The 144,179-nt window shown below is 45.2% G+C and overlaps 1 protein-coding gene and 1 long non-coding RNA gene across 2 annotated transcripts; one reads left to right on the forward strand and one right to left on the reverse strand.

The window, feature by feature from the left end:
• Nucleotides 1-690: 690 nt before the first annotated feature.
• Nucleotides 691-100,619, reverse strand: scarf2 (scavenger receptor class F, member 2). Its single transcript, XM_041203288.1, has 11 exons — nt 100,053-100,619; nt 98,378-98,436; nt 98,180-98,281; nt 91,508-92,024; nt 50,554-50,772; nt 49,071-49,199; nt 32,244-32,347; nt 23,052-23,169; nt 16,109-16,233; nt 8,778-8,930; nt 691-3,193 (listed from the first exon to the last, which is right to left on the reverse strand). The coding sequence occupies exons 1-11, from the start codon at nt 100,184-100,186 to the stop codon at nt 1,950-1,952; spliced, it is 2,904 nt and encodes a 967-aa protein (XP_041059222.1). The 5' UTR covers nt 100,187-100,619; the 3' UTR covers nt 691-1,949.
• LOC121286255 lies at nt 99,710-104,122 on the forward strand. The gene is made up of 2 exons (XR_005944907.1): nt 99,710-99,779; nt 103,683-104,122. It is a non-coding gene; the product is annotated as an uncharacterized LOC121286255 (long non-coding RNA).
• The last annotated feature ends 40,057 nt before the right edge of the window (nt 104,123-144,179 follow it).

Below are 144,179 nucleotides of genomic sequence, written 5' to 3' on the forward strand. Positions count from 1 at the left end.
ACTTAAGTGGAAGTGGAACCACATTGAGATAATAGCAAAGTACAATTTCAGCTTTTGAGAGTCTACATGGGTACCTAGGGCCGTGAAAGGCAGGATCGACCTGATGAAGTTGACAAGCTTCTGCGCAAACTAAGCCATTCTAAATCTTAATCTGTGGTGATGTAACACAATGGCACTCTGTTGGTTTTGCTGCCCAGGCTGAGTGCTATAAATTGGCAAACCATCCCTCATCTAGAACCCCCTCCAATAGCAAAGCATTCATTGGTTGATCTCTGCTAAATATGTTTATTCCATGAGAGGGGGAGAGCACACAAAATAAGTGCTTCGATGTAACAATGAGTGTGACAAATTTGATGCCAGGCCCAAATTTTCCAGCTCCCTCAACATCCATTCAAACCCCTTTCAAGTTTTCTGTGTGAACCCCTGACTCACAACAAATCACCCTGTGTAAACAGCTTAACACAGGACTGGAGCCAATGCAAAGGACAGTGATGTACTGGGGCCTCATTTCTCAACTTACTTACTGAGAAGATGCTATTGCAGTTCCTTCCTCACATTCCACCCACCCCAACCCGGGCCTCCAACTCCCTCACATTCCTGGAGTCTGACCCTTGGCATTTCTACATTGAGCAGAATACCATCCACCCAATATCTCGTTGAGAGAAGAAATAAAAACAACCAGGAGATGTCTGAAGAAAGAAAATGTTTTATTCTTTTTATTTGACATTTTTAATAAAACTTGAAATAAAAAAATATTTTACAAAAATGATTGCATATGGAAGGCAGCTGGGACACAGTGCTCCAGGAGTCAGAAGTCCCAGTGTACTGGCAGCTGCACAGTAACCCGAGCCAGTTAAGGCTCTTCCCTGCCAGTTATTCAAAGATGGCGAGCTGGCAGAATTTTACCTAGTGTCTCATGTAGCATGTAACACTGTAAATATGTCAAAAGTACTCGAGAGACTAAAACTATGCTTGCGAGCTGTCACAGAATGCTAATACACTTGTACTGTGGCTGCTGACTACCTCACTGTAGACTCCAGTCTCTGTGCTCCAGTGTTCTGTTAATACGATGAACTTTATAATCTAAACTGGCCCTTTCTGCGACAACTAACTCTGGTCCCTAGGCCCTATTTCCAGGGCCTTTCTCCCCCACTCCAAATTAGTCCAAACATCTTTTCCCGCCAAAATTGGGTCCTTCACTGCCATGATAGTTGATAGTTCTCCTGCTGCTGCTGCTACTCTCTGCCATGTTTCACAGGCAAAGTGCCTGGGTCGAAACGAGTGCAGTGCGTGCAGCACTGAGCTAGTTGCACACATTTTAAAGAGGCACGAAGGTGGCACCTTTGGTCTTTTACCATGTCTTTGCTCAGTCACAAAGACATCAGGAGAACTGAACAAGAATAAAATACAAAAGCCAGCAGTTTGTTACTGAATAAAATAACAGAAAATGGCAAGGAATTGACGTTTTCCTTTTTAGAGAAAGCTTTGCTTATGCAAATTTTATGGAAATATATAACGTCACAAAAACTCGGATTCTAAAGTCCATAGAAAGAAACTTATCTCCAAAAATAGTGGAAATGCCAGAGGCTCTCTGTACCATTATTGATCACCAGTCACAGGCACTTGCAAGATCAAGGGAAAGGAGGCATTACTTTTGGTCATCTGTCAAGGCAGTACCAATCCAACATTTAATGCATTTAGGCACTTTTGGCCATGTTGAACCATCAGGAAGGGATAAGTGAAGTTAAGAAACACGCATGAATATATTATGTTAAAAAGTCAATCATTTCTATTTTGCTCCATGTTTGGTGGATAGGCTGCAGCTCTGAGACACAACAATGGCTGTGCTGTTCCTTGATTTTTACAAGAGGCTTACAAGTGCCTCTCTGCCCGTTTTTTTTTTTGTGTGAAGCTTAGTGAGGTGAACAGAAGCAGAAAACATTTTTTGGTTACGACTCCTTAAAGGCCATCACCTGAGGTGGCATCACAGCCGTTTTAGGGTGTGAGTCTAAAGTTGCTTCCTTGCCGCGCTTCCTTGGTGGTTTTTTGATTGGTGTCCTTTTGGGTGTCTGGTCACCTATTTCCTGTTTGGCCTGAGTACAGTTCATTCCATCCTGCTCCTGGTAGTTGTAGCTTTGCCTGTCCTCCAGAGTTGAGCTTCTGTCATTGCCTGCTGTTGTTTCCTGGTGTTCCGGAGAAGGATTTATCATTTTTTGAAGACTGGTTGATGTTGGAATGACAGCTTTATTTAGCTTCTGATTATTCGCACCAAATGAGCGCTTTGCTTTCTGAGGTGGCGTGGGCTTTTCCCTCTGTTGTTGAGGTGAAATCAGCCCATTTTGCCTCATGTTAACCTCTGATTTATTCTGAGTCTTTTCTTTGAGTTGAGCCAACATAATAGCTGTCTCTGAGGGTAGCTGGGGGTGAATAACCTCTGGCCTACCCTTTGCATGTGGTGGACTTCTTGGCGATTCTTTAACTTCTGCTCCCTTCTTATCATCTGGAAAAGTACCAATTCTTTTCAAAGCATTTTGGACAGCGCCATTGAGATTTTGCATCTGTTCAGGACTTGCTTTATTTTTCTGCATTTTACTTCCACAACTTGTGTCATTTGGAGTATGCTCCCTTGCCCGGTTGAGTCCTTTGTCTTTGTGTCTCAGTTTTACCTCTGTGGAGCTCCTCTTCTCATCTTGCTTACCATAAATCCCAGCAGAGGACTCACTTAGATTCCTCCTTCTGCTACTGGTTGTCCTGTGATGACTCTCCACTTGATTGGCTGCTTTATCCAGTGATGGTGATCTTGTGGCTGATGAAGCACTTGATTGACTAGTGTTGAACTTGCCGTGAATCCAAGATAACTTGGGCTTGGTTGAAGGGTCAGGTGGGGGAGGCTTGGTCCTCTCAGGTGAAGGGTGCTTGCCACTAGCGTTTGTGTTTTTGCTGCTGTTGGTGTTCACACTGATGTCGCTATCTTTGGACTGCTTGGACAGTCGTGCTACTTTTGCATACACAGCCCCACTGGTCGAGCCTGAGCCATTACTAGAGGCTTCACTGTCTGATAATTTAAGTAAGAGCGTATCATTGGGGTCACCTTTCAGACATGTGTACTCCCCAGCATCCTCTTCACTGATTGGGGGAGCTAGTTTTTCCACCAGGTTCACCCTCTCCCGGACACTGTTCTCCAGAACACTCTCTGTAAAACCAAACCTTAGTGTGAGAATGTTTGCACAGTCAACAGCACCACACTGTAGAAACCAGCCATGACATACCAAAACCCCAAAGAAGTAGTAAAAAAATAAAAACAAAAAAACTGCGGATGCTGGAAATCCAAAACAAAAACAGAATTACCTGGAAAAACTCAGCAGGTCTGGCAGCATCGGCGGAGAAGAAAAGAGTTGACGTTTCGAGTCCTCATGACCCTTTGACAGAACTTGAGTTCGAGTCCAGGAAAGAGCTGAAATATAAGCTGGTTTAAGGTGTGTGTGTGGGGGGCGGAGAGATAGAGAGACAGAGAGGTGGGGGGGAGGTGTGGTTGTAGGGACAAATAAGCAGTGATAGAAGCAGATCATCAAAAGATGTCAACGACAATAGTACAATAGAACACATAGGTGTTAAAGTTAAAGTTGGTGATATTATCTAAACGAATGTGCTAATTAAGAATGGATGGTAGGGCACTCAAGGTATAGCTCTAGTGGGGTTTTTTTATAATGGAAATAGGTGGGAAAAGGAAAATCTTTATAATTTATTGGAAAGAAAAAAGGAAGGGGGAAACAGAAAGGGGGTGGGGATGGGGGAGGGAGCTCACGACCTAAAGTTGTTGAATTCAATATTCAGTCCGGAAGACTGTAAAGTCCCTAGTCGGAAGATGAGGTGTTGTTCCTCCAGTTTGTGTTGGGCTTCACTGGAACAATGCAGCAAGCCAAGGACAGACATATGGGCAAGAGAGCAGGGTGGAGTGTTAAAATGGCAAGCGACAGGGAGGTTTGGGTCATTCTTGCGGACAGACCGCAGGTGTTCTGCAATGTCCGCAAGAATGACCCAAACCTCCCTGTCGCTTGCCATTTTAACACTCCACCCTGCTCTCTTGCCCATATGTCTGTCCTTGGCTTGCTGCATTGTTCCAGTGAAGCCCAACGCAAACTGGAGGAACAACACCTCATCTTCCGACTAGGGACTTTACAGCCTTCCGGACTGAATATTGAATTCAACAACTTTAGGTCGTGAGCTCCCTCCCCCATCCCCACCCCCTTTCTGTTTCCCCCTTCCTTTTTTTTTCCAATAAATTATAAAGATTTTCCTTTTCCCACCTATTTCCATTATAAAAAAAACCCCACTAGAGCTATACCTTGAGTGCCCTACCATCCATTCTTAATTAGCACATTCGTTTAGATAATATCACCAACTTTAACTTTAACACCTATGTGTTCTATTGTACTATTGTCGTTGACATCTTTTGATGATCTGCTTCTATCACTGCTTGTTTGTCCCTACAACCACACCTCCCCCCCACCTCTCTGTCTCTCTATCTCTCCGCCCCCCACACACACACCTTAAACCAGCTTATATTTCAGCTCTTTCCTGGACTCGAACTCAAGTTCTGTCGAAGGGTCATGAGGACTCGAAACGTCAACTCTTTTCTTCTCCGCCGATGCTGCCAGACCTGCTGAGTTTTTCCAGGTAATTCTGTTTTTGTCCCAAAGAAGTAGTGTTACTCCTAGCAATAGAGGTCAACAAATAGAGAGGAAGGTTTCTCAATATTGACCGAAAAATCTTCAAACAACCCCAATCCCCATAAAATGTTTATATAAATTCCTCACTTTGAAAAGGAAATAAGAAATATATGTCTGTACCTCCATCTGATCAGACAGAAAAACTGCTATTATCCATTGGCAATAAAATTACATGTTTGCTACTCAATTTGTAACAAGGACCTCTACTCTGAATATAAATGGCAATAAGTAATCCTTATCCTCCATGATAAGTAACAATGGGTTGGTGGAGTGGGTGGTAAAGTGGCAGGTGGATTTTAACATAGAGAAGTATGAGGTTATACATTTAGGGAGGTCAAACAGGGATTACACAATAAATGGGAATATATTAAGAGGGGGAGATGAAGTGAGAGATATCGGTGTACAAGTACACAGGTCCCTGAAGGCAGCAGTTCATGTAGGCAAGCATGTAAAGAAGGCATGTGGAATGCTCTCCTTCATTGGCAGAGATATAGAATATAAAAGAAAGGATATAATGTTGGAATTGTATAAAACACTGGTGAGGCCACAACTGGAGTACAGTGTGCAGTTCTGGTCACCACATTACAGGAAGGATGTAATAGCTCCGGAGAGAGTGCAGAGGAGGTTTACAAGAATGCTGCCAGGGTTAGAAAACTGTAGCTATGAAGAGAGATTGGATAGGTTGGGGTTATTTTCCTTAGAACAAAGAAGGCTGAGAGGTGACTTGATTGAGGTGTACAAAATTATGAGGGGAATAGATAGAGTGGACAGGATAAAATTGTTTCCCTTGATGGAGAATTCTAGAACCAGGGCACATAGATTCAAGATAGGTGGCAGAAGATGTAGGGGGGACATGAAGAAGCACTTTTTTATGCAGAGGGTAGTGGGTGTCTGGAATTCGCTGCCCAAGTTGGTGGTAGAGGCAGAAACTTTAAACTCTTTTAAAAAGTACCTGGATTTGCACCTAAAGTGCTGTAAACTGCAGGGCTATGGGCCAGGTGCAGGAAGGTCGGATTAGGAAGGGCACCTGGGTGTCCTCGGGCTGATATGGACAAGATGGGCCAAATGGCCTCCTTCTGTGCTGTAATTTTCGATGGTTCTATGGTTCTAATGACCACCTACTCTTAGCTCAATTGATAATAAGGATCTTCACTGTCCCAATTGGGAATGAGGTGGGCCAGGAGGACCAAGTGTCAGTAGGGGAACATTTAGGGGTTGGTGATCATTGTATCATAAGGTTTAGGTTGACAATGAAAAAAGACAAGGTGCAATCCAGAGTAAGAATAATTAACTGGGGGAAAGCCAGCTTCAATGGGGTAAGAATGAATCTGGGCCAGATAAATTGGAATCAAAGGTTGGCAGGCAAAATGGTAATTGAACAATGGGTGCCATTAAAAAGGAGACAGTTTAGGTACAGTCAAAGTATATTTCCACAAAGGGCAAAGATTGGGCAACCAAATCCAGAGCTCCCTGGATGACAAAAGAAGTAAAACTTATGAAGCAGAAAACGTATGCTTATGACAGATGTCATGCCAATAATACAATTGAGAATCAGGCTGAATATCGAAGGTTCGGAAAGGAATTGTTAAAGCAAAGAAGAGAAACAAAGGAAGAGTTTGAAAAGGGACTGGCAGTTAACATAAGAGGGATTCCAAAAGTCTTCCACAGGTATATAAATAGTAAAAGGCTGTTAAGAGGAGGCGTGGGGCCGATTAAGGACCAAAAAGAGGATTTACGCATGGAGGCAGGGAGCCTTTGGAATGAAATGAGCATCTGTTGTATCAAGTTTGTATTAAAGCAGAAGGTGCTGCCCAGGCCATTGTGAAAGAGGAGGTAATTCAGATACATGAAGAATTTAAAATTGAAAGAGGAGGTGTTGGGTAAGCTGTCTGTACTTAAAGTTGCTAAGGCACCAGGAGCGGATGAGATGCATTCAGGAATACTGAAGGTAGTAGGAGTGGAAATTGTAGAGGCACTGGCCATAATTTTCCAATCTTTCTTAGACTGCTGCCAGAGGACTGGAGAATTGCAAATGTTACACCCTTGTTCAAAAAGGATGTGAATATAAGCCCAGCAACTAAAGGCCTGTCAGTTTAACCTTGGTGATTGGGAAGTTTCCAGAAACAATAACTCGGGACAAAATTAATAGTCACTTGTGCAAATGCTGGTTAATTAAGGAAAGCCAGTATGATTTTTTAAGGGCAAATCGTGTTTCACTAACTTGCTTGAGTTTTTTGATGAAATAACAGAGAGGGTTGATGAGGGTAATGTCAATAATGTGCTGTGTGTGGACCTGGAAAAGACATTTGATTAAGTGCCACACAACAGACTTGTGAGCAAAGTTAGAGCTCATGGAATAAAAGGGACAGTAGCAACATGAGTGGCAGGAATAAAAGAGGTGAATGATTATTTTTTAGACTGGAAGAAGGTTCATAGTGGAGTTCCGCAGGGTCGGTGTTGGGACACCTGCTCTTCCTGATATATATTAATGATCTAGACCTTGGTGTACAGAGCATAATTTCAAAATTTATAAACAATATCAAACTTGAAAATATTCTGATTTGTGAGGAGGATAGAGTAGAACTGCAAAAGGATTTAGATAGGTTGGTGGAATGGACTGACAAGCGGCAGATGAAATTTAAGGCAGAGAAATGTGAAGTGATATCAAAAGTCATTCTGGTAGGAAGATTGCCGAGAGACAATATAAAATAAAGGGTACAATTCTAAAGGGGGCACGAGAGCAGAGGGATCTGAGTGTATATTGCATAAATCATATTTGGCAGGACAGGCTGAGAGGGTGGTTAATGAAGCATACGGCATTCAGGACTTTGTCAATAGAGACATAGGGTGGAATCTTCCACTCCCAGCAGCAGGAATTGTGGTGGGCAGGGGCAATGAATGTGGCATGAGTCAAAAAATCAGTTTCCTGATGGCAGAAAAATAGTTTGTAATTTTGTTCTCCCAATTTTCAAGGTGGGTTAAAGGCAGGTCGAGTTTCCTGATGAGCAATGTTGGAGACCCCAATTGAATTCATTAGCATCTCATGAATGGTCATTAAAAGCCAGAATCACATTCCCCTTCCAGATGGAGGGAAGACTGGGGGGATGGGGGAATGGTAAGGACCAGAGGATATGGGTGAAAGACTGAGGGGCATGTTTAAGAGACTGTCTGGGGAAGGTTGAAAGATTGTCGGGGTGCTGTTTAAATATGGCAATTTACTCCATGAGGTAACGGCAGGGCGAGCACTTCCTCAACTGGGTTTGGGATCAGTTCTGGGCACCAGGCTTTAATGTTCTTTAGAGAAGGAAATCTGCTGTCCTCACCTGGTCTGGCCTACATATGACTCCAGATACACAGAAATGTGGTTGACTCTTAAAATTGCCCTCTGAACAAGGGCAGTTAGGGATGGGCAATAAATGCTGGCCTAGCCAGTGATGCCCACATCCTGCCAATGAATAAAAAAAGGAGAGGGTGCAGAAAAGATTTACTAGAATGGTTCCAGGGATGATGAACTTCCATTACGTGAATAGCTTGGAGAAGTTGCGACTGTTCTCTTCAGAGAAGAGAAGGTTGACAGCAGATTTGATCGAGATAAACATGACGAGTCTGGACAGAGCAGATGGGGAAAAATTGTTCCCATTGGTGGAAGGATCGAGATCCAGAGGGCACAGATTTAAGCTAATTGGCAAAAGAAGCAATGGTAGCATGAGGAAAAACTGTTTCATACAGCGAGTGGTTAGGATCTGGAATGCACTGCTTGAAAGTGTGGTAGAGGTAGGTTCAATTGAGGATTTCAAAAGGGAATTGGATCATTATCTGAAAAGGAAATATTTGTAGGGCTACAGGGAATAGGCAGGAGAGTGGCAATAAGCAAATTGCTCCTTCAATGGGCCAGCACAGCCATGATAGGCCAAATAGCCTCCTTCTGTAACCATTCTATGATCTTACGAATTCATTCAACTGCACAATTTTTTACCTTAGAAATAGAGAAGGACAAATATAAACTGGAGTCGTATGACTATATGCAGCCACCTAATTTGTACTCACCCTCGTGAGGTACGCAGTATACGGGACCATCATCTGCTGTATCAAAAGAAGAAAAAGAGCCATGGGAAGACCAAGATGGGGATGGCTGATCCATCATAGATGGCGGCTCAATGAAGCTGCAGTTTAAGGTGTTTTCCATGTCATGGTGGGCCACTAAAAGAAGCACAAGATTAGCAAAGCGAGTAGGCAAATCCAGCCTAAAGAAACATCTGTATGTGACAATCACCCAATTGACATTCAGTGATGTGTCTGCAATGTAACAGCCTAGAGCATTATTTACTCACACCCAGAACTAAACCCTACACTATCGTAAACATTCTACATATCTTAACTCCAACTATCCTGTCTGGAGGATTATTCCAAATATTTCACACACTTTGTTTAATGTTGCTCCTAAGATCTCTTTTCAAAGTATATTCCTTGGCTTACTTTCCAGGTTTACTCTATTTATCTATGCTCATTCATATTTTGCAAACTTTGATGATCATCTTGCCCATGGAACCTAGTGCAGTCTCACAGAATATTATTGTATTAATCAACTGTATTTAATCATATTGAGGTGAAGAGCATTAATTAGGGCTAGTGCATGTATAAAGAGACACATGAGGCATGGTTTAATTAGGAGGTGTGTGTTTGTAATGTTTCACTCTATAAATAAATATAAGCCTGGGTGGAGATTGGCTGCAGTACTATCCTTCATTCATCCATTGTGAAGTACAACATCCAGCAGTTCAATAGGTCACTCAGTGACAAAGTGGAAGGCTATATCATATTATTATGAAAACCCTTTGCTCTGTGACTATCAGATGAGACTTCTGCCTCCTATTTTGATTATGCTATTTCGGTGTCTGCCATTCCTGATGTTCCCTCCTGTGGTGGATAATGGCTCTTGACTGAGGGTAAAATGTTGTTGACATGTGAATTGGCATTAGCACCAGGTTTAATGACTGCTCCTGCTCCACATAAAAGTCACTTTAAAATGATCTCTCTGACAGCATGGTGCATGAGTAGGATCAATTCCACCATCCCTTGCCCCAGCCTTTCCAGACTTTAGTTCCTGCAGAGCCTCATATACTTTGTGCCATCCTCATGCTGACTAACTAAAAGGCGTTTCGCATTGTGAAGTAGCGGGATGCTAACTAAACTGTTTACTAACATGGATGTAATACCATGGTGATGCCTCAGAAACATGTGAAGAATTCCTAACCTTTGGGGTTTGAGTGGTGTTCAGCTTTGATGTGGTTATTTCATTAGCTGCAGTAGCAGCTGTGGGTGATTATGGCTGATCTGTGCTAATCGTGGCCTCCACATCTACCTCTTTAATACACAGCAACTGATGCAGGAAAGAAAATAATATTTCAGGCAAACTGCCAGGCTGCTGAGATGAAGCCAAGCACTGACTCTCTGTTAGCACATTCTAACAGAAGCTTCAGAATGACTAATGATGGACCAGACACAGGAATAAAGTCAATGCTGGGGACCCAGTTCATATTAAGCTGAAGATTCCCTGAAATATTGGTGACTAAGTTTGTGAAGACCAGTTTCGGGGTTACGTAAGTGAAGACCAGTCCTGTTTTGGGTACATTGTCTCCCTCCACTCTCTTCTCCTTTAATGTCATCCCGAAAACTATCTCTTGAAAGATGGATAGTGTCAGATAAAGAGGGATAGGAGGGGACACATGCAGTGTGTAAATGTCAGCATAGACCAGTTGACTAAAATTACCCCTTTTTGCGCTGCAGTTTCTAGGTAATTCTGTAAGCAATCTTTTGGTCAACCTTCCTAGTACCAACATCTTTGACTTAGTATCATTTATGTCTGAACACGCCCCTGTGACATGCCTAGGAACATTTTTCTATGTTAAAGTCATTATATAAATACAAGTCATTGTTGTTGGGTCTGTGACAAAAATAGAGTAATTTTATCCATTGTTCATGAGTCTTTACTCAGCATTGCCTCATATTACTTGAAAAGCTGTTCCTTTAAGAGACATATCACTCTCAAAGTAGCTGCTATATTCTGGGAAATTACCTGTCTTTCTGATCTTGCCTAAAGCATATGAAAATAGACCAGGTGAGTAACAGATAAAAGTGAAACAAATATCACTGTATTGGTTTTTATTTATTTCTGTCAGCTTTGCCATCTTATTTTGATGCACAACTAGACATTGTTCTCTGGCTCAAGTGTATTAGGGATACAAATATAAACATCTTGTGGCTCTTTTTTAATATATATGTTTGATTGAATGTCATTTTTGAGATTAAGAAACATATATCTCAGTTTGCTTTGTCCCAGCTATTTTTAACAAGTATTAATTAGCCTTTCATAGGAGCATTCCATCTGAAACTATCGGAAAAGCAATTTTTCACATAAATGTTAATAATCAGGGAACTTTGTGGGGGGTTGGGTAGGCGGGGTTGGAATTTGATGCAGCCCCTCACATCTAAATGGAATACCCAGCGAGTAGGATTATTAATAGGCCGATTGATTATGCATTATTTCTGAGCGCATTGCAATTCAGTGGCCCTGAGCCCACCATAATGAAGTGGTGGCTCAGGCATTAAATGGGAGCTGCACAGCTTTCCTGTGCCTCCTGAAGGACCAGTAAACCTTGTCCAACAAGGAGGTTGGGGGGGAGCGCGGTCACTCGTTATCAGGTATGCTGTGCATCATTGAGGGGTTCGGAATTGGGAGGGGTGTGGCTGCTGAACACCAACCACCTGCCCTTGCCTCCAACCACCCTGCCCCCCTCCCATGACACCCACCCCAAATCCCCATCCTGCCCTCATTCACCTTTGGTCCGGGGTACCTTGGTGTTCCTGGGCCTCTGGTGGATGCATTGCTGGCAGCTGCCACCACTCCCAGTGACACTGATGGCAATGAAGAGCTACTGGCCTCTGATTGGCTGGCAGCTTTTGGTGGGTGGGACATCTGCTGCTGCGATCTTGAATCTTGCGGAGGGCCTGACAATGGCTACTTAAGTGTCTGAAGTTCCCTTAGTACCATTGGGCCTCCCCCATGCAACTGACAGAGTTCCCCCACTGGTTCACCAGCCGGTGGGCGAGACCCACATTGGGTTAATTAAATCCTGCCCATTGTTTCTGTTCACTCATCCATTTGTTATTTAAAAGATCTGCTTGGTAGTTTTAGCCTAAGACATGGCATAGTGGAGTTTTTATACTAATAAAACAAACAACTTTCTTTTATATAACATCTTTAAATAAAATGGCTAGTATTTTGCACTACTTTGTGCAGGTTTTAATGAACATAATTTGCCCACAATTGGCAAAACCACCATAAAAGGCTCAGGTAAAGCTGGACTCGCCTAATAAAATGGTCATGCCCCAAGGCTGAATGAACAAGGATGGCGAGTTTCTGCTAATTACGCCTGTTTGTGGTCCAATCAGGAGACTTAACAAGTAAACTCTCCAGACACAAAGGTTCAAAAAGGCATGTTTAAAAACGAAATATTGTTTCAAATGCGGGACCTTATAAGATGGTTATGTTTTAAACTGTCCCGTTTAATTCAAGTAAAATGAAGTAGTGTAGAGAGACATGTGATCTCAAACAAAATCTGCCCTGAGACAAGCCCATGGGACCTGGTTGCCATGGGGACAGGAGCACATGTCAAAATTTATTGAAAGTAAGGTGCCAGTTTTAACAACTGAACACAAATGCCTGCTTACGGACTCCCAGACTCACAGAGGCAGTCAGACGGGCATGAGGGTCGCCAAGCATGACTAATTCTTGCTTACTGATTGAAATGTAAGCAGTGTGTCAACCTTGTAATAGAAAACTGAGGTTGTGGTTACTGGCATCACACTCAAATTAATTTTTAATAGGCAGTCTTGGTAAAAAGGATGAGTTACCTCCTCCCTTTTCTCTCCTCATGGTCCTGGTCTTCAGCTTGCTGGTTGCTGTGTAACTGGTGGCAAGGGCAGTTTCTTCATGATGATGAGATTCTGTATCATGCACTTGATCATGACAAAGCTTGGCACATGCTCTGCCGAGTACTGCAGAGGTCCTCCAGAGTGCTCCAAGCAGCAGAAGTATTGTTTCAGCATGTCAATGATCTGCTGTATTACATTTCTTGTGACAGCATGGCTTTCATTATATGCATACTGAGCACAAGTGCATGGGTGGCACATTGGCACCATGAGCCATGTTGTCAAAGAATAGTTGTGTCACACTAGCCACACTTTGTTTTGCCATGGTGGGTCAAATGCAGCTGGTAGAGTGTACTGTCATAGAATGACAGCATCATGATTGATGCCAGGATATCAGGCATGACCTTTGTGATTCACTGCTTTTCGTCAAACACCAGCTGGGTATTGAGAGAGTGGAATCCCTTTCAATTCTGGTGTATGGCAGAGTTTGCATGGGGCACCTGGATAGTGATGGCAACCTGCTTAATGGTGAAGCCTGCAATCCTAGCAAAGCCAAGTGTTCACTCTGTCTTGCTGGTCTCTAACAAGAGACAATAAAATGTAGTTAGTCCTCTCTGGTGGTTACCATTGACCAGAAACTGAATTGGACAAGCCATATCAATACTCTGGCTACAAGAGCAGGTCAGAGGCTAGGAATCGTGCAATGAGTAACTCACCTCCTGACTCCCCAAAGCCTGCCCACCATCTACAAAGCACAAGTCAGGAGTGTAATGGAATGCTCCCCACTTGCCTGGATGAGTGCAGCTCCCACAACACTGAAGAAGCTGGACACTATTCAGGACAAAGTAGTCCGCTTGATTGGCACCACATCCACAAACATTCATTCCCTCCACCACCGTGTACCATCTACAAGATGCACAGCAGGAATTCACCAAGGCTCCTTAGACAGCACCTTACAAACCCACGACCACTACCATCTAGCAGGGCAATGGCAGCAGACAGATGGAAATACCACCACCTGGAAATTCTCTCCAAGTCACTCACCATCCTGACTTGGAAAGATATCACCATTCCTTTGCTGTCGCTGGATCACCTAACAGCACTGTGGATGTACCTACAGCACATGGACTGCAGCGGTTCAAGAAGGCAGCTCACCACCACCTCCTCAAGGGCAACCAGGGATGGGCAATAAATGCTGGCCCAGCCAGCAAAGCCCACATCCCGTAAATGAATAAGAAAAAAAAGGACAATTTCTCCCTGAGCTCTCTTGGCGAGGATGGCCTCCTGCTTAGAGACCTCTCCTCTTCCCTCTTGTAGCAGCTTATTCAGTTCCACATGGCCGCATTCCACCAGTCACATGTATTCCAAGGAGAATGCCCACTAGTATGTCCAACTGTTTTGCGTAGAAGCCTTTGCGCAGCAAAAAGTCCTTCAACAGCTGCCTCACCACTCCCTGTAGACTTGTACAAATTGAAAGAACAACGGAAAGCTCCAAATATTTGTAAAATTCAAACAATACCAGAATAAATGAACTAGCAACTAACCTGAAAGTACTGGATGATCCCTTTAAATAGCACTGGTGTGATGGTGGGAAGGTGGGGGATGGATCACTGGGATTCTTCCTGCTGCTAAACGTGTGTCCAGCAGTGTAAGGTTAAGCAAGGATGTTGACCTCCTGTTGGTGTCAAATTAGCATTGTATGCTGACTGATGTCATGAACTGCCTGCTCTGTATGCTCCAGTGCATGTTAGCAATGTCAGCAGGACAAGGACCGCATTGCCAATGGCTGTGAATGTGGCCGTGGCTCTCAACAAGATGGCACCCAGTGTGATTTGTGGCAGAAGTGTGACATTCATAGCATCCAAACAATGCGTGTTACTGAGCCCAATTTTGCACCCAATGTCTTCAGTCTTGCCAATGCCAGGACAAAGGGAATACCTTCAGGGAGTTTAGATTAGGAGCAAAAGCTTGCAGGGAAGTTCTTGAAAGCAGCAGTGAGCAGCCCATTCTGAGGTATAGGGCCGGACAAACCACTCTGACACCTGGTGAGCAGTATAAAGTACCAGGTTGGCAGAAGTCAGTGAGGTAGAACTTTGTATGTGTCATGCTCATTTTCCAGATGTATAATAGATACAGTGCATACTAACTTAGCATCAGGCTGGTCTGCTAAATTTTTGGGACACTTTTTAGAAACTTCAGTTGGAATAAGGCATGTGTTGGGACTTGGCCCATTCAGATATCTTCCACTGCCTGAAAATCAGTCCAAACTAACTGCTAAGAACAAGAGCAGGCTGTTTATCCCCTTGAACCTGTTCTACCATTCAAAGAGATCATGGCTGATCTGCAACCTAACTACACATCACCTTTATTGCTCTAAAACCATGAATAACTTTAGTCTTCACGTCTAAATCACACTGAACTATGATGACAAATGAATACTCATTGAGAAATGTCTTTCAACATTAAAGGCTATATAACTATAAATCTGCATTGTCACTATTGTTGAAGACACCCCTGGCTAATAGAAAGAGAGTACACATGCAGGGACAATACTTAGACTGGGGCAATGTCTACAGTTACCACATACAGATTTACATAGTATGCAATTTCAAATGTTTACAGAAAGCCATAAGAATTTATTTTAATTCAATTTCTAGGAGAGTTTAGATTTAAATATTTTACATGGCAATTTCTAATAAAATAATCTTGTGTTATGTATCAGGAAACAGGCTGGAACTTGGAACCAGGGCAGTGTATGAAAGATGTACGGGAAGTAGAGCCAGTGTTTGGCTTGTCCATTAAATGGGCAGCTCCTGGTCCGAATGCAATATCATAAGTTACATTGATTGCAATGGGAATAAAGTGTGGAGATGGGAATAATTGTGCAGGTGTGGAGGTTTAGACAACGCAACATCAGGCAATCAGAAAATGTGGGGCACGGGAATCAGCCAAAATAAAAAGACCTCAGGATTAAAACATTCCTTTGGAGTGATATAAGAGCCTCTGGAAAGAAGCGAGAGGCACATTAACTTTGTGAAGAGAAAAATCTCACTTTTCTGAGGAGTTTCTTTCCTGAAATAACAAAGAGAGATTCATTCCTCTTGTGTGAGTAAGCCTATTCTTTATATATGTTATGCAAAGGACACTATGCTCAATCCACAATGTTTTAAGAAAATGTTAAATGTTCAGCTGGTTAGCCAGCATATGAGAAAGACAAAACTGATGAACATTCTAGATACAGACCTTTAATCAGGCCTCAAAGAAATGTCTATCCTTTTCACGTTAATCCATTCTTTCTCATTCCAAATGAGATAGATTATTCTATCCCTTCCCAAGTTGCTTTTGTTTTTACTTAAGTTTTCCAGAATTTCCATTGTTTTCCTCTAACAAAATATCCAGTTGTGTAAACTAAACATTTTTAATTTTGAGAAAGAATTTCTACTCACCCACAACCTTTGGGAATTTCTGGCGCTTAATGGGAATTCTAGGTAACTTGGTGCTGATCTGGCTGAAGGTGCCACGCAAACGTCTCCGTGCCTGCTTTCCTCTGACAGCAATGGCCTGATTGGAACTGGCATAAGGTAAAGCACAGAATGTTAGTTAGATGGCACCTCATGTCTGCCAACTTCACAGCAGTTCCCAGTGACAGATGAACCAAAGCTATATCTCAAATTATGCTCTAGATGTGTGAATCTGTTGATGATAATAACAATCATGAAGAGGTTCCTTCTTTAGTGGTACTGAAAATATTGGGTCACCATGTACATTCTATAGTGGGAGACTAAAAGACAGGAAGTCAATAATAACAAAAATCAGGAGAGGTGGAAAATGGGTTGCAGATCTGCCATTACCCATTTTACTCTATTGCTCAAAGTCAAAATCTACACCACAGTGGCCAGGATTTTTTGCTGAGTGGGCGGGCACAAGCCCGACCTGCTCAAGCGTAAAATGACGTGTGATGATGTTGGGCAAGTGCCCCCCACTCACGTGATATTTCGGTCGGTGGGCGCATGCAGGAGCTGGAAGCGCGCCCACTGACAATTAAAAGGCCTATTAAGGCCATTAACAATCCAATTGCTTTACATTTTTTGCTGTCCATCCAACCTGATGGTTGACAGGCAGGCGAAAAGGCCAGGAAGGTTTTGCATTTTTTGCGAAACCTCATCCGTGGGCAGGATGAGGTTTCGGTCTGTCATTAAAATATAAGAAAAAAAAACGTCATCCTAATTTCTAACATGTCCCTGCTCATCTGACAGAGTTACATGAGGGGACTTTTTTTTAACACCTTAAAATTCTTTATATTTTATTTTGAAAACTGTTCGTCTCCCTGAGACTTTGTGCCTCAGGGAGCTTTTCTTTTCCAGTGCACACCCACGCACATGCATGAAGTTCATGCTGGCCCTCCTCTCCCCCCTCCCTCCAACACAGGCAGCACCGAGCGCTGCAGCACACGATTCATGCTGGGCGTGCCTTAATTAGCCCGCCAGCGTGAAATCGCAGTCCAGCCCCAATCGTGGACGGCGGTCAGCTTCCCAACTGCCCCTGCTGAGCCTGCCCGATGAGGGCAAAATTCTGCCCAGTATCTTCACTAGAAAACAGAACTTGATGGATTGATAGATAAAGAGATAGACAGACAGATAGATCATTGGCTTATTGAGAAATCATCATTGTGGCAAGTGTTGAATTGTGATGACAATAATATTAAAACAAATAATTATCATTCATGTCATAGTTGTGTACAATCATTAAATAAAAGTAAAATATAAAATAATAAAAGGATTGCACAATTATGATTATTTCAGCATATAAATAAGTACAATACGTCACAACATGCAGGTCCTCTTAATTTATGGAACTGAAATAAAAAAATATTCACTCTGCATTTTGTCTATAGTTCATATGTTGTCAGGTTGAGTTCATTAAGTTCACAATCATTTACATGCTATTTATGAATTTTATAAGATAAGGGATTGGGCTGTCTCATAGGCTATTTGTTCTATATCTCATTTGTGGAATGGTGTCTTTTCTCCTTAACTCCATCGCGCATTTACTTTTGTGTGGCTGTGGCAAGAGATAGTGGCAACAGGATCTGGAATTCAAGAGTTTTCAAGTGAAGTCCAAACAGAGCCTTTTGTGCCTCTCAGTTATTTGATTGTATTGGAGTAGTTTTGGTAGGCAATACCCAGGATCAGTTTCAGTGCTCATTTCTTAACTCTTCAGCACTTGCTCACAAGCTCTTTGGTAAGTCCAGCATTCCAAACAGCTGAAGCATATTCAGTGGGTCTTTACCTAACTATTAAACACTGTGAATATGTCAGTTTGACAGAATGCTTTCTGTTTATTTATGAGAGAATGCAGTCAAATTCACCTCTTTTTAGCGATGATAGGCTTACACTGTTAGCTGGGATTACCCACTGAAGCAGGACTGACAGGGCAAAATAATGTGTATGGTGACCCTTAAATATGGGAGGATAACTTCCCAAGGTGGCTGCTTAGATGTTGCATGTGTCAAGTTAATATGTGGTAACCAAGCAAGTGCAAATTCAACAAGTTTAATGGTATGCCTGTTCTTGCTTTCTCTTGTTAAACCTTTGCTTTGTATGAATGTGTTTGACCATTGACTCCATACCAAAATACATTTCCAATATGCAACAACACATTTAATATTTGTTGAATGGTTTTAAATAGCTAAAAATTGTGTTGGGCAGAAGCAGGGCATGTAGGTAGTTCCAAGTAGAATGATCACAAATGCTGCACTGTAAATTGGACATGATCACATCCTGTATGGATCTATGGATTCCACAAAGTGAAGACAATTTTGAATTCTAATATTTCTAATATATCATTTTGAAGTGTTTAAATAAAATTCCATCATAAGACAGGTGGGAGGGAGCCAAAGGAGGAGGATTAAGTTTGTCACATCTGATCTACATGAAGACGGCTCATTTTATAGGATAGGTCTGACTGATTTATGTGATAGCATAAGATAGTACAGGACTGGATGAACTATTGTGACCTTTGTGGTCAGTCCCAGAGTTTGAACATCTGCCGTGAATGGAGGAAGGAGGGCTTGTTGCAGGGGTGGCCAAACTTTCTGAACCTTAGAGCCGCCTATGGTAATCTTCAGACATTCAAGAGACCAAGGCACAGACAAACTGAACATTTTATTATTATTGACTTAGGTATGATCATACGAGTTGTCAAAGCTAAACCCTGCTAGAAGTAGAAACCTCGTGAGTTTCTATCCTGTATACAGGTCTTTGAAGATCCAGCTGATGTGTTGTCAAGGTGGTGTGAAGGAGCCTGTCAAGCGTTGATTTGTGAGGGCTGCACAATGTTTCGATTTTATGAACTTTATCGCAGAGTACAGTGTTTCACAATGGCGTGTTGTACCAAAAATTGAAAAAAGTCACACACTAGTCTCCTTGAGTTGAGGATACTTCACTTCTAGCACTTGTTTCCAGAACTCTATTGCAGATTGGGATTTATACATCATCTGTAAACCATGATCCTGCTGTAATTCCTATAGTTCCATTTCTACGGTGGATGTTTCTGTAACCAAAGGTTTGAGAATCGGAAAACTGTCGTGGATAGCATCAACTATGAATGTGTTTACAAGAAAAATGAAGCAGGATCTCAGCTTCTGCAAGCCATCAAACTTGGACCATAGTCCTTGCAATTCAGCTTTGCATTCTTCCAGTTTGTACATCAGCACTGATCTGGGAAATTATTGGTCTCTCCACAGTGTGGCATGAAATTGGAATATTTGCCATTAGTCGCTGAAGTTTTGTGTTTTTTGGATCTGAAATTGCAGCAATTCAGCAATATTCTTACTTACAAATTCTCCTTCAGAGAATGAATGCTTAGCACAAGTGATATTCTATAACACAGCAAAACTAGCTTCAGTCATTGAGACTGCCTCCTTAATGAAAGTAGAGACTGCTGACTATTTAGGTGAGATTTTAACCTGGTTAGCTTGTTATTCTGCAATCCTGACTTGGCAGGATATTCCGAAGAAAAGTTTTTGTGGTTCGTTTCATGGTGACGTTTCTAACTTTGTATTGAGTGAGTGAAACATTGCAGATAAGGCACGTGGGTTTCCTGCCTTTAACAGTGAATGCAAAAATCTTCCTTCCATCTTACTTAACACTTCAGTTTTCTTCTTCAGACCTCCATTTCTCACAACTTGACGTTGCCATTTTCACCCACGAAGTTTATGGAAGGGTTTGTTGGTGTAGGCCTGTGACAAATTTTCAGCTGTTCATGTGGGTAATTTTATGGCGCCATTGCAGTGGGGGTGGGGCCATAAAATGCGGTGAGTTGTTCAAAACTCCATTGGCTTCGGCGGGACCGTAAAATCCGGCCGGTGTAAAATTCCACCGTGTATGGCTTTCTCTAAAACCTTCAGCCGTTTTCCCTCTTATCTTCCAGGTTTGCTTCACGCACAACCCAGATCGTGGCGAAAAGAAATCTGCTTCTCTGATGCATATCAGAGTTAGCACATGCTCACTGCTCAACTGGCTTTGGCAGCCTTGCTCTTCCAGTGTGCAAAATCAGTCCAGAGGTTGAAAGGAAACTTGTATCCACCTACTGAACAACAGATTTCAATCAGAGTTCTTGTGCCCCGAAAGAGCAGATTCTTACATTCCCCGCTCCCTGTGTTCTGCATCAAACTGATTCTTCCCTTTTCCAGACATTGGCCACAAGTCAGGAGGTTGGAGGTGGTTTTGCCTCTCTACAACGCAACTAGGTTAGATAACCGTGGCCGGGATTTTATGGTCTCACCGCGATGTGTCTTCCCCTGGTGGATGTGGCAAGCCATTTAAATTTCCATTCAGTTTGGCGGGAGCACAATATCCTGCCGGGTGGGAGTGGCAGTAAAATCCTGGCCCATGACTATGCGTGTTCTCCTGCTTTCAGGTGAGGTCTTCCAGTATCAATTTTTTCTCATCAGCTCATTCCAGCCATATCCCACCACCTGCAGAAAGAAGGTGGGTCTGGGAGCCAGAGGGACTGCTCACAAATGGTACTGATCGTGCAGGTCACGTGTCCCCACATCGGACCAGCGGGAAGCTCCTCAGTGCTGCTGCCTGCTCTCCCAATCTCTCCTGTGATGCTGGCCTTTTCCAATGGCCATTTTTTAACAAAAAGCTCCATGCAGTACTTAAAAAACAGCAGGCTGGAATGGCAGGACTGGAAATTGGGTTGGAGCTGCACTCCTTTGTTTTAAAAAAGCAATGTGCAGTTCATGAGCCAGGTTTGGACACCCGTTTTGGAAATGTGAGCTAAGTCAGACCAAATTACTTCCTTCAGCTGCATTTATCACTCAGTGTCAGTGCTGAGTTAACCCACTTTCACCGGCAAGGCACAATGCTGAGCAAGTTAACCCACTCCCACACAGAGGGCACTGTGCCGAATGAGATAACCCACTCACACACATTGGGCACTGCACCGAGTGAGTTAACCCACTCACACACAGTGGGCACTGCACCGAGTGAGTTAACCCACACACACAGAGGGCACTACTCCGAGTGAGTTAACCCACTCCCACACAGAGGGCACTACTCCGAGTGAGTTAACCCACTCCCACACAGTGGGCACTGCACCGAGTGAGTTAACCCACTCCCACACAGTGGGCACTGCACCGAGTGAGTTAACCCACTCCCACACAGTGGGCACTGTGCCAAGTGAGTTAACCCATACCCACACAGAGGGCACTGTGCCGAGTGAGTTAACCCACACACACAGAGGGCACTGTGCCAAGTGAGTTAACCCACTCCCACACAAACGCGCTGTGCCAAGTGAATTAACCCACTCTCACACAGAGGGCATTGTTGTCGAGTGAGTTAACCCACTCCCACACAGTGGGCATTGTTGTCGAGTGAGTTAACCCACTCCCACACAGTGGGCACTATGCCGAGTGAGTTAACCCACTCCCACACAGTGGGCACTATGCTGAGTGAATTAACCCACTCTCACACAGAGGGCATTGTTGTCGAGTGAGTTAACCCACTCCCACACAGTGGGCACTATGCTGAGTGAGTTAACCCACTCCCAAACAATGGTCACTATGCCGAGTGAGTTAACCCACTCCCACACAGTGGTCACTGTGCCGAGTCAGTTAACCCACTCACACACAGAGGGCGCTGTGCCAAGTGAGTTAACCCACTTACACACAGAGGGCACTCTGCCGAGTGAGTTAACCCACTTCCACACAGGGGGCACACTGCCGAGTGAGTTAACCCACTCCCACACAGGGGGCAATGCACCGAGTGAGTTAACCCACTCCCTCACAGACGGCGCTGTGCCGAGTGAGTTAACCCACTCCCACACAGAGGGCACTATGCCAAGTGAATTAACCCACTCTCACACAGAGGGCACTGTGCCAAGTGAGTTAACCCGCTCCCACACAGAGTGCACTGTGCCGAGTGAGTTAATCCACTCCCACACAGAGTGCACTGCACCAAGTGAATTAACCCACTCGCACACAGTGGGCACTGCACCGAATGAGTTAACCCACTCACACACAGAGGGCACTGTGCCAAGTGAGTTAACCCACTCCCTCACAGAGGGCACTGCACCAAGTGAATTAACCCACTCGCACACAAAAGGCACAGCACCAAGCAAGTTATCCATCCACACCCACAAGAAACAGCGTTGAGTGTGCTAACCCACTCACACATACAAGGGACAGTACTGTGTGTGTTAGCCTTCAATCTCGCAGGGGGCAATCTTGATTGAGTTAAACTGTTCACATCTGTAGGTCAGCAAATCTGTTAAACTCATACCAATATAGAACAGTGCTGAATAGGTTAACTTGTCCACATCTGCACAGGACAATGGTGAATGAGCTAAACTATCCACTCGCCATATCCACAGGGGGCTGTGCTAAATAGGCTAACCCAGTTGCATCCACAAGGGACAGCAATCTTCTTACGCTCACATGAGGTAGTGCTGAGTAAGTTAACCCAGTTACACCTACAGGAGTAATTGGTTAGCTACATAACGCACTCTTATTTACAAGTATGATAGGAATCAATATGAAGTGTCATGACTCAGTCCTCGGTACAAGTTTGTGAGTGTGTTTCAGAGTGAGTGACCCTGTCGCATTGTGGGAATGGACAGTTCACTTTCATTGCAATAAACTAGAACTGACAGCCTAAAGTGATTTCTCTTTGGACCCACTGAGGCAGCAGATAAAGATGACATCCATCTCTTTAGTTTGCGCTGAATTCTAACCCCCAACATAGAGGTGATAAGCTGAAGTTAACTGACCCATTGCATTTCTCAACAACCTTTTGAAAAATGTTTATTGAAATTAGTTGAGGGATTTCAGTTGTTCAAAGAATGGTTGGTTGAGATTCTAACACTGTGCTGTGGAATACTCACTCATTCTCCAGATTCTTCTTGTGACAGAGACAGTAACAACACAAGAACAGCAGAAGCAGGAGCAAAAGGAACAGAACAAGAGCCCCAGCCGCGATAACTCCGACTCTCCCGTTGGAGCCTGTGTATAAAGAAGAAGCAAGGATGAGCAGCCTGGAACCAACAAAAACCCACATACTGCAGACTGCTTCATTGGGTCAGCTGAGCAGGATATACCACAATATAGCTATGAGGGGGATTATCGGAGTGTTACAGAGAGGAGTGCAATGTATAATGGAGTGTGACAGTGAGGGCTATATTAGAGTGTTACAGTGAGGAGTACATCGGGATATTATAGTAAAGGATATATTGGAGTGTTAAAGTAAGGAGCATTTTGGAGTGTTCCGATGAGGAATTTATCGGAATGTTACAATGAGGTGTATTTTGGAGGGTTACAGTGAGAGGTACATTAGAGTGTTACAGTGAAGGATATATCAGAGTGTTACAGTGAGAGGTACATCAGAGTGTTACAGTGAGAGGTACATCAGAGTTTTACAGTGAAGGATATAACAGAATGTTACAGTGAAGGATATAACAGAATGTTACAGTGAAGGATATATCAGAATGTTACAGTGAGGGGTCCATCAGAATGTTACAGTGAAGGATATATCAGAATGTTACAGTGAGGGGTATATCAGAGTGTTACAGTGAGGGGTATATCAGAATGTTACAGCGAGAGGTATATCAGAATGTTACAGTGAGAGGTATATCGGAGTGTTACAGTGAAGGATATATCAGAGTGTTACAGTGAAGGATATATCAGAGTGTTACAGTGAAGGATATATCAGAGTGTTACAGTTAGGGGTACATCAGAATGTTACAGTGAGAGGTATACCAGAGTGTTACAATGAAGGATATATAATAATGTTACAGTGAGGGGTATATCAGAGTGTTACAGTGAGGGGTAGATCAGAATGTTACAGTGAGGAGTATATTAGCATGTTACATTAAGGGTATATTGGAGGGTTACAGAGAGGGCTATATTGGAGGGTTACAGTGAGGGATGTGAAGTATATTGGGAGTGTTAGATAGAAGGGCATATTGGAATGTTACAGAGAGCTGTTTATTAGAGAGCTGCAGAGAGGAATATGAGGTATATTGGAAGTGTTACAATTTACAAAGAGGGATACATTGGAGTGTTAAAGAAAGGAATGTGAGGAATGTTGGGAGCATTACAATGAGGGGTGTATTAGAGTGTTACAGAGAGGGATTTGAGGTAATTGGGAAAGTTTCAATAAGGGATATATTGGAGTGTTACAGAGGGGTATGTTGAAGTGTTACAGAGAGGGATGTGAGGTATATTGGGAGTGTTACAATGAGGGATATATTGGAGTGTTGCAGTGAAAGACATATTGGAGTGTTGCAGTAGGGTATATTTTGCAGTGTTGCAATGAGGAATATTTTGAAAGCACTACAGTGGTGTATCACCATGTTACAACGAAGGATGTGGTTAGATCAGAAGATTACACTGAGGAGTAGAGGGTGGTATATATCAGGCAGTAAGGGATACATGATGGATCAGAGTTTGTGAGGTATATAAGGTTTAACAGAATGTTATAATGAGCAGAGCAGGTAATACATCAGCATTTTGCTATGATAAGTCTAGGCCAAATTAGAATGCTACTTTTCAGTCAGAGTGCTCCTGTAAAGGAATGTACCCAAATACTACGTCAAAGGAATAACAGTATATCAGAAATTGATGCATTGAAGGGTTTAGCCTTGATTATAGTATAATTGCTATAAGTGATGTCTAAGTGCATCTTGATATTTGTATCTTACTCCCCATTTGAGAACACACTAATCATAAAATCATACAGAATCAAACAATGGTTACAATACAGGATACAATACTTACAGTCTATGCTAGCTCCCTGCAAGAACAACTCAGCTAGTCCCACTCTCCTGCCTTTTCCCTGTAGCCCTACAAATATTTTCTATTCGGATAATGGTCCAATTCCCTTTTGAACGACACGATAGAATCTGCCTCAGGCAGTGCATTCCAGATTCTAACCATCGGCTGTGTAAAAATGTTTTTCCTCATGTCTCCTTTGGTTCTTTTGCCAATCGTTTTAAATCTGTCTCCTCTAGTTTTCGCTCTTTCAGTCAACAGGAACAGTTTCTCCCTATTTGCTTGGTCCCCTCATGATTTTGAGCACCTATATCAAATCTCCTCTCAATCTTCCCTTCTTTAAGGAGAAGAACTCCAGCTTCGCCAATCCATCTATGCAACTGAAATCCTCATCGCCTGGGACCATTCTCATTAGTCTGTTCTGCACCTTCTCATCCTTCAAAACCTTCCTAAAGGCTGATGCCCAGAACTGGACACAATATTCCAGTTGAGGTCGAACCACTGTTTTATCAAAGTTGACTGTAATTTCCTTGTTTTTGTACTCTACATGTTTAGAAGTAAAGCTCAGGATCTCATATGTCTTATTAAACACGTAGAAAAAGAACCACAAACAGTGCCTGCTATGTTAGAACTGGCTTTCTATCAGGCCTGTAGATGTGTTAGAAAGTGCTGCAATGTGGAGTTGTGTCTTTAACAATTTGTCAATTTGTGCACATATACCCCCAGGTCACTCTGCTCCTGCACCTCCTTTAGAATTATACCCTTTATTATATAATGGGCCAGATCCTCCAGTATCAAGAGCGGTGACGCACCGAACTTAAGATGCTATTGCGCATTGGGATGCTGAGCAAGTCCTAATGCACACAGAAGTGCTATAATTGCCTGGGATGTTTAAACTTCTGAATGGGTTGATTTGCGCTGCCCCAGATACCATGTGAATGTCTCCTATACTGACCTCAGATCAAAGACTTGGGCTAGATACCCGCTACTTACCTGCATACTCACCCTAGAAATGTTGAACAAAAATAAAAATACCAGGAAAAACTCAGCCGGTCTGACAGCATGTGCGGAGAGGAACACAGTTAATGTTTCGAGTCTGTATGACTCTTCAACAAAACTAAGGAAAAATAGAAAAGAGGTGAAATATAAGCTGGTTTAAGGGGGGGTGGGACAGGTAGAGCTGGATAGAGGCCAGTGATAGGTGGAGATAACCAAAAGATGTCATAGACAAGAGGACAAAGGTGTTGACGGTGGTGATAGCTAAGGAATGTGTTAATAGGTGACATCAAGAGTAGAAAGCAGGATGAGCAAGGTACAGATAGCCCTAGTGGGGGTGGGGTGGGGGGAAGGGCTAAAAGATAGAGATAAAACAATGTATGGAAATACATTTAAAAATAATGGAAATAGGTGGGAAAAGAAAAATCTATATAAATTATTGGAAAAGAGGGGGATTGGAAAGGGGTGGGAATGGAGGAGAGAGTTCATGATCTAAAATTGTTGAAGAAATAGAAATGTTGACACTGTCTAATATGTGTAACTACACATATACAGCATAACTCAACCCACCACCAGAACTGACCCCCAGTTGCACTCCTGACACACAACCACACCCCCCCACCCAACCCAATCTGACTAACCCCACACGGCTAATCCCCACCCAACCTGATCCAAATAACCCCCCAACCGGATCTGACTAAACCCCCACCCTGTCCAACTACCCCAATCTGACTATTCCCCCAACCCCCAAATCTACCCACTCCCATCTCACTCACCCAATCACTTACCCACCCACTCACCTACTCGCCCACTCAAAATCTTATGACCTATAAAAGCTTACCAGAACACGGGAGCTATGTAAAAAGTGGCTATGTCCTCTGGGCTGCTCTTCTTTGCCAGTTTTCTCCTGGATCTCTGTGCTGAGGTTTCATTGTTGCAACTGGGATTGGGAGATCCAGCTGAGAGTGTGCAGAAAGGTGAGCATGTAATGGTCTCCACATGCAATGGCAATATACACAACATCGCCACTGATTGGAAGATCTAGCCTATTATCTCTTCTTGCTCTTCCTATCAAAAAGAATCACTTCACACTTCTTGTATTAAAATTCATCTCCCATGGGTCTACCTACTCCACCAGCCAGTCCAAGTCCTCTTGAAGTCCATCATTATCCTCCTCACAGTTTACAATACTTCCAAGTTGCGTGTCATCTACAAATATTGGAAATTGTGCCCTGCAAATCAAAGTCTAGGTCGTTAAAATATGGTTCAAAAAAAGCGGTGGTTCTAATACTGATCTTGGGGAATCCCACTATATACCTTCGTCCTCCAAAAAAAAACAACCGTTCGCCATTACTCCTTGTCCCCAGTCATTCAGCCAAATTCCTATCTATGCTGCCACTGTTCTTTTAATTCCAAATCAAAAAACTCAGTCAAGTTAGTTAAATATGATTAGCCTTTAACAAATCCATGTTGGTTTTCCTTAATTAATCCACATTTGTTGTAGTGACTGTTAATTTTGTCCTGGATTATCATTTCTAAAAACTTTCCCACTACTGAGGTTAAACTGACCAGCCTGTAGTTGTTAGGCTTATCACTATACCCTTTTTGAGCAAGGGTGAAATATTTGCAATTCTAGAGTCTCCTGGCACCTGCACCCCAGTATCTAAGGAGGATTGGAACTTTATGACCAGTGCCTCCAAATGTTTCTTCCTTACTTCCCTCAGTAACCTCAGATGCTTCTGTCTAGTCTTGATGACTTATCAACTTTAAGGGTCTTTCTAATTTTTCCTCTTTATCAATTTTTATCCCATCCAGTATTTCAATTACCTCTTCTATCACTGTGACTTTGGCAGCATCTTTTCCCCTGGTAAAAGATTTTACATCTGAGATGTAAAAATATTCAGTTAGTACGCCAGCCTCCATGTGTAAATCCATTTTTAGGTCCCTAATCATCCCCACTCCTCCTTTTACAAACCTTTTACTATTTATATGCCTAAAGGAGACTTTGGATTTCCTTTTATGTTAGCTGCCCATTTCTTCTCATACTCACCTCTTTCTTTCTTTTATTTATTTTCACTTTCCCTGTGAACTTTCTAAATTCAGCCTGGTAATTGTATTTTCAATCTGAAATCTGTTATACAAACTCTTTAACTGCTTCACGCTACTTTTGTCATCCAAGAAACTCTGACTTTGTTTGTCCTACCTTTCCCCCTCATGGGAATTTATTTCGACTGCACCCGAACCATCTCCTCTTTAAAGGCAGCCCGTTTGTCTGTTACAATCTTTGATTCCAATTTAACTGGGCCAGGTCTGTCCTAACCCCATTGAACTTGTCCCTCACAGTGAATTTTTTTTCCTCTTGATTGCTCCTTTTCCTTTTCCACATCTGAACTAAACTTTATGATGCCATTATCACTGTCTGCACCTCATTCCCCAGGACTAGATCTAGCAATGCCTCTTTCCTCATTGGGATAGAAACATACTGATGCAGAAAATTCTCCTAAACACATTTCAGAAACTCTCTGCTTTTTACACTATTACTAGTCCAGTCTCTATTAGAATAGTTAAAGTCCCCCACTATCAGTCCTTGATAGTTTTTGCATCTCTCTGTAAATTCCTTACAAATCTGTTGCTCTACATCTTTCCCAAAACTTGGTGGCCAATAGAATACACTCAGCAATGTAATGATACTCTATCGTTTCTCAGCTCTGACCAAATAGACCCCGTTCTTGACCCCCCTGGGAAATCCTCTCTCTCCAGCACCACAATACCTTCCTCAATCAATACTGCCACCTTACCTCTTCTTTTTGATTCCCTGAACACCTTGTATCCAGGAATATTTTATAACCAGTCCTATCTTAATCAAGGCTGACAGTGAAGTCCTAGCAGCAGATAGCAGCAAAATGGTCTGATTAAAGAAGAAAATGCTATGATCTGTCCAAGAAAACTCACTGCTAAAAAACAATGTATCAGGAGAGTGTAATACTTATCCAGCAATCTGCTCAGAATCAAAAGAGGTTCAGGGTCTTGTCATCATCAGTGAGTTATTGCACTTGGTCATCTGGTCAGATAAATATAGAGTCTGGCAGGACTCCCATGTGATTCCTGTCTAATACACAGAACCCAGTATATCTAAACTGGGTAAAACCTCAGACAAAAGCTTCATTCACAAAAACTCTGTAATCTGTTGTGATGCCGGAGTTCCTCAGCGCAGCAGCCTCAGCCCAGCCATTTTCAACTATTCAATAATGACCCTCCCTCTGTCACAAGATCAAGAGTGGGACTGTGTGCTGATAACTCTACAGCGTTCAGCTTCATTCACAATTTCTCTAATGATAGGACAGCTCACTTGCCTCTCCTCAGTTCACAGTAGAATTTCCATGTTGGGAGAATTGTGTATGGAAAGATCTGGGTGCTTATCTGTCTGCCACTGTTTTGTCCTGGATGGTCAGCTTATAAGGTGCTGCATTTAACTCTGTTTGTGACTGGCATTAAATACAGGAGCACCTGGATCCTAGCAACCCAGCTACAACCCCAAGAACTTTGTGCAGTGTTTGCTGGCATAACACAAACTTCCGGCTGCCAGGCCAAAGGTGCCCCTTCTCCCCTCTGTCAGGTTGTGTATTAAAGTGAAAAGATTCCTTCACCAGAGCTCAGTGAGTAGCTGAGTTATACAGACCAGGAATATCCCCAGTGCTGAGTTAGATGATCTCAGCCAGGGGAGCAGTTAAGAGGCAACAACACACTGAATGGCCCTGGACTAAGAAAGGAAAACAAATCAGGAAACGGTGTCAGGAGGGTCATGGACTGACTGATTGTGTATTGACTGTTTCTGGAGGGCCAGTGTCTGAGTGACTGTGTACTGACTGTATCAGGAGGGCCAGGGTCTGAGTGACTTTGTACTGACTGTAACAGGAGGGCCAGGGTCTGAGTGACTGTGTACTGACAGTATCAGGAGGGCCAGGGTCTGAGTGACTGTGTACTGACAGTATCAGGAGGGCCAGGGTCTAAGTGACTGTGCACTACTGTATCAGGAGGGCCAGGGTCTGAGTGACTGTGTACTGACAGTATCAGGAGGGCCAGGGTCTGAGTGACTGTGTACTGACTGTATCAGGAGAGGCAGGGTCTGAGTGACTGTGTACTGACAGGATCAGGAGGGCCAGGGTCTGAGTGACTGTGAACTGACTGTATCAGGACAGCCAGTGTCTGAGTGACTGTGTACTGACTGTATCAAGACAGCCAGGGTCTGAGTGACTGTGCACTGACTGTATCAGGACAGCCAGGGTCTGAGTGACTGTGTACTGACTGTATCAAGAGAGCCAGGGTCTGAGTGACTGTGTACTGACTATGTCAGAGGACCGGGATCAGTCTGACTGCGTACTCGCTGAGTCAGGAGAGTCAGGGTCTGAGTGACGGTGTACTGACAGGATCAGGAGGACTAGGGTCTGAGTGGCTGTGTACTGACTGTATCAGGAGAGCCAGGGTCTGAGTGACTGTGCACTGACTGTATCAGGAGAGCCAGGGTCTGAGTGACTGTGTACTGACTGTATCAGGAGAGCCAGGGTCTGAGTGACTGTGTACTGACTATGTCAGAGGAGCGGGGTCAGTCTGACTGTGTACTCACTGAGTCAGGAGAACCAAGGTCTGAGTGACGGTGTATTGACAGTATCAGGAGGGCCAGGGTCTGAGTGGCTGTGTACTGACTGCATCAGGAGAGCCAGGGTCTGAGTAACTGTGTACTGACTATTTCAGAGGGCCAGGGTCAGTCTGACAGTGTACTGACTGCTTCAGGAGAGCCAGGGTCTGAGTGACTGTGCACTGGCTGTGTCAGGAGAGCCAGGGTCTGAGTGACTGTATACTGAAAGTGTCAGGAGGGCCAGGGTTTGAGTGACTGTGTACTGACTGTATCAGCAGGGCTATGGTCTGAGTGACTGTGCATTGCCTGTATCAGGAGGGCCAGGGTCTGAGTGACTGTGATTTGACTGTGCCAGGGAGACCAGAGACTGGGTGATTGTGTACTGACTGTGTTAGGAGGGTTGGGGTCAGTCTGACTGTACTGACTGTCTCAGGAGAGCCAGGGTCTGAGTGACTGTGTACTGACTATGTCAGGATGCCCAGGTCTGAGTAACTGTGTACTGACAGTGTCAGGAGGGCTAGGGTCTGAGTGACTGTGCACTGGCTGTGTCAGGAGGGCCGGGGTTAGTCTGACTGTCTCAGGAGAGCCAGGGTCTGAATGACTGTGTACTGACTGTGTCACTGTGTACTGACTTTGTCAGGAGGGCCACAGTCTGAGTGACTGTGTACTGACTGTCTCAGGAGAGCCAGGGTCTGAGTGACTTTGCATTGACTGTCAGGGGGACCAGAGACTGAGTGACTATGTACTGACTGTATCAGGAGGGCCAGGGTCTAAGTGACTTTGCATTGACTGTCAGGGGGACCAGAGACTGAGTGACTATGTACTGACTGTATCAGGAGGGCCAGGGTCTGAGTGACTGTGTACTGACTGTATCAGGAGGGCCAGGGTCTGAGTGACTGTGTACTGACTGTATCAGGAGGGCCAGGGTCTGAGTGACTATGTACCGACTGTGTCAAGACACCCAGGTCTGAGTAACTGTATACTGACTGTAGCAGGAGGGCCAGAGACTGAGTGATTGTGTACTGACTCTCTCAGGAGGTTGAGGGATTGACTGACTGTGTACTGACAGTATCAGGAGGGCCAGGGTCTGAGTGACTGTGTACTGACAGTATCAGGAGGGCCAGGGTCTGAGTGACTATGTACCGATAGTATCAGGAGGACAAGGTGCTGGGATGTAAATAATATTTTTCATCTTCACTTTGCTCTATAGCACATGCCACCAATAAGCAAACTGTCTTCTCTCACCAATAGCGGAACACATATTTGGAGTTGCTATGTGAACACCAGGGATGGAATTTTAAAGCCCCGTTTTGGCGGGGACGGGGCTGTAAAATGCGGCGAGACGTTCTAAACCCCATTGGCTTCAGCAGGAACGTAAAATCCCACTGCCGGAAAATTTCGCCCCAAGTTTGATTCCAGTAGAAATGTAAAATACTGACATTTTTGACATTGTTACAGAAATGATTTTTAAACAATGAAGCAAGTCTGTAGCTCTGAGCAGAAGCCATGATAAAATATCTCATCACAAGTTTAAATCAATTAGTAATTGAAATACTTCACAGACACTGTAGTCCCTCTCCCCATGCAGAGGAGCAGCATTGCTGAAGCTTTGCTGAAAAACAAACTGTTTTCCTCAAAAGCCTTGCTGGAACTCGTCACGGCTGGATTCACTTACCCAGAATGCATGTGCCGTGGACTGGATCACAGTCAGCCTCGATACAGGGGCAGGGGTGGGCACAGTTGGCTCCATAGTGTCCCGAGGGACAGGTTATGTTGCAGCTGTAAAATGGAAGGGGAAAATGGGTTTGAGAAACTGGAAAATTGTTAAAATCTCCAAGCAGCAACCTTTCAGCAAGAGCAAAAGATCAGCCACACTTAAAAGATGCACGTTTTTGTTCTGTCTGTGACTCAGCTCTTTCTGCAGAACCACTTTTCTTCGCTCTCCCTGAACTGATTGGTTTCTCCACTGTGTTGTCCTTTGCCAATTCAATAGATTCTTTTGGTCTATATGGAAGTGAGCTTCTTACCCCAAATGCTATAGTTACGACTTACTGGCCAGAGACTGGGGAGCAGAGGGTGAAAATTCTGGGTAATTTAATGCCCTTGGAATGGCAGCAAAAAGCTGAATGGTATTGAATGGTTTATGCAGCATGTTGTCAGACACACTGAGGGAGTAAATCTTGATCAGTTACGGGTGCTGACGAGTCGACTGTCCGGTTTACATCTCTCCTCAGATCTATTTCCATGGAACTGTAACCTGGTTGCTGACTAGCCATCATCCATTTTACACCATCCCACAAAGTTAAGAAGCTGGCCCCCCTCCCCCCGACACACCTCACCGCCACCCCACCCCCCCAACCACCTCCCCCCCACCCCCTCCCCCTCCACCCCCCCAACCCCTCCCCCCCACCAAACTCTAAAGTTTATCCTGAATTCTCATTTTCAGAAAGTAGCTCTCAAGTTGGTATTGTAGACTCGGCCTCCCTTTCGTCCCTTGTCTCTCCCACTTTTGCCTTACTATTCTGACATACCCCAGCACAGCCTGAACGTGGCCCAGTCGTCAGTCGCCCCCATCCTCTTCGCCCCCTCAAACATCCTGCAGTGCGTTCTGTTGCTGCGAATGAATTTCACGAGTGGCAGTGGTTTTTACAGGGGCCCCCGTGTACTTGGCAGTATCTGGGAGCTGTCTGGTAAGCCAAAAGGAAAGCAGGACACTTTCTGAGTAATTGTCTAAGTCACTCTCCGCTCTGTGCCCAACAGCAGCTTCTTATTTTGGATACTTCACAATCGCTCTTTGTAGCCAATTGTTATATGAAGGGTTTCAGTGGGATCATTCCATTTACCCGGCTGTAAGCCTAATTTCCTCAGAAGCCATGGAATGCAGCAGCCTCCAGGATGTGGCTGAAAGGGAAGAGATGGGGAGGAGGGGGGTGGGGTTGGGAAGGGGGAATTTGTGTTCCAAGCCAGCAGATCCTAATAATGTTAAAAATGTCAAAACAAATTCCTGTCAAGGGTTTTTTTTTCCTCAGGAGTTTGGAAAATGTTTCCATTTTGCATTTCGCAAATCCCCACGTAACTGGCCCTTGACCGCAAGGCCCTGTGATGGAATTTGTATTTTAGTCTGCGACTGTAAAACATATAATGCTTTCTCTGACACCTAACCACCACCCCACACACAGCCCCCCGCACCACCCCCCCACCCCCCACCACCCCCTCTCCCCAGCACAATCTCCTCCACCTTCCCCACCCTATGCAAAAAAAAAAATCACTGCTCAGAATGCAGGAGCAGAGCAGGAAGTGGACAGATTCAGGCAATATTCCAGCTGGATTGTACAGCGCAACATCCGGTCGAAATCTCTTTGAAGACTCAGACAGTTCTCGCATGCCAAAGCTAAATTAGACACATGAGCACAGCTTTTACCCTGCCCCCACTCCTCCCTTGCCCCCCCAGAGACTCAGAGTTGAATAATGTGCTGGCACAGCAGCTCCACATTGCAGCACTTTCTAACATACCTACAGGCCTGATAGAGAGCCAGTTCTAACATAGCAGGCACTGTTTGTGGCTCTTTTTCTAAGCGAAACCACATGAAATGCTATTAATCAACAGTGTTAAACTATGTCTAATTCAGCAATAAATTGTCAGTCTCACTTGGAGGAATAGCTGATGGGTGTCGGATAAAGAGCTATGTCAAACTGGTGCATTCAGGCCTACTTTTCTGACAAGGTTAAGTGTCAGCTTAATTTACTGATAATGCTCTCGCCTCGGCAACAGAAGGTCAAAGGTTCACCCTCACTCAAGGATTTCAACATATAATCTAAGCCAACTGTTCAATGATGGTACAGTGCAGCCACTTACCATGCTGTTAAACTCACAGGCAGATGCATGTATGGTGCAGATAGAAACATGTCCATCACCCAGAGATTACTATATCTGCCAATGATCAACTCCAAGTAAGAGTTTGTTGAGTGGGTGAAGGCGGCAAAGGCTTCACTAAAACTTTGTACAGTTCTGGAGTATTGGCTAATGTCAATATCACAGAATCACAGAATAACAGTGACGACACGTGAGAAACACCTGACCTACCTACCTAACCCCATTTACCAGCACTTGGCCCTTAGTCTCGAATGTTATGGCGTGCCAAGTGCTCATCCAGATACTTTTTAAAGGATGTAAGACAACCCACTTCCACCACCCTCCCAGGCAGTGCATTCCAGACCGTCACCACCCTCTGGGTAAAAAAGTTTTTCTTCACATCCCCCCTAAACCTCCTGCCCCTCACCTTGAACTGATGCCCCCTTATGACTGACCCTTCAACTAAGGGGAGCAGCTGCTCCCTACCCACCCTGTCCATGCCCCTCATAATCTTGTACACCTCGATCAGGTCGCCCCTCAGTTTTCTCTGCTCCAATGAAAACAACTCAAGTCTATCCAACCTCTCTTCATAACTTAAATATTTCATCCCAGGCAACATCTGGGTGAATCTCCTCTGTACCCCTCCAGTGCAATCACATCCTTCCTATCCTATCGCTCATGGTATGCTGAGGTGGGCAAGCCTAGATTTACTTAAAATTACCTGACTGCCCAGCATCAATGAGTAGCTCATGACTAACAATAAGCGCAAGGCCAGCCTCTGCTCCTTCTCTCAAATAGCGAACATATATTCAGTTACAAGCTCATCAAATCGCACACACGCCAAGCAACAAAATGACCATCGGCCTGATTTTGAGAACGACACTCCACCACCAGGGATGGCTGCTGACTATTTTTGATCATTGAACATCGGACACAAAGATCTGCTTTTTGACTGCCACACTAACAATAATGCTTTGTGCGTGTGTGAACTGGATATTTTGTGTGTGTGTTTGTCTGCTTACAACACATTTTAAATGCCAAGTTTCTGTATGATTTTGGGCTGGGTAAATGTTGGCAGCATATCGAGCCTCAAGCCTCTATTTAAAGTAATGTGAAGAGAAAATGGTGGGGATATTGAGCAAGACGAATTGGATCTGTGGGGAGAGTTAATGGCCGGGGTTTTACGTGGGGCCAGGGAGCATGCTGGGAGGCAGAGGGGTCAGCTGGCATGTTGGGCCGGGGGTGGGGGTGGTGGTTGGGAGTGGTGGGGGCAGGTAAGGGGAGTGGCTCACTGCCTGTCGCCTTCCCGCCACCACTGGTATTCTACCAGTAGCGGGGTAGAAAGCAGATGGCACTCCAGCCTTAGGCAAATTGAGGCCCTTATATAGCCAATTAAAGGCTTCATCCCACCATGGCCGGTGGACACTTCGCCATGTGGGGAATATTCTGATTGCCTCCCTGCAGGCCTGGGGGGTTGGGGGCGTGGGTGTGGTGCAGCCCTCCTGATCAAGTACCCTGTGGCCCACAGAGACACCACCCCAGGCGGCAAGGACTGCTATCATTGTAATATCAGCCCCCAACCCTTTCCCCTCACAACCAACAACCTCCCTGCCTCACTGGAGCCTGCCTGGCTGGTCCTGGTGAGAACCATAAATCCACTACTCCTGGGGCCTTCTCCATGCAGCTGGTCCAGGTCTGCTGCAGTGCCAAAAAGTAACAGGACAGGCTCAATGCTCAAAACATTTCACATCTCCAACTTTTCTCCAAATCTCATGAACAAGTCACTGACCTGAAACATTAACTCTGTTTCCCTCTCCACTGATGCTGCCAAACCTGCTACGTATTACCAACAATTTCTGTTTTTATTTCATATTTCCAGCATTCGCAGGATTTTTAAAAAATTGTTCACGAGATGTGGGTATCGCTGGCTGGACCAGTATTTTTACTGCCCACCCCTGATGGTGAACTGCCTTCTTCAACTGCAGTGCTCCATGTGGTGTAGGAAGACCCACAGTGCTGTTGAGGGAGTTCCAGGATTTTGACCCAATGACAGTGAAGGAACAGCGATATATTTCCAAGTCAGGATGGTGTGTGGATTGGAGGCAAACTTGCAGGTTGTGGTGTTCCCATCTATTTGCTGCCCTTGTCTCTCGCAGGTTTGGAATATGCTGTCGAAGGAGTTGCTGCACTGCATCTTCTAGATGGTACACACTGCTGCATCAGTGGTAGAGGGAATGAATGTTTAAGGTGGTGGATAAGGTGCCAATCAAAATGGTTGCTTTGCCCTGCATCGTTTCAGGATTCTTGAGTGTTGTTGGAGCTGCACTCATCCAGGCAAGTGGGGCATTTCATCACACTCCTGATCTGTACCTTGTAGATGGTGCACAGACTTTGGGGAGTCAGGAGGTGAGTTACTCTCTGCAGAATTCCTAGCCTCTGATCTGCTCTTGTAGCCATAGTATTTATAAGACTAGTCCAGTTCAGTTTCTGGTCAATGGTAACCCCAGGATGCTGATAGTGAGGGATTCAGTGATGGTAATGCCATTGAATTTTACGGGGCGATAGTTGGATTCTGTCTTGTTAGAGATGGCCACTATCTGGAACCTGTGTAGCACAAATGTTACTTCCCATTTATCAGCGCAAGCCTGAATGTTGTCCAACCTTACTGTATATGGGCACTGGCTTCTTCAGCATCTGAGGAGTCACGAATGGTGCTGAACATTGAGCAATCATCAGCGAACATCCCCACTTCTGATCTTATGTTGAAGGGAAGATCATTGATGCAAAAGCTGAAGATAGTTGAACCTAGGTCACTACCCTGAGGAACTCCTGCAGTAATGTCCTGGAGCTGAGATGATTGACCCCCAACAACCACAACCATCTTCTTTTGTGCTAAGTATGACTCCAACCAGCAGAGAGTTTCCCCCTGATTCACATTAACTCCAGTTTTGCTAGGGCTCCTTGATGCCACACTCGGTCAAATATGGCCTTGATGTCAAGGGCAGTCACTCCCACCTCGCCTCTTGAGTTCAGCTCTTTTGTCCAAATTTGGACTAAGGTTGTAATGAGGTCAGGAGTTGAGGGGCCCTGGGGGAACCCAAACTAAGTGTCAGTGAGCAGGTTATTGCTGATTAAGTGCTGCTTGATAGCATTGTTGACGACCCCTTCCATCACTTTGCTGATGATCGAGAGTAGATGAATGGTGGCAATCGGTCCTGTTGGATTTGTCCTGCTTTTTGTGGACAGGACATACCTGGGCAGTTTTCCACATTGCTGGGTAGATGCCAATGCTGTAGCTGTACTGGAATAGCTTGGCTAAGGGTGCAGCAAGTAGTGTAGCACAAGTCTTCAGTACTATTGCTGAAATGTTATCAGGATCCCATAAACTTTGCAGTATCCAGCACTTTCAGCCATTTCTTGATATCACATGGAAGTGAATCGAATTGGCTGAAGACTGGCATCAGTGACCCTGGGGACCTCTGGAGGAGGCTGAGATGGATCATCCACTCAGCACTTCTGGCTATGGATTGTTGCAAATGCTACAGCCCGGTCTTCTGCACTGATGTGCTGGACTCCCCCACCATTCAAAATGGGGATATTTGTGGAGCCTCCTCCTCCAGTTAGTTGTTTAACTGTCCAACACCATTTATAACTGGATGTAGCAGGACTGCAGAGCTTAGATCTAATCTGTTGGTTATGGGATCTCTTAGCTCTATCGCAAGCTGCCTTTGCTGTTTGGTATGCAAGTAGTCCTGTGTTATAGCTTCACCAGGCTGACACCTCATTTTTAGGTATGCCTGGTGCTGCTCCTGGCATGCCCTACTGCACCCTTCATTGAACCAGGGTTGATCCCCTGGCTTATGGTAATATTAGATTGGGGATATGTCGGGCCATGAGTTTACAGATTGTGGTCATATACAATTTTGCTGCTGCTGATGGCCCCCAGTGCCTCATGGATGCCCAGTTTTGAGTTGCTAGATCTGCCATCCTCAGTGCTTCCTCCAAGTGGTGTTCAACATGGAAAGGTGGAGGCGAGAGCGGGCGGAGATGTGGTGGTAAATGGTAAACAGCAGGAGATTTCCTTGCCCATGTTTGGCCTGATGCCATGTAACTTCAAGGGGTCCAGAGTTGATGTTGTGAACTCCCAGGACAATTCCCTCCTGACTGTGTACTATGGTGCCGCAACCTCTGGTAGGTCTGTAATGTCCCACCTACTGGACATACCCAGGGATGATGATGATGTCTATAAGGTATGATTCTGTGAGTAGGACAGTTTAAGGCTATTGCTTGACCTGTCTGTAGGGCAGCCCTCCCAATTTTGGCACAAGGGCACAGATATTTGTGAGGAGGACTTTGCAGGTTCGACAGGGCTGCATCTCCTGTTTTCCTTTCGATGCTGGGTGGTCTGTCCCACCTCATTCCTTTTGTGGTTCTATATAACTGACTGTTTTGCCAGGCCATTTCAGAGAGCGTTTAAGATTCAACCAGATTACTGCAGGTCTGGAGTCACCAGGTAAGGACGGCAGATTCCCTTCCCTAAAGGGCATTAGTGAACCATATGGGTTTTTTCAACAATATTTTCATTGTCACTGTTACCCTGCACTGATTTTTAATTCCAGATTTATTAACTGAGTTCAAATTCAGCCAGCTGCCCTTGTGGGATTTGAACCCTTGTACCCACAGCATTAGCCTGGGCCTCTGGATTACTAGTCAGCTAACATTACCATCTATCTATCCTGTTTGAAGTTATTACTCACAATGTCCATTATGTTAGGTTCAAGTGTCAGCTCAGGACATTCTTGTCCAGCCTGTATATCAGAATTTGTGGGTTTGAGTCCATTTCATGGTGTCATAGCCTTTACTGATTTTCCAATGTAGTGCTGTATTGATTAGGATAGCAGGGTCATTTGAGACCTCTGGGGGTGGTTGTCCCTGTCCTTTTGTGAGTTGTGCCAGGCCCTAGTAAGTGTCCCATGTCCATGGTTACGAGCCATGGCCAATGGCAGAACTAGCGAATTTTCAGTGGTGATGGCAGAAGAGCCAAAATTTTGAGGGACAACAGCTGTTTACAGACAGAGAATCTTTTGGGATGAGGACTTGAATTTGCTTAAAACCACAAGGAATGCAATGGAAACCATCTCATTTATTCTTTTCCCTGGGCACATTCCTCATTGAAGTTGAAAATGTGAGGCTCTTATGAGTAATTGAAGAGGGAAGCACAGGACCGTGAGGCATGGAGAAACGAGAAGAGAACCAGCCCTTGGGCAAGTCACTACTACAAATATATTGATAGAATTGCTATCCTTCAGATGAGAAATAAACTGAGGGCCATCAACCTTTTTAAGATGCATGTTAAATATCCTATGGTGCTATTTGAAGAGCAACTGTGGGTTCTCCTGGTTTCCTGGGCATAGTTCATCCCTCATCCAACACCACCAAAAATAAGGCCATAAGACCATAAGACGTAGGAGCAGAAGAAGGCCATTCGGCTCAGCGAGACTGTTCCGCCATTCAATGAGATCATGGCTGATCTGATAATCCTCAACTCAGCTTTCTTGCCTTTTCCCCATAACCCTTGACTCCCTTACTGATTAAAAATCTGTCTATCTCAGCCTTGAATATACTTAATGACCTAGCATCCACACTACAACCCGCTGCGGTAAAGAATTCCACAGATTCATTGCCCTCTGAGAGTAGAAATTCCTCCTCATCTCTGTTTTAAATGGGTGCACCTTACTCTGAGATTATGCCCTCTGGTCCTAGATTCTTCCACAAAGGGAAACAATCTCTCAGCATCTACCCTGTCAAGCCCCTTAAGAATCTTATATGTTTCAATTAGGTCGCCTCTCTTTCTTCCAAATTCCAATAGAGGCCCAACCTACTCAACCCCTCCTCATAAGGAAATCTCTCCATACCCAGGATCAACCTATTGAGCCTTCTCTGGACTGCCTCCAATGCCAGTATATCTTTCCTTAGGTAAGGGGACCAAAACTGTTCACAGTATTCTAGGTGTGGTTTAGCGAGTGCCATGTGTAGTTTTAGCAAGAATTCCCTATTTTTATACTCCATTCCCTTTGAAATAAAGGCCAACATTCAATTTGCCTTCCCTATTACCTGTTGAACTTGTATGTTAGCTTTCTGGGATTCATGATCTGTGCTGCAGTTTTCTGCAGTCTTTCTCCATTTAAATAATATTCAGCTCCTCTATCCTTCCTGCCAAAGTGCATAACCTCACATTTTCCCACATTATATTCCATCTGCCAAGTTTTTGCATACTCACTTAACCTGTCTATTTCCCTCTGTAGACTCCTTGTGTCATCTGCAAACTTGGCATTAGTACCTTCATTTCCCTCATCTAAGTCGTTAATATATATTGTAAATAATTGAGGCCCCAGCACTGATCCCTGTGGCACTCCACTAATTACAGGTTGCCATCCTGAAAATGTTCCCTTTATCCCAACTCTCTGTCTTCTATTAGTTAGCCATGCTACCCCAATACCATGGGCTCTTATCTTATTAAGTAGCCTTATGTATGGTACCTTAATGAACACCTTTTGGAAATCCAAATAAATTACATCTACTGGTTCCCCTTTACCTAGCCTGCTTCTTACCTCCTCAAAGAATTCTAATAAATTTGTTAGGCATGATTTCCCCATCATGAAGCCATGCTGACTCTGCTTGCTTAGATTACGTATTTTAAATGCTCTGCTCCTACATCCTTTATAATGGACTCCAACATTTTCCCAATGACAGATGTTAAGCTAACTGACCTATAGCTACCTGTTTTTCATCTCCCTCCCTTTTTGAATAAGGGTATTACATTGGCCATTCTCCAATCCTCTGGGACCATTCAGAATCTAAGGATTCTTGGAAGATTACTACCAGTTCTTCCACTATCTCTGTAGCTACTTCCTTTAATATAGATTAACTCTCAAAATAGAATCTGTATTTGCCTACATTTTCTACAATTTAACATACATGAAATAAAAAGATAAAAATGTCAGTCAGGATCTACAATGAGAAATGTAGAATAGAGGTTGAAGTATAATCCTCCATTAGCAGGGGCCCAACCATTAACTTGTCTTTTCTCTTTACAGAAGTTGAGTCTTATTTCAATTCATTCTTGGGGTCAAGGATGGCATTCATTGCCAAATCCGAATTGCCCTGATGGTAGGTCTTCCTCTTGAGCTGTTAGCTAGCAGTTTGATACAACTAAGAAGCTTGCTAGGCCAAATCAGAGGGTAGGTAAGAGTAAACTATGTTGCTGTGGGTCTGGAGTCATATATAGGTCAGAGCAGGTATGGACAGCAGGTTTTCTTCCCTAAAAGACAATAGTGAATTTGTTGGGGTTTTAAGACAACCAAACAGTTTCATAGGGTAGGATTTTCCCCCCCTTCGGGGGCAAAGTTGAAGTGTGGGCACACACAGGCGTGCCTCCGATTGGCACACACAATTGGGGGCGTGGCACCATTTTACATGGGTGGGCCTTAGTGTCACGTCTGCACGGAAGCACTGTGTGCTCCCTGTGTGGGCGGGGGTGGGGGTGGGGGGGAGTCCCTAAACCTGAGAGTGTGCTCTTTCACGCATGCGCATGCAAGGGCGCACTCATCTCCGTGAGGCTAAGTGCTGCCTCAGGGAGATTGGCTCAACTGTTAAAAGTATTAATATAGAAAAAAAATTCCTTGACATGTCCCCTCATGTGACACTGTCACATGAGTTGGGACATGTCCATAATTTTAAAAAAATCTTTAATTAAATTTTTTAAAACCTACATGAAATCTCATCCCGCCCATGGATGAGGTTTCATGCTTTTTCTAATTCCCGCCAGGGCTCCTGGCCTGCCTGCCAACCTTAAGGTTGGATGGGCAGGTCCATTAATTACTTTAATGACTCTGTCAATGGCCTCAATTGGCTATTGACAGGTCGGCGGGCGCGCAGCTGATTTGGCTGTGCCCCCGCCTACTGGAAAATTTAAATGGGGCGGGATGAGGTCAGGAGTTCCGTCCGGCATCACCGTGCGTCATTTTACATGTCGGCGAGTGGGACCCGCCCCCCGCTCGCTGACAGGAAAATCCTGCCCATGGTTTTCTGTAAATTTAGCTCTTTCTGTTTTCCATTTGTTTTAGATTTCCAGCATTTCCGTTTTCTTTTTCCATTGTTTAGGAAGCAGTTAGAGATTTTGAGAAATGTGCTGAGGCGATGTAAAATACAAGCTTTTCTTTATTTTTGCCAGTGCCTGTTAACTCCTTACTACTTATCCAACAATAGTAACTTGCATTTCTAGAATGCTGTCAATGTAAATGAAGTGTTCTGAGGCATTTCACTAATAGGCATTGAGCCAGAAACTGGGAGGTTATTAATGAGGGATGAGTTGAAGGTTTTTTAATTTATTGTGTTGAGGTAAGGGAATCTGGTGTAAATCAGTGAGGAGGGGGAAATGGGAGAGCAGGATTTAATGCAGGTGAGGATTGAGTGGCAGATTTATAGACATGTTGGGGGAAATGGAAAGTGCATGATGGGAAATCAGCAATGGGAGCAGAGCTGACAAAAGCATGTCAATGATTTCAGCATTGGAAGAGCTGAGGATTGGATGGAGGCAGGGGATATTGGAATGGTGTAAGTAAGCCGCCTTGGTGATGAATGAGATGTGAGATTTAAAGCTCAATGCCACCAACATTGCAAATGGCCTTTTTGAGCTTTAGGATGTCCAGCAGGACTGGAAACAAACTTGATGTCAATGGACCAGTGGGACAAGAGATAATGGCTTTGGTGATCCTGCAATGCAGCTGCAGAAAGTTAATGGTCTGACAAAACAAAGGTAATCAAAGATCCAATAGAAATGATGGAGAGGTAGATCTGAATATCAGTGCACATGTAGAAGCTAACCATCTGTCCATGGACAATGTCCCCATGAATATAGTTTAAACAAAAGTCAAAGAAGAGAGCTAAGGTTATTCCTCTTGGAGTCGTGGAGGTGACTGTGTATGGGAGAGGAGGTAAGCCATTACTTATGATGGTTTCACTGCATTTGGAAAGGTAACAGTGAAACCATGCGAGGGTAATGCCATACGGCTCAATATCAGAGGGGAGACAATGGAGGACAATGGTGTGGACAACCAACGAAAAGGTGCAGAAAATTGGAGAAGGATGTGGACAGATAACGCACCATAGTTACTGTCACAAGGGGTGTCGTTCAATCACTTGGTTAGGATTATTTTGGTGCTTTGAGAAGTGTTGAACCATGATTGGAACAATTCAAACAATTGTAGAACAGATGGGCATGTACTGATAAGTGATGACTCATTCAAGGACTTTAATCAGGTAAGGGAAGTTGAAGATAAACAGTAATTAAGTCCCCAACGTCATACTGGGCCTCAAGGTGGCGCAGGTGCGTGGTGGTCTTCCCTCTGAGCTTATCCCTGTTCGGACGGAATTCCACATTGGCCCCAAGCCCCAGACCCTCCCTCGGGAGCCGGTGTCCCGCAATCTGAGTCGCCTCGCGGAAATGCCCCCTGTGTCCTTTAGCACAACGTGGAGGGGTTTCCTGTATAGACTGCTGCTGCACACCCTTCACTTCCTTGCCCTCGCCCGCTGTCCAGACATGCACTGGCGTGCCTTGTTGCCGTCTGGCGCCGGAGGTCCCCATTGGGGGGCCCTCTATGGAGGTGTCCTCCCACTTTCCATCAGGGATCTGGGGTGGAGGGTGTTGTACGCAGCAGTCCCATACAACCGCAGGACATGTCGGTTCACTGACTCCCAAGATACCTGTCCCTTTTGTGGTCTTGTGGAGTCCGTGGATCATGTATACATAGGGTGTTGTAGGCTGCACTCCCTTTTCAATTATTTAAAAAACCTTTTACTCGTGTTTGGTTTGCACCTCAGTCCCACGCTCCTGATCTACAGGCTTCCAATGTGGAAGGGGGCCAGGAAGGAGGAGGACCTCCTCGTGAACCTGCTCCTGGGCCTGGCCAAGTTAGCCATTAACAGGTCCAGGCAGTGGGTGATTGAGGGGGTCGTCTGACCCGACTGTCTGCCCCTCTTCCGCGTCTATGCTTGCGGCCGGGTGTCCCTGGAGAGGGAGCACGCTGTGTCTGCCGGCACCGTCGAGGCCTTCCATGCTCGGTGGGCACCGCAGGGACTGGGATGCTTTATTGACCCTCTTAATCACATTTTGATTTGATGTTTGTAAGTTTCCTTTAAATTTTGCCTTTGGTTTTGCAGTTCCCTAATTTAGGGGCTGTGCTTATTTTGTCCTTAATTTTGTTAATTTAGTTTAATTGGTTGACTCCAAAGGAGTTAAACAGTAATTAGTGAAGACAGATCGGCGATGGTAGCATATTGGCAATGTTACTGGGCTAGTAATCCAAAACCCTGGACGAAAGCTCTAGAGACTTGAGTTTAAATCCCATCATGGTATCTGGGAGAATTTAGATTCAGTTAATTAAATCAATTTGGAATAAAATGCTCGTCTGATTAATAATGATTAATAACCCACCACATTGTCTAAAATCCCATCTAGCTCAGTAATGTCCTTCAGGAGGGGAAATCAGCTAGCCCCTATATGTGACTCCAGGTCCACAGCAATGTGGTTGACCCTTAACTGCCCTCTGAAATGGCCTAGCAACCCTCTCAGTTGTAGCTGGCTCACTACTAAATGCTCAAGGTCAATTAGGGTTGGGCAATAAATGCTGACCTTGCCAGTGATGCTCACAACCCAAAAATGAATGAAAAAGGACAGGTTGAGTTTGTTCATTTTCTGCATTCTGTCTGAGGTAAGGTAACCAGTGAAGATATCAGCTAACTGGGTGCTGGAATGGAAGTCAAGTGATGAGGAGTCATATGAGATGGGGAAAGAGCAAGTTCAATGTATATTTTTTGGACACGTTACGCTTGGTGAGGGCAGAAGTAAGATAGGAGGGAAACTACAGAAAGAGAAGGGTTCAGAACTAGAATTTGTTTTTCATTCATGAGGTGTGGGTGTCACTGGCTAGGCCAGCATTTATTTCCCATCCCTAATTGCCCTTGTTCAGAGGGCATTTTAAGAGTCAACCACATTGCTGTGGATCTGGAGTCACATGTAGGCCAGCAGATTTCCTTCCCTAAAGGACATTAGTGAGCCAGCCAGATGGATTTTTACAACAATTGACAATGGTTTCATGGTTATCATCAGAGTTTTAATTCCAGATTTTTACTGAATTCAAATTTTACCATCTGGATTCAAACCCAGATCCCCAGAGCATTACCCTGGGTCACTAGAATACCAGCCCAGCCACAACAGCACTATGCCACCACCTCCTTCTATGGTGGGTGTCGAGGGGAATCTGGGATGGGAGGAAGCAGCAAAGGCAACTGTGCAAGTGATTTTAGTCTTAACGATGGAGAAGTCCCATGGATGTGGTGTTTAAGTCAAGAGTGGATGAATAAAGATAGAGGGATTTAAGGTTGTAGTTGGTCATGAAAAAAATAAATAACCTGAGATTGCTTTTATTCTTCAGGATGATTCTGGAGTAATAGTAAGTGAATTTGACTGAGAAAAACAAGGCATGGCAATGCTTGATAGATATGGATCTTGATCCAACAAAATAATCGTGGGAGGATCTCATTGGCTGTTCCAACAAAATAAACCCAAGCTGGATCTGACTCAGTGAAAGGAATTGTCACCGAAACATGCACATGTGGTTTTTCATTAATCTCCTTGATATAAAAGAAAAACAGTCATTAAAATCTCAGCAGGATCCCTGAGTAATGCAACCACTTTTTCCAGTGAATAGATGAGCCATAAAGACTTGGAAAATCTCAGGTTCCAGCCCTGATCTGTCCTAATCTTGGTATGTGTAGCAGTTGGTGTGGTGCAATGAGCCTTGTTGCCCATGGGCCAGGAGGGGGAAAAAAATCAGACACGGTTCCTCTCCCGATGACTATCCTGTGAAGCCTACAGGGGATAAGAGCTTAGTCGTTATCACCTTCACTTCTGAACAACCAAACAAAACTCATGGTCAAGGTTCACAAGAAGAAAGACACCTGGATGAGATACCAGTGGATGGCTGCCACCTAGGTAACCAAATCCCTGCAAGTCTGAACATATTGGGAGAAAGACAATGGCATTTTCAAAAGGTCCAAAAAATAGGCCCGTTCTACTCCCTCCACTATAATTTGCAAGGACCTGGTTTAGTCATTGTCCATTAGCAAAATGGTTTGTTATGGCTTGCAAGCTCCATTGCTTGAACTGAAGGTGTGTGTATAAAAATTGAGGTTTGAGAGTCTGGGCTGGGAGAAGGGAAGAATTCAAAGGGGAGATACAGAAACCCTTATTGTGCATTTCTACAGCTGCACTTCCTGCCAAAAAGAGAAAAAAAACACCGCTTTAAATATCAGCCCACTATAACCCCTGCGACCTCTGCTCATGTCTGTCCCAGAGGCTCATGGTCAGGAAATGATCATCAGCCACTTCCTCAGGTCCAACAGACTGGAGCTCTGAGCTAATCCTGAAGCAACATAAAACACATTGTTATTCTGCGATAGTACTCAGCAGCCACTAAATAAGATCCTAATTTACTACAGGAAGGGAATATGCCCAGGCACTACCCCAGGAAAGGCTCACTGTTCACTGAGCCTATTATGTGCAGGCTCTTCCTGTAGCTCTGAAGTGAACTACAAGTCATAACCATGCAGATGGATCTAATGAACAAAGCCACTTCCGCTTAGGCTTATACCTGCTACTCAGAAAAGAGGCCGATAGAGTCACCGTGCGATCAAAGCTTCTGAATCTTGTGCTGAATTAAAAGTGGTGACACTTGGAGCAGTGACTTCAAATCCGTTCATTCTGCAGCACTACACTGCCTCTTTACACACTTTAAACTTCTTCATTTTTCGGTGACACAGGCTGAGAATCTGATGGCAATGTACAATTACCCCAGGATTCTGCCCATTGAGCACCTTTGGTGCACTTGCTGGTGAACCAATGTCAGAGGGAAGCTCCTTAATGTTCATTTCTATGGCAGTTTCCGGCATTGCTAGGATGCCAGGGTGTGCGCCATGCTGAAAATGCTGGAAAGCCTAATTGAAGACAGTGTTTTTGGGTAAGGGAGGAATGGGGAGGAGGGGAGGCATGCTGGATCCCTCCCTGGAAACACCTGTGCCATCTCCCACATAAAAATATGCTTCTTTAAAAATGAAAACTTCCCTTTGGGAATCCAGGGGCCTGAAGTCCCAAGGTGGGCCTCAGCAGCTACTCAGGGGCCTAGTCAATTTGGCTGTTGATGCTCTGGTAGGCCTCTGAGAGACCAGGGATGAGGGAACTCTAGATGGAGCAGCAGGTTTCACTGTACTGCTGACATCTATTCTGGGCTATTGAAGCATAGACGGAGTTGAGGCATACTTGAAAATGAGCTCCGATCCCAGGATAAGTTTAATTTAAGCAAAAGCACAGTAACCAATGATGCAAAGATGCAAAGAACCAAGAAAAAATCTAAAAAGCAATTGGAATCATACCAGAAAAAAACTGTAATCTGACCTCATATTCTGAAGTTATTCAAATGGCTGCTGATTTTGACTTGGTGCTGTTTCAACTACTAGTCCTCAGTGAAAGCTAAATTGAACCTTTCATTCATGCAACCAGCAGGCCAACATCTGGAAATACTTTACTACCAACACAGTCATCTATAGCATGTGTACCCAAGTGTCTTAGAGGCTAATATTATTCAGTGTGGACAATGTTTGCTCGGCTGTCTCAAATATCTGCAAATCTGCGATCTACTCACTGACCAATTTGAGAGTTCATTGTCACATTAATGCATGGATCTTATAGCATCTACATATCAATCTCAAAACTTTTATTTAAATTCAAATCAAATTCAATTTTCCTCTTCTTTCTCTCGTGAAAGTATTGGGCTAAATATCTTCCAATGCCTGAAGGGTAACTGGCCACACTTCACTATTACAGGCCTCTGACACCCACAGTAATGACATTCCTCCTTCCCACTAGGGTTACAACCCGCCTGGATTGTCCTGAAGTCTATCTCCATGTAGCCAAGAATTGATTCTACAACGGTCTTGGTTTGGAATGTTTTAGCACCACATTAAGGTCCATTTACCTTAAACAAGCATTAAATAAGGCAGGAATAGATACACAGGAAACAATCCTTTAATAATAAGCCCTGTCCCTGAATTAAACATAAACTATGATTGAAGCAAAACACTGTGGATGCTGGCAATCCAACATAAAAACAGAAATTGCTGGAAATACTCAGCAGGTCTGGCCGCATCTGTGGAGAGAGAAACAGAGTTAACGTTTCAAGTCCAATATGAATCTTCTTCAGAAGAAACGTTAACTCTGTTTCTCTCTCCACAGATGCTGACTGACCTGCTGAGTTTTACCAGCACTTTCTGTTTTTATTTCAGAAGCCATGATTGTGCTGTCTACAATTCAGCGAGTGAGCCATGGGACACAAAGGGACAAATGCACAATTGGTTAACATGTTCACTAAAACAGCATTGAGCATTCAGATGTTAGCATCTCATGGAGGAACGTCAAGGCTTTGAATGTTTATAAGTATGTATGGACTGCCTGTTTATAATCTGTGTGGTTATGCATCATTGAGCTCACATAGCATTATTTTGGAATGTAGTCCTCTGTGCTCCAATACTTACAAGAGGCCATGAAAGCCTTTGTTGCAGATACATTCTCCAGTGGCAAAATGACAGAATCCATTGATGCAATCTGTGCAGACTGAGTTACAATTCTCACCATAGGTACCATTTTGGCATTTTAAGTCACACCTATTACATAAAGAAAGAAAACATTATTGAAACAAGAAACACTACAACAAATAGTACATAAAGTGCTCTCTGCTAATGCTCCATTAGTCACATTGGAAAGTGTCAGTCACCAGAATATATACAGTCACCAGTCACCAACAAACAGTTCCTGCAATTACTATCTGGTTTGCATTACAGCTGATGACATTGATATCAGTATATGTCTGTAATCCTGTTAAGATGCCACAATAACACAGCAAGTAATACAAACATACATTTTAAGTAAGCCTACAATCTTGAGCGAACAACTTCCTCTTCTATGGTGCCTTCATCATTGCAAAGCATCTCAAAGCTTTTTACATTGGGTGGGGGTGGGGGGGGGAGTAGGAGTAACACCAAGCAGCAGTACAGAGCATAGTAAAGGCAGCTGTCTTCAGGCACTCTCAAAGCAATAGGCTTTGAGGACCCTTTTGAAAATGAGGAAAGATAAGACAAGGCGGGATGATTTTGGAAAAGAATTTCAGGTTTCAAGGGCATGATGGCTGAAGCGTTCTACTGCCAATGATGGATGGAAGGCAGGATAGGATTGATGGTAGCCAAGGTCAGAAGAGTGTACAGTATTGGCTGGAGGTAGGGTTGGAGGAGATTGTTGAAGTGAATGAAATGAGAGCACAGAGAAAATTGTGAACAGGGAGAATTTTGAAATTGATACTTTGGGGTATAAGGAGCCAGTGGGAGCAGAGAGCCAATAAGGGACATAGAATCAGTAGAGTTTAGGATAATTGAGCAGGCATTAGTGTGCAATAGAATATGGTCGACAGGATTTTGGATGAGTTGGAGATATGAATGTAGTTCCTTTGATGAAATAAACTAGTTTCAATCATCCCTTCCATTTGTTCTGGGGTATGCTAGAATTTTCTGTATCTTGAAATACAATATATCATGAAATCTAGCTTCCCATTAGCTTGTAGAGTTTATCCATAAGCCATGCAGAGCAGAAAGTTTCTAGGTTTTGTACACCATATGCACTTAAGTTAGTTGAGTTCCGTCCGTAGGCATGCTACAATTGGACTCAGCGCACTTGGGTTAGAAAGGGGAAATTTACTAAGGTCTCCCATTTATAATCACTATTCAGTGGTCTCTGTGCATACAGGTGTCATGAATGACTGTGGGGACACACAGCTGTTTTAACTCAGTCCTGAAGAATGATTAATTGTGTGAGGTACTGGTCCCATGGAACCATACACCAGCAAAGAATCAGTTCCTTCTGGAGAAACAAAATGGCAGAAAAACCTGGTGGAATGTAAGGTTGATAAGATATTCACTCACAACCCTCAGCAAGATAAAGCAGTGAACCACCAAAGCAAATCCTTACCGAGCTCCTATCCATCCAGGATTGCAGTGCAGGCATTTCCCATTGATATGGTTACAAGTATGTCCATCTTTGCAACGAGGACATTGCTCTCCACATCCTTCCCCGTAGAAACCAGGAGAGCATGTCTTATCACATCTGGTTCCATTCCATCCAGGCTCACAGGCTAAACATCGACCATCAGCAATCATACAGGGCTGAAGATTCTTACACTGGCCGCACCTAATGTTACAGAATAAGAATAGGCTCAGATTTGTTCAACAAAATAGTACGTTTATTTTCATCTACCTAGCGTATAAATGTCTAATGTCATCAATGGATGAGTGCTTAATTGTTTTTTGGCATATGCTATTTTAACATAGACACGAGTCAGTTTATTTTAAAGGGGGTTAAAGCATTTGCTAAAATAATAATTTCCATGCTTCTATTTTCAGCCCTTTTCTCCTTCTGTGTAGGAAACCTCTCACAATTTCCTGTTAGCATCAATGAGGAGGATTCGGCTGTGAGGAGGCTCTGTAGCCAGTACTTTCAGTTTCTAGTCTCTGTCACATGACGTTGCTTTATCACCTCAGCTCCAATTTTTTCTTTTAAATATGTATACCTGATATAGGCCAGTATTCCTTACAAAATGTGACCAGTTTAAAATCATCAAAATATGTTAATATTGAGATTAAATTTAATCTGTAAATTTAACAATGCTGCCACTGGTCTCTCTCTGCTACCACACTCCAGTGCACTCCACCACTACCTGTTTCATTACTGGGTTGCAGGATTATTGAGGGCTCACTAAGAAGAACCCCAGCTATTAGTGACATGCCTACACTTCCAGATCCCAGTGAGACAAACACACTGCACCTTGGAATACTGCAGGCCCACCTGGCTTAATTTTGGTTACCAAGTTTATCAAGTTTGTATCTATCCTTCATCATCAGGTTGTTCATTCTGGAGACAATTTAACCCTAAAGTGATCTCACTTACCTTTCCTCAAAGCAGGCTAATTAACAGCTGTACAGTTAAAAGGTGAGGGGTAAACTCTCAAATCACTCTCAGAACTCTTCCTTACTGAGCAGTGAGCATCTCAACACACCATAACATATGTGAATACATTGCTTAAAACCTTCTGACTAGAGCATGGACACACCTCATAACCCACTGACCAATGCTTAGGTATAGCAAATTTAGATGCAGATGAAACATTCCTGTACGACAATCATCAAACACTTCCAGAACAGCTACAGCATGGGCTAGATGCAGAGTAGAGTTCTTTTTCCACGATCCCATCAATATAAGGATTTATCATACACAGAGCCTCACAGCCAGGAGATATCCCATGTGTCAGGTATGATACAAGTTAAATATAGAATCAAGCTGCTTCCACACTGTGACATGAAACACTCTCATGTAAGGTACAGACAAGGTTAGACACAGAATAAAGTTCCATCTATTTCGTATCACTATGCACTTTCATGGAAAGCACAGAGAGAAATGGATTCAGAATAAAGCTCCCCCTACACCACCAAATAATAGAATATTGTAGATGAACAATTATTGTGTGACTACAAATCTCTTCCAGCTGGACTCAGCCTAGTCCAAAGCCACACAGATCTGCAGACTGGATGAGTTTTGCCAACTCTATGCGAAGGTTCGCTCTCCGTTGCAATGAAAAAAACTTGGTCAGGTTGTCAGCTAATCCCTTCATAGTCAAATCCAAGGCAGAACCATTAAACTCTCTAGACATCTTTTGTTTTTGAATAGCTTTAGCAAAGGGCCAAGGTTCATTGTGTAAGACACCACAAAGGTCGACACAGGAGAAAATAAGACAAGGTAAATCAGGGGATAGGGATAAGGTGACACCAAGTCAAGATTCTAAAGTTTGTAGATTATAGAATGCAGGAATGACAGAGATAAAGAGCTCCACAGAGATGAAAACTTGAGAAAGAATGAGATGGAGCAAAGGACTGTGCAAAGCATCTTGTTTTCAACAGACTGGAGACACAGCAAGGAATGCTGGTATATTTTATGGAATAGGATTTGGTTACATACTGTTTATGTTAGATTTCATGGCAATTGGGGATGGTGCTAAGTGTATGTTACATCCCTAATTCTCTACCACAACGTTAAAGATGGTTACACTTACTGAAAGGGAAAACCCACCCATGTAGTTGTCTGGAGTTGGGTGCACTTGGAAGCAGAAAAAGACACAGATATGTTTTCCCATAAGTAATGAAATTTAGCATCAATTTCTTTCTCCCTTCCCCCTTCCTATCAAATGCTACCAACTGCATCATTTAGCCTCAAATTAGAAACACACTGGAGTCTGCTACTATTCGGAATTAATAACAAGGCACATTCAACATACCCAGAGAATGAGTGAAAAGATACAGCAATACCTCCAATACATCAAACATTCAATACTCTGAAAATGTGATTGTTCCTGTTTTCAGGCACAGGTGACTGAATACCAATTGAAGTAGCAGATTTGTTTTGGTCTCCTTACCTAAGAAAGATTTACTTGCCACAGAGGGAGTGCAGCGAAAGTTCACCAGACTGATTCCTGGGATGGCAGGACTGTCGTATGAGGAGAGATTGGGCTGACCAGGCCTGTATTCACTGGAGTTTAGAAGAATGAAAGGAGATCTCATTTACACATAAAATGCTGACATGGACAACAGACTGGATGCAGGGATGATATTTCCTCTGGCTGGGGGGGTCTAGAACAGGGAGTCACAATCTCAGGATATGGGTTCAAAGTCTCAGGATATGGGGTAGACCATTTTGGACCAAGATGAGGAGAAACTTCCTCACTCAGAAGGTGGTGAACCTATGGAGTTCTCTACCACAGAAGGCTGTGGAGGCCAGGTCACTGAATACATTTAAAAAGGAAATAGATTTCTGGGACTCTAAAGGCAATAAGGGGTATGGAGGGAGCACAGGAGTATGGTGTTCAGATAGAGAATCAGCCATGATCATATTGAAAGGGAATGATGGAGCAGACTTCAAGGGCCAAATGACCTACCCCTGCTCCTATTTTCTATGTTGCTATAAGAGAGAAGGTTCCCGATGCGGTACTGGGGGCATTAATACAGGTGGTGCAAAGAAGGAGGGAAGCAATATTTCTGCAGGGGAGCAGGTGGCCCTCAAGGCAAACCCTGAGGAGGGAATGGAAGCAGGTGACAGGGGAAATCAGTTCCTGCAGTCCTGTCCTGAGGACCAAACAACAGTGTCACAAAAAGTTCAATGACCTCACACAAGTGGTCAAGATCATTGAATGCATTTTCACAGGTTATCTCCTATCCACTGCACCACCAACCTGTCACATTGCTCAATCACTCACCCAACATCAATAGCATTTATTCCTAACATTCAGAAACTCCTCTGAAAACCTCCTAAGATTTTCCAGTGTGCTGGCAATTTGGTTAAGTATACAGCCACTTAAAATTTTTGCATGACCGTGTAGATTAGAGGGAACACTGATTTCACCACACCCTTACACACATACCAATGTCGCCAGCCTCATTTCAATCTCTTGTGGCTTCCACATATCTGCAGCTGTTCAGCTAAGGAGGGTTTATCACCCAGACATATTGCAACACATTCATTAATATTCTTTCCTCTCTTCTGCAGAAGAAGTGACCCATAACACGAGGGAACAGGGCAGAATGAGTGGGGACAGACACACTTGATTCACCTGAGCCCACTGAAGGAGGTGCTCAGTATCATGAAGATGGCTGTGACAGAGTCTGTTGAACCTGGCATTACTGAGAATATTTAGGGTGATGGTATGTTCCTGCCTTTATTGGCCCCTTTCAAATCCCACCTCACGCTCATCCTGCTATCTGGCATGAAGCACAAGCTCCAGATGGTATGACTATGGACCTCTTGCTTTCCACCCCACACAGACTTCTGTCAATGCAATTCAGATATTCATAAGCTGCTTTCTGGCCAGCTACTGCAAGCACATGAGGATGATCAAGGACTACTACAGACCTCTGTGGAAGAAGCACCATCAATTGATCTGGCAAATGGAGTTTAATGTGGAAAATGTGAAGTTGTTCACTTTGGCAGGAAGAACAAAAAAGCAGAGTATTATTTAAATGGAGAACGGCTGCATAATTCTGAGGTGCAGAGGGATCTGGATATTCTAGAACATGAGTCACAAAAAGTTAGTATGCAGGTACAGTAAGTAATTGTGAAGACTAATTGAGTGCTGTCCTTTATTACGAGAGGGATTGAACATAAAAGTAAGGATGTTATGCTTCATTTATACAGGGCATTGGTGAGACCACACCTCAAATACTGTGTGCAGTTTTGGTCTCCTTATTTAAGGAAGGATGTAAATGCATTGGAGGCGTTTCAGAGGAGGTTTACTAGATTGATACCTGGAATGAATGGGTTGTCTTATGAGGAAAGGTTGGACAGGCTGGGCTTGTTTCCACTGGAGTTTAGAAGAGTGAGGGGTGATTTGATTGAAGTATACAAGATCCTGAACAGCCTTAACAAGGTGGACATTGAAAGGATGTTTCCTCTTGTGGGGGTGCCCAGAACTAAGGGGCACTGTTTTAAAATTAGGGGTCATCCTTTTAGGATAGAGGTGAGGAGAAATTTATTCTCTCAGAGGGCTGTGCGACTTTGGAACTCTCTGCCTCAGAAGGTGGTGGAGGCAGGGTCACTGAATATTTTTAAGGCAGAGGTAGATAGATTCTTGTTAGGCAAGGGAATCAAAGGCTATCAGGGTTAGATTGGAAAGTGGAAATCGAAATACAAGAAGATCAGCCATGACCTTATTGAATGGTGGAGAAGGCTCGAAGGGCCGAATGGTCTACTCCTGTTCCTATTTCTTATATTCTTATGATACGTGCAGCCACTATCTCAGATACTGGCATAGCGCGTATCATACTGTCTAGTAGAGAACCAGGATCTGCATGTGGAGAGTCAACAGGCAGGTTGCAGTAAGGCTCATGGGGGAACAAAGCAGTTTGTGTACCAGTTCCCTAGAGGTCAAGGTTGCTGATGCAGGGATCTCAGATGAGCACTTTGATGAGCATTGTACAGGAGAATGCTGCTGAAGGTGCCAGACATCATGCCATTGTCAATGAGCATGAAGGAGTCCGGCTCCAACATAGTACAGGGCTTTGCACAGAACTTGGAGCCCATCCTGCCCAGAGTGGAAGTGGTGGCCAACTCCATGACAGAATGTGCAGACCTAGCTGTGATACAGCGTCTAGTGGTCGCTGTCTCAGCTTCCATTGCAACACAGGTGGAAAGCCAAATCTCAATGCTGCAGTGGAAGCTGAGGCCATGCTTGTTGTAATGCAAGCCCAGCTTAGTGCCATGCAAGCTCTTACTACTACCATTATGGTAGCAGATGCAAGCACTTAAGGTGGTGTGCAGGCTCTTGCAGCGGACCAGCAATCTGCCCTCCAACAGATTAGGATCACTGGGAGAGTGTCAACAGCACTGCGGAGCATGAAGTTGATGTCCTCCCTCTGGATAACAGCATTCGTTCTCTCTTTATTGCCACTCCACCAATGCCTTTGCTGTTGCAGCCTGTCAGCCCAGACTGCTACCGCCCATTCTGAGATAAGGCATTCCAAAATCAGGCCGTTGAGGCCATCTGCGAGCCCCCCCAGTAAAAGTAGTCAGCTTTCCACCAGCCATTCTGCAGCCACTGGGGTACCACTGCTTCGAAGCACCAGGACAGGCAAAGGCACCTGCAAGAGAAGCACTAAAGGGGTGCATAAGGATGACTAGTTCAGTTTTGTTTGTATTATTAGATGCGCTGTTGGGTAAACTTGTTGTGGGTAGGATTTATTTCAGGATTTTGACCAACAGCACATTGTAATGTGTGTTGCAGGGGGATTGATAGTGAGGTTTTGGAGGATGTAGCAGGCCACCATGAATTTGGATATCCACTCTAGTGAATGCTGGCGGGCACTCCTTCAGTCCAGGCAGTGGAACCATTGTTTCAAAACACCAATGTTTTGCTGCACGCTATTCCTTGAGGTGCAATGACTCTCATAAGCACATTGTCCTCACATGTTTAGATGGTGGAGGGGAGTCATGAGCCAATATGTAAAGGGTATCCATGGTCACCAAACAACCAGCTTCTGGCACATTGTGCTGGCCCCAAAAGTGGCAGGAATGGTTGACTGCCTCAGGGTGAAAGGCATGTGACTGCTTCCAGAATAGTGGGCATTCGCCGACGTGATGTTCTATATGTGATTGCACACCAATTCTACGTTGATGGACTGGTGGCCTTGTGGTTCTGGTACCCTCTCCCTGTTTATGTGAGGGGCCCCGCAGAGCCATGTGTGAGTAGCTGCTAGCTCCCTGCACCATTGAGAATCCCACTAAACTGCCAAAAAACAATGTGCTTGCTCTTCCTGCTTCTCTCCTGCCGTTCGGGGCCTCCATCACTGCCCTGATTCAGTGATGGACAGTAAACTAGGAAATGTTGGCTGTGAAAACTGCTCCCATCTGGAAAGGCCTATTTGAAAAAAGAAGTTGAGGGCAGCGGTGACCCTGACAGGGCCGGCAGCACCGTCCTTGCCCTGCTTTGTGCCTCTAGGTCCTGTTGAAGGAGGCAGCACAGCTCAGTCACCACCTGGCTAAGGCGGAGGTAGAAGTGCTTCCTGGTGGGCAGGGTCTTCCATTGAAAACCCTCCTCCTCCTGCCTCTGCGCCCAGCTGTCCCTCTCTGCAATCTGTGCTCTATGGCCCTGCAATCTTAGCCCACATCACTCTGACAGGCTTTCTATTATAGGTGGCAAACTCCTCTGACTTCTCTGTCAGGATGCGATAACACTACTTACAAAATCTGCAGGAACGTTCCTGCAGGAACACAACACTTTCACAAACTTTGCAAGAACAAATGTAAATCAAAAGTACCTCAACTGCAAGTTAGATGTCTGACCCTTTAAATAATACCAGTGGGGTATATGGGAGGGTGGGCAGGTGGTTGGGGGGTTGGGGGTGGGACTCCCTCATGCAGCTGAACTCACATGCATTGGTGAGTGACTAGGAGAGGATGTTCACCGGGCCTGCACAATCCAAAATGTCAGAATGTGCATCAGGTCAGCTGAAGAGGGCTGCCATCCTGCTCTGCTTATTCTTGGCACACACATGGCATGCTGTGCACACATGTTGGTGGCCGTGTCAGTTAACCTGTGATATGTGGGCAGCACCAGAGGATACTGGAAGTATTCCAATCACCATGCTCAACTTCTGTAGCACCAGCTGCAATGTTGCTAATGGAGTCAAGTTTTGTGGCCCAGATAAAGGCACTCCATATACACAACCCCTCAAATACACCAGAAGCAACCATATTGTGATACCCTATATATGCCACATATATAGATTTGCCAGGCCCCAATGTTACATGCCCCAGAATTACCAAGTATCAATTAACAGGAATTTACTGGCCCCTGGGTGGTGGGAAGCCACTTTGGGATGGAATCCACCAGATCTCCGAAGCAGTCACCCCCACCAGGGGCGTTTCCCTGTGCCAGGCTATGAGGCAGATCAGCTGCCCACTCCAATGAAGCAGAAGCCTATTTGCATAATTATAGATCCTGATAGGGCCATTTTACTTGGCAGTCTGTGGGGTCATTGGAGCCTAAGGTTCCAAGCCCCACAAAGGGGGCCACAGACATGAAAAGCAGCCCCTGCAGCCCCAACCATCACCCTGGTGGGGTTTGCTCTGAGCTCGATGGGCCCTTCCCCCTTGGCCATCATGAAATTTAATTTTTAGTGACCTGACCAAGGACGCCTCCATCTTGAGGCACCCTCAAGGTCTCTGAACTGCTTCAGCAGTGCCCCCCGGTAGCACTGCTGAGGCGTCAGAACTGCCAGACCTCTGATTGGAAAGGCAGCATCAGGAGCCCTCCAGCCATCCTTCATTGGACAGCAAGCCTGCAATTAGGGGACCACCCGCGGTAAAAATCACTGAGCCAATTGCACTGCCGAGCTCAGGGCCCGCATTTTACCCTGATGTCAGGGTCCCCAGTCCTGTGGTAGAATACAGACCAATGAATCAGACCTCAGACACATCCATGTAAGCTATGGCTAGATTGGTAGCACTCTCGTATCGGAGTTAGAAGGTTGTGGATTCAAGTTCCACTCCAGGGCTTGAGTATAAGTGCTAAGTACTGAGGGAGTGCTGCACTGTCAGAGGTGCCACCTTTCAGATGAAACGGTTAAACTGAGGCCCTTATTGCCCTTGCAGATGGATGTAAAAAATCCCATTGCACTATCTCAAAGAAGAGCAGAGGAATTCTGGCCAATTCTGGCCTGGTGTTCTGGCCAATATGTATCCCTCACCCAACATCACAAGAACAGATTATCTGGTCATTTTGCTGTTGGTAGGACTTGCTGTGTGCAAACTGGCTGCCACGCTCCCTATGTTGCCACAAAAGGTACTTCATTGAATGTACGTGCTTTGGGACATCTGGTGGACATGAAAGGTACTATATAAATGCAAGTCTTTCTTTCAAAATATGCAATACCTTAGACACAACTGAATTGTTACTAACTATATCATTACTCTAAATACACCAGATGTCTCAAATCTACTGGATACATTATATCCTGACAATGAACCTTTCAGAACATTTTAGCACATGCTGAATTGACCACATTGTTGTTGAATCTGGAAAGCTCTGTAGAAAGGAGTTCCAGGCTGGACTGAGGTTTAGATTGCTGCCAAGCTTGGCCACATGGTGATAATTCTGAGCCTCCGTGCCTTCACATGAGTACTGCTCATTAGGACCATGTCAGCATCGCATTGTGTAACACAGTCACTGAAAAATAAGCCCTTCACTCACTCTACGCTCTGATCATCATTACTCTTTTGCAGGAGATGAGGACACTGGATTGAAGAGAGGATGGAGTGAATGGAAGCAGGAACATGTGAAGCGAGGACAGACAGCCAGGGACGTCCTGAGTCATCTCCCGGCTACAACGTTTTATTTTTCTGCATATTTCATAACCTGAATCTTACAGTGCTTTCTGTTTAACACTGCAATCTTTCTGCCACAATTCACACCAATGCGAACGCAGGTCGGTGATAGAATCGGGTTGAACAGATTCAGAAACTTTAAATGGGTTAGAGTTTACAAAATCTGAACTGATCAGATCAGTTGGCATTGACTCTAATTCAGTGAATTTATTCCTTAAAATGTTATCAATTGAGATAAAAACAAATAGGAATTGCCCAGAATGGGGAGGATCTGGAGGTGTGAGGAAAAAGCAATGAAAGGCTGCACTAAGAGGCCTGACTATTGGGGTCACTGATGATAGGAGAACCTATGGAACTAAAGATAAAGGTGAAAGTATTCAGGAGGTGACAGTAGATTTGGCACTTGCTCCATGTGAAATATGGAGCTGCAATAAACAAAGTGTCTTAGAAAATTGACAAGAGGTACATCCCTGGTCACATCAGCCATGGAACTCCACTTGCTGTCTTCACCATAGCCTGTGGGGTCAGAGTCTGCAGCCTAATGGGCTTTTGGCAGTTTGGGGGCCCCGCTAGGGCACCCACCATCAAGCAGTCCAGAAATGTCACCATAAGTTAGTCGTTTGGGAGAAGGTGATTCGCCGTCATATCTCCCCGACATAACCAGTACCAGCACCAAGGGCACCATTGGCACCGGCAGCATCACGTAAACCCACAGCAGTAATAGAGAGAGCTGGAGCGTGGTCACATTCACAAATCTTTGAAGGTGGCAGACAAAGCAATAAGAACATTAAAAGAAATACAGGATCTTATGAATAGAGGCATAGAGCACAAAACAAAGAGGTTACATTAAACAAAAACAGCAAAATGCTGGAAATACTCAGCAGCTCTGTCAGCATCCGTGGAGAGTGAAACAGAATGAACTTTTCAGATTGCTGACCTTTCAGATAGATCTGATGAAAAGTCCTCCACTTCAAACGTTAACTCTGTTTCCCTCTGTACAGATGCCGCCAGGTCGGACAGATGACTATTTCCAGCACGTGATGTTTTGATTTAAGATTTCCAGCATGTACAGTGTAATTGTTTGAAAGTTGTAATAAACTTATGTAAGTCACTGGTTCGGTATCAGAAACATAGGCCTGGATTTTTTGCTCGTCGGGCGGGGACGGACAGGGGCAGACAGGGGTGGGCTTGGCGGGGGTGGGCAGAGGTGAACAGGGGCAGACAGGGATGGGGTCAGCGGGGGCGGTCGGGGGTGGGCAGGGGCGGACAGAGGCAGACAGGGGCAGAAAGGGGTGGGCTCGGCGGTCGGGAAGCTAACCTCGGCCTGCGATCGGGGCGGGACCACAATTTCACGCTGCTGGGCCAATTAAGGCCCGCCCAGCGTGAAACGGGTGCAGCAGCGCTCAGTGCGGCCTGCGTTTGGGGGGGTGGTGGGGGAGAGTAGGGCAAGAGCGCAACTCCACGGGTGCGTACTGGAAAAGCTCCTTGAGACACAGAGCTGCCTTAGGGAGATGAAGAGTTGTGAAAAATTAAAATAAAGGCTTTTAAAATGTTCAAAAACATGTACCCCGCTCATGTGACTCACTCACTAATGAAAAGTTAAAGGTTTTATTTTATTTTTAATTACTGTTGGAAACTCATCCCGCCTGTGGGTAAGGTTTCCTAAAAAGTGCAAAGGCCTCTCAGCCTTTTCAGCTGCCTGCCAACCGTAAAATTTAATTCAATTACCTTTTTAATGGCCTTAATAGGCCTTTTAATTGTCAGCGGGCGCGCTGTCAACTCCCGTGCGTGTCCGCTGACTGAAATATCATCGAGCGTCATTTTACGAGCATTCACAGGAACAGCAGTGGGTCAATTAGACCCTTGAGCCTGTTTGGCCATTCAACGAGATTATGTCTGATCTGTGACATTACTCCAACTTATGGAGTTTTGTGTCCAATTCTGAGAGCCAGAAACTTCAGGAAGGATGTCAAGGCCATGGAGAGGGTGTGGAGATGAATGACTAGAATGTTACCAGAGATGAGTGGCATCAGTTGAGTGGACTGGAGAAACTAGGATTGCTCCCCTTACAGCAGAGAAAGTTAAAGATGGTAGTGAAGGGTGGCAGGGGCGTGGGCTGGGCTTCTGGGGTGGTGGATTTGAAAAAGATCTTCAAAATTTTGGCACTGGGTGGAGGGTCAGAAACCAGAGGGCATAGATTTAAGATAATTGGTTAAAAAAAAAACTCAGTGTGGGAGAATGAGGAGAATGAGGATGTTCTGATCTGCAATGCTCTGCCTGAAGGTGTGCTGGAAGCAGAATTTTCCAAAGGAAACAGGATAAATACTTGAAAAGGAAAAATGTCCAGGGCTTATAAGGAAAGTGCAGGGGAATGACAGTAATTGGACAGCACTTTCTAAGAGCCGGAACAGGCATATTGGGCCACATGGCTTCATTCTGTGTCATATGTTTCTAAGATTCTAGAAACATTGAACAGTAGCACCAGCAATAAGAGAAATACTGGCATCAAACATTAGTATCAGCCCCAGCAGCTGCAGTAGTGCCAATTGCAGCCAAGATTATCAACACTAAACAAGCATTCCCTCACAAACTGTGAGGCATGACAGTCAATGATGACAACACTGATATCTACAGCAACACGAACACCTACAGCAATATGACCACCTACAGTGAAGCAACCACCTACAGAACGCCACCTCCTACAGCGACAGCAACTCCTACTCCGATGGTGTGGACTACTGCAATGCATCCTCCTATTGCGCCAACAAAACCAACAGCGATGCCACCTCCACCACCAGCGCCAGCTCCTACAACGACGCCACCTCCTACAGTGTCTCCACCTCCAACAGCGTCTCCACCTCCAACAGCGACGCCACCTCCTACAGCTTCTCCACCTCCAACAGCGAAGCCACCTCCTACAGCGTCTTCACCTCCAACAGCGACGCCACCTCCTACAGCTTCTCCACCACCAACAGCGACGCCACCTCCTACAGCGACGCCACCTCCTACAGGGACGCCGCACCCCACAGCACCCTAACTCCTACAGCAGCACCTCCAACTACTGCGACGCCACGACCAACAGTGACGCCACCTCCAACAGCGATGCCACCACCTACTGCGACGCTAACTCCTACAGCGACGCCACCTCCAACAGCGACGTCACCACCAACAGCGACGCCACCTCCAACAGCGATGCCACCTCCAACAGCGATGCCACCACCTCCAGTGACGCCACCTCCAACAGCGACGCCACCACCAACAGCGACACTACCTCCAACAGCGGCGCCACCACCAACAGCAAGGCCACCACCTACAGTGACGTCACCACCAACAGCAAGGCCACCACCTAGTGACGCCACCTCCTACAGTGACGCCACCTCCAACAGCGACGCCACCACCAACAGCGACACTACCTCCAACAGCGGCGCCACCACCTACAGCGACACCACCAACAGCAAGGCCACCACCTACAGTGACGTCACCACCAACAGCAAGGCCACCACCTAGTGACGCCACCTCCTACAGTGACGCCAACTCCTACAGCGATGCCAACTCCTACAGCGATGCCACAACGTACAGTGTTGCCCCACCCACACAGGCACAGCTGCCGACAGCGACACCACCTCCTACAACGATGTCACCATCTAGAGCAACGCCTCCAACTACAGCCACACCGACTCCTACAGCCACGCCACCTCCTACAAAGACGCCACGCCCTACAGCAACGCCAGCTCCTACAGCGATGCCACCTCCTACAGAGACGCCACTTCCTACAGCGATCCCAACTCCTGCAGCGGCACCTCCAACTACTGCGATAGCACCTCCTACAGCAAAGCCACCACCTAAAGTGACGCCACCACCAACAGCGGCACCACCACCTACAGCGACGCCATCACCTACAGTGATGCCTGCTCCTACAGAGACGACACTTCCAACAGCGATGCTACCTCATATAGCGACACCTCCACCTACAGCAACACAACCATCCACAGAGACGCCACCTCCTACAACGACGTAACCAACTGCCACAACTCAACCACCTACAGTGACACAACCACCTACAACAACGCCTCCAACTACAGCAGCACCACCTCCTACAGCGATGCCACCTATCGCAGTGACCCCAACTCCTACAGTGGCACTGCATCCGACAGCGACACCACCTCCTACAGAGACGCTACCTTCTACAATGACGTCACCAACTACACCGACGCCACCACCACCAACAGCGACACCATCTCCTACAGTGACGCTACCTCGTACAATGACGTCACCAACTACACCGATGCCACCACCAACAGCCACACAACCACCTACAGCCATGCCACCTGCTACAGTGACAACACCTCCCATAGCGACGCCACCTCTCAGTGACCCCAGCTCCTACAGTGGCACCGCCTCTGACAGCGACACCACCACGTACAGCGGCGCCACCATCTACAGCAACGCCACCTCCTACAGCGACTCCACCTCCGACAAAGGCGTCACCTCCTACAGCAACGCCAAGTCCTACAGCGACGCCTGCTCCTACAGAGACGACACCTTCAACAACGACGCTACCTCCTACAGCGACGCCTCCACCTATAGCAGCACAACCACCCACAGAGACGCCACCTCCTACAACGACCTAACCAACTGCCACGACTCAACCACCTACAGTGACACAACCTCCTACAACAACACCTCCAACTACAGCGGCATCACCTTCTACATTGACACCACCTCCCACAGTGACCCCAGCTCCTACAGCGGCACCGCCTCCGACAGCGACTCCACCTCCTACAGCAACGCCACCTCTCACAGCGACGTCAACTCCTACAGTGACGCCACTTCCTAAGCGACGCCACCTCCTACAGATGCGCCACCTCCTACAATGATGCCACCTTCAACAGCGACGCCACCCCCAACAGCGACGCCATCTCATACAGCGACGCCACCTACCACAGCATCTCCATCATCTACAGTGATGCAACCTCCTACAGTGATGCCACCTCCTACAACGACGCCACCACCTACAGCGACACCTCCATCTACAGCGACTGCACCTCCTTACAGCATCACAACCACCTGCAGCCTCACAACCACCTACAGTGTCGCCACCTCCTACAGCGACCCCAACTCCTACAGCGGCACCTCCAACTACTGCGACGCCACCTCCTACAGCGATGCCACAACCAACAGCGACGCCACCTCCAACAAAGATGCCACCTCCAACAGCAACACCACCTCCTACAGCGACGCCACCAACAGCGACGCCACCTCCAACAAAGATGCCACCTCCAACAGTGACGCCACCACCAACAGCGACACCACCTCCAACAAAGATGCCACCTCCTACAGCGACACCACCTTCTATAGCGACATCAAGTTCTACAGTGACATCACCTCCTACAGCGATGCCACCTCTCACAGCGATGTCAACTCCTACTGCGACGCCACCTCCTACAGATGCGCCACCTCCTACAGTGACGCCATCTTCAACAGTGACGCCACCTCCTACAGCGATGCCACCTCCAACAGCGACACCACCTCCTACAGATGCGCCACCTCCTACAGCGACGCCACCTCCAAAAGCGATGCCACCTCCTACAGACGCCACCTCCTACAGCGACACCACCTCCTACAGATGCGCCACCTCCTACTGTGACGCCACCTTCAACAGCGATGCTACCTCCTACAGCAACGCCACCTCCCACAGCGATGTCACCTACCACAGCAACGCCACCTACCACAGCATCTCCAACTCCTACAGCGACGCTACCTCCTACAGTGATGCAACCTCCTACAGTGATGCCACCTCCTACAGTGATGCCACCTCCTACAACGATGCCAAGTCCTACAGCGACGCCACCACCTACATCGACGCCACCTCCTACACCAACGCCACCTCCCACAGCGACATCACCACCTACAGCGTCTCCAACACCTACTGCGACAGAACCACCTGCAGTGATGCCACCTCCTACAGCGGCACAACCACCAACAATGACGCCACCTCCAACAGCGAGGCCACCACCTACAGTGACACCACGTCCTATAATGACGCCATTCCTACAGCGACGCCACAACGTACAGCGTCACCACCACTTACACTGACACAGCCACCTACAGCAATGCCACCTCCTACAACGATGTCACCAATTATAGCGACACAACCACCTACTGCAATGCCACCATCTACAGCGACAGCACCTCGTACAGAAACGCCACCACCTACAGCAACGCCACCTCCTACAGTGACACCACCTCCTACAGTGACACCACCTCCTACGGCGACACTACCTCCAACAGCGATGCCACCTCCAAGTGCGATGCCACCTCCAAGTGCGACGCTACCTCCTACGATGACGACACCTCCTACAGCGACGCCACTTCTCACAGCGACGCCACTTCCAACAGCGATGCCACCTCCAACAGTGACTCCACCCCCAACAGCGACACCACCTCCTACAGTGATGCCACCACCTACAGCATGTCCAATACCTATAGTGACACAACCAAGTACAGCGACGCCACCTCCCATAGCGACGCCACCTCCTACAGTGACGCCATCAACTACAGCGATGTCATCACCTACAGCAACGCCACCTCCAACAGCGACACCATCAACTACAGTGATGCCACCTCCTACTGTGACACAACCACCTACAACGACACAACCAGCTACACCGACGCCATCTCGTACAGTGACATCACCTCCTACGGACACGCCACCACCTACAGCGACGCCACCTCCTACAGCGACGCCACCACCTACATTGATGCCAACTCCTACAGCGACACCACCTCCTACAGCGACGCCACCTGCTATGGACATACCATCTCCAACAGCGATGCCACCTCCAATAGTGATGCCACCACCTACAGCATGTCCAATACCTACAGCGACACAACCAAGTACAGCGACACCACCTCCCACAACGACGCCACCGCCTACAGCGATGGCATCACCTACAGCACCTCCAACACCTACAGTGACACAACCAACTACAGCGACATCACCTACAGCGATGCTACCTCCTGCTGTGACACAACCACCTACAGCAACACGACCACCTACAGTGACCTCACCTCCAGCGACACAACCACCTACACCGATGCCACCTCGTACAGCGACGTCACCTCCTACGGACACGCCAACTCCAACACTGACGCCACCTCCAACATCGACGCCACCTTCTACGGACATGCCACCTCCAACAGCGACACCACCACCTACAGCAACACCACCTCCTGCAACGGTGTTACCAACTGCACCGACACAACCACCTACACTGACACAACCACCCACAGCGATGCCACCTCTTAGAACGACGTCGTCTCCTACAACAACATCACCTGCTATGACATCACCAACTACAGTGACACAACCACCTACAGCGACACAACCTCCTACAGCAACGCCTCCAACTATAGCAACACCACCTCCTACAGCGTCGCCAAGTCCTACAGCAACACCACCTCCTACAGCAATGCCACCACCAACACCAGTGCCACCTCCCACAGTGACACCACCTCCTACAGTGAAGCCACCACCTACAGCAAACCAACCACCTACAGCGATGCCACCTCCTACAGTGACGCTATCCCTTACAGCGTCACATCCACCTGCAGCGTCACAACCACCTACAGCAACGCCACCTCCCATAGCATCGCCACGCCCTACAACGTGACAACCACCTATAGCCTCACAACCACCGACATCAACCCCAGCACCTACAGCGACACCACCTCCCAGTGTCTCCAACACCTACTGCAACAGAACCACCAACAGCGATGCCACCTCCTATAGCGATGCCACCTCCAACAGCGACACCACCACCTGCAGCGACGCCACCACCTGCAGCGACGCCACCACCTGCAGCAACGCCACTTCCTCCACCGATGCCACCACCAACAGCGATGCCACCACCAACATCGACGCCACCACCTACAGCGTCTCCAACACCTACAGCAAACACAGCGAACTACAGCGATGTCACCGACAGCGACACCACCTCCTACAGCGACGCCACCTCCTACAGCGACGCCTCCAACTACAGCGACACCACCTCCTACTGCGATGCCACCTCCTCCAACGACATCACCAACTACAGCGTCTCCACCACCTACAGTGATGCCACCTCCTACACAGATGCCACCACCTGCAGCATCTCCACAACCAACACCGACGCCAACTCCTACAGTGAAGCTACCACCTACACTGATGCCACTACCTACAGCAGCACCACCTCCTACAGCAACGTCACCACCTACACTGATGCCACCTCCCACAGTGACATCACCTCCTACCGATACGCCACCTCCTACAGCGACGCCACCTCCTACAGCGATGCCACCAGCTACGGCGATATCCCCTCCTTCAGCGACGCCACTTTCTACAGCGATGCCACAACCAACAGCGACGCCACCTCCTTCAGCGACGCCACTTTCTACAGAGATGCCACAACTAACAGCGACGCCACCTCCTACAGCAACGCCACCTCCTACGACATCACAACCAACAGCGATGCCACATCGTACAGCGCGCCACCTCCTACAGTGACATCACCAGCAACAGCGACGGCACCTCCTACGGCGACGCCACCACCAACAACGTCTCAAACACCTACAGTGACACAACCACCTACAACGACATCACCTACACCAGTACCACCTCATACAGCGACGCCACCACCAAGAGCGACACCACCTCCTACAGCGTGACAACCACCTACAGAGTCACAACCACCTGCAGCGTCACAACCACCTGCAGCGTCACAACCACCTGCAGCCTCACAACCACTGACATAGACCCCAACACCTACATCATCTCCATCTCCTGCAGAGACGCCACCTCCTACGGCGATGCCACCTCCTACAGCGACACCAACACCAACAGCGCTGCCACCTCCTACAGCGACACCAACACCAACAGCGATGCCACCTCCTACAGCGACACCAACACCAACAGCGATGCCACCTCCTACAGCGACGCCACCTCCTACAGTGACACCAACACCAAGTGATGCCACCACCTACTGCGACGCCATCACCAACAGCAACGCCACCTCCTACAGTGACACCACTTCCTACAGCGATGCGAGCACCTGCAGCATCTCCACAACCAACACGAATGCCAACTCCTACAGTGAAGCTACCACCTACACTGATGCCACCTCCCACAGCAACGTCACCTCCTGCGGATACGCCCCCTCCTTCAGTGACGCCACTTTCTACAGCGACACAACCACCTAAGCAACACCACCTCCTACAGCCACGCCACCTCCTACAGCAACGACACCTCCTACAGCAACGCCACCTCCTACAGCGATGCCTCCACCTACAGTGATGCTACCTCCTATAATGATGCCACATCCTACTGCAACGCCACCACCAATGGCGATGCCCTTTCCTTCAGCGACGCCACCTCCTACAGTGATGCCACAACCAACAGCAACACCACCTCCTACAGCGATGCCACAACCAACAGCGACACCACCTCCTACAGCGATGCCACAACCAACAGCAACGCCATCTCCTACAGTGATGCACAACCAACAGCAACGCCACCTCCTACAGCGATGCCACAACCAACAGCGACACCACCTCCTACAGCGATGCCACAACCAACAGCGACGCCACCTCCTACAGCGATGCACAACCAACAGCAACGCCACCTCCTACAGTGACATCACCAGCAACAGCAACGCCACCACCAACAGTGACGCCACAACCAACAGCGATGCCACCTCCTACAGTGACATCACCAGCAACAGCGACGGCACCTCTTACAGCGATGCCACCACCAACGTCTCCAACACCAACAGCGACACAACCACCTACAACGACATCACCTACACTAATACCACCTCCTACAGCGACGCCACCTCCTACAGCGACAACACCACCAAGAGCGAAACCACCTCCTACAGCGTCTGCAACACCTACAGTGATGCAATCACCTACAACGACGTCACCTACACCGATACCACCTCCTACAGAGTCATCAGCTCCTATAGCGACGCCACCACCTTAAGCGATGCCTCCAACTACAGCGATGCCACCTTCTACAGCATGACAACCATCTACAGAGTCACAACCACCTGCAGCATCACAACCACCTGCAGCATCACAACCACCTGCAGCATCACAACCACCTGCAGCGAAGCCATCTGCCACAGCGTCAAGACCTCCCGCAGTGTGACAACCACCTATTGCCTCACAACCACTGACAAAGACCCCAACACCTACATCGTCTCCATCTCTTGCAGAGATGCCACCTCCTACAGCGATGCCACCTCCTACAGCGACACCAACACCAACAGCAATGCCACCTCCTACAGCGACGCCACCACCTACTGCCATGCCATCACCAACAGCAAAGCTACCTCCTTCAGTGAAGCCATCTCCTATAACGACATCACCACCAACAGTGACGGTACCTCCTACGGCAACGCCACCACCAACAGCGACTCCAACACCTCCAGTGACACACCCACCTATAAAGACATCACCTACACCGATACCACCTTCTACAGCAAGGCCACCACCAAGAGCGACGCCACCTCCTAAAGCGACACCAACTCCAACAGCGATGCCACCACCAATAGCAACACCACTTCCTACGACGTCACAACCAACATCGACGCCACATCCTACAGCGCGCCACCTCCTACAGTGACATCACCAGCAACAGCGACGGCACCTCCTACGGCGACGCCACCACTAACAACGTCTCCAACACCTACAGCGACGCCACCTCCTACAGCGACGCTATCCCCTACAGCGTCACATCAACCTGCAGCGTCACAACCACCTACAGGGACACCACCTCCCATAGCATCTCCAACACCTACTGCAACAGAACCACCTGCAGCGACGCCACCTCCTACTACCATGCCACAACCAAAAACGACACCACCTCCTACAGTGATGCCACCTCCTGCAGCGACGCCAACTCCTACAGTGACACCAGCTCCTACTGTGACACCACATCCTACTGCCACACCACAATCAAAACGACATCACAACCAACAGTGACAGAAACAACACCTACAGCGATGCCACCTCCAACAGCGATGCCACATCCTACAGCAACACCACCACCAACAGCGACGGCACCTCCTATGCCGATGCCACCACCAACAGCACCTCCAACACCTACAGCCACACAACCACCTACAACGACATCACCTACACCGATAGCACCTCCTATAGCGACGCCATCTCCAACAGCTTCGCCACCTCTGACAGCGACACCACCTCTGACAGCGACACCACCTCCTACGGAGATACCACCACCTACAGCAACCCCAACTCCTACAGCGATGCCACCTTCTACAGCGATGCTATCCCCTACAGCGTCACATCAACCTGCAGTGTCACAACCACCTGCAGTGTCACAACCACCTACAGCGACGCGACCGCCCATAGCATTGCCACGCCCAACAGCGTGACAACCACCTATAGCCTCATAACCACCGACATCAACACCAGCACCTACAGCAACGCCACCACCAACAGCGACACCACCTCCCTACAGCGACACCACCACCAACAGCCTCTCCAACACCCACAGCAACACAAACACCTACACTGACATTAACTACACTGATACCACCTCCTACTGAGACACCATCACCTACAGGGATGCCTCCAACTACAGCAACACCACCTCCTACCGTTACACCATCTCCTACACTGATGCCACCTCCTACAGCGACCTCACCTCCTACGGATACGCCACCTCCTACAGTGACACCACCTTCTACACCGACACCATCTCCTACAGTGACGCCACCTCCTACAGCGACACCACCTCCTACAGTTACACCACCTCCTACACCGACACCACCTCCTACAGTTACACCACTTCCTACAGTGACGCCACCTCCTATAGCGACAGAAACACCTATAGCGACATCACCTACAGTGACACCACCTCCAACAGTGATGCCACCTCCTACAGCGACACCACCTCCCACAGCGACATCACCACCAACAGCAACGGCACCTCCTACGGCGATGCCACCACCAACAGCATCTCCAATACCTACAGCCACACAACCACCTACAATGACATCACTTACACCGATAGCACCTCCTATAGAGACGCCATCTCCAACAGTTTCACCACCTCTCACAGCGACACCACCTCCGACAGCGACACCACCTCCGACAGAGACACCACCACCTACAGAGACACCAACTCCCACAGCGATGCCACCTCCTACAGCAGCGCCACCACCAACAGCGAAGTCACAACCAACAGCGACACCATCTCCTACAGTGACGCCTCCTCCTACAGCAACAGAAACAACTATAGCGACGTCACCTACAGCGACCTCACCTCCAACAGTGACGCCACCTCCTACTGCGACACCATCACTTACAGGGACGCCTCCAACTACAGTGACACCACCTCCTACAGTGACACCACCTCCTACAGTTACACTACCTCCTACAGTGACACCACCTCCTACAGCAACACCACCTCCTACAGTTACACCACCTCCTACAATGACACCACCTCCTACAGCGACACCACCACCAACAGCGTCTCCAACACCTACAGCGACACAACCACCTACAATGACATTAACTACACCGATACCACCTCCTATAGCGACACCATCACCTACAGGGATGCCTCCAACTACAGTGACACCACCTCCTACAGTTACATCACCTCCTACAGCGACAGAAACACCTACAGCGGCGCCACCTATTAAGAGCGACGCCACCTATTACAGTGATGCCACCACCTACAGCAAACCAACCACCTACAGCGACGCCACCTCCTACAGCGACAGCACCTCCTATGACGATGCAACCACCAACAGCGTCTCCAACACCTACAGACACACAACCACCTTCAACGACATCACCTACACCAATAGCACCTCCTATAGCGACGCCATCTCCAACAGCTTCGCCACCTCCGACAGCGACACCATCTCCCACCTGGAGACACCACCACCTACAGCAACCCCAACTCCTACAGCGGCGCCACCTCCTACAGTGATGCCACCTCCTACAGCGATGCTATCCCCTACAGCATCACAACCACCTGCAGCGTCACAACCACCTACAGCGACGCCACCTCCCACAGTGACGTCACCACCTACAGTGTCTCCAACACCTACTGTGACAGAACCACCTAAGTCGACTCCACCTGCATCAGCAACGCCACAACCAACAGCGACGCCACTTCCCACAGCGACACCACCTCCTACAGTGACGCCACCTCCTACAGCGTCACAACCACCTACAGCGTCTTCACCTCCTACTGTGTCGCCAACTCTTACAGCAATGCCACCTCCAACAGCGATGCCACCTCCTACAGTGACGCCACCTCCTACAGCAACGCCACTTCCTACAGCGACATCACCTCCTACAGCGACACCACCTCCTACAGTGAAGCCACCACCTAAAGCATCTCCACCATCAACAGCGACGCCGCCTCCTAGTGTCACAACCACCTGCAGTGTCACAACCACCTACAGCGATGCCACCTCCCACAGCGTCACTACCACCTACAGTGTCTCCAACACCTACAGCAACACAACCAACTACAGCGATGTCACCTACAGCGACGCCACCTTCTACTATGACACATGCACCAACAGCGATGTCACCTACAGCGACACCACCTCCTACAGTGTCACCACCTCCTACACTGACATCACCATCTACAGCGACCTCACCTCCTATGAACATGCCACCTCCTACAGCAACACCACCTCCTACAGCGATGCCTCCACCTACAGCGACGCCACCACCTACAGCAACACAACCACCTACACCGACACCACCTCCTACAGCAACGTCACCTCCTACAGCGATGCCTCTACCTACAGCGACGCCTCCACCTACAACGACACAACCACCTACAACGACGCCACCTCCTACAGCGACACCACCTCCTACAGCGACACCACCACCTACACCGACGCCACCACCTACAGCGACACCACATCCTACAGTGATGCCACCTCCTACAGCGATGCCACCTCCTACACTGATGCCACCTCCCACACCGATGCCACCTCCTACAGCGATGTCACCTCCTACAGATACGCCACCTCCTACAGTGACACCACCTCCCACAGTAACGTCACCTCCTATGGATACGCCACCTCCTACAGCGACACCACCTCCTACAGTGATGCCACCTCTTACAGCAACGTCACCTCCTACAGCAACACCACCTCCTACAGCGATGCCACCACCTATACTGATGCCACCTCCCACACCGACGCCACAACCTACAGTGAGACCACCTCCTGCCGTGACACCACCTCCTACAGCAACACCACCTCTTACAGTGACGCCATCTCTTATAGCGACGCCACCACCTATAGTGACTCTGCCTCCTACAACAATGCCACCTCCTACAGCGATGCCTCCACCTACAGCGACGCCACCACCTACAGTGATGCCACCTCCTATAATGATGCCACCACCTACAACGATGCCACCTCCTACAGCGACGCCACATCCAACACTGACGCCACCTCCTACAGCGATGCCTCCAACTACAGCAACACCGCCTCCTACAGATATACCACCTCCTACAGCGACACATTCATCTACAGAGACACAACCACCTATGGCTACGCCACCACCTGCAGCAACGCCTCCAGCTACAGCGACGCCTCCAACTACAGTGACAAACCTCCTACAGCGATGCCTCCAACTACAGTGATACCACCTCCTACTGCCCACACCACCTCCTACACAGACACCACCAACTCCAGCATCTTCACCACCGACACTGATGCCAACTCCTACAGTGATGCCACCACCTAGAGCACTACCACCTCCTACAGTGACACCACCAGCTATAGCAAATCCACCACCTACAGCGACGCCACCTCCTGCAACGACGTCACCATCTACAGCGACGTCACCAACTACAGTGACACAACCACCTATGGCAACGCCACCACCTGTAGCAACATCTCCAACTACAGCGACGCCACCAACTACAGCAACGCCACCACCAACACCGAAGCCACCTCCCACAGCGACATCATCTCCTACCGCAACACCACCTCCTACAGCAACGCCACCACCAACACCGAAGCCACCTCCCACAGCGCCATCATCTCCTACAGCAACACCACCTCCTACAGTGAAGCCACCACCTATAGCACCTCTACCACCTACAGCAATGCCACCTCCTACTGTGACACAACCACTTACAGCAATGCCACCTCCTACAGCGATGCCACCTCCTACAGCGACACCACCTCCCACAGCAACGTCACCTCCTATGGATAGGCCACCCCCTACAGCTACACCACCTCCCACAGCGATGTCACCTCCTATGGATACGCCACCTCCTACAGCGACACCACCTCCTACAGTGACGTCACCTCCTACAACAACGCCACCTCCTACAGCAACGCCAACTCCTACAGCGATGCCTCCACCTACAGCGACGCCTCCACCTACACTGACACCACCTCCTACAGCGACGCCACCTCCTACAGTTTTGCCATCCATTACAGCGACACCACCACCGACACCAATGCCACCACCTACAGCGACACCACCTCCCACACCGACGCCACCACCTACAGTGAGACCACCTCCTACAGTGACACCACCTCCTACAACAACACCACCTCTTACAGTGACGCCACCACCTACAGCGACACCACCACCTACAGTGATGCCACCTCCTATAATGACGCCACCACCTACAACGATGCCACCTCCTACAGAGATGCCACATCCAACACTGACGCCACCTCCTACAGCGATACCTCCAACTACAGCAACACCGCCTCCTACAGATATACCACCTCCTACAGCGACACAACCACCTACAGAGACACAACCACCTATGGCTACGCCACCATCTGCAGCAACGCCTCCAGCTACAGCGACGCCTCCAACTACAGTGACAAACCTCCTACAGCGACGCCTCTAACTACAGTGACACCACCTCCTACTGCGACACCACCTCCTACACAGACGCCACCACCTCCAGCATCTCCACCACCGACACCGACGCCAACTCCTACAGTGAAGCCACCACCTACAGTGATGCCACCACCTACAGCACCACCACCTCCTACAGTGACACCACCAGCTATAGCAAATCCACCACCTACAGCGATGCCACCTCCTGCAACGACGTCAACATCTACAGCGACGTCACCAACTACAGTGACACAACCACCTATGGCGACGCCATCACCTGTAGCAACATCTCCAACTACAGCGACGCCACCTCCTACAGTGACACCACCTCCTACAGTGATGCCACCCACTACAGCGTCACCACCCCCTAAAGCGACACCACGTCCTACAGCGATGTCACCACCTACACCGACGCCAGCTCCCACACCGACGCCACCACCTACAGTGAGACCACCTCCTACAGTGACACCACCTCTTACAGTGATGCCACCTCCTACAGCGATGCCACCACCTATAGCAATGCCGCCTCCTACAACAATGCCACCTCCTACAGCGATGCCTCCACCTACAGCGACGCCACCACCTACAGTGATGCCACCTCCTATAATGACGCCACCACCTACAACGATGCCACCTCCTACAGCGACGCTACATCCAACAATGACGCCACCTCCTACAGTGACACCTCCAACTACAGCAACACCGCCTCCTACAGATATACCACCTCCTACAGCGACACAACCACCTATGGCTACGCCACCACCTGCAGCAACGCCTCCAGCTACAGTGATGCCTCCAGCTACAGCGACACCACCTCCTACTGCCCACACCACCTCCTACAACGACTTCACCAACTACAGCGTCTCCACCACCTACAGTGATGCCACCACCTACACAGACGCCACCACCTCCAGCATCTCCACCACCGACACTGACTCCTACAGTGAAGCCACCACCTACAGTGATGCCACCACCTACAGCACCACCACTTCCTACTGTGACACCACCAGCTATAGCAAATCCATCACCTACAGCGATGCCACCTCCTGCAACAACGTCACCATCTACAGCGACGTCACCAGCTACAGTGACACAACCACCTATGGCGACGCCACCACCTATAGCAACACCTCCAACTACAGCAATGCCACCAACTACAGCGACACCACCTCCTACACCGTCACCAAGTCCTACAGCAATACCACCTCCTACAGCAACGCCACCACCAACACTAATGCCACCTCCCACAGCAACATCATCTCCTACAGCAATACGACCTCCTACTGTGAAGCCACCGCCTACAGCACATCTACCACCTACTGCAATGCCACCATCTACAGCGACAGCACCTCGTACAGAAACGCCACCACCTACAGCAACGCCACCTCCTACAGTGACACCACCTCCTACAGTGACACCACCTCCTACGGCGACACTACCTCCAACAGCGATGCCACCTCCAAGTGCGATGCCACCTCCAAGTGCGACGCTACCTCCTACGATGACGACACCTCCTACAGCGACGCCACTTCTCACAGCGATGCCACGTCCAACAGCGAGGCCACCTCCAACAGTGACTCCACCCCCAACAGCGACACCACCTTCTACAGTGATGCCACCACCTACAGCATGTCCAATACCTATAGTGACACAACCAAGTACAGCGACGCCACCTCCCATAGCGACGCCACCTCCTACAGTGACGCCATCAACTACAGCGATGTCATCACCTACAGCAACGCCACCTCCAACAGCGACACCATCAGCTACAGTGATGCCACCTCCTACTGTGACACAACCACCTACAACGACACAACCAGCTACACCGACGCCATCTCGTACAGTGACATCACCTCCTACGGACACGCCACCACCTACAGCGACGCCACCTCCTACAGCGACGCCACCACCTACATTGATGCCAACTCCTACAGCGACACCACCTCCTACAGCGACGCCACCTGCTATGGACATACCATCTCCAACAGCGATGCCACCACCTACAGCATGTCCAATACCTACAGCGACACAACCAAGTACAGCGACACCACCTCCCACAACGACGCCACCGCCTACAGCGATGGCATCTCCTACAGCACCTCCAACACCTACAGTGACACAACCAACTACAGCAACATCACCTACAGCGATGCTACCTCCTGCTGTGACACAACCACCTACAGCAACACGACCACCTACAGTGACCTCACCTACAGCGACACAACCACCTACACCGATGCCACCTCGTACAGCCACGTCACCTCCTATGGACACGCCACCTCCAACACTGACGCCACCTCCAACATCGACGCCACCTTCTACGGACATGCCACCTCCAACAGCGACTCCACCTCCTACAGCGACGCCACCACCTACAGCAACACCACCTCCTGCAACGGTGTTACCAACTGCACCGACACAACCGCCTACACTGACACAACCACCCACAGCGATGCCACCTCTTAGAACGACGTCGTCTCCTACAACAACATCACCTCCTATGACATCACCAACCACAGTGACACAACCACCTACAGCGACACAACCTCCTACAGCAACGCCTCCAACTATAGCGACACCACCTCCTACAGCGTCGCCAAGTCCTACAGCAACACCACCTCCTACAGCAATGCCACCACCAACACCAATGCCACCTCCCACAGTGACACACCACCTCCTACAGTGAAGCCACCACCTACAGCAAACCAACCACCTACAGCGATGCCACCACCTACAGCAAACCAACCACCTACAGCGATGCCACCTCCTACAGCAACGCCACTGCCTACAGCGTCTCCACCACCTACAGCAATGCCACCTCCTACAGCAACACCACTGCCTACAGCGTCTCCACCACCTACAGCGACGCCACCTCCTACAGCAATGCCACCAACTACAATGACACAACCACCAACATCAACATCATCTCCTACAGCGACGCCAAATCCTACAGTGATGCCACCTCCTACAGCAACACCACAACCTAACGAATCCACCACCTACAACAACGCCACCTCCTACAGCGACGTCGCCTACTACAGCGACTCAACCACCTACAGCGACGTCACCTCTTACCCAGTGAATGTAAAGGTGATTGTGTTCTAGTCCTGTTCCTGTATACCTGCTGTTATTGTCCTTTTATGGGAGGGGCTATCAAAGAAACCTTGATGATTTGCTGCATTATATTCTGCCAGCATGTTTCAACACATCAGCACAGTATACCAATGCTAAAGACAATGAATGTTTAAGGTGGTTTATGTGGTGCTCATTTAACTGATTACTTGTCCTGGATGGTGTTGAGCTTCTTGTATGTTGTTGCAGCTACATTCATCCATGTGGGGAGTCTTGCATCACACACCTGACTTGGGCCTTATAGCTGAGCCACTCACTGCAGGATAATCAGGCTTGGACATACATAGTGCCACATTTTTCAGTTCAGAATACAACAGAGCAAAGTGTGCACTATGAATGTTGTATTAGCTGGAGGTACAGCCATTGCAGCTGGGAAGTTTGTGTGTTTTTCTCTGGGGTTGGGAGGTAGAGGGGCACTCCTCCCAGCTCCAAAAACCAGCATGTGTGACTACCACTCTGGGTCAACTTCCTTTCCCAAGAGTACCACCCCTTGCCATCACTCCCCACCTTACCCATCCTGCCACAGATCTACCTTCTGATTCACAGCTGGTCCGGCTGGCCAACCAATATTATGGTGGACCCGAGCAGGCAACCTGCCTCAGGGCTTTCTGCGTCCTCCCGCAGCTTAGTGGTGAGTGCTAATGGAGCCCAACTCTTGCCAGGGCTACTGGCCAGCGAGCTGGAAGATGACCATTTGAAGTCCGCATATGGTGAATATCTACCCCATTGTTTGTCATGGAGCAACACGGTCAATTCATTCTACAATGACCTTATAGCCTGTGACCTCATTCTCAAAGCTTTTTTGAAGATGTTATTTGACGCAATGGTAACTGACTTCAGTTCAGACTCTTCCACATAACCACTACACTGAGAATATTTAAACAAAACTTTTACCTTTAGCATTGCTTATGGCTTGTTAACTTTTAGCCTGCTTCCTCTCGTTCTGTGCTCACAGTTCAAAATCATGCCCTCACTTACACCTACATTAATTATTCCTCTCAGAACTTTAAAGACCATCAGTTTTCTATTTTATAATGTAAACAAGCCCCTTCCTCCTGAGAATTTCCTCCTCACTTAGATCCCTGAGTTAATAGCTGTAGATCACGTTTACATCTCTTGACAATTCTATTCAGCACGTGCAGAAAAAATTATGAAAGGAACATGATTATGTGCAACACACGCACACTTTGGAGTGCCAACTGCAAGTTAAACTAATGGGAATTAGGAGAGCGGTGTTAGATTTCTGCATGTTGTATTGAATTCTCCCCCAGCGTTTTGTAGGGATCTGAATCAGTTGCCATACAAACAAGAGATCATTGTCCTGCACTTGTATCAAGCTGCCTACCTGTGGCAGCAGTATCCACATAGTGTGGCTGGGAGTGTGGGAGAGAGGGAGTTCATAAAGCCTTCCCTCCTCTGATTAATATCCTGTGCGCCTGCCCAGAAACTGCTGCTCGCTGTGTGTTTTTATCTGGCCTTCCTGTTGTCTAGACTGTGTTCCAGATTGTTTTACATCTTTGCCTTATTCTGGGATCCTGTTTGAGAAGTTCCACATGTTTTGTTTAGATGTTCACAGCCCTGTCACGTGAGTGGCCTCAGCCTGCTCCTATCCTCGCCGCAGGAACCCTGCCAGCCTTTTCTGGGAATTATGCAAGGTCACTCAAGCTTTAGTCTTTTATTTTACAATCTGTACCCACAACCAAAGCAATCCACAGATGAGCCCTTACTCCTAGGGCAGGATGTTACACCCTGCGGGCGCGCCTGACCCAATCGGGTGTAAAATTGCGTGAGGTGACGACAGGCGAGTGTCCTGTCGTCATTGCGCACTTGCGCGATATTTCGGCCGGTGGGCACGCGCCAGAGTTAGCAGCGCATCTGCCAGCAATGAAGAGGCCTATCAAGGCCATTCATTTATTAATTAGGAGACTATTCGCTGCCTATCCAACGTTACGATTGGCGGGCGGGCAAATCAGCCAGGCAGCCTATGAATTTTTGAGAAAACCTCATCCACAAGTGGGACGAGGTTTCCGACATTAATTTTTAAACATTAAAATATTTTGGCATAATTTTTAATTATGTATCTGTTTTAGCAAGTGAGCCCTACATGGGGACATTTTTTTCATAATTTCCAAATATTTATTTTTAATTTTAAAATTCTTCAGTTCCCCAAGGCAGCTCTCTGCCTTCAGGGAGCTTTCAATACTCACTCCCCAGCCCCGGCGCAGACTTCAGCGCTCGCCCTCCTCCCACCACCCCCCACCCGCCACGCCCCCTCCTCCCGCCCATCACAACCCCGGCAACACTGAGCCTTTCAGCGTGCATCCAGCGTGAAATCGCAATCAGGGGTTGATCACGGGCAGTGGACCATTTCCCGCCTGCTCCCAGGCCTGCCCACCGCGTCTACCAGACAACCCGAAAATCCTGCCCCTAGTATTAATGATTCACACATACTAAGCGTATTTGATGGTATTGTTTTAGTTTGCAATTTTCCCCTGCCCTCTACTGAAGGAGACAACTCTGCTGTACATTTCCCTGGTGGCAGCAGCCCACTATCACCTTCCTGTCTGACTCTGAACAGTGTTATTCAACTGTGGAGGGCATCACTATTAGGCCTAATTTTTAGTCTTGATGCCCATACTAATGAACTTTCCAGCAGGAGTTACTGTGGAGTAGAAGCACAAATCCTGGCCCATGTTCCCTACCCTAGCTCTGGAATAGTGAAGCCAATTACATGCATTCCCCAATTGCCGCAACAGCCATGATCAGCTAACCTAGCAGAGGCTAGCGTTGGAACCTGGCATCTTCTTAGTCTGTGTAGCACATTGCCATGCACAGCGCCATGCACAGTGCCATGCAGGACCATTAAAAGTAGCTGCTTTTATTTTCTCATTATTTTAGGTTATTTGTTTGCTCCCTGTGGCATGTTTCATTCTCCATTTGAACTACAGGGATTGTGGACCATTCTTGTATCTCCACCAACAAAAGCCCATTAAAACAATAATGAAGGTTAGCTCATCTCTGAATTTCTCTTCCCTTCTGGGAGTGTCCCAGCTTCAATTGCCTCCTGTTAGAATGTTACATAGCACTTGGGTCAGCTCAACATCCCTGAGGACGTCTGTGCCAATTAACACATTTTTAAGCCACCCTGTAACCGTAAATATCTGTAAAATATTAAAATTCTTATGCACACATTTCCTATCTGCCAAAACCTCACCCCCTGTTCTCACTTCTTTGTCAAGTTTATCCATTATAAATGCCTGTGTCCAGAGTTAGCTAAATAAACTTGTCACACTTCAATTACATTACCTCAGCAGTAGATCTGCATCTACCATCTCCTCATTCTGTCCACAATCCAACTAATTTAACTTGCTTCCCACAGAATTATGTCTTTGCGTACTGGTGGAATTACACCCCACTCTCTGATCCCCACTTCACATTGAGCCTTCCCTTTACTTGTACAGAAGAGCGTCTGACATGATATGATTTATTTTCAATGTGACAGGCAAGCATATAGAAAATAAATGACCCTCGCTTACACTTTTCAGTACAGTTTATTCAGATACAGCCCATCACTGCAATAAAGGGCCTCAGTTCCCACGGAGATGATACTGTAAACAAACTCTAAAAGAATGTGTTTACAGTTTCCTTCTAAAATACCAAAAGTGAGGTTAACAAACCTATTTATGATATAGTGCTCCACATAGTGCACAGAACAATTCTCATTCCATCGAATTAGCAGGAGATTTGAGCTTCAGCAAACTAGCAACACCAACAAAAATGGAACAAAGGGAAGAATATTGAAGCACACTGAATCATGTTATATTTTTGTGAGCCTGTGCAAGGAGTTGAACCCCATTTTTTTATTTGTCATTTCAGTAGCAGGATCCTGACAAACAGCAGCAGCCCAAAGAAAAAAAATCACATTCCTTTCATCTAACCAGCATTTTTTGCAGGAGATGGCTGTCCATTTAAGTAATGGGGTGCCAAATGACATATATTCTTTAGGTTTTTATATCTTTTTGCATACAGGAAGAGAAATCCTTGCTGAACAATTCTCTCATTCAATTTTCCTCCACGTGCTCTTTTCAGGCAATCCTTTAGGTGCCAGTTATCGTGGCTCAGTTGGTAGCATTCCCCTTTCCGACTCAGAAGGTTGTGAGCTAATCGTGCCACTCCAGAGGCTTGAGCAGATAATCTAGGATGGCACTCCCAAGTGCAGTACTGGGGAAATGCTGCACTGCCAGAGGAGCTATGTTTAGATGAGACATTAATCCAAAACTCAGTTTGTCCTCTCAGGTGGGTGTAAAAGATCCCACAGCACTATTTCGAAGAACAGCAGGGGTGTTCTACCCAGTTTTTAGTCCTCAACCAACATCAATAAAAGTCATTATCTCATTGCTGCCATGTTTCCTACATTCCGACAGTGACTACAAGTCAAAGGTTCATTGGTTGTAAAGTACTTTGAAACATCATGAGGCCAATAAGAATACTATATAAATGCTTTCCTCCTCTTTACATCCTGGCACAATGAAAGGAAGATCTACTCTTACAAGTTTAGCATTGGAGTATAGCAACACCAGTTACACAACAGTGCCGGTCTTGTGCATGGTCAACCAGGAGACTCACTCTATTTCACTCCTGTGTCATGTTGGACCCTCACTATCGGTCTAAGCTCTGAGGTGAAACTGCTTCATAATGACACTACAGTTAGTCTGACTGAACCTTTAGCCAGGCCACCTGAGTTTAATTTTTAAACAGGAAATATTATATATATTTTAATATTCATTGATACATATATATTAATAAGTACCATATATAACATATTAATTTTTTTTATCACGAACACTGCATCAAGTTAAATTGTGACAATATGGTCAAAAGAACACGGGTTCAAACTGGCAAAAGATTAAATTAGCATTGAAACCAGAAAGAGCATTTTTTATACAGCTGGAATAGGAGATTAAACAAACACTGTAATCATTTAACAGTGTGCTATGATGGGATGGGAATGGCTCCAGATGAATGGGGTAGGATGAGCTGAATGCCATTCTTCATCTGCATCTGCTTTGTGATTTTCTGAATACCATTACGTAATCACTCATTCTTAACACCATCTTCTACTTTCCAAAATGATCGAAGACGGATTTTTGTGGAGAGTGGCAGAGCATTAATGTTCCAGTTCACTCAACAAAAATAATTTAACCTTTTTTAAAAGAAGTTTTTTTGGACCTGTCTGCAGCAGTCCCTTTAAGGACATAGGTCAGGTCACTCTACATCCAGCACCACTGGGTGGGAACGGACCCAGAGTACACTCCATCCGTCAGTGTTTAAAATTTCATCAGCATCTTATTAGACATCATAGGATTCTGATTGGTGTGAGATAAGCCTGTGTCTGGTGACATGTATGTCCACTGGAATGGGCAGTAGGTCCTGCACCCCATTTCCAACCAAGAGAAAATTATCCTATTATCTTTGATTAAATTCCCATGATATAATTCACAGACAAACATCTCCAGCAACCTAGATGACAAAAAAAAATCTGTTCGCAAATAATGGTTTTAGCAGAAACACTTTAGCCAAGGGTTTCTGAGTGGCTTCTCAAACCTGATACAAGTGAGGACAATGCTATCCATTCAAGGCGATAGTTCATTTTGCAGCTGTACGTTGCAGTCAGCATGTGTTTTACCAGAATCATATTACATTAGTTTTTAAAACGGGATGCATTGTTGATTTTTTGTTCACCAGACGTTTGCTCATGAGCTGTCATTTCAATGCACAAATGTGCTGTTTTCACTGAATAGTAAATCCCACCAGAGTCAATTAGTAGCAGTTGTGAAAATTTTGTTCTGAGGCGTGATAGATTTTGACAGGGGGAGAAGGGATGCTGGTCAGTCTGTGTGACTGAGCCTGTCTGTCTCTACATGTCAATAGAGGTCGTTTTAACTTTGAACGCAGATGTCGAATGGGCAATATCAAATTGACAGGTTAATATACACCTTGCAGGATGTTCCATGCCTTTAACTTCAAGGGAAAGGAAATCTGGTTAATGGGCGGCAAATTCGATAACGCCCATTTTACAACATCGCCCAAAGTTAACATTACCCACAGTGTATCTGTGACTACAAGTATATTTGAGCTCCTGTGCTGATGTGCACATCTGCACTCATTTGATGATAAGCTGTGCTGCTCTCCATGCTTCTCTGGTATCTGCTATCCATTCAGCAAAATATATAACTACTTTTGCAGCCATCTAGTGGTTAGAGGGGCAGGGAATATAGGGAAAAAGGCCCCCTTGGTTTGGGTTGGCTTCAAGATGCCGCACCTGATGAAGGGGGATTAGTACTGATTTATCTTCTGTGCCAGACTTGTTAATTTACTACCTGGGCCACTACTGTTGAGTAATGTTGTTGGCTGACTAAATTGTAAAAGTTAAGGCATGGAAGGATAGCTTGACTGGGTGGAATGTACATCCTGTGGCATGTGGGAAGCCAAGGACACACCATATGTCCTAGATAAACATATCTGCAGGAAGTGTCACTGGCTACAGAAGCTTGAGCTTTGGGTTGTGGTACTTGAACTACAGCTGGAGTCACAGTGGTGCATCCGCGAGGCAGAGAACTACGTGGATATCACATTTAGGGAAGTGGCCATACCACAGGTTAGGAATATGCAGTCAGAGAGGGAATGGGTGACTGCCAGGAACTCCTAGAGAACTAGACAGGTAGTGCGGGAGCCCACTGAGTCGATCTTGCTTGCTAACCGGATTTCCATTTTGGACACTGGTAAGGGCAATGGTTCCTCAGCAGAGTGCGGCAAGAGCCAAGCCTGTGTCACCATGCATGTCTCAGCTGCACAGGAGGGAAGAAAGGAGAATGGAAATGTTATGGTGATAGGGAATTCATTAGTTAAGGGAACAGGCAGCTATAGATGTGACTCCTAGATGGTAAGTTGCTTCCCTGGTGCCAGTGTCAAGGATGCCACAGAGTGGCTGCAGGACATTCTTCTGAGGGAGGGCAAACAGCCAGAGGTCATGATCCACATTGGTACCAACAACATAGATGGGAAGAGGATGAGGTGCTGAAAGCAAATTTTAGGGAGTTAGAAAAGAAATTAAATAGCAGAACCACAAAAGCTGTAATTTCAGGATTACTCTGGGTACCACATGCTAGTGAGCATAAGAATAGGAGGATTTATCAATTGAATACATGGATGGAGAATTGGTGTAGGAGAGAGGCATCAGATTTTGAGGCATTGGGATTAGTTCTGGAGCAGGTGGGACCTGTACAACATGGACAGGTTGCACCCTTAGCAGGACTGGGACTAACATCCTCACAGGAAGATTTGCTAATGCTGTTGTGGAGGTTTTAAACTAGTTTGGCTGGGGAATGGGAACCTGAGAGGGAGCTCAGGTTGGAGGGAAGGAAAACTGGTAACAGAAAGTAGTAAGCAAAATGACAAGGCAGATGAAGTGAAGGCAAGTATCATATAGGGTCAGAATGCAGAATAATCTTAAAAAGGCAAAGTTAATGGGCACACTATCTAAATGCATGCGGCATTCGCAAAAAAGCAGATGACTTGAAGTCACAAATAGAGGTAAATGGGTATGATTTGATTGTCATTTTGGAGACATGGTTACAGAGTGACCAAGACTGGGAACTGAATACTCAAGGATATTTGTCATTTAGGAAGGATAGGCAAAAAGCAAAGGGAGGTGGGTAGCACTGTTAATAAGGGATGAGCTCAGTACACCAGTGAGAGAGGATCTTACATCGAATGATCAAGATGTAGAATCAGTTTGGATGGAGCTAAGAAACAGCAAGGCTAAGTGCACATTGGTGGGAGTTATTTATTGGCCACCCAACTGTAGTTTTAACATTGGGCACAGAATAAATCAGGAAATTGGAGCTGAATGTAACATGGGAAATACAGTAATAATGGGCGACTTCAATTTACATAGACCAAAAACCTAATTAGCACTAATGCTGTGGAGGATGAATTCATGGAGTGTGTGTGATGTGTTTCTGGAGCAGTAAATTGAAGAACTAACTAGGGATCTGGCTATTTTAGAGTTAGTATTATATAATGAGAAAGGGCTAATTAATAACCTTGCTGTAAAGGAGTCTTTAAGAAATAGTGACCAAAATATGATAGAATTCTGCATTAAATTTGATATGGTTGATAAACGTGATATGGTTCATTCTGAACCTAGGGTCTTAAATCTGAACAGTGAAACTATGAAGATACGAGGGGAAAATTGGCTATGGTGGATTGGGAAAATACAGCAAAAATGTTGATGGTAGTCAGACAATGGCTAGTATTTAAAGAAGTATTAATTACATGGTCTACAACAAATGCAGGTTTCTCTAAGGCTCAAAAACCCAACAGGAAAGGTGAATTAACCATGGCTAACAAAATAATTTAAAGATTGCATTAGATCAAGGAAAGTGGCTTATAAGATTGCTAGAAAAAGTGGTAATCCCGAGCATTGGGAGCAATTTAGAATCCCTCAAAGGAGGACCAAGAAATGGATAAAGAAAAGGGAAAGAGAATATAAATGCAAGCTAGCAAGAAACATAAAGGCAGACTGTAAGAGCTTCTTTATGTATGTGAAAAGGACAAATGTGGAACAAAAATAGAAAATGCTGGAAAAACTCAGCAGGTCTAACAGCATATGTGGAGAGAGAAACAGAATTAACAATTCATGTCTGTAAGAATCTTCTTCAGAGAGTCATATGGATTCGAAACGTTAACTCTCTTTTTCTCTCCACAGATGCTGTTAGACCTGCTGAGGTTTTCCAGCATTTTCTGTTTTTGTGTAATATTTCCAGCATCCACAGTATTTTGCTTTTATCTAAAGACAAATGTGAGTCCATTACATGTAGTGACAGGTGGATTTATAACAGAGAATAGGGAAAGGGTGGAGAAACTAAACAATTACTTTGTGTCTATCTTCAAGGAGGAAGATACAGAAAATCCCCAGGATATATTAGGGAGCCAAGGGGCTTGTGAAAATGAGGAGAGGAAAGAAATTAGTATTAATAAAGAGATAGTACTCAAAAAATTAATCGGCGTGAAGGACCTAATGAGCTACATCCCAGAGAGTTGAAAGAGGTGGTTCTAGAGATAGTGAATGCATTAATAGTTATCTTCCAAAATTCTATGGATTCTGGAAGTGTTCCTACAGACTGGAAAGTAGCAAATATAAGAAGGGAGGGATTGAGGAAACTGAGAACTACAGACCTATTAGTGTGACATCTGTAGTAGGGAACATGTTAGAATCTATTATAAAGGATGTGATAACTAGACACTGAGCAGAGTCAACATGGATTTATGAAAGGGAAATCATGTTTGATAAATCTGTTGGAATGTTTTGAGGATGTTACTTGTAGCATAGATAAATGACAACCAGTGGATGCGGTGTTTTCTTTTCATTCATTCATGGGATGTGGGTGTCACTGACTCGGCCAGCTTTTATTGCCTATCCCCAATTGCCTTTGTTCAGAGGGCATTTAAGAGTCAACCACTTTGCTATGGGTCTGGAGTCACATGTAGGCCAGACCAGGTAAGGACAGCAGATTTCCTTCCTTAATGGACATTATTAGTGAACCAGGTGGGTTTTTATGACAATCAGCAATGGTTTCATGGTCATCATTAGACCTTTAATTCCAGATTTTTATTGGATTCAAATTTTGCCATCTGCCATGGTGGAATTTGAACCTGGGTCCCTAATGCATTACCCCTGGGTTTCCAGATTACCAGTCTAGTGACAATACCATTACGTCACCACCTCTCGCTTTTTGGGTTTTCAGAAGGTTTTTGATAAGGCCTTACACAGGACGTTAGTAAACAAAATTAGAGCACTTGGGATTGGAGGTAATATATTGGAATGGATTGAGAATTGGTTAACAGACAGAAAACAGAAAGTTGGAACAAACAGGTCATTCTAAGGATGGCAGGCTGTTACTAGTGGGGTACGACAAGGATCAGTGCTGGGGCCACAACTGTTCAAAATCTATATAAATGATTTGGATGTGGGGACCAAATGTAATGTTTCCAAATTTGCTGTTGACACAAAACTAGGTGGGAATGTAAGTTGTGAACAGGTTTCAAGGGGACTTGGACAAGCTAAGTGAATGGGCAAGAACACGGCAGATAGAATATGTTAATAAGTGTGAAGTTATCTGCTTTGAAAAAAACTGAAAGGCAGAGTATTTCTTAAATGGTGAGATGCTGGCTAGCATTAATGTCCAAAGGGACCTGGGTGTCCTTGTTCATCAGTCACTAAAAGCTAGCATACAGGTGCAGCAAGCAATTAGGGGGCCAAATGGCATGTTGTCCTTTCTTGCAAGGAAATTTGAGTACAGGAGTCAAGGTGTCTTGCTGCAATTGTATAGAGCCTTGGTGAGACTGCACCTGAAGTACAGTGTACAGATTTGGTCTCCTTATCTGAGGAAGGATATATTTGCCATGGAGGGAGTGCAACAGAGGTTCACCAAACTAATCCCTGGGATGGCAGGATTGTCTTATGAGGAGGGATGGAGGAAACTGGGCCTGTATTCTCTCGAGTTTCAAAGAATGAGAGGTGATCTCATTGAAACTTACAAAATTCTTACAGGGTGTGACAGGGTAGACGTGGATAGGATGTTTCCCCTGGCTTTTGACTTTAGAACTCAGGGACACAGTCTCAGAATAAGGGGCAGGCCATTTAAGATTGAGATGTGGAGGAATTTCTTCACTCAGAGGGTGGTGAATCTTTGAAATTTTCTACCTCAGAGGTTTGTGGAAGCTCAGTTATTGAGTATGTTCAAGACAGAAATCGATAGATTTCTGAATACTAATGACATCATGGGATATGAGGATAGTGCAGGAAAGTGGCATTGAGGTAGATGATCAGCCATGATCTAATTGAATAGTGGAGCAGGCTTAATGGACTGAATGGCCTACTCCTGCTCCTATGTTCCTACCTTCCTTTGTTCCTAATTAACCAAGCTTATTGTTGGACCAATCGACTCCAGATGGTCCTGTAAAACAGAACCTGAGCTAGACACACAGTGCAAAGCTTACCCGTGAGCTCAGTTTTATCCTATGTGACTATGGTAAAGGTAAGCTTTTCCTCCCCATTGTTCTCAACCCGTCTGCAGCCTTTCACATGGTTGACTAAACCATCCTCCTCCAATGCTTCTCCACTGTTGTCCAGCTGAGTGGTACTGCTCTCACCTGGTTCTATTCTTATATATCAAATCATAGCCAGAAAATCACTTGCAATATCTTCTCTTCCTGCTTCTGCACCATTACCTTTGTCCCCCAAGGATTTATACTTGGTCCTGCCTATTTCTCATCTACATGCTGCCCCCTCGATGACATCATCCAAAAGCACGGTGTTGGTTTCCACATGTGCACTGATGACATCCAGCTCTACGTTTATGGGAGAAATGGTGGGGTAGTGGTAATGTCACTGAACTAGTAATCAAGAAACCCAGGCTAATGCTCTAGGGACACAGGTTCAAATCCCACCAAGGCGGCTGATGGAATTTACATTCAGTTAATAAAATCTGGAATATAAAGTTTGTCTCAGTAATGGTGACCAGGAAAGCATCATTGATTATCATGAAAATGCAGCTGGTTCACTAATGCTCTTTAGGGAAGGAAATCTGCCATTCTTGCCTGGTCTGGCCTACGTGTATGACTCCAGATCCACAGCAATGTGGCTGACTCTTAATTGCCCTCTGAAATGGCCTAGCAGATCACTCAGTTCAAGGGTGATTTGGGATGGCCAACAACATGGAATGATGCTACATTCCATGAAAAAATAAATAAAAATAAACTCTCCACTGTTGGTAAATTATCACACTGCTTATCTGACATCCAGTACCGGATGAGCAGAAATTTACTTCAATTAAATGCCTGAAGCCATTGTCCCTGCTGTAAACCCTGTTCCCTCCCTATCGACTCCTTCCCTCTCCCTGGCAACAGTCTGAGATTAAGCCAGTCTGTTAGTAAATTTGGTGTCACATTTGACCCTGAGATGAGCTTCAGACCTCATATTTGTGGCCATCACTCAGTTTTCTTCTGTAATATCATGCTACTTCACCCTCATCTCAGCTCAGCTGCTGAAGCCCTCATTTATATTAACAGTACCTGCAGATTTGACTATTCCAAAACACCCCTGGCTGGGCCCCACATTCTACCCTCCACAAAGTGAGGTCATCTAAAACTCTGCTGCCCATGTGATAATTCACACCAAGTCCCATTCCCCTATCATCACAGTGTTTGCTAACCTGCATTGGCTCCTGGTCAAGCAACATATTGATTTTAAAATTCTTAACCTCATTTTTAAATCCCTCCGTGGCCTCGCCTCTCCCCATCTCTGTAATTCCTCCCAGTCCGACAACCCTCCAAGATATCTGTGCTCCTCTAATTTTGGTCTCTTGTACATCCCAAATTTTAATCACTCCACATTCTTGGCCATGCCTTCAGTTGCCTAGGCCCGAGGATCCGGAATTCCCTTCCTACATCTCTCCGCCTCGCTTTCCTCCTTTAAGACACAACATAAAACTACCTCTTTGAGAAAGCTTTTGATCGTCTGCCTTAATAACACCTCATGTGGCTCGCTGTCATAATTTACTTTATAATACTCCTGCAAAGCACCATAGAGATGTTTTATTATATTAAAGGTGCTATATAAATATAATTTGTTATCATTGTTGGTTAACTCCAACATCACCCAAGCACATACTTGGCAAACCTTAAGCTTTGTCTTACGACAGCCTGAGCCAAATTTCTCTCTGCTTTAGTAACTGAGGTGTGGCCTTATGGGGAGAGTACATGCACTCCATAAGAGGCCAATAAAAACTTATGTCAGTTCTCTCGTGTGAGACTCTTAACCATAATAATTAGCTTCAAGGTACCCAAATGACCAAAGCAACAGAATCAATGGGTAATACTGTAAGCATACCTTTTTTTACATCCGAGGCCAAAATATCCAGCCGGACACGTCTCCCTGCAGTACCTTCCTCTGTATCCAGAATAACACGAGCATGATCCATCGGCAGGGTTACATTTCCCGTGCAAGCACAGGCAGCGTTCACATCTCGGCCCCCAAAATTTCTCCTTACACTGACACCTTCCCGTCATCTGGTCACAAGGCGAGGTGTTACAGGAGCACTGATTGTGGCAATTGCGCCCCCACCAGCCCGCCTGGCAGATGCACTTGCCCGTTTTGGGGTCGCACTGAGAGTTGGGGCTGCAGTAACAGAGGTTTGAACAGGTGGCGCCCCACCGGCGTGGCTCGCATTTACACTTCCCAGTATCCTGGTCACATTTGCCATAGTGGCACAGACAAAGTTTATTGCAGGTTGGCCCCCAGCGGTTCGGGTTGCAGGTACATTTGCCAGTCACATCAGCGCAGCGCCCGTTTGGGTGGCACAGACACATCTCCTTGCAGTCCGGACCCCAGAACCGTTCAGGACATTCTGAAAAGAGAAAAGACCACAGCTTAAGCCGCTCTTAAGGAATGACTTCACAGTTGTGCTCTGTGTTTCTCTGTGCGTTGTTTTACAAGCAGTTGCAGTTTGACACCCACTGTATCTACGCAAGGAAAAATTGAGGGCACAAAAAGGCCATTCAGCGAATTGAAGCCCATAGTCTGGTATTCTAAGTCTACCATTATGACATCTAACTGTATTTTGAAAGCCTTTTCACTTCATTACCTTGATTTTAAAATTCTTATCCTTGTTTTTAAATCCCTCCATGGCTTCGGCTCTCCCTACTTCTGTAATCTAAAATCCTTCGAGTTGTCTACTTCTCTAAATCTAGCCTCTCGCGCATCCACTAATTTAATCACTCCACCATTTTTGGCCATGCTTTCAGCAGCCTAACTTTAGAATTCCCTCTCTGCTTCCTCTACTCTCTACTCCTTTAAGACATCCCTTAAATCTTCCTCTTTGACCAAGGATTTGGTAATTTGTCCAAAAGTCACCTTTAATTACTTCAGTGTCAAATTTTGTTTGACAATGCTTTGTGACAGGCCTTGGGATGTTTCAAACCATAAAGAAACTATTATAAATGTAAGTTGTTGTTAGATGTTAGATTACACCAAACGTTTATTATGCTTCAGTAAAGAAATACCCACTGTGATGTGATTTAAATTTATTTTTCACTTATTTAAATATATGTTCTCAACCCCTATAGGCTCTACATCTACAGGTAACAATCTGAGTACACCTTTCCAATGCCAATCATTGGAAGAGATCTCTAGACTGAGCTAAACTGGCGCTCCATTGTTCAATAGCAGATCCCGCCATACTTGGATTCAAACATGTTGCTCCCCTCTGCATCATTTTCACTATGTGTACATACTTTTTGAAATCTGCCAACTATAGGAACATGAGGAAGAGCAGTAGACCATTCAGTCCATCGAGCCTGCTCCATTACTCAGTTAGATTACGGCTGTTCTGCACCTCAATTCAATTTACCTATCTTTGTTCTATATCTCTTGATCCCCGACCAAATAATAATCAATCAACCTCAGTCTTGAATGCTATAATTATCTTAACATCCACAGGCTTTTGGGGAAGTGAGTTCAAGATTTCTATGACCCTTTGTGTGAAAAAGTGCTTCCTGATTTTTTTCCCAAATAGCCTAGCTCACACTTTAAGGTTATGTCTGCTTGTGCTTAAGTGTGCTAAGGCTTTATAAATGCACTGGCCAATTGCACTTGGAATATTGTGTACAATTTTGATATTATAATAAACACTGTACTGATTGTATCATTTTAAAGCTATGTAGCAATGTAAGCTGTGAGGAGGATACAAGAGGTTGCAAAGGGATATAGCCTGGTTTATTGATGGTGCAAGATGCTGGCAGATGGAGCTTAATGTGGGTAAGTACAAAATGATCCACTTTAGTAGGAAGAATGGAAAAGCAGGACATTATTTACAAGTTGGAAGGCTTTGGCAAATGTTTGTATTCAGAGTGACCTGCATATCCTTGTACACATAACATAGAAAGTTAACATGCATGAACAGCAAACAATAAGGAAAGCAAATTCTATGTTGGCTTTTGTTGCAACTGTGTTGGAGTATAAGAATAAGAACATTTTGCTCCAAATATATGGAGGTTTGGTGAGACCACACCTGTGGTACTGTGCTGTTTTGTTTTCCTCACCTAAGGAAGGATATATATGCCCTCAGTATGGATGCAACAATTAGAATGATTCCTCCAATGAGAGGGTTGTCCTGTGAGGAGAAATTTAGTAGAATGGACCTATATTCTCCTGGGTTTAGGAGAATGAGAGGTGCTCTTATTCAAATGTATAAAATGCTTAGCGGGCTTGACAAGATCCTAATTGTACAAAGTAGACAAGTCCAGTACAAAAATAAGAGTGGTACTGCCAAATCTAGACCCCCACCCCCACCGCCGCCCCCCACCATGTTGTCTAGAAGAATACAGGGGAAGATCAAACAGAAAAAGAAAGCAAACAATAGGCACAAAGAACTAAGCACTGCAGATGCCTAGATGAATATAGGAAGTGCAGGGACAAAGTAAAAAAGGAAATAAGGAAATCAAAGAGCGGGCATGAAAAAAGATTAGCAAGTAAAGTTAAAGATAACTCAAGGATGTTTCATCAATACATTAATGCTGAAAGGTTATTTAAGGAAAAAGTGGGAACTATCAGAGATGAAGATGGAAACTTATGTGTAGATGCAGAGGCTGTGGGAAGGGTTTGTTTACAAAGGAAAGGGAGGATGTAGATATAGTAGTCCAGAAGGAACACTGCAAGATATTGGATGGGATAGTCATAAAGAGAGAGGAAGTACTCGAAGGGTTGAAATCCTTGAAAGTCGATAAGTCACCAGGGCCAGATGGATTGTTTCTGAGGCTAATGAAGGAAGTCAGGGAGTAGATAGCAGATGCTCTGAGGATGATTTTCCAATCTTCACTAGGTACAGGGGAGGTACCGGAGGACTGGAGAAATGCAAATGTAGTTCCATTGTTTAAAAAGGGATCAAAGGAAATGGCAAACAATTAAAGGCCAGTTAGTCTTATATCGATAGTGAGCAAATTAGTAGAATCAATCCTGACAGATAGGATTAACTGTCATGTGGAAAGGCATGGACTAGTCAGGGATGGTCAGCATGGATGTGTTAAAGGAAGGTCTTGCCTCACAAATTTGATTGAATTCTTTGAGGAAGTGACAAGAAGGGTTGATGAAGATTGTCCAGTGGATGTTGTGTACATGGATTTTAGCAAGGCATTTGACAAGATCCCACATGGCAGATTGGTCAGGAAAGTAAAAGCCCATGGGATTCAGGATAACGTGGCAAACTGGATAAAAGGTTGGCTTTGTAACAGGGAACAAAGGGTAATGGCCGATGGATGCCCTTGCGAACGGAAAGTTGTCTCAAGTGGTGTTCAACAGGGCTCGGTGTTGGGACCCTTGCTGTTTGTGTTATATATTAACGGTTTGGACGTGAACATGGGGGGCACGATTGGGAAATTTGCAGATGACACAAAGAATGGCCAAGTAGTGGGTGGTGTGGAGGATAGCCATAATCTCCAAAACGATATAGATGGGTTGGTGGAGCGGGCAGTAAAGTGGCAGATGGATTTTAACATAGAGAAGTGTGAAGTCATACATTTAGGGAGGTCAAACAGTTACAGGGATTACACAATAAATGGGAATATACTAAGAGGGGTAGATGAAGTGAGAGATCTTGGCGTACAAGTACACAGGTCCCTGAAGGCAGCAGTTCAAGTAGACAAGGTTGTAAAGAAGGCATATGGAATGGTCTCCTTCATTGGCAGAGATATAGAATATAAAAGTAAGGATATAATGTTGGAATTATATAAAACACTGGTGAGGCCACAACTGGAGTATTGTGTGCAGTTCTGGTCACCACATTACAGGAAGGACGTAATAGCTCTGGAGAGAGTGCAAAGAGGTTTACAAGAATGTTGCCAGGGTTAGAAAAGTGTAGCTATGAGGAGAGATTGGATAAGTTGGGGTTATTCTCCTGAGAGGCTGAGAGGTGACTTGATTGAGGTGTACAAAATTATGAGGGGAATAGATAGAGTGGACAGGATAAAATTGTTTCCTTTGGTGGAGAATTCTAGAACCTGGGGACATAGATTCAAGATAAGTGGCAGGAGGTGTAGGGGGGCATGAGAAGAACTTTTTTTACGTAGAGGGTAGTGGGTGTCTGGAATTCACTGCCCAAGTTGGTGGTAGAGGCAGAAACTCTAAACTCTTTTAAAAACTACCTGGATCTGCACCTAAAGTGCTGTAAACTGCAGGGCAATGGGCCGGGTGCAGGAAGGTGGGATTAGAAAGGGCACCTAGGTGTCCTCGGGCTAGCATGGACAAGATGGGCCGAATGGCCTCCTTCTGTGCTGTAACTTTTCTATAGTTCTAAGAGTAGATGTTGAAGGCTGTTTCCCCTGGCTGGACAGTCTAGAACTGGGGATCATAGTCTCAGGCTAAATTGGTGGGCCATTTACAACAGAGATGAGGGCAAAATTCTTCACTCACAGTCGGGAGTCTTTATGAACTTTCTACCTCAGAAAGCTGTGGAGGCTCAGCCATATGAAGATAAGGCAAGAAAGGGAGTTGATGTAGGATTTCAGCTACCACCTTAATTAATGGCAGAGCAGGCTTGAGGGGCTATATAGCCTAGTCCTGATTCTAGTTCTATTCTTATGTTTTTTATTGTTCTCTCAATTTCCATGTCCAGATTATTTATGTATATGATAAATAACAGCCCCAAACACAGACTGTAGAGAATCACACATCCCATCATTCCAACCTAAGAAACTATCATTAACTATTCTGGCAATGCATCCCAAAATACTATTGCTTTTATAATTACATCTCCACATTGTCTCCATATTGTAAGTGCTGAACCTACTATGACTCCCAGGTCGCTTTGCACTTCTCCTGCTCAACTTTTTAAAAATTTGTTACTTTCTATTCTTCCTCTACCTAGGCCCTTCATTGGACAATTACTTTTTTTCCCTTCCAGTGTGCGATACCTTACGTTTATTGTTGTTAAATATAATTTACAATTTATCTAACCAATGCCATAATAGATATAAATCCTCCTGAAAACCACTGGCTGTATCCTCCGTCCCAACTGCAATTCTTGTTTTACTGCTGTCTGCTGTGTGAAAATAACAGTAAATTGCTAGCAGCAGTCTTCATTTATTCAGCAGGCAAGGATCACCCACTGTGCAACAATACAAAATTACTATTTATTCAGTGGGGCAAGGGTAATTTGCTGTGTAACTGTACAAAATTACAGGTATGTAAGTTTACAGATTCCTCGGCAATCAAAACTGGTGCCCCTCCCACAAGACATTCAAGAGCACGGTGACTCTAGTATAGAAGCTGGACTTGACGCAATGTAAATGGAGTGTAGTTAAACTCTTTTTCAGGGTGAATTTAACCTCATGGATCGTCAAATTGGCACTGGTATAAAGCTAAATGCACACACAGCTAAGAGAAGCTGGATGACTGAGAAGAGTGGGTTAGCTTTGGATGAGATGATACCAACTCAAAACACATTGGGTACAAATGGAAACTGCAAGGTTAATACAAATGAAGTACAAATATAATTTCTAAGAAAACATGATAGAACATTACACTGCTGTCAGATCAGCATTCTGGTACTTTGAGCTCTACTGGATTGTTATACTGCACTGCGCTGTCTGATAGTTCAGCTTGTGGTAGTGATGAACATATTGGAGCTGAACCACGCCTGTCTGGGAAATAGCAAGATCCCCTCTTAGCACACAGGATATGCTCCTGACTTCAGCCATGCTGCTACTAGTGGAGGCTTACTGCCTCTCCACAAACAGGGTGCAATTCCAAGTGCCTCTGTGGGTTGGGTGGAGATCAAAATCAGAGGTGACTGGAAACTGATCATTCACCTCACCTTCTGAATACAGTACATTAAAGTACAGAATGGGGATAAAAATAAATTCTCTGCATTCCAGTAAATGGATTTTTATAATCCATGTTGTCATTAATATTTCAGAGCACAAGCCACAAATTCCAAATTGCAAATTGCCATGCTTATATTGTTAAAACAGCCATTTAGATAATTAAATTTTAAAAGAGGGAAGTTACATAATGGGAATTGCACCTTGATCACATCAGTCAAAAGGAGCAGTAAACCCATATTATGGATCCCTAAGCTACACACAAATCTATACTGGTTTTTTGTTGATTCAGAAAGGTAAGGATGTTGTACAAAATTAAAGTTGATTCATCAGGTTTAGGGTCTCTGTGTGAGTGCACAAGCTTACAATGTATTCAGCATGATAAGTATCACTCACTATGTAAGTGTAAGGGAGTGCTTATTTATTCAAAAGGTTAAGGATCACTCACACTGTAACTGTACAAAATTAAAGTTTGGTCAACAGGGTAGGGGGTCACTCAGTGTGAAGTTGGATGGAGTGGTTGCTTATTCAGCAGGGACCTGATTTCTCAGTTGATGACTGGTTAGTAGTACTAGTTCAATTGGTTTTACCATAAGCATCACCTACTGCTTAATTGGACAAGATTCAGCAGGGTAAGTAAATGTAACTCTAGGAAGTTACTATTTGTTCACAGTAAGATTTTACTCACTAGTCTCACAGTTGGCTCCAAAGTATCCATGCCTACAACGGCATTCGTTGGGTCTGACACAGATTTCATTTGGTTTGCAGGTGAAGTTTCCCTGACAGAGAGCTGGAGAGAGAGACACACACACAGTGGGAGATCAGGCTGGCATAGGTCACATGAAATTATGAATACTCAGAGTCAAGGGTGACTATAATTACTGACCTACTGGACATTCATTGCCTTGCTGTTTCCACCCAGGACAACACTCAACTTCAGTGGAGCTTTTGGGGAAAAGTGAGAGAAAAGGTCTGGTTATTATTGTATCTATATATATGTGTTTGTGTAAGAACTAATCTCTTTTTCTATTAAATCCATTAGTGTCCTGACTCAAAAAGCTAACAATTCTTTCATTGCGAATAAAACAAGAGCAGCTTTAAAACTCCTCTCCCAAATTGCTTTATCGGTTCTTTACCAGTTTACAGACCACACCCCAGTCCCAGTGGTTTCCAGCTATTGCAATAATAATTGTTTTCTGTCTGAGATAACATTTTGAGATTCAGACTTGGGGGGGTGGAAATTCAGACTTGGTGGGGTGGAGATTCAGACTGGAGTGGGTGTGGGGTGCAGATTCAGACTGGGGCGTGGAGATTCATACTGGAGTGGGGGGGGGGTTGAGATTCAGACTGGAGTGGGGGGGGTTGGAGATTCAGACTGGGGCGTGGAGATTCATTCTGGAGTGGGGGGGGGTTGAGATTCAGACTGGAGTGGGGGGGGGGGTGTTGAGATTCAGACTGACGTGGGGGGGTTGGAGATTCAGACTGGAGTGGGGGGGGTTGGAGATTCAGACTGGAATGGGGGGGTGGCGATTCAGATTGGGGGGGGGTCTTGCAGATTCAGACTAGAGTGGGGGGGTGCAGATTCAGACTGGAGGGGGGGGTGGGGCTGGAGATTCAGACTGGAGTGGGGTGGTGCAGAATCAGACTGGAGTGGGGGGTTGGAGATTCAGACTGACGTGGGGGGGTTGGAGATTCAGACTGGAGTGAGGGGGGGGGTGCAGATTCAGACTGGAGTGGGGGGGTGCTGGAGATTCAGACTGGAGTGGGGTGGTGCAGAATCAGACTGTAATGGGGGGGTTGGAGATTCAGTCTGGAGTGGGGGGTGCAGATTCAGACGGGGGGGGGTGCAGATTCAGACTAGAGTGGGGGGGGGGTGCAGATTCAGACTGGAGTGGGGAGGTGCAGATTCAGGCTGGAGTTGGGAGGTTGGAGATTCAGACTGGAGTGGGGGGTGCAGATTCAGACTGGAGTGGGGGGGGGGGGGGCGGTGTTGATATTCAGACTGACCCGTGGGGGGGTTGGAGATTCAGACTTTCAGACTGGAGTGGTGGGGGGGGGGTGGGGGGTGTTGTGGATTTAGACTGGAGGTGGGGGAGGGGTTGGAACTTCAGAACCGGGGACAGACGCGGCTCCTGATCCCATTCCCCGCTCTGACTCTCCGATCATGTTACTGGTGCTTGACGCCTCGACTGGCGAAGTAGAACATTAAAACATAGAACAAATATTCGGGAGAGATAGAAATGATTTGATACGTCATCTCCAGATGTGGGTTTAGAAGGTGTAAGAAGGTAAAAGTTTCGCGTGAGTCCTGATTTGGGGCGCCAGACAAACTTTAACAAATTGCTCATTTCAGGAGACGTGGTTAACAGGTTCCATCGCTTCAGGTCACACTCTTAGCTGCAGATGTCCCGTTCTCCCTCTGTGCATCCGCAGCGGGCGCATTGGGGTACTTGGGGGGGGGGGGGGTGGTGGGGGGGGAAGGTGGTGGTGGTCTCAGGATTCCCTCCCTCCCTCCCCCCCCCCCCCCCCCCCCACCAAATTCCCGATTCCCGACTTCTTACCCCTGTGTCCTGCACACATTCCTGCCGCTAGGACTCAGCTCCTGGCCTCGGCTCAGAGCCGCCACAGCGACCAGAGCAGCCCAGAAGCAGCAGCCGAAACGGGGATCCATTGTGCTGGCAGCCCGGCTCAGCATCCTTCAGAGAAAGTCAGCCTTCAGCCCATCCATCAGTCCAGCCAGCACGCCGCGGGCTCAGCCCCTTGTCATCCCAGCAGAGTGGACCGAGCTGTAAGAGGTTCAGGCTGGGAGCATCCTTCCCAGGGAAAGATGTCAGAAATCCACCAAGTGAAGGAATATCTGCCTTTCAAAACGCCATCCCTTCCGCTCCGATCTATTTCCACTTCTCCATTCTTGAAAAAAAAATGCTCTTTAAAAAAAAACTTTTCCAACTGCAAATCCCGTTATGGCTGTGATTTACTTTCCTCCTTGTTTGAATTATTCTACTGCCCCCAGTTCCCCGGGGCTGCCTGTGACCCTGCTCCGAGGTCGCTCCTTCATTCTCTTGCAGTAAATTATTTTCACACACTCCCAGAAGTTGGAAGAAGTTGTCCACTTTCTCCCCCCAACCCCTCCCTCCCTCCCTCCCCCCCCCCACCCTACCCCTACCACCACCACCACCACCACCACACACCCACCACACACCCACCCGGCTGTGTGCTGGACGGAGAATTTGGCACCGAAACAGCAGCCAGCCAGTCAGTCAGTCAGTCGGGAGAGGGAGGGAGGGAGGGAGGGAGGCAGCTGTCTGCCACTGGGAGTTCCAGCAGGAGGAGCCCAAGGAAGGAAAAGCCCCCACTCTCCCTCTCCCTCTCCCTGGATTCGTTACCTTATTTCTTGCTCAGGGTTTGAGAGCTTTAAAAAAAAGAGGCTGTGTGTCATTCGTGGGGATCGTGTGCTAAACAAAACAGGCACCACGATCCGTCCGAGTATTGTGGGTTTTTTTTTTGCTTTCCTAACTCTCATTGAGGTGAGCTCCCCGCTCCCTGAAGGCAGGACAGTTCCCAGTCGTGTTTAGGGATTGCTCTCCATCGTAGCCCAGACCTGTAAAATGCAGGCTCTGAAACCGTTACAGCTTGCAGTCCAAGGCGACACATCGACGCCGGGCAACAAGACTAGGAAGTGCTGGAGATCCGTCTGTGAGAGAAAACGGTGTAAATTCTTGGGCGGGCGGGGGACGAGCGTTCATGTCAGTTCTGACAAATGGTTAATATAATTCCCACCCCCTTTAAAAACTAGTTACCCTGGTGTCTCTTATTTCAGCTGCCGGTGCATCTGGGATGGTCACCACCTGCATATAATTTTTTTAAATTTCAGATTTACAGATTGTGTTGATATCAGAAATGGGGTGGATGTTGTCTTCGATGGCGTAAAACGGCCTTTTCACATCTCATATATATATAAAAACAAAAAAACTGCGGATGCTGGAAATCCAAAACAAAAACAGAATTACCTGGAAAAACTCAGCAGGTCTGGCAGCATCGGCGGAGAAGAAAAGAGTTGACGGAAAGAGAAAAAGTTTCTTGTTGAGGCGTCGGATGAGCCGAAGGATAAAATGAAACTGGGGGCACGAGCACGCGCAGCTTCTGTTCCTCTCTGCGACAAGATTTCCGGATTTCTCTGTTGCCTTGTTCACCTTCATTGCTTTCCATTTCTCTCCTAGTGTTTGACAAGGTGTTTACTAAAACCCGCTTTCACAGCCATATCTCCTTTCTCAGTGACTGTCTCCGTCTCCGACTTACCCCACATGGATTTCAACTGAAATTCCACCCCTCATGTTTCGAACCCACCCAGGATTACAGGTATCTCCGGGACATAAAACGTTTCTCGGACTGCTGTTCCCGTCACATTCTGAAATCCACTCTCAGTGCCATGCGCCGCCATATGAACACACTCGACCTCTCCCTCCAGCAGCACCGCCGTACCCTTTTTCAAAGCTGCGCGTGCCCCCAGTTTCATTTTATCCTTCGGCTCATCCGACGCCTCAACAAGAAACTTTTTCTCTTTTCACATCTCTCCCGGTTTTATTCTCAGAGGTAGAAAAAGGGGCTGCCGAGTCGCCAACACTCAATTGGCACTTTTTCACAAAGTCAAGATCTACACCTAACACTGTACACAACAGGGCCAAGTGTCCCGGCACTGAATGTACAACGGACCATCAATGCAGTAACTGACTGTTGAAGAAAGCAACTGTCTTATCGCCGGCTGTGTTTACCAGCGGTGCCCAATGACGGAGATCTGAATATGAGTGTGGTGTGCTTACCGTATGTATGTGTATTATTCACTCTCCAATGATGGAAAGCTGTATTGACAATGGCCAGTGATGAGTGTATTTATTATTTTCGCCCAGTTATGAGAGTATGAAAAGCATTATTCGGTCTGTTATTGATCTGCTCAATCACGCACTTAACCCCAGCTCTGATACCCTTCTCTCCAGCAAAGCCCTAACTCTCTCCGACCCTGATCATTCACAGGACTATAAGAACAACAACAGGCCATTTAGCACCTTGAGCCTGTTCCGCGATTCAGTGAGATTGCGACTGATCTGTGACCCAATATCAAAGACCTGCCTTTGCCACATGTCCCTGAATATCATTGGTAAACAAAAATCTATCAATCTCAGATTTAAAATTAACAATTGATTAAGGACCAATTGCAGTTTGCACGAAAGAATTCCAAACTTCTGCCATCCTTTTCTGCAGAAGTGTTTTCTAATTTCATCCCTGAAAGGTCTGGCTCTAATTTTTTTGGCTATATTCACTAGTCCTGGACTCCCAAGCAGTGGAAAGAGTTTCCCTATGTTTCCCCTATCTGTTCCCATTCGTGTCTTGAAAGTTTTAATCAAATCACCTCATAACCTTATAAATTCTAGGGAATACAATCCTAGTTTGTGTAATCTCTTCCTGCAATTTAACTCTTGGAGTCCAGGTACCATTCTGGTACTCCCTCCAAGGCCAATATATCCTTCCTAAGATGGAAGGCCAGAACTGCACGTTCCATGTGTGATCTAACCAGGGCTTTTGTCACAATAATATGACTTGTGCATGAGTGGTAGTAACCTCTTTAATTTCATCATCTGATCAAACATATTAAACTGTTTAAAAATTATTTTCTAAAAGCTAGAAAATACATTGACATAAGGTGGCTGCCATAAGTCACCTGACACCTGGTATTGTAAATTGACTAGTTTCTGGAAAGTTCCAATGTGAATTATGATTCCGACATGCCATGACATCCTTCTATGAAATTCCACACCCTGCTGATGTCAAGAGCTATTTCAAAAGGATTTACTGGAAACTGTGCGAACCTCATATTTGCATTTCTATAAGACTACCTGTCAAGTGCAGACTGAAAGTCTACCAGGATGGCAGCTAAATGGAATTGTGTTTTTCCTTTCTCATTAAGATGGTTAATGAATCATTCAGAGGCTAATGGCTGGGACAGTATAAGCCATGGGACAATGATCACAGTCAGTTCAGACATCAATAACTACTAGGATCATTGTAGGGATAAAGGTCATGTGACTTGAATAACCATTTAAAATCTCTTTTGAATGCAAGATGCTAAAATTGTAGTCTGGAAAAGCTGCCAATGAAGCAATAATGAGCTCCCTTCTCTTCTCTCCCAAATTAAGACCCCATCTCTATTCCAGTTAAAAATCCAGCACAGAGATTGAGAATTATTCATCAAAAGGAACCCTAAGTGCAAAAATCATCGACTTCTGGAAAAGACAGATTATATTTTTTAAGAAGAAATTGTCTCCTGCAATTGCAACTTTATATGGCTTCAACTCCTGAAATCTCAAGATCACCATGGAAAAAGGTCTGCGGCAGCCACAGATACCAGAAAACAACTCATAAACAGTGAACTCTATTTTTTTACCTTTTAGCCTTGAACTTTAATTTGCCTAAGAAAGTAAATACCTACAGTGCAACTTTTAAAGTCCGCATGCTTGTGTGCCTTTGGGTTGCGAAGATCAAGACATGGATTTACCTTTTTAAATATGTTTTATATCTTTACCTGGGTGGGTTTTTAACTCAATAAAAACAAACCTGTTTTTTGTTTTACACTCAAGAGAGCCTGCCAGACTAGTTTCTTTGCAATCAGCAGGTAAATGGTTAAGCACAGGCAATGAGTAAATACCCTCATCCTCCTAAGTTCACAAAAAAGGCCTGTTATGGTCAAGTTTGGAGTGGTAGACTAGGGGAGTCATTTTTATCCCTCCCAGCGTGGTTGTAATACATTGTATGGCTGTAATTTAATTTCTACCCCCTTGTTTTTTATTCTGCTAGTTAAAAATATCAGCAAATCATTAGCCTTTTTTGATTATTTCCTGTACTTCTGTACTTGTTCATGCAATTTTAATGATCTATGTACCTGAACCCCCAGGGTCTCTTTGGACCTCCACTGTTTCTTGCTTTTCACAATTTCAAAAGTACTCTGTTCTATCCTTTTTAAATCTAAAATGGATAACCTCACATCTGCCCAGATTGAAATCCATTTGTCCCAGTTTTGCACATTCCTTAATCTATCAATACCTCTTTGAAATTTTATGCTCCATCTGCATTGCTTACTATGCTACCTGCCTTTGTATCATCAGCAAACTAGGATATGTAGCTTTCTATCTCATAATTTAAGTTGTGAATCAATATGGGGAAAAGTTGAGACCTCAGCACAGATCCTTGCGGCACAACGCTCGTCACATCCTGTCAATTAGAGTATCTGCCCATTATCCCCATCCTCTATCCTCCAGCCATACAGTCAATTTCCTAACCAGGTCAGTAACTTGACTCCAATTTCACGAGCTGCAACTTTAGCTAAGAGTCGCTTATGACGGACTTCATCAAATGTCTTCTAGAAATTCATATAAATAACATCCATAAACATTCCCCTGTTCACCACTTTAGTCATCTGTTCAAAAAATTCCCCCTGCTACAGCCGCCATCTGCTCTCCCTTAAGCCCAAGAAAAGTATGTTTTGCATATTTGGTTATGCATCAGATCTGCCTTGACCACATTCAGCTGAATCAGGCCCTGCTCTCTGTCAAAACCATTCACTACTCCAGGGTCATCCTGGAATACAAAAATAAATTGGCTTTTCTCCACTACCAGTGAGCTCCTTAAATCCCTCACCCTCGTTCCTTCCACTCTCATCTCTAACAGCAAATGCAAGGAGCTCTGGAATTCCTTTCCTAAAACTTTCTGCCTCTCCATCTCTCTCTGTCCTCCTTCAGCCCTCCTTAAAACCTACTTCTTATTCCAAGTTTCAAGTCACCCATCTTAATATCTCTTCTTGGCTTAGTATAATTTTTTTGTTTGATTACCCTCCCGTAAAATGCCTTGAATTGGTATGCGGTTATGAACATTCCATGTCAGGTGTTGAAATACCTATATTCTTACCATCCCTGCATCTGCCTGCATCAGTCCTGACAGTTTCTTGTGATGGTGTCAGCAAAGGTATTTTCCTCTTAAATTTTGCATGGCTTCATGTTGATGCATAAATCCTATTCGCTGTTGTGCCTCACACTGCTGGAGGGCATAATGTTTTAAGTAACTCCTTGCTGCAACAATCTCTTGGATTCAGGGTTGAGATGGGATTGGCTTATTACCCTAAGAATGTTACCATAGACTAGTATTTGTAAAACCCATTCTTGGTTATTTACAGATCCATGTACATCTCAGTACTCTACACAAGGTTGCACTTCTGCTTTCCACCAAAACTCGAGTCTCTTAGTAATTTGACATTGCATCATAGTTACATCAGTAGCAGGTGCTCCTGATGTTAACCCTTTACTCTACATCTCCCCCCAAGTTTTTATACCAACTATAAACATCCTCCTACATCTCCCACCAAAGTCTAAGATTTCACAGGGTTAGCCTCTGTGATGCCTTGACCAATATCCCTGATCTGGTCCTGATTTCATTGCGAGGTTGAGGATGAGCTGCATTCTCTTGTTGTTCAATAGCTGGGTGGCTGTTGAGTTTTGACTTGTTTCTGGTTCCTTGTCTCCGTCCAGATCTAAACAGTATATCCAAGGTTCCATTGGTTTCCTTCCCAATTATATCAAGGTTCTTCAGTTCCTTCTGATATTTCCCTGGTCTGACTCAATTCTATAAGAAATCGGTTGCGGAACTGTTTCTATTATGATGCCTTCTTTCTGTTGATTCACACTCTCTCCCCAACTCTCTGTATGGGACCCCTTTCAATTTACAAAGGCCCCCAGCTCTCCAACAGGTGCCTTAACTGATGGGCACATGTGTGCAGTCAATGGCTCCTTGAGTCATTGGAAAGGCAGCAATAGCAATGAATCCTCTGGATTGCTCTGCCTGGCTGTCCTTGTCTGTCTTGTAATATATAAATGTGTTGACCCTTCTGAACAAGGCATCTGTCACAATCTTCATGCAGCTGTGTGCTGTAGATTGTGACACTCTGCAAAGATCTCCCACAGACCCTGGAATGAACTTGAGGCATAAAAATTAAGAGCAACTGTTACCTTTAGTGCCACTGACATTGGGTGCCTGCCTACCTCTGTTGGAAGCTATCTCAAGGCCTATCGTGTGACATATTGAGGTCACTGTCTCCCTTGAGAGGTGGAGGCACTGGATCTTGGCCATCTCAAGGTTGCTGGATCTCAGCCTGTATACCCTTCCAAGAGGGTATTGGCACCTTATCCTGCCCCTTCTCCCTTGCAATGCTTGTTGGCCTTCAAACCCTACAGATTGTACCTCTCAGTTTTGAGGGCAGACTCTATTACGGTGCCTGAAAGCTGGCCCCCTCCTCCTCATCTGATCAAGTCCCTCCAGCAGAATAAACAATGCACATCTCAAACTTTCTGCTAGGCAGAGGTTTGACCTTAATTAAGATGAGGACTGTCTGCAAAAACCCTCTGAAACAATTTAAGCATCCTAAACTAATGTCAATGAACAGTATGTTTCACTAAATAATTAATAATGCACAGGCTCAGAACTCAGTTTTGAACTCCTACCTCCTCACCTTCTATCCCTTCTGGCCCCTATATCCTGCTCTCGATCCAGAAAGTTGAAAATCGTGATTCCTGCCTGCCCATTTCGCTCTTGTGCCAAGCATGAAAATGAATGTTCCTCTTATAATTGGAGTCAATTGGCCCTTTAATTGCCTTATTAGGCCCTTTAACTGTCTGCAGGTGGTCTTCCAATGTTCGCCCACACCTGGCATAACCTGGCGATGTGGCGCAATGACATCGGGAACCCCTTCCAATGTCATTGCATGCTATTTAACGCTGCAGTAAGACTGCCAGGACCATGCATGGGTCATGTAAAATTTTGGCCCATATTCCTGTGCAAGGTTGTAGAGCAGTGTGTTAACAAACTGAGGGTCATTGTTTGACAGCAGGATATCATGTATTGCAAAGACTCTTCTTAGCGATTGTAGTAATTATGGTTTTACTTCGTGTGTAATGAACCCTTAAGGATAATGCTTGTTAGGGAAGATCACATGATCTGGAATAACAAATAGGAGAGTTGCGTGGGCTACCTCGGCAGTCAGTGTAGAGATAGAGTTGAAGTTGAAAGCAAATGTGTAGTTGCTGCTCAGTATATTGTAAATAAACTTAATGCTTCCACCCATGAAGGGTCTGCAGATAACTCTGTCATCAATAGAGCAACCCTTACAACAAGCTGATGTTGAGGAAAAAACAGGACTGAACAGAAGAAATCAAGTTAGATCGGCACTGTACCTCACCCAGTGATTGAAAGTAGCAAGCTCCATGAGAATTGAAGTAGTTATCCCAACTCAAAATGCCACAATTTGGGACAATTGATCCTTTTGAACTTGCCACAGATGATTGGTCTCATTACATAGTATGCCTTATGCTCTTTCTCCAAGCGAACAGGATTACGGAGGAAGAGAAGAGGCGAGCAATCCGCTTGCATACTTGTGGGAGCAAAACCTATGGGTTGATTCAAAGTTTGATAGCATCCAGTGCACCAGATTTGAAAAATTTTGATGAATTGATGAACCTCGTGAAGGGTCATTTTCAACCAAAGCCCTCGGTCATGATACAGAGGTTCAGATTTAATTTGTGAAATAGAGCTCTGGGTAAGATAATTGCATGCTACATGGCAAATTTGAAACAGCTAACAGAACATTGAGAGTTTGGCACAACTCTAAACAACATGCTCAGAGATCATTTAGTTTGTAGCGTAAATGAGGACACTATTCAGAAAAGATTATTGTCCGAAGTGAATTTAGATTTGAAGAAGGCGCTAGAAAGCACAGTAAGAGATTCAGAAGCAATATAGGGTGCACAAAATGGTGCCATTCTCCACATCAGGTGGGAAACCCTAGCTGAGAAAGGTGCGAAAATGCAATACTCAACCGAGAAGTGGGATACAGCCCCCACGAGCCAAAGAATAAAGAAGAGTAACTCGCAGCAAAATCGAAGAATAATTTTAATAGAAGTGGAAACAAGCAGTCTTTTAGCAATTGGCAGATTTAAAAAATCGAATGCTACTATTGTCACAGAAATGGACATACAATGAGGCAGTGCAAGGAAAGATTCAAGCAGGCTTGTAAACAAAAGAAGAAGCCTAATCAAATCTACAATGTAGAAGAGCCTGAAACAACAAATTTGGATATTTACTCATTGTTTAATCTGGAAGTTGGAAAGACAGAGCCAACGTTTGTCACAGTGAAAGTAAATGGCAAACCTGTTAGAATGGAAATGGACACAGGAGCCTCTGCTACAATAATTGGGGAACTACCTTCAGGTATTTGAATAATGGTGAACAGCAATTAAGTTTAGAAGGACACTTTGGACTTTTCCTGGGAACAATATTTCTGCTCATTGTCAATGCCCATTCGAAATGGTTGGATGTATGTGAGGTGAAGTCACCAGTGTCAACTGCTACAACTGAAAAGCTACGTCAGAGTTTTGCCATTCACAGACTACCAGAAGTAGTCATTTCCGATAAAGGCACGAGTGCTGAGTTTCCACTGTTTATCAGCCTCATGAGTATCACTCGTGAAAACTGCACCATACCACCTTTCCTCAAATGGACTGGCCGAAAGGGTGCTTCAAAGGTTCATGACAGGCATGAGAAAACTAACTGGTGATTCTTTGGCAACCAAGCTAGCACCCTTTCTTTATCATTACTTGACTACTCCTCACACAATAGCAGGTGTCACACCTGCGGAGTTATTGTTGAAATGTCATCTCAGGACGAGATTGAGCTTAATAATGCTGAATTTAGAGGGGATGGTGGAAAGGAGTCAGGGAAGCCAGAAAACTAGGGGCATGGACAGGGTGGATAGGGAGCAGCTGTTCCCCTTAGTTGAAGGGTCAGTCATGAGGGGACACAAGTTCAAGGTGAGGGGCAGGAGGTTTAGGGGGAATGTGAGGAAAAACTTTTTTACCCAGAGGGTGGTGACAGTCTGGAATGCACTGCCTGGTAGGGTGGTGGAGGCAGGTTGCCTCACATCTTTTAAAAAGTACCTGGATGAGCACTTGGCATGTCATAACATTCAAGGCTATGGGCCAAGTGCTGGTAAATGGGATTAGGTAGGTAGGTCAGGTGTTTCTCACGTGTCAGTGCAGACTTGATGGGCTGAAGGGCCTCTTCTGCACTGTATGATTCTGTGATTCTGTGACTGGCTTAGTCGTGAAAGGAAATTTACTGTGGGAGAACCAGCATACATGAATAACTTCGGGGAGGGACCAAAGTTGTTCCCGGGTGAAATAAGTGCGGTGACTGGACCTCAATCTTACCACATAGAGGTGGAAGGCTGGATCATCTGTAAACATGTGGACCATTTAAGGAAGAAAGAGACAAATAACCAAGATTTGGTTCCGCCAGTGATCATGACCAGGTCTGTGTGTCCTGTTGAGAATACTCAACCCAGGGCAGACATGTCTGCTGTTTCTGTAAGAGTTGAGGATACAGAACTACAAGTGCCCACCGAAGCACCTGATGTTCAGGCAACTCCGGAGAAGGAGGTTCCTGACAAAGAATCTGAAGTTGTGGAGCTGCAATGTTCCACACATACCAGGAAACCACCTGAAAGACTGAACTTGTAAATTCCTTATCAATGTGTAAATATTATGCTGTCTTGAAAAATATGTACTTGTAAATATAATATGTATAGCTGAGTTAAAGGGGGAGGAATGTAGTAATTATTGTTTTATTTAGTGTGTAATGTACCTTTAAGAATAATACTTGTTAGGGAAGATCACATGATCTGTAATAACCAATAGGAGAGTAGCAGGGGCTACCTCTGCAGTCACTGTAGAGATAGAGTTGGAGTTGAAAACACACTTGTAGTTGCTACTGAGTATATTGTGAATAAAATTAATGTTTCCACCCAAGAAGTGTCTGCCGATCAACTCTAACATCAATTGTATCAACTCGGCCACCCTTACAACAGTGATATAATGACAGCCTCTGCCATGGTGCTATGCAGTCTACTCACTTGAAACCATCTGGATCAATGATGATGATGAAAACTTTGCCTCTGAACTCAAATAAATCCATTCCCAGGTCTGCCATGGCCTCAAATGAAAAGTGGAGGGTGCCACTGGTTCACTTTGCTGTTGGCTATTCACAGCACATGTAAGGCAATTCATTATTAACTCTTCAAGGGAATAACTGATGCTTGGCCACAAGACTGACTACTGGGCTGTTGCTCAGCATTTCACTATTCCCAAGCGACCTAGATGGATTTTCTGGAGAACATTGAGTCAAAGTTTTTTAGGGATGACTAGTCTGTCATTGAAACTAAGAAATCATCAATGATTATTCAATGTTTTATCTGTTTGAAGTACTGCCAAAGTACTGGGTTCTTAGGGGTATACCCCAGCCATCCATTCTGGCAATACTCCTTTTGATGCACTCATCATTTTGCTGTTGTGCTTGCTTATCTCTTATAATCTCTTTTCCGTGACTGGTTGTTGCTTGGTAATGAGCAAAGTATATGCTTCCACTTCCTCAATAACATCTTCCAGTTTGACTATTTCCACTGATATTTTTGACAATGCATCCGCTGCCATCTGGTACTTCACTTGAACATAATCAGTAAATGAATCATATCTCAAGAATCTCAGTCTAAAACATTAAATTCTAGGTGGCATTTTTGCAATTTCCAATAGGCTAAGAATAGGTTTGTTATTGGTTACAATTTTAAACTTTAATCCCATGATATAATCAGAAAGCTTCTTTCTCAATGACTGCATACCTTGTCTGTGTCCATGAGAGATCTTGAGTTGTAATAAACTGGTCTTCTTTGTCCATCTTTTTGAACTTGAAACAACACTGTGAGCAAGTCTTTAGATGATGATCAATAGCTACAATTGTTGGCAACTTTGGATCGTAGTGCGCTGGAATTTCTGGTGAAATTAGGAGATTTTTGACCTTGTCAAAAGCATTTTGCTGGTCCGCATTCTGGCTCCACTGTTGACCTTATCTCAACAGCTGTCATAATGGCTCGTTGATTTCTGCCAAGTTTGGTAGGAACTTGCCTACTTAGTTGGCCATCGCAAGGAACCTATGTAATTCTGTGATGTTTTTAAGCTGTTGGAACTCTCTAATGACCTTGGTTTTCTGCAGATGAAAGCAAAATACTGCAGATGCTGAAAATCTGAAATAAAAACAAAAGTTGTTGAAAAACTCCAGCATACGGACTCAAAACATTAACTCAGTTTCTCTCTCCACAGATGCTGCCAGACCTGATAAGTTTTTCCAATATTTTTTATTTTTGGTTTTCTGCAGGTTGGCTGTAATTCCCAAAGCTTGCACAATTTGCCCTACGAATTTTATCATAGGCTTTGCAAATTCACATTTGTCATTTAATATCAAATCTGCTTCTTGTAGGACTTTGAGGCTGCTCTCACTCAACGGTCATGTGCTTCCTTCGGTGAACTATGTACGAGAATGTCGTCCATATTGCACATTGCACATTCCATATCTCCCAGGGTCTGAAACGTTGTTCTTTAGAATATCTCAGGTGCAGAAGCAATTCCAGATGGTAACCTGTGAAAACATTAATGACCCAAATGCAGTGATAAAGCTAGTTAGCAATTTGGATTCTTTGCCCAGAAACAATTGCTAAATGCTGCTGTTAGCATCCAATTTTGTGAAGAGGGTGCTTTTTGCTAATTTGGTGAGTCTTTAACCCACTGATTTCATCAGTTGGATCTTGTGCTCTATTGACTTGTTTAATTGAGTTCAATCCACACAGATCCTAATTGAACCATTAGACATTGATACCGTGACTATTCCAGAACACCTCTTCATCGATTTGGTTACTGGAGTGATGGCCCCTTGTTATAACATGTGTTCAATCACGTTCTTAACTTTGTTTAAGAGCAGTGAGGGACATTTTTCACTGTGAAGAGACATATAGGCTTGGCATTCACCCTTAGGGTTTTGTGATATTCTTAGCTATCCTAAGCCTGAAAATAGAGATGGGAATTCATTCCTGAATACCTCACTAGACTGCTTGTCAGCAATTTCATCAACCTTGTAAATGAGTCTCTGCTACAAACATGCTTTTCTGGTCAGTAATGATGACTCCTTCTTCTTTAACACATGCAGGTGTTCCACAATTTCTTTATATTTTTATCTTAATTTTGTCAAGTGTTGGCCAATTACTTTTAGTGTACTCTCTCCTGGACCTTGCAACTCTATGGTGGATGACTGTGATGTGATTTTTTAAACCATTTAACATTATCAGATAACACTGAAACACCTGCCCCAGTATCTAGCTTGAATTCTGTGGGTGGCCATCGACTTCTAATTTAATATTCCAGTAATTACTTTCTGTTTCATTAACATCTCCAAAGAAGGTTATTTGCTTTTTGCTATGGCTGTTCAGCTTCTTGAATTTTACTTGGTTCCATTGTTATCTCTTTCTTCCTTTGAGCTATAGGAATTTTGGACCTGCAGGCTATTTTTAAACATACTAACTTTCCACATTTGTGGCACTCAGCTCCCTCTTTTGGGCATTCTTTGTGCTTGTGTAAGGTTTTTCCACCACACAGTGGGCATCTCAGGATGATGGTTAGAACATTTTTTCCCAATTTCGTGGACTTTTGCTTCACTGTGCTTTTTTTTTGTCCGACCTATTGAATGGTTTCATTAATTTTTTTCCCCCCAGGGCATCCCCACGACCCCATGAACAGCTGCTCTGCTTTGCTTCCTAAGCACGGTCTGTTGCGCTATTTTTACAGCTTTTGAGAGAGATAATTCTTCTTTCATTTGCAAAAGATCTAATAGGATTTCATCTAAGACCCCAACCACTATACTATTGTGTACTAATTCATATCAGAGGATCCCATAGTTGCAATTCTTCATGAGTCTGTACAGGTCATTTATTAATGAGTCTATGGAGTTGCCCGATTTTTGCCTGCTCTTATTCAATTTCACTCACTCAATGATCACATTTTTTTGAGCACTGAAGTATGAATAGAATGCCTGGAGGACTTCCTCATGTGAGTTTTAAGCCTCATCGATGCCCTGTCTTGCAATAGCATTGTCTGCTATGACTCCTACTACATAGCGTAAAGTACTAACCTAATCCTTCTGTTCTTCCTTATGCAAACCTGAAGCTGCTCTCCATCTGGAGAATCTCTTCCTCCAATTGTCCCAGTGTTGAGCCTTCAGCACTTCAGAACACTTCTGGGAGTGACAATGTAGACTCCATGCTTACCCTAAGCTCTGGGTCTGTTGCTGCTTCAGTACTTTAGCTTGTAGATTTTGATCTGTACTCACTGCTGGCTGGATCTGGGTCTGGGCGTCTACTTGGATCTGCACACGGATGCTCCATTCTCAAGTCAGTCTTCAATATTTTTTCTCCTTGTCCTTTTAACAAGGATTTGTAGGTCTTTCAGATCTGCAGCCTTCTCTTTGAGCTTTTCTGGAGCTTTACGCTGTAAAGAACATATCTTTTGATTTTGTTGGACTGTTGTAAAGAACATATCTTTTTATTTCTGCTGGACTATGGACTAAAATTACAATGGCTGCAGTTTGAAAGACATGTCTACTGGAGCGGTGTAAGGGATATATACAATGTTGCTGTCCTGGAATAGAATGTGCCATGAAAGACAGGATGGTGCCGAGGTGGAGTCTATATGTCTCTTCACAGTGAGGAATGTTTCTTACCACTCTTAGACAAAGTCAAAAGTGAGACTGAACACACGTTATAACAAGGGGCCATCATTCCAGTAACCATATCGATGAAGAGGTATTCTGGAATAGTCACAGTACCAATGTCTAATGGAGAATTGCCTGGCAACAACATTTTAATTAGCTCCTGACTGGGCGACTAGGATTTGTGTGAGAGCAGTGCAACATATCTCTTAGCCTGAAAGGAAAAAGACCTAAAATTGTCTCCTGTGTGGGTCAGATTCCAGTAATTCTACAATAGCTAGCTGGCTTTTTCTCCTCATATCTCTATAACCTGCTCTCTCTCTGAAAACCCCTGTCAAGAGGGAAAGGGGAAAAATCACCGTTAGAGACATTGAAAGTTAAGTGCTCAACCAATGAACTGAAGATCAAAAGTGATGGGAAGACCACCTCATGTCATCAACAAAGAACTGGAAGGAATTTGGAAGCCATCGATCAAAATCAACCCATCGAATCCTGTACTTCAGAACGGGTGCTATTGAACTGTTTTATCCCACTCTTAAAATCCATATTTTTGTGTGTCGTCTGTGTCTTGCATGTGTGTGCATAGGGATTTAAGAAGGAGTAGAGTTTAGGTTATAGAGTTAGAAATTAGCAGTTCATATTTCTTTTTTATTCCACTGGTTGAAGACATTTTTTGCAATAAACAGATATTTACTTATTAAGTTTACAAACCTGACGCTTGTATTCTGTTAACCTAAATTAAACAGTTAGGTGGGCTGATCAAATTTTTTCACATTTGTTGTGGCTCAGGGAGCAGTGGGGCTTGATATTACAGCACACTATCCTCAGTGAGTCATGACAAAGTTTGGGGGCTTGGGTCAGGGATATTTTTGAACAAAAAACAAGAGTGAGTTGGGTGTAGATTTAATAAGCAATAAAAGCTATAAGAAGACACCAGGTATCAAAAATAAGATGGCACTGGAAACTGCTAAAGCTTTCCTGCAAGTGGGAGAGATGTCCCTGACAATTTTACAAGGGATTCCAAGAGCCAGGTTAAGCGAATTGGCAAGTAAATTAAGAGTAGGATTGCCTACCAAAGCTAGGAAGGCAGGGATAATTGAAGGTATAGCACAGCATTTAAAGTTGGAAGTGATACCTGACACTAGTGAGTCACAAAACAAACACAAAAATACCTGGAAAAACTCAGCAGGTCTGACAGCATCTGCAGAGAGGAGCACAGTTAACATTTCAAGTCCGTATGACTCTTCAACAGAACTAAGGAAAATTAGAAAAGAAGTGAAATATAAGCTGGTTTAAGGGGTGGGTGGGATAGGTAGAGCTGGATAGAGGGCCAATGATAGGTGGAGATAACCAAAAGATGTCATAGACAAAAGGACAAAGAGGGTTTGACAAGGTGTTGAAGGTGGTGATTTTATCTAAGGAATGTGCTAATAGGTGGCATAATAAGTGACTAATGAGTCACAGCTGGAGGTAGTGAGACTTCAGTTAGAAATGAAGATTTGAATTTGAACAAGCAAAGAAACTAAGAAAACTTGAATTGGAAGCAAACAAGGAGGAAAAGGAATTGGAAATGAAAAAAAATGGAATTAGAGGCAACAAAAAAAGAAAGGGCATTCCAAAGGGAATGGGCAGAAAGACAGGAGAAAGAAAGAGAAAAAGAGAGAGTGAGAGAGAGAGAGAAAATTGCAGCTTAGATTCTGGCAGTTAAAAAAGAGACACCAGTAGGTGAGGCAGGACTTATTTCCAGATCAGAACCCAGTGGGGAGACGTTTAAATTTGTACAAGCTCTTCCAAGGTTTGAGGAAAGGATATTGAAGCATTCTTTATTTCATTTGAGAAGATAGCTAAACAGACGAACTGGCTAAAGGAAAACTGGACGTTACCCATGCAGAACAAATGACTAGGTAGAGCACAGGAAATTTATGCTTCACTATCAGAGGAGGTTTCTAGGGATTATGATATGGTGAAAAAGGCCATTTTGAATGCATATAAGTTGGTCCCTGAAACATACAGACAAAAGTTTTGAAATTTAAGGAAACAGCCTGGGTAAACTTACATCGAATTTGAAAAGGTTAAGCAAAGTAATTTTGACAGGTGGAAATGAATATTAGGAGTTGAAACTGCTTGAGAAGTATGAAGTTTTTAGACAGACCATTGTCTTGGAAAAATTTTTAAAATTCCCTATCTTCTGTAATAAGAACGCACGTTGAAGACCATAGGGTTGCAACTGCTAGACAGGCAGCAGTAATGGCTGACGATTATAAGGCTCATCCATAAAACTAAACCTTTTTTTCCATCATCCCCATAAATTTGAAAAGGATAGAAAATGGGAGAGTGAAAGGAAGGTAAGTAGCCAAGGTAAAGAATGGATAGCTGGGAATACCTTGAGATCTCCTCCCCAGATCAAGAGGGAAGGTACTGAGGGTGCAAGCGAAACTCAAAGGCCTAAGTGTTTCCATTGTAATAAAGTGGGACTTATTCGTTCAGAATGATGGAAGTTGCGAGGGAAGTCCATGAGACTTATTGGAGTTCATAAGAGTGAGTCCAAAAGGGAACTCAAAAAGAAAACGCCACAGATCAAACTGTAGCTTTAACTACAATAAGGGACTGGAGGGTTTTTTTTGGAAAAATATACTTTATTCATAAAATATCTGAAAGATCATTACAAAACATTTCTAAATAGCCATCACAAAAAGTGCAATCATATTCAACTTTTAGACATGGATCATGAGGTGCTTTAATACAATCAATGAATTTTACTGTCATTTCACTGTCAGGCAGTGCAATGGTATTGGAGTTATTGACATACATCATGTTGCACTCTGAGGTGCTTCAATACAATTATAATAAATTTAGTATTCACTACATACATTCATTGTGAGTCATACAACCCGAGGGGTCTATACAATTTCGAGCCCCTCAGTGCACTATGGCTTAGACAGCGACCTTTCCCCATTGCAGTGGCTGGTCCATGCTTTAATGCATCCCTCATACTGGAGGTAAACACTGCTGTGAACACAGGTAAAGTGAATAAAGTAGATGAAAGATATAAACGTTTTTTGTCTAAAGGGAAGGTAACCCCTTTTTCATCAAATGATGCAGCTAAATCCTTAACTATATTAAGGGGCACAGGAACTACACAAACTCTTTTGCTGGAGAAGGACTATCCAGAGAGTTCAATGAAAGCTAAAGTATTGGTAAATGGGAAATTGGCTCAGCAGATTGGAGTGGGTCAAAGCAGGGCTGTATTTGAACGGAAGAAGATGATTGATAAATCAGTGACTGGACCCGATCTTCTAAGGAGTGACAATTGCCTTCGCCACGCCATTCTGCTCCTTTTTTTTGCACTAAACTGGAGCCCCACATTCCTGGCTCAGACTTCTAAACTGGTCCTCTTCAGACATGCTTGTTCTCAGACTCCTTGCTCATAGTACACGTATGTCAGGGGAAGCCAATCCACCCTGTATTTTGTTATGTCTTCATTTACTAACACACTGAAAAGCTTTGGGACATTTAAATAGCCTTTCACTGTGTTAGTGCCTTTCACTGCTAGTGTAAGGTAAGTGGGTAAGTGAGTTGGGTGGGTAGAGTGATGGAGTTGCAGGGTTGGTAGGGAGGTAGGATAGTGCGATCAGGTCAGGTAGGGTCAGGGAGGAGTCAGAGAATCTGGAGGGGTTTGTGAGGGTTGGGTAGGAGTCAGAGGGTCAGGGGGTTCGGAGGATCTGGTGTCGAGAGAGTGGTCAGAGTATCAGGGGCGTTAGAGGGTTGTCGGGGGAGTCAGAGGGTCAGAAGGTGCCAGAGGATGAATGATAGAGCACAGGATAGTTTCTTTTTCAAAATTTTGGAACAGGACATATTGGCCACAATGATCTTTTTCCAGTACTAGGGATTATTTTGTTGCTATAAGGCTCCTAGCTGAATTCCTGCAATTCCTCCTACATGTTGGTTTACAGTGCTAGTCCTAAAGAATAAAAATCAGCCCTTTGTTACTTGCAGTTTGTTTTCTTGAGTTTCATCATTGCAGTGAGAGCAATGAGTCAAAATCAGATCTTGAGTTTACTTTTTCAACTTTGCCATTGGCAAGTTCTGCCCCACCTATAGACTCCGTGTGCACTTTCATATTTCCAATTAACAGTATACTTCCAGCTGCCCAAACTGAATTTCACTTGCCTCAGATTAATGATACAAATCTGTTGCACTCTCTTTCTGAGATCTTGGTTTCCTCCTCTTGGGTCCACTATCCCCCATGTCCATTAGTTTGGTCCCATTTGAAAATGTAACTACAATGCAATGAAATTGCAATTACAGGGCATTGTGTAACTGGAACAGGATAGGATCTGGCAGCAACATTTGGGGGACTCTGGCTCCCTCTTTTCCCCACTGTGACCTAAGTCCCCATATCAATTATATATATATACTTTTCTTCATCCAGTTACTGCTCTTAATCTTAACTGAATTTAGTTTGTAAATCTCATGCAATATTTTTTCCGAAGCCTTTTGAAAGCTGAGGCACACTATTTCTAACCTGAATCGAATGAAGTAAGCTATTGACACATAATGTGGCAGCCTCTGTGAAAAGCCATAAGCACTAAACAGAGAAAGTCAGCAATAATAAAAAATAAATAAGATTCTGCATTTAATTGTCTAATCAGAGCTGTTCAAATTCCGTGCTGAAACCGTACAGATCTCAGCTGGAGGACTGAGTGTAATTCATGTCACTGCAACATCTACAGGCAGTACTATGAAGACCAGCAAGGCTAATCCCAAGTGTCCGAAAGAAGAGCTATGAGGATCATCATGCTAAATTAGAAATGTTCAGCCTTGAAAAAAAATGTTTGAGAGATGATCTCTGATGTATGTATAAGATACTCACAGGAAAACAAAAGTAAACTGGAAACAATACTTTCAGGTAGGCCAGAGCGTAATTCATTTGACTCAGCACCCTCTGCTCAACAGGATTTACTGAACAGGATAGATTCTCAGGCAGTGTAATATACAGTGCTATGCCATAGTTTCTGCCAATCTCTAGAGCTCTGTTTACCTACACAGCTGCTACTTTAATTTGTTAAGTGGAAACTTGGGAGGTTTCATATGGAAGTACGTCAGCATTAATTAAATAAAAATAATGGTTATTATCCCTGAAAACTCTAAAAATGAAAAACATACCAACTTAGGTTTGAAAGGAATTTGTACGAAAACAAAACCATAATTGTAACCAAAAGTAAAATACTCATCATTTTTCATACTTAGCCCAGGTTTCCTATTCTTGGCAATTGTACATCTCATGAAAGGTCAACATTCTTCTATTTGGTATTAAAGCAGAAAAGCAGTGATTTTTTTTATTCAACCACGAGATGTGGGTGTCGCTGGCTAGACCAGCATTTGTTGCTCATCTCTAATTGCCCTTGAGAAGGTAGTGGTGAGCTGCATTCTTGAACTGCTGCAGGCCATGTGGTGTATGTACACCCACAATGCTTATAGGGAGGGAGTTCCAGGATTTTGACCCAGCGACAATGAAGGAACAGCAATATATTTCCAAATCAGGATGGCTTGGAGGGGAACATGCAGGTGGTGGTGTTCCCATGTAGCTGCTGCCCTTGTTCTTCTAGATGGTAGTAGTAGTGGGTTTGGAAGATGCTGTCTAAGGAGCATTGGTGAGTTTCTGCAGTGCATCTTGTAGATGGTACACACTGCTGCTACTGTGCGTCAGTGGCGGAGGGAGTGAATTTTTGTGGAAGTGGTGCCAATCAAGCGGGCTGCTTTGTCCTGGAAGATGTCAAGCTGCACTCATCCACGTAAGTATTCCACTGCACTCCTGACTTGTGCCTTGTAGATTGTGGTCAGTCTTTGGGGAGTCAGGAGGTGAGTTATTCACCACAGGAGTCCAAGCTTCTGACCTTTTCTTGTAGCCACAGTATTTATACGGCTAGCCCAGTTCAGTTTCTGGCCAGTGGTAACTCTCAGGATGTTGATGGTGGGTGTTTCAGCAATGGTAATACCATTGAATGTCAAGGAGGGATGGTTCGATTCTCTCTTTTTGGAGATGATCATTGCTTGGCACTTATGTGGTGTGAATATTATTTGCCACTTGTCAACCTAAGCCTGGATATTGTCCAAACCTTGCTGCATCTGGACATGGACTACTTCAGTTTCTGAGGAGTCATGAATGGTGCTGAATACCCCCACTCCTGATCTTATGATGGGAGGAAGGTTATTGGTGAAGCAGCTGAAGATAGTTGGGCCTAGGACACTACCCTGAGGAACTCCTTACAGTGATGTCCTAGAGCTGAGATGATTGACCTCCAACAACCTCAACCATTTTCTTTTGTGCTAGGTATGATTCCAGCCAGCAGAGAGTTTTCCCCCTGATTCGCACTGACTCCAGGTTTCTTAGGGCTCCTTGTTGCTACTCAGTAACTCCTTGCTACTCAGCCAAATGCTACCTTGATGTCAAGGGCAGTCACTCTCACCTCACCTCGGGAGTTCAGCTCTTTTGTCCATGTTTGAACCAAGGCTGTAATGAGGTCAGGAGCTGAGTGCCCCTGGCAGAACCCAAACTGGGGGTCAGTGAGCAGGTTATTACTAAGCAAGTGCCGCTTGATAGCACTGTTGATAACCTCTTCCATTACTTTACTGATGATCAAGAGTAGACTGATGGGGTGGTAATTGGCTGATCTGTCCTGCTTTTTGTGTATAGGACATACTAGGGCAATTTTCCAGACTGCCGGGTAAATGCCAGTCTTGTAGCTGTACTGGAATAGTTTGGCTAGGGGTGCAACAAGTTCTGGATCACAAACTTTCAGTACTATTACCGGAATATTGTCAGGCGCTATTGCCTTTGCAGTAACCAGTGCCTTCAGCCAATTCTTGCTATCACGTGGAGTGAATCAAATTGGCTGAAGACTGGCATCTATGAAACTGGAGACCTCCGGAGGAGGCCAAGATGGACCATCCGCTCAGCACTTCTGGCTGAAGATTGTAGCAAATGTTTCAGCCTTATCTTTTGCACTGATGTGCTGGGCTCCCCCATCATTGAGGATGGGGATACTTGTGCAGCTTCTTCCTCCAGTGAGTCATTTAATTGTCCATCACCATTCACAACTGGATATGACAGGACTGCAGGACTTAGATCTGATCCGTCGGTTGTGGAATTGCTTAGTTCTGTCTATCACTTTCTACTTAAGCTGTTTGGCATGCAAGTAAACCTGTGTTGTAGCTTCACCAGGTTGACAACCTCATTTTTAGGTTTGCCAGGTGCTGCTCCTGGCTTGCCCTCCTGCACTTTTCCTTAAACTAGTGTTGATCCCCTGGCTTGGTGGTAATGGTAGAATGGGGAATATGCTGGGCCATGAGTTTACAGATTGTGGTTGAGTACAAATCTGCTGCTGATGATGGCTACAGTGCCTCATGGAAGCCCAGCCTTGAGTTGATGGATCTGTTCAAAATATATCCCATTTAGCATGGTGTTAGTGCCACACAACATGATTCAGGTATCCTGAAGATGGAACGCATCTTGTGGCAGGCAGGTGGGTGAGGATGAGGTCAAGTATGTTTTTCCCTCTTGTTGGTTTCCTCACCACCTGCCACAGACCCAGTCTAGCAGCTCTGTTCTTTAGGACTCAGCCAACCTGGTCAGTAGTGGTGCTACCGAGCCATTCTTGGTGATGGAAATTGAGGTCCCCCACCCAGAGTACATTCTGCACCCTTGCCACCCTCAGTGATTCCTCCAAGTGGTGTTCAGAATGGAGGAGCACTGATTCATCAGCTGAGGGTGGGGCCATGAGGGGGTGGGTGATGGTGGTGGGCGGTCCATGGTAATCAGCAGGAGGTTTCCTTGCCCATGTTTGACCTGATGCCATGAGACCTCATGGGGTATGGAGTCAATGTTGAGTACTCTCAGGGTAACTCTCTCCTGATTGTGTACCACTGCACCAACACCTCTGCTGGGTGTGTCCTGAAGGTGGGACAGGACATACCCAGTGATGGTGATGATGGTGTTTGGGACATTATCTGTAAGGTATGTTTCCGTGAATATGATTATGAAGGCTGTTGCTTGACTAGCCTGTGAGACAGCGCTCCCAATTTTGGCACAAGCCTCCAGATCTTAGTTCTGTTTGATACAATGGAGTGGCTTGCTAGGCCATTTAAGAGTCACCCACATTGCTGTGGGTCTGAAGTCACATGTAGGCCAGATCAGGTAAGGATGGCTGAATTCTCCTGAAGGGGGAATCCCTCCTCTAATGGGCATTAGTGAACCAGATGAGTTTTTACGAGAATTGACAATCGTCTCATGATCATCATTAAACTTTTCATTCTGGATTTTTACTGAATTCAAATTTCATCCTTTGCTGTGGTGGGATTCAAACCCAGGACCTCAGAGCAACACCCTGGGCCTCTGGATTACTAGTCCAGGGGCAATACCACTACCTCACTAAGCCGATGGGCAGAGGGTTAAAATAATCTTCATTTACCAGTCCTGAGTCCAGTGGGTTGAGTGCCTCTACAAACCTTTCTGACTTTATAGACATCCTCAGAATGTGACCTCCAGGAACTTGTCTCAGCCTTTCATATTCTGGCTGGTTTTTGATTTCAGCTAAGCTTTTCTGTCTTATGTCTGCTACCAGCTCTGCACATGGGAAGAACATCAGTACAACAAGTTTCTTATATAGGCTTAATTACAAATATTGGAAAATCATTGTACTTAATTGCTACATACAAATTTGGCATTTACCTATCCATCAGCTTACCCTTGCCCGCATCATTTTATTCAGAATTACTCTAACGCTGGCAGTAATGGGTCTAGTCTAACCTTGCATTCAAATTGCTGCCTCTTACTGACATTTTAATGTTTTATTTGTTGTTGTGTCTAGGCAAATGGTAATGATTTTCCCCAGTTGTCAGCTAATGTTGGTTCCACTGACTGGTGTAAGTGTCCTGATGGTATATGGTCTGGCAAATCTGAGCATGGGCAGCAAATCATTTTGCAGAGAATTTTACTTTCCTATATCAATTTGACTTCCTCTGGCTTTGTTGACATCCTTTCATCAGAGGTGGGTGTGGATTTTTCATTCCCATTTTCAGACGAAAGCGGGGCAGTAGTTAATTTAAAATAAGGGTGCCAAACCTGCAACTCTGTTCTCCCCTCTCTTCCACTCCCTGCATTGTGATTGGGGCCTTCAGTTAGGTAAACTGACGTTTTTCCTGAAAACAAATAGTCACCTTATTCTACAATACAAATCAGAGGCCAATAATCTCAATAAGACTTCAATGCAATTTTCAAACAGCAATGAGCACAACATGTGTTATGCAGTTTCTGCCATTGGAAGTAGGGTGGAGGGAGGTAATCAGCCATCCCAATACAGTCACACCTACCTCTGTGCTTGGTTACGAATTTTCCTCTTCATCCTGCACCTCTCAAAGGGAAACATGAATTCCCAGTGGAAATGTTCATTCTATTCACAGCCTGTTGTTGCCCACTATCTTGAAAGATGCAAGAGAAAAACTTCAATTGAAACCAACAATCAAAACGTTCAATCCAAAGAAACGTTGAGGGAAAAAAAAGTAGAAATGGAAAGAAAGTATAAAAAGCCCCAATTGTGACAGGACACCTTTTAAAGTATACAAGTGGCTGAGAAACTGTAGAAGTGTGTTGTGCTCAGCAATTACGTTGCTTGCACCAGTGACATGGCACACTGGAATTTCCAGGGCAGCAAGATCACTCCACCAAATAAATAAGGGCATAACTTGCAAGCTCCCCAGCATCCTAGAGCTCCTCAGGGTTGTGTCCTGGGCCCAACATCATCTGCTGCTTCATCAATGACCTTCCTTCCATCATAAGGTCAGAAGTGGGGATGTTCACTGATGATTGTACAATGTTCAGCATCTCAGATACTGAAGCAGTCCATGTCCAAAAGCAGCAAGACGTGGGCAATATCCAGGCTTGGGCTGACAAGTGGCAAGAGACATTTGTGCCACACAAGTGCCAGGCAATGACCATCTGTAACAAGTGAGAATCTAATCATTGCCCCTTGCCATTCAATGGCTGTGCTATCACTGAATCCCTCACTATCAACATCCTGTGGGTTACACTGACCAACAGCAGATCTGAAATAGCCATATAAATAATGCGGCTACAAGGTCAGAGGCTAGGAAGCTTGTGGCGAGTAACTTACCTCCTGACTCCCCAAAGCCTGTCCATGGTCTACAAAGCACAAATCAGGAGTGTAATGGCATACTCTCCACTTGCCTGGGTGAATGCAGCACCAACAACACTCAAGAAGCTTGACACTTTCCAGGACAAAGCAGCCTGCTTGATTGGCACCCCATCCACAAACATTCACTCCCTCCACCACCAATACACATTGGCAGCAGTGTGTACCATCTATAAGATGCACTGCAGGAACTCATCAAGGCTCCTTTGGCAGCACCTTATAAACCCACAACCAATACCAACTAGATGAACAAGGGCAGCAGCCACATGGGAACACTACCACCTGCAAGTTCCCCTTCAAGCCACTCACCACCCTGACTTGGAAATATATCACCGTTCCTTCACTGTCGCTGGGTCAAAATCCTGCAACTCCCTCCCTAATAGCACTGTGGATGTACCTATGCCACATGAACAGCAGTGGTTCAAGAATGCATCGCACCACTACCTTCCCAAGGGCAATTAGGGGTGGCAATAAATACTGACCTAGCCAGCAAAGTACATGAATGAATGAAAAAAAAACAATTTGGGCAGTACCCAAAGATGCGCTGGGGACCCCATCTTGGAACTCCAAAGGTTAGGGTTTGTACGGCAATTGCCCAGAATTGAAAACTTCCTCTGGGCAATTGCTTTACCCTGGGAACCATCCGAAAATGCGATTTAAATCACAAACTTTGGATGGTTCCAGCTGTGTTACACGAATAGTTGCTCAGTAAAAGCTAGAAGAATTAAAACATCTTCTAACTTCTGAATACCTATTGTAAAGACACAGAGCACCCCCCCCCCCCACCACTCCCTACACTACAACCACCCCCAAACCCCCACGGACTCACATCACACACCCTCAAGGGTCTCCCCCTGGACTACTCCCCTCCATGGTATGCCCCACCCACCACTACACCTGCCCACCCCCCCCCCCCCCACCCCCCACCCCACCACCACTGGCTCCCCATGGGTTTCCCCTGACCCAACCTGACTCAAGCGCCCCCCTGACCCGACCTGACACATCTCCCCTCCTGCAGTACTGAGCCTACCCCCTCCCAATCCAAACACCTCCATTCCGACCCAACTGGAAATCCCCCCCAACCTCCGCTACCCCTGTCATGCACCCCCTGATATCTGACCACCCCCCTCCCGATGTGTGACCCTCCCTTATGTCCAACACCCCCAACCTCACCTCCGATGTCCCACCCCCCTGATGTCCGACCCACCCCCAATGTCCGACACACCGCACCCTCACCGATGTCTGACCCCCCCCAAACAACCCAATGTCTGACCCCACCCCCAAACCCACCTGACCTCCGATCACCCACACCCCCAAAATCCTATCCACTTACCTTGCAAACTTACCTTTCCCTTGGCCTGTCAATTTCAATGGTACATTTAAACTTACCTGGTTTACGGTAGCTAATTCCCACTCCAAGAAAGTTATGGGCAAAGTCCAATGCAAGATTCTATTCACCCTCCACTATTTAGCTCCAGTGGAAAACTCAAGCAAAGCTTAAATTGGATGTGAGTCCTTTGATTTTCTGCTCCTTTTGCATCCTAAGTCGCTTTTGCCAGCAGTGCGTAGTGCAAAATTTCAACCTGAAATTTTGCACTGCGCACTGTTGGCAAAAGCGACTTAATGTTGCCCTTAAGCTTCTGTCATTATCCTCCTTTCTCTGCCAGGTACATATGCTTTAGCCATAAAATCCTAGGATGCCGGTGCCACTAACGCATTTCACAGAGATGTGTAACAGCATTTGCATAGGAATGCTGCCTAATCCAGTACTGTGTCTGCTCCAACAATCCTTTTTTTTGCAAAAGCTGTGCAATCCTTTCTAACTGTGCCACAGTGGTTCCCCAAAGGGAGCTCCTAACAATCTGTTATTTCTGTTGCCCTGTTCCACAGCCTCTTATTTTCTGAAGTGTTTTTGAGCATGAATAGTCTGGGGTTCTGGATTGCTGAATGTGACCCAATGCCACATTGCATGATGATTCTTCCCAGCCTTGAGTAGCTCAGTATCAGCTCTTTCCAGCACGATAGTATCCAGTGTTCTCTTGGATTGGCTGCAGGCCCATTGTGTGAGCTTTTAATAAATCTACCTGTACTTAAGTTTCTAAAACAAATACAATTTATTTTAAACTAAGGGTCAATGTTTGGCTCCTGAAACAACAGAATCAACAAAAATTCATCTCTACTAAAATTAGCAGGATCTGAAAGCAAATTGCACCCCTCTCAATCCTGCAGTGGAATCAGAAAGTGATACAGCACAGAAAACAAGTCAGTAAGCTAACAACAATCCCCTGGTGTACAATTCACACTCGAGCAAGTAAACCTGGAGCAAATTATTCTCGAGTTTGCTTCGAGTTTGGGACCCTGATTTGCACTCACACGTCCATAACCCAAAACCACTTCCTGGGCTGTAAAGGCCTTGAATGTACACATGTTTCATGCCACCTGCATGATGATACTGCAGCAAGGCCACTGAACAGAGTTTGCTAAATTTAGGAGATTAGAGAGCAGTGGAGGTGGTGGTATTGTCACTGGACTAATAATCTGGAAGCCCTGGGCAATGTTCTGGGTACCTGGGTTCAAATCCTGCTATAGCAGATGGTGGAATTTGAATTCAATAAAAATCTGGGGGAAAAAAAATCTAATAATGACCTTGAAACCATTGTTGTAAAAATCCATTTGGTTCATGAATGTCCTTTATTGGTCTGGCCTACATGCGATACCAGACCCCACAACCATATGGTTAATCCTGATCAAGGGCAATGACAATGAAAGAAGTGATTTCTATTATGCAGTACAGGGACAACCAATTGATCCATGAGATTTTACTGAATTTCAATCCTTAGTCTTGCTCCTGTTACCCAGAATGACTGGATGTAGGGCTTTATTCAGTGCTTGCAGAGCGTTGCCCAACAGAGAGAAAGTGCACATTCAAACAGCACCTTGCTGTGAGCACAACTCTCATTACCAACTGCAAGAAGATGTGTTCGCCCTTCTGTGATGGAATGTAACTACACCCGCAGCAAACATGTGGCTGAGACATGCATAGAATAACTGTCAATTAGAGCATGTGATGCATGGGTTTTGCCTGGAAGTAGGAAAATATCAGGCAGTCTGGGGTCTGTTCTCAGAAAACAACTAAACCCAGCCTAACCCACCAGCACAGAAACTCGCTAAATGGCCATGGAAATCACTAACCCCAACCAACATGGCCACTAGTATCAGGGCTCCTAACTGACTGTCTCCAATACTAACTGCAAGCAGCCGGATATGGTGGTGAATGCATCCCATTGGTACCATGAGGTGCAGTGACTCCATTAATTGTATATGGGAATAATAAAGCTCAAAAAACATGTGCAATTGTACCTCTAAACTTCAATGATCTGATAACTATGTATGTGAATTGACTCTTAATTGTGCAATGGTTTCATAAAATCTGTTTGAATGTGCATCTGTACATGGAGTAGCTTCATAAACTGTGAATACACTTGCTTGGCAATCTAATTAAAAATACAAAGTATTGCAATGTTTTCATTCCTTGCTGGCTACATTCTGGCTTTTCCTGACTTTGGAAGCCAAATGTCAAAAGATACTGCGGTCTAGCGTCTATAATTCAAGCCTCAAGCATTTGGTACTGCAGATTGCATTTTTGGATTTGCAGATCCCTTCAATCTGATGTTGCTGATTTGTGACATACCAGGGTCAAACATCCACAGGCTTTAGATTCTTGGCATAGGTGCCAATATCGGCCTACAGGGAATCTCTACTATTAACCCCTTCTGACTTGCAGAGTTCAGGGGAAGGCTCCCAAAATTAATTAATCCCAGCACCCCAGGGGCGCATCTCAGAAGAGAGTGCACAAGAAAACCCATGAAATTCAGTGCCGATGATCTATAATTGCAGAGATGAAGAACATCATTTGTGTCATCTTAGCTCATGATGCAAAAAGAGTCCCAACTCTCAGTTTGCTTTTGAATGACTCAGCAATTTCACCTGAAGCTTCTTTCCATCGATCATTTTTTGGGGGTTGATGTTGACTTTTGGGTGAGTGACTGCCCAGTTAATGCCAGGGCGGTGAAAATCACACCCCTTTGTGTGAAGAGATTTTTCCTGATCTCAGTGCAAGGCTTCACTATTTCCGTTGTGTTTTAGTGACCAAAACTGGACAGTGGTCAAGATGTGTTCTGACCATCTGTGCTATATAACAACACAATGGCCAGAATATAATGCTCATTGGGCAAGCGTCCCGACATCATCGGGCACTCGCAGGCATGCCCGGGAGTTGACAGCGTGCCCGTCAACAATTAACAGGCCTATTAAGGCCATTAAAGGTATAATTGAAAGAAATGTTTCGCTGCCTGTCTAACCTTATGGTTGGCAGGCAGGCGAAAAAGCCAAGCGGCCTTTGCACTTTTCAGGAAACTGCTTCCACGAGCAGATTGAGGTTTCCAACAGCAAATAAAAATTTTAACATTTCACTAATAACATGACCCTGCTCACACGAGGGGGCATGTTTTACAACACTTTAAAAATCTTTATTTTTAATTTTTCATATCTTTATCTCCCTGAGGTAACTCTGTGCCTCGGGGAGCTTTTCAGCACACGCTCACGCGCAATGCACAAACTTGCACTCTCACCCTCCTCCCGCCCCCACACAGGCGGTGCTGAGTGCTGAAGCACACATTTCACACTGGGTGGGCCTTAATTGGCTTGCCAGCGTGAAATCATGATCTGGCCCTGATCGCGAGCGGCAGTTGGCTTCCTGACTGTCCCTGCCTGTCCCTGCCAAGCCCGCTTGATGAGGGAAAAATCCTGGCCAATATCCTCTGACACATATATAAAAATGGGGTGACTTTGTTCCCCTTCTCTCAGCCTGGACTCTAATCAGGTGGAGCGGACCTGAGCTGAACTCCACCTCAAGTCACTCGAACCCACCTTTATTTCTCAGTTCAAGTCATTGGCATCGGCAAAGTCCGTCCCTTGACAAGGGCTTGCATTTGGAATCAAGGGTGAAATTCAGGGATGCTAGAGGTCTCAGGGGCTTTTAACTGCAGCAATGGACCTCAGAGGTGGGCCTCCCACCCAAAGACTTAATGGGACCAGCAGAGAAAAGACTCTATGCACCTTTTTTAGGACTCGAGTCCTCACTGCCTGCCCTGCTCAGATTGTCTATGCATACACAACTGTACACGTCCATATGTATACACACAAGCATACACATAACAGTCCGTTGAAGGCAAGTCACTTGAAAGATGCACTCTCTGAAATGAACTCCCTTTGCTGGAGTTTCCTTCTCTATTTGCCGGAAGGGTGCAGCTGCCTCTCTCTTTTGAATATAAACTCAGGACTGACCCAGTGTGGTACAGTAAAGGAAATGTATCTTAAGTCAACATCATTAATTAGGCGAAGATAATGTTTTCATAAACTCATCCTTTGAGCAGTGAGCAGGATGTGAAAAATTGCATGCAGGAGGGAGGGCTCAGCCCGCCTGTGATGAAACTGCTGTTGGTGCAGACTCTTGGAGGAAAGACATGGAAAGGAAAACAGGAGGTGGATCAGCCTAATCTGTCTCACAGTCTCTGGGACATCCAGAACTTGGAAACCATGATCATGAGGTAACTGGGAGCCACGCCAGAGGTATTCAGGAAAGCTGTCCACATAAATCTATTTAATACATTTTCTTTGCTTGGGTAAACTAAAGGTGTCAGGCACTCCTAGGGCTATCTGTGAGGGGAACGTGAGGGCAAGAAAATGAAATGACCTTTCGATACTCTCAAAGGATGAACTGTGAACTCACTTCAAACCTGCTACCAAGGTTCCAAGGGTTAGATTATGAGGAAAGTTTACATAAACTAGGCTTTTATTCCTTGGAACATAGAAAGTGATTTGACTGAGGATTTTAGGACTTTGAAAGGAATTGATAAGGTAGATGGAGATAAGATTTTTCACTGGTGGACAAGTCCAGGACAAAGAAACATAACCTTAAAATCAAGGTCAGGCCATTCAGGAGAGAAGTCAGGAAACACATCTTCACACACAGGGTGTTATAAGTTTGGAACTCTTTCCCAGAAATAGTGATTGTTAACATTGTGTTGAATTGTTCTATGTTCAATTATGGTAACTGATCTATGCTCAATGTGCTTGATGGGGTAAGATTGGGTGTGGACTCTGAGCAAAGAAAACAGGCACCACAGGAGCTTCGAGAAGCAGGGATATGCATGAGTGCAGACATTTTGTGATATTTTAAAACTCTAGTAACTGAACCTGTTACACATTTAGCAACTAGTGCCATTTCTGCATTGCTCTGAGATATATAAAATATATGAGATTAGTACTTTGAAATCTGAGATTGATGGATCTTTGCTAGTTAAGGCTTTAAAGGGATATGGAACCAAGTAAGGGGATTTTATGGGGTCTGCAAGAGCAGGAAACATGGAGAGCAGGGCGATTTAATTAGGCGAGAGCTGAAATTTCGCTTTCCTGATGGCGGGTTCACATTTAGAGATTAACTCAGTGACATGTTTGTGGTGGGCTGGGCCTCACACTGCTCTGTGGTGGGTTCCCACTCGTAGTACATTTGCATGCCATGAATGCTCATCATATAAAAAATTTTTGTAATTACATCAAAAATGTCAGTATAAAAAAGGCAGCAATGCATGATAGCCTTGTGGCACCCATTCTCATTTGTTTAAAGGTGGTGTGCAACATAAGAACATAGAAAATAAGAGCAGGAGTAGACTATACAGCCCTTCGAGCCCACTCCACATTTCAGTGAGACCATAGCTGATCTTTTACTTCAATACCATTTTCCTACACTATCCCCATATCTCTTGATGTCTTTAGTAGGTAGAAATCTATCAATCTCAGTCTGAACATACTCAACAACTGAGCCTCCACAGCCATCTGGGACAGAGAATTCCAAAGATTCAGATTCCAACAATCATTTTGTGCTGTTGTGTCTGATGCCAGCAGTTTTTCTTGTTGAACTCTGCGGCATAAGGGAGCAGAGCAGGAGAAGGACAGCTTACATGGTGGCTCAGGACCAACAAGGGTGGATCAGTGGTGAGGGACTTGTGGAGTGGGTCGGGGGCATGGAAGAGTGCAAGAGGGATCCAAGGGAGGACAAAAGATGTGATTGGGGGCATGGAGGAATGAAGGGTGGAGGGCCTGGTGTTCTGGGTGCGGAGGGGGGGTGTGGAAAGGGTGATGGCAACAGTTGGTCAAGGTAAGAAAATAAGGGGCCTAAAGGGCGATATCAATACTGTCCAAATGTGTGTTCATCTCAGGGTGTTGGCTGGCAGAGTCCTTACAGGGCCTTGAGTTTACCTACAACATTTCAATTATCCCTGCTGAGATTGCTCTCGGACAATGTCCTGTACAATGCACAGAAGGGAGGGCCAGCTGAACAGGGTCCCACAGGGTAGTGAGTACAACACTGGACACTAACATGAACTTTCAATAAAGAAAGAGAACAAAAACACAACATAGTTTCTTCCACAATAAAGAAATGTCCCTAACTCCTCTGTATCCATCAATGCATGCCAACTATGAGGCGTGCCAGTACATTTAGCTCTCTGACTAAGCTAGTCTCAACAAATAATAATGATGCACACACAAATAAAATGAAACCAATGTAATGTGAAATACTAACAAGTGAAATTTAAATTTGAATATCTGTGTCACTGTGTCAATAAGTCTTATGTTAATGGCAATGGAGTTAGGCAGGAAAGTTGTGGCTATGATGCAGAGCCTCCCTGTTTGACCAGGAGACTCTTTTATAGCCCGCCCGTACCTGCTGTGTGGTCAGCTGATGGTGGGTTTCACTACTGAAAATCCCGCCCCCTGCCGTGTGATCATGCGTGTCTCCCATGCACACCGTAGCACTTTAAATTTTAATTGGAATCTCATGGGAATTAGCAAAAAGTAAGGGAGCAGAAGTGGCACCCATTTCCTGTTTCGCCATCGGGAATGTCGTGCCATGGCTAAAATTCCACCCAAGGTGTATGAATTGATTAGGATACAGATCACCCATGATCTCACTGAATGGCGAAATAGGGTTAAGGGGCTGATTCTGAATTCCGAAATGAAACCACCAAGCCTCCAAAGGTTTTTTTTATATAACTTAAATTGAATACTTATTAATTTAACAAGGAATTAAACACATACACATGTTTACAAATTACTACCATAATAACTTTTAAACAAATCCACAAATTAATCACTCCCAGGTAATCTTCATCAAGGCAATAATAACCTACAGACTTTAACAGACACAGGCAAAACACATTTTATCTTATGAATTCAAAATGAAGTTCCTTTCAATTTGGTTCCTTCGCACAGTTGTAGGTTTACAGGCGGTATGCCCTTGACTTACACACACAAAACACTTTTCTATATATACCTAGCCTTCCCTTTGAATGCAAATTCTCATTGTATCACCAGGCCCTTTGAACTCCACTTCTTTAACAATAAAACCCCTTTTATATTTCCAATTTTATTAGTAATATAAATATATTGCTTGGTGTCTCCTAGCTAAGTGAAAGATTTCACCTCCAGTCTTTGAGTGGTTTATTCAACAAAATGCAAATGTACCCTCTACCTTAATGATTAATATCTCAAAACTACTATACATCAAAGCACCCAGGTTAGCTGGTTTTAATCCAATTAAGACACACACACACACACACCTACAGACACAGGCCCAACTACAAGTTCAATTTAAAATAATTTCCAAAAACATTATGTACATTAATATCTTCATGACATCCACTCCTGTTCCTATATTCCTATTTATTCTTTTTGCAGCTCAATTATGCCAATTGAGCCAATGATTGTTCATTCTGATTGGTCAGTTGCAGCAATAATGTAGATTTACTGTCAGGGTGGTTGTGAAAAGAGCAGCTATTACAAGAACCATAAGAACAGCAGGCCATTTGGTCCCTCGAGCCTGCTCTGGCATTCAATATGATCATAGCGGACCTGATTGTGGCCCCATTTCCACTTTCTTGCCTGCCTCCCATAATCGTTGACTTCGTTACGGATCAAAAATTTATCTTCTAAAGGAAGTTTGTTCCAGACTCTGAAGCCAACTTCCCCTGGGGATTTATGGAGATTAACTAGCTAATGGGGAGCAAGATGGCAAGAGGAAACTAGAGTTGGCTTTAAAACTAGGGCTAACATTATGGTTACAATTGGAGATAGAGTTAGGGTTAGCCTGTGCGTTAGGTTTATGGATGGGATAGGACTGGAGTTAGAGTGAGAATTAGAGTACCATTAGCTTTATGACTGAAGTTGAGGATTGAAGTCAGAATTAGGATGTCAGCTTAGTCTTCATACTCCATTATACTTATGAAATAGAGCTAAACCATCAAATATTAGAGCATTTTTTTTTGCTGGAATCGCTCTGGTGCTAGAAGCAGCTGCTCTTTTCACAATTACATATATGTGGAAGGCTTATCATTAGAGTTGGGGTTAAAATTTTGTTGCTCTACCATCTCTGATTTCTAGGATTACTCCCTTCCATCAGCTGCCCCTTCTTCCACCCATCTACCCAACAACCTGACCATCATCTCTCTATCCACTCTACCATTTCCCCTCTATCTGCTCCAGCTATCACATGCATAAGAACATGTTCTCCTTAACTATGCTGTTAGCTAAAATAAATGACTTAATTTATGCAGTAAAAAACAGTAATTTGAATGTACTTAGTTATTGCCTGACAAGGCATCATCCAATGTCACATTTTACTTGTGGACACTTAGTCATAATTCCACAACATTCATTCTGTCACACTTTTCTGATCCACTGAAGTCTTTCAAAGTGAGAGACACAGCCTCCAACACATTTGACCGCTCTTACAAGATGGAGGCACTGGTTCATCCTTGTAAAACGTGCAGATTTATATCCTGAATCAATGGCCTCTCGGGATGGTGGGAAACCCGACCTGACCACAGCAGCATGAAGTCTCGGAGGTATCACCCTTGGTCATCACTCGCAGATCTCTGGTCGTTTTCTCTCCTGATACAGCAGCTCGAAGGATGGGAGGGGGTTGCAGGCTGCAATATTGGGTAGCAGGAGAGAGCTATTGGGGCAATCCCTGGCAGTCAGGTGGAGGGGAGTTACAGGACACTGCCACAATTGATTTGGAAGGAGCGGCAATAGGCAAAGCCAAGCAAAAGGGAGGCCAGAATTTTCCCTGGTAGGGCTTGGCAGGGCGCACCACAAGGAAAGTCATGAAAGCTAGGCGGTTGTTTTTCTTCTCAGACCCATAGTTAAGACAACAATCAGGCACCGGTGATTGTTATCAGAGCCTAATCTGCACATTAATAGTAGGACCCCACTGGTTTCTGATGGGTGCCTGCCTTGCTTGCTCAGAAGAACAGGCCTGTGGGCAAAATGTGGGACAGTGGCAGGTGAATCTATTTGAAATGACCCCGAAACTATGCCACATTTTAATTAAAGCCCTTAAAGCTACAATCTAACAGTCATTGTCTATAAGAATGCTGCTGCTTCATATCCTTGGTTTCAATTTAAACACCCCCGAACTATGATGGCATGGGAGGTCTCAGAGAGTAAACCAGTGAAACCTGAAAACAGAGGTGGACAGCACCACCATCAGGTTAGAACATAGTTTGCAGTTCATTGCAGTCTGAACGTTTACCAGCAGAGGACACTCAATGGACAACAACAGCAAGGGAACACTGTTTTGCTGCTCTGCATAAAATATAATAGATTTGGGTGAAGATTTACCGGAATTTTTTGCCTGTTTTGTAAGGTAGCTGAGTTGGATGACAACTCTGAATTTGCCTTGACCTTTCTCAGGTCAGAGACTGAGACAGGACTGAAACACTTGAAAAGGAATTCTCCAAAATACTCAATAGTCCTTAACTTTTCATCACTATTTGACCTCCTTGTATTGAGCTATACATAACAGCTGAAAAGGAATGGATGAGGTTTCAGCAGAAAATGAGGTAAGGCAGGACAGAGGTGGGTGATATACGGAGTTAGAAGTAAGTGCTTTTTGTGATTGAGGGGATATTGGGTCAGAGGTTCAGCTGAGAGTCACCTAGGATGCTGTGAACAGTTTGATTCAACTGGTTCAAGTGGACAGGGAGGGGGATGGAATTGGACTGAAGTCTATAAAGATTGTGGTGAGGAACGAAGATGACAGTTTTGCTCCTTCCAATGTTTAATTGCAGAAAATTGAGGGTCATCTGGGAGTGGATGTCAGATGAGCAGTCTGACAACTTGGAACCAGTGAAAGAGTCCAGTGAAGTCATGGAAAGGTAAAGTTGGTTGTTAAAATGTGAAAACTGACTCCGAGCACCATGTTAATGAGAAAGAGGAGGAAGCCATCATTGGGGAATGGCAGAGTTAGTAGTGCAGGGATGGGAAAAGAAGTCATTGTTGGGGTAAATGTGGAATTAAGCAAGACAGCAGAAAAGAGGAATAATGAGTGGTGTGGTCAACTGTTAAAGGTACAGAGAGATCAAAACGGATGAGGAAGGATGGTGCACCTCAATCACAATCATAGAGGATGTCATTTATGACTTTAATTACAGTCATTTAAGGGCATTGGAGAGGAAAAGGAGGTGGAGATTGGCAATAGGAGAGAGTGGTCAAAGGTGGGCTTTTGAGGAGGGGGCAATGATAGGATTTTCAAAAAGAAAATGTACAGTATCTCAGGAGAGGGAACTATTTACAATATGAACTAGCATTGGGTCCAGAATGCAAAGTTGTGTGACAGCAGTTTGGTGGAAATAGGATCAAGGGAGCTGAAAGTAAAGCTCGTGGACAAGATAAAGTTTGGAGAGGGCATGAGGGACGATAGGAGGAAAATTAGAGAAACATTTGAGTCCAGGGCTTAGGGGGCCATGTGGCTGGGCCACATTTAGCTTGTTAAGCAAGGGGGAGGGGGAAAGGAAGAGAAACAGCTCCCAGTAAATTTCAATTTTAGAAACAAAAAATCCACGAGTTCTCTGCATTTGTTGGACATAAGGATTGGGGGCAGGAAAAAGACGGTTGGTAGTCCAGAAAAAAAGAAGCCAGGAGGCTACTTTTACTCTTAAGGATGATTATGGAGTGGATGCTTTTGGCAGATGAATTGAGACCTGACAGTACTTGATGTACAGCTAGATCTGGTGTTGGAAGTTTAAACAAGATGTAGGTGAGATATGCTCGTGAGTACCCTTTGGCACTTGGAGCAAAAGCGAGGGCTATTCAGCAGAATGACCGGGAAGGGAATGAATAAATATTTGCTGGGGACAAGAGCCTTATTTTGTACCAATTCCTTCTGGCTTTTGCTGCAGATGATGCAACAAAGGAAGTTGACCCTTCCGGAGCAAAGTGACACACCAGCTCACCTGAGGCCTTCCTCGGCCGGTGGGTACCTCAGGGGCTGGAGTGCAACATTAGCCCTGGGAAGGTTACTTTAATTTAATTTGATACGTTTATGTTAATTTTTAAAAAAATTTGTTTCAGTGCCTTTTAAACGGGCTGCTCATTAATTAATTGGTTAATTTGTTTAATTGATATATGCAAAAAGGTATAAAGAGACACTTTTGTTCATCCTGATCACCTCTTCTGTGGCTATGCGTATGCCCGAGTGTCCCTGGAGAAGGAGAACGCATTGTACATCGGTATGCTTGAAGTCTTCTGTGGCTGGTGGGCACCGCAGGGGCTGGAGTGCATCATTAGCCATGCCCGACCCCCAAGAAAAATTATTATTTACATTTAATTTTGATAAGTTTCCTTTAAAGTTTTGACTTTTGTTACAATGCCCCTTTAAGGGGTGGTTCATTAATTAACTAGTTTATTTGAGCAAGCGATACATGAAAGGACACAAAGAGACACTTATAAAAAGACGCTTATTGACACTGGTGATGGGTTGTGGAGTTAATTGTTCATTTTGTGAATAAATCGAAAACCGAGTAAAGATTGACTTCTGGTCTCCTCCTCAACCAACTGTCTGCAGCAAGTTTAATGTCAACCACCACGTATTCTTCCTGTATCTAAGCATTTTTCTTGCTACCTTAGCCTGAAACAAGCAGAATGTTGCCAAGACTCCATTAACATTATGGTGTGAAGGTTATACTTTGTGTGTCTATAATATATTTAGGAATGCAGATGGCAAGGCCACAATTTATTGCCATCCCTAACTGCCTTGAGAAGGGGTTAATGGGCCTCCTCGTTGAATCACTGCAGTCCTTGTGGTGATGCTGTCCCATAATGGTGTTAAACAGGAAATTCTAAGTTTCTAACCCAGTGATGGTGACAGCGTTATGTGTCCAGGGGAGATGATGGCATAGTGGTAATGTCATGAGGAAATCTAGAAGCCCAGGCTAGTGGGAACACAGGACATATAGAGGACATAGGTTCAAATCCCACCACAGCAGCTGGTGGAATTTAAATTCAATCAATAAATCTGAAATTAAAAGCTAGTCTCGTAATGTTGATCATGAAACTATTGTCATTTAAACCCATCCAGTTTACATGTGATGCCAGACCCACAGCAATTTGACTGACTCTTAACTGCTTTCTGAAATGGCCTAGCAAGCCACTCAGTTGTACCAAAACTTCAAAAAAGTCTCAAAGGAATGAAACCAGATGAATCAACTAGAATCAACCTAGGCACCTGAAACGGCACATGGCACGCCCAGCACTGTTGACCTGGCAAAGTCCTCCTTACTAACATGTGCCAAAGTTGGGACAGCTGTCCCACAGACTAGTCAAGCAACTGCCTGGAGAGTTATACTCACTGAATCACACCTTACAGAAATGTCCCTGACACTCACTGACAGGACAGACCCACCAGAGTTGGCGGCACAGTGGTATACAGTCAATAAGGAGTTGGCCTGGGAGTCCTCAACATGGACTCTGGGCATCAAGTCAAACATAGGCAAGAAAACTTCTTTCTGATTACCAACTACTGCTCACCCACTTCAACTCATGAATTAGTGCTCTTCCATGTTGAACACCAATTGGAAGAAGCACTGAGGGTGGAAAGTGTGCAGAATGTACTCTGTACATCAATGTCTTTGTACTTCAATGTCCATCACCAAGACTGACTGGGTAGTACCAACAGAGACCAAGCTGGCTGAGTACTGAAGGACATATGCTGCCAGTCTCGGTCTGTGGCAGATGGTGAGAAACCATTAAGAGGGAAAAAGCTAACTGACCTCTTTCTCACCAATCGACATGTTGCAGATGCATCTGTCCATGACAACATTGGTAGAAGTGACTACCACAGAGTTTTTATGGAGGCAAAGTCCCATCTTCACATTGAGGATATTCTCCATCGTGTTGTGTGGCACCATCACTGTGTAAATGGGACAGATTTTGAACAGATCTAGCAACTCAAAATTGGGCATCCAGGAGGCACTGTGAGCAATCATCAGCAGTAGAATTGTATTCAACCACAATCTGTAACATCACAACCCAACAAATCCCCCAGACTACCATTACCATCAAGCTAGGGCACAAACAGTGGTTCAATGAAAAATGCAGGAGGTCATGTTAGGAGCAGCACCAGGCATACCTAAAAATGAGGTGTCAACCTGGTGAAGCTACAACACAGGACTACCTCCATACCAAACAGCGGAAGCAGCATGCAATAGACAGAGCTAAGCGATCCCACAGCCAACAGATCAGGTCTAAGCTCTGCAGTCCTTCCACATCAAGTCATGAATGGTGGTGAACAATTAAACAACTCACTGGAGGAGGAGCCTCCATGAATATCCTCATCCTCAATGATGGTGGAGTCCAGCACATCAGTGCAAAAGACAAGGCTGAAGCATTTGCAAGCATCTTCAGCCAGAAGTGCCGAGTGGATCATCCATTTTGGCCTCCTCCAGAGGTCTCCAGCATCACAGATGCCAGTCTTCAGCCAATTTGATTCACTCCATGTGATATCAAGAATTGGCTGAAGGCACTGGTTACTGCAAAGGCAATGGGCCTGGACAATACTTCAGCAATACTACTGAAGACTTGTGCTCCAGAACTAGCTGCACCCCTAGCCAAGCTGTTCCAGTACAGCTACAAAAGTGGCATATACTCAGCAATGTGACATCATTCCTTCACATCAAGGCAGCATTTGACAGAGTGTGGCATTAAGGACCCCTAGCAAAACTGAAGCCAATGGAAATCAGGAAGAAAACTCTCCACTGGTCAGAGTCATGCCTAGCACAAAGGAAGATGGTTGTGTTTGTTTGAGGTCAATCATCTCAGTTTCAGGACATCATTGCAGGATATTCTCAGGCTAGTGTCCTAGGCCCAACCATCTTCAGCTGCTTCATCAATGATCTACCTTCCATCATAAGATCAGAAGAGGAGATGTTTGCTGATAATTGCACAATGTTCAGCACCATTCACAACTCCTCAGATACCAAACTAGTCCATGTCCAAGTGCAGCAAGACCTGGACAATATCCAGGTTTGGGCTGACAAGTGGCAAGTAACATTTGTGCCACACAAGTGCCGGGCAATGACCATCTCCAACAAGAGAGAATCTAATTATCTCGCCTTGACATTCAATGGCATTACTATCACTGAATCCCCCACTATCAACATCCTGGGGGTTACCATTGACCAGAAACTGAACTGGACCAGCCATATAAATACTGTGACTACAATTGCAGGTCAGAGGCTGGGAATTCTGAGGTGAGTAACACACCTCCTGACTCCTCAAAGCCACCATCCACAAGTCAGAGGTGTGATGGAATACTCTCCACTTACCTGGATGAGTGCAGTTCCCACAACGCTCAAGAAGCTTGACACGATCCAGGACAAAGCACTGAGTGGCACTGCAACCATCACCTTAAACATTCTCTCCCTCCACCACCAATGCACAGTGACAACCGTGTGTACCATCTACAAGATGCACTGCAGAAGCTCACCAAGGCTCTTTTGACAGCATCTTCCAAACCCACCAAGTAAAAGGAGACCGACCACCTGCATGTTCTCTTCCAAGTCACACACCTTCCTGAGTTGGAGCTATATAGTCATTTCTTCATTGTCGCTGGGCCAAAATCCTGGAACACCCTCCTTAACGGCACTGTGAGTGTACCTAAACCCGATGGACTGAAGCTGTTCAAGAAGGTAGCTCACCACCATCTTCTCAAGGGCAATTAGAGATAGGCAATAAATGCTGGCCTGTACATTTGCCTGAACACGTGTTACTTCAGTACATTCCTGCCATATCAGGCAAAAACTCTGGCACCAGTTGGGGTTGGAGTTGCACAGGCCTCTTCCCCTCCCCACGCCAATTCTGACCATTATCCCTTAAGCCCCCTGAATAAAGGGGGAAATTTACATCTTTTTTTAAACCCTTATTTTCAAAGATTCAGGCCACTTGTCTAACCTGGTGCCCACCCTTCAGTAAGGCCCACATATTGCCATTGTGGAGGTCAATATTTCAGTCTGCATTGACACATGGCCTGAAGTGATTCAAGAAGGCAGCTCATGCACCACCACCTTCTCAAAGGCAATTAAGGATGGACAATAAACGCTGGCCGAACCAGCGTTTACCATACTTTGAAAGAATATACATTTTTTAAAAAATTGAGTCCCAATAGAGCCTGAGGAAGGTCAACCATCAGAACTGTGTCTCTGCTCTTTTCCAAAATGTTCTGCCATTTGGAGTTAAGTTGGGGGACCAACAGAACCTCAAAGGAATTTCAGGCCCAGTGAATTTATCCGGATTTATTAAGGCTCAGAATGCAAACGCTGAGACAGAGTTGGACAATGTTTTGGATTCAGATGAAGTATTTTGAGGCTGTGAAAGTTACGTTGAATTTCCAGAGAACAGTCACATTGTTTATCATTGGGTCAACCTCATCTGAACCTGATGGAATGCCTGCCAAGAATTCACACATGAGCTGTGGAAGAAGCCAGATTTAATGGCAGGCCTACTGCTGAGTCACAGTACAGGAACATGTCAGCAAGGTCTGTTCTTTGAGTTAGGTTTTAATCAGGAACCAGCAGAGGGCAGGCCTAGGACTGGGATCTAAGATGAAGTCTGTCCAGTTTTTGTAGCTACACGTTGCCTGGAAAGAATACCAAAAGAGATAGAGTTGGTGCTATCTTCTTTTCTTCCTTGGCTTTCAAGAAGATAAGTGAAACTCCATGAAGAAAGTGAGGTTTGTTTATGGTTGCTCCCTATACACTCACTGTGCAAAAAGATATATTTTAGCAATTCACATCAGGTCATGTCTCATTAAGGTTTCTTCAGTCCGTCTTTGAAAAAGTTGGAAAAAGAATATTTAAAGGCATTTACAAAAGACACAATATCCAGTTCAGATTGCAAAGAGGTCCTACTGTTACATCCTCAGTTAAGCTATTGTATATACTGACATTGAGCAGTATGGGTACAGTCTGAAAATAGGACACTCAAATCACTAATGAGAGTGAGTGCTAACTCTGTATCTGAGAAAATAACAAAGGCCGCTCTAAGTCTTATAACAATACTTGTTAAGATGAGGAATGTTAGATCTGGAAAATAGAATTCTTAGCATTTCAGATGTCAAGGGCTTGGATTTTTCTCTGGAACCTTGCCAATTTTTAGGTGCCCTTGTGTGGACAAAGGCTTAAGACTGGTCAAGGAAGCACTGCCCCTCTTACCATGCTCCCCTCAGCGCCCCTCCCCCCACCCCAATTACAACTTCAATTTCTCTGCCTTATCCTCAGTGGCACAGCTTGCCCACCTTTCCACATGCAGATAACATTGAAAAGCTTGTGTTTCCTGGGGGCATAATTTATTTTCCTTACTACCCAAAGACACATCTCCTGGAAAGAATATTCTCATCAAAGAGGCAATGATGTCTTCTTGTGGGTGGCCAAAGGCACAAGAGTCTTTGCAAGCCAAAACACAGCTGGAACTAGTTCCGGAAGACAACTGCTGTGATTTTTCTTTAGGCCTTTGCTGATGTGCCCTTGGTTGAAACCTCCAACAGCTGTAGGTCAGCTTTTGTTTTGGTGGATTCCTATTGGCTTCTGGAGCTCAGGAAATAGTAGGGTTTCCCTTAGGCTTCATTTTGTTTTTCCGCTATGGAAAGGAAGATGAGAAGAGTCAACACAACCATCACAGAGAGGCCAAGCTGCTTAGACACCACTGCCATCCTCTGGCCTCTGGCCACTGTCCACAGAACCAGGTAGAGCTACCTCTGCATTAAGCTGATCATTTGGCAATGCTTGAGAAGGTTTCACCTCCTTTACAAAGTGGCTGTGTTGCAAAATGCATTTTGTCTGTACTGAAGTTTTAAATTTGTAACTTTGTATTGCTGACATGTATCAGATTAATGCCCAAGGCCACGCAAATATTCTATTGAACAAAAAGTCATCAGATCAAACCAGGCAGTCCGCCCCGTTAGATTTTCTTCAAGGCTCATGGCTATTCTAACCATAACAATGCTCGACTGAATGATTATTTATTAAATTAAGCTGATCTCAGTTATGCTATTGTCAAAGATGACCTGCATTATTTTCACAGCCTGCTCTGTTCAATTTGCCTGGCATGACATACAACCAATCAGATAACGAGAAGCACCCCCCCACCCCACACTCCCCCACCCCCAACCATCTCCAATCAAACATTCAAGGTTAGGCCACCACCTGCCATAATAACCTTGACTGTCAGTGTTTCCAAGACCTTGCAACAGAGAACCAGGCTACTGATTGGCAGCAGCCCATTGTGATCGGCAGCTTGGTGGGCAGAGACTTCACCTTAAGGATTGGAACAGCAACCCACAGGGAGACTCCAAGGAGCGGTCAATGTGTGTTTGAAACTTGTAGCCACAATGATTAAGCAAGAAAAATTGATCCACGCTTAGAAAGACACCTTGCAGCACCTTTGTTGTTTCGTATTTAAAGGAGTGTAGGAAAACTCACATATTGCTGTGTCAAACTGTGTCCTTTACATTAACTATCTCATGTAAATAAAACCATTTATTAGTTCAAAGCCTTGACTGAGATTTAATATGAGTTTATCCAGACTGCTATTAACACATGCTGGCATGTGATATATTTAGTAACCAGTGTGCAGAGCAAAGCTTCTCTGTTATTAGCCCTGGTTTCGCGTATCCAGATATCGGACAGGGAAATGTGCTTTGTAAATTATAGAGACAACAATATCTGTTTTTGGGAGTGACCAGTGATTCTGAACTCGAGACTGATTTAGTCTAATAACCCAAAAATGTGGCAGAGTTCTGCCAGCTGCTGGACAGCTGTGAGCGCAGATCATAAGCCAAAGAGCTGCTGCGATTATGGTCTCCTGGGAAATAAACTCAACTCCTTTATTTGCTGACATGTAGCTCTTCTCCCCAACTACCAACGCTTCCATTTGGAAATAGTTCCATGTAGGCATCTTACCATCTAGGCCCAAATCACTCACTATGTTTCCTGTCAGTGAGAAAAAAAAGAATTTTCACTGTAAGCAAATCTGGCAACCTTCTTGCTGTTTGCAGCCATCATGCTTCCCCTTGGTACCCACTATTGTCTGGCCTTTCGGTCCCAGCCTCCCATTTCTTCCGCAGTGGCAGAAGGCCTCAGATTGCTGGCTAATAATTTGCAATAGGTGCCTTGGGGAATTGAGGTGGCAATTCCTTGTCTTTGGCTACATGTAGGCTGCTTTACCATTAAAAAGACAATCGAGAACATGAAGTCACTCTGCATGTCATCATAAGGAATGTAACACTGGTTTTTGAAGGTATTCACATAAGATACATATCATGGTGTCTTCCACTTCTTCCTGACATATTGGCTGTGAGTGAAGAGAAACTTGCAGAGAAGAAAGAGAATGTGCAATGTGCCACGG

The sequence above is a fragment of the Carcharodon carcharias genome, chromosome 13 (assembly GCF_017639515.1).
Source record: "Carcharodon carcharias isolate sCarCar2 chromosome 13, sCarCar2.pri, whole genome shotgun sequence".
NCBI classification, from domain to species: Eukaryota; Metazoa; Chordata; class Chondrichthyes; order Lamniformes; family Lamnidae; genus Carcharodon; species Carcharodon carcharias.

Excerpts from the sequence above, each read along its gene's own strand:
- scarf2 (XM_041203288.1), bottom strand. The coding sequence starts at position 100,186 with ATGCTGAGCCGGGCTGCCAGCACAATGGATCCCCGTTTCGGCTGCTGC. Across the intron at positions 16,234-23,051 it reads AAGAAGAATCTGGAGAATGA|TTCCAATCAGGCCATTGCTG; the intron begins GTGAGTATTCCA and ends ACCTTATGCCAG. Across the intron at positions 3,194-8,777 it reads ATACTGCGTACCTCACGAGG|AGAGTGTTCTGGAGAACAGT; the intron begins GTGAGTACAAAT and ends TTGGTTTTACAG.